Genomic DNA, 106,005 nt, shown 5'->3' with positions numbered 1-106,005 from the left:
TCCATTCACGGAGTCACTCCTGCCTCAGGCCCTCATCGCCTGTAGCCGGGATGATGAGAATAGTTTCCTAATGGCAGTATCTCTCCTCTATAATCTATTTGCCACTTAGCTGCCAAAATAATCTTCACCAGGTACAAATCAGACCATGTCATTTCCAGGGCGAAAATCTTGAGTGGTTGCCTCTAAGATAAAAGACGGGCACCTAGGTGGCACAGTGAGTAGCCCACCGGCCCTGGAGTCAGGAGGACCTGAGTTCAAATGTGACCTCAGACGCTCGACACAATTACTAGCTGTGTGACTTTGGGCAAATCATTTAACCCTAATTGCCTTGCCTTCCCCTCTCCCAAAACAAAAGATGAAAGACAAACTCCTGGTCTTATTTATTTAAAATTCTTCACAATCCAACCATAAAGAAGGGAATAAGCATTTACATAGCACCTACTACTACATGCTAGGCGCTGTGCTGAGCACTCTTCACAAATATTATTCCATTTGATACAACAACCCTGTCAGGTAGGTTCTATTATTATCCCCATGTTGCAGTTGAGGAAACAGACAGGTTAAGTAACTTGCCCGGGGTCACACAGCTATTTACATGTCAGGTTGGATTTGAACTCAAGACTTGCTGACTCCAGGCCCAGTACTCTATCCTCTGTGCTAACTGCCAAAGACACCACTTTAATAGTTTTGCATCAGGCAATAAATAGGCACCAATGAAAACTTAAATTGACAAACATTAAATACCCACTATGTACAAATACACTGTCCTAGGTGATATCTCTTGGCTCTGGGCATTTTCTCTGGCTGATTCCTATGCCTGAAGCACTCTCTCTCCTCCTCTCCAGCAACTAAATTGGACAACTTAACCTTTAAGTTCCAACCCTATTAATTCTAGTGCCTTTCCTCTGTTAATTATTTCCCATTTATCCTGTATGTACCCTGTTCATGTGTATTTGTTTGCACATTGTCTCCCCCCATTAGATGGTTAGGCAGGGACTGTCTTTTGCCTCTTGGTCTCCCCAGTGCTTAGCATAGTGCCTTGGCCCTTAATTAAGGTCTGTTGACTGATTGCTTGAACCTAATGCTCCAGCCTGAGAATCATCCAGTCTATTAACTGTCCCTCCTCTTCTCCCTAGGGCAGGGATTTACTTGTTTTTATCTTTACATTCCCAATGCCCAGCATAGTGCCTTGTAAAAAGTAGTTGTTTTCTAAATATTGGCTTAAATAACGAGCTTTGTAAAATCTAGAAGGACACAGATAGATTGATAGAGTGAACAAGCTACATCTATATCTATGTATATTTCCCCTCCTCCTTGCACGTGTCACTGTTGTTATAAATCTATAGATATAGATATAGATATAGATATAGATCACTATTGTTATTTGCCTGGTAAGTATGATAGCCATCAGGACCAAAATAATCATACACCAACTACCCCTGGCCAGATGAGCTCATGCTTTCCAGAGGTACTTAATACTCTTGTAGGAGAAGGCCTGTTGGCTTATGTTGGAATGAAGTGTGACTTCTGAGAGGTATTCCTCATTTAATTTTACTGGTAAATCCATCCTTTCATGTAGAGAGAAACCACAGGGCATAATGGTTAGAGAGCTATCCTCAATGTAAGGAAAACCTGGATTCCAATCCTATCTGTGATATACACTATGTCACCCAAAGCAAATCATTTAAAAGTCCCAGTGGCCAAGGCCACTCTCTAAGACTGTAAGAGGCAGATTTGTATTGGTGGAGAAGGTTTACTCACCAGAAAATCTCTACCAATAAAATCACATATCGGAACAGCAACAGAAGAAGATCAACCCTTATGTCTAAGAGGGGAAAAATATGAGCCAACCACTTGTTTAAAATAAGAGATCATGTTCCTAAACCATCTGTTAAGATATTCTTTGTCTCTCTTAGTTTCACATTATTGTATGAAGGAAAAAATTAGTTATTCTGAAAAGAAAAAGGAGCTGAACACAAAGAATGAGTACCGTTGAAACCTTCCCAATGGAGTGGTGGGTGCACAACTGTTAAATACTGCCTGCTTCTCTCCATCCACTACACATACTGCCTCCCTGTTGTTTTAGAATCTGGCCTACTGCAATGTGACTTTCAGGCTTTTTATGTGAGTGAATCATCCTTTTAAAGAAATCTGGTTCTTGTTTGTTGGTTGTGGATCACTGCAGCTATGTTATTGGAGAGAACATTAGACTAGGAGTTAAGAAGGTAGAATTCTAGTTTTTCCTTTCCCATCACTGAGACCTCCATAAGCCACTTAACCTCTTGGAGACTCAGTTTTTCCCTCCTATAAAATGAGAATACTTGCCCAAACGATCTCATAGGATTGTTTTAAGAGTCGAAAAAAGATAATAGTTGTAAAACCCCTTTGCAAAACATGAAGCAACGCATAAATATGTATTTTAACTCTTGAGACACTGTGTGACTATAAATATCCACTGTTTGCCTCAGTTTCCTCAAATGTAAGATGGGGATTGTAATAGGACTTATCTCACAGGGTTGTTGTGGGGATCAAATAAGAAGATATTTGTAAAGCACTTAGCACAGGGCCTGATACATCTTAGATATTAATGATTATTCCCTTCTCCTTGAGTCCTGCTCTTTTCACTCCGTTGTAGAGGGTCACCTTTAAAATAATCAAGATTACAGTTTGGGGAGATCCCAAAGGTTTAAGGACAGGAGTGATGGCAACAATGGAACTTTATTTGGACTAAGCTGATAATTCAGTCAATATGAATTGTACATTTATCCTAGAGCAGCTACTTGAATAAAAGCTTTGATGGAAGCCATGTTCTGCTTTAAAGGGTTGTATCTGCTTGGCTCTATGTTGATTTACTGTTCCAGAACTCTGCCAGCAGAAATGGAGACTGGTGGGAGCTGGGGTGAATGGTAATGAGCAGAGTTCAGAGTCATACAAAGCCTGGGCTGTGGCATAAAGGGTTACCCTCCTCCCACCCCTACCCTTCTCACTCATAGACACAATGGTCAAAAACAGCTACAGATAGGATATAATCTAGCTATTTTGTAGTCTGTGGTAAGAAAATATTCTTAGTGCTGCAGCTTCTTACTTCCAAAGTCCAAGATAGCACTGAAGCCAGAATTACGAAGCTAGCTTGGTTTAATGTAAAGCGTATCGGGTTGGAAGAAGAATTTGGTTAGAGTCCCATAACTTACTAGCTGAATGATTTTTGCCTGGTGTAGTAGATGAAAGCGTATACTTATCAGCCAACAAGCACTTCATATCTGTCTATCTATATATGTGTGTATACATATGTATATATATACATGTGTATATGTATATATTATTTATAGAACATAAATACACACATATATTCTAGGTGTGTATACATCTATTTCTATGTATGTATATACATAGAAACATGTATGTATGTGTGTATATCTATAGATATATCTAGATACATCTATAGATAGACAGACAGATATACATTATACCAAAATTTTCAGAGCAAAGCCTGTAAATGGTAATAGCTACCACTACATAGCACTTTTAGGTTTGTGAAGCACTTTACACACATTGTGTGTCATTTGATCCTCACAACAATCCTGTGTGGCAGGTGCTATTATTCTTATTTTACAGATGGGGGAAACTGAGGCTGAAACATGTCACGTGGCTTACCCTGCATCACACAGCTGAGGCTGAGGTAGGCTTTGAATTCAAGTCTTCCTAACTCCAATGCTGGCACTCTATCTGTTGTACCACCTAGCTGCCTAAGCGAGTATCCATAGACTGGGAAATGGTTCAACGAATTGTGTTGCGTGAATATGTAAGTGTGGGGTTAAAATCACCCCATCTTAACCAGGTGTAATAGGATACCGGGAATGCGCAAATATGTATGCCTACATGTGTGTTGGATTCAAATTCCCCGTGTGGAAGAAACTGGAGAGCTTGTTTCTGGAAGAGTCATCATGATGTAGAATAGAAATGTCTTGGGTGGATTGATTGTACAGCCTGTGGAGCCATTTTGTAAATGGATTATTTCTATGAACCACTGGTGAATAGAAGGCTCTTTGATGGGCCTTGGAGACATTTCCTCTTCTCGTGCACTCTTGGTAAATCTCTAGAATCTCTTTGTTGACAGTGTCCAGTGAGAGACAATGCTGTAGGGGAAGAAGCTTTGGGAACTCCCTACTTACCCATGCCTTTATGTGGCCTGTTGATATAAAGCGGTGTTCTTTGCCTGACTCAGCATTTTTCTTTTCTTTTGTTTTAGATGAAGGGATTGGAGACACTAACCTTGTGAATTTCAAAGGTCTGGGAAGTGGCATCCCACCTTCCCATAACACTCCATTTTCCATCTCTGGGCCTTTTCATTTGTTATCACTATTCCTAGAAAATTTTCCTTCCTCAACTCTGCCTCTTGGATTCCCTGGCTTCTTTAAGATTCAACTCAAATCTCACTTCTGTAGGTGGTCTTTCCTGCTCTCCTTTCCCATGTACTCTGTATATATCTTATATGTACACAGTTAGTTACATGCTATTTCTTCCATTAGAATATGAGCTCCTTTGGGGCAAGAACCCTGTTTTTTACTTTTGTTGCATACTCAGTACTTAGTACAATGCCTTATACAATAGGTGCTTAATAAATGCTTGTTGACTGCATAACAGTGACCAGAGATCATAGCAAATATGCCAGTTTGGCTGAAATGTAGAATACATGAAGGGAAGTAATGTTCAATCAACCTGGAAATGTAGGCTGGCACCAGAGTGTAAAGGCTTCACAATGCCAACAGAAGCATTGTGCTGTAACCTACAGGTAAATCACCACTGAAGCTTCCTGAGCTGGTAATATGATCATCCCTGTTCTTGGACAAATCAACTCTCTCAACCTCAATTTTCTCATTTTTAAAATGGGGGAGAATGGAATGGATGACCTCTAAGAGCAACACCATTTGTGATTTCTTTTTTAAGAATCCATGATTTCTTCTCTATGTTTTTTCACTGATCTCTGCCTCATGGCTTCCTTTAAGACTCAGGTCAAATCCCATTTTACAAGAGACCTTTGCTAGTCACCCCACTCCTACTGCTAATGCCTTCCCTCTAGGATCACCCTCTCCCGATTATATTGCATATTGCGTTGTATTATATTATATTGTATATATCTTATATGTTCATAGTTGCTTGGGTGTCATCTTCCTCCATTTGAATGGGAGCTCCTTGAGGGCAGGTTTTTGACTTTGTAGTGGAGGGTTTATAGTTCATTTTAAATTTCATAGTCATAAATTTAACTCTAGTCTAACCAGACTTGTAGAAAGAAAAGGCAAATGAAATCTAAAGGGAATGGCAATTAAGTGAAGCACAAAGATTATAGGGTATAAGAGCATTCAGGGGTGCTCTCCCCAGCTACAGAGGAATAATTCAGTGGTTAAGACAAAAAACTAAACCAAAAATCTTATGAGAGTTGTTCAGAGTCAGCTAGGGTGATCTGCCACCGGGTCTTGACATCATGGAATCTGAAGCACTCCATGGTTTCCATGATGTTCATGCCTTCTTTCACCTGGCCAAAGATCACATGTTTACCATCCAAACAATCAGTTTTAGTGGTACAGATGAAAAACAGGGAGCCATTTGTGTTGGGCCGGCATTTGCCATGGACAGTGTGCTACAGGGTGAAATTCTCATCGCAGAAGTTTTTTGCCCTTTGGAATCTTTCCTGCAAAGACCTTGTAAATAACTTGGGCCAGGGGCTCCTTATTAGCAGCATATAAGATGGGATTGGCAGAGGGGTGGGGGACAGGAAGGATGATGTGAAGTCAAGGACCCTTGGTGGCTCTGTCTGCAAAGCCTTTTGATTTACTTGGTATGGCCGGGGCTTAGTACAGTCCTTGGCATGTAGTAAGTACTTAATAGATGTTCGTCGACTGATTGTTTAATTGATCTGTGTGGGTACTTCCTGTACCCACAAAGGTTACAGCTTCTCGTTGCCTCAGAAGCTGGTATCCTTGAGTTACTGTGACTGAAAAAATTTATCACTTGACCATCCTTCTAATATCCATCCCTTCTGACCTTCTCTGACTAGGCCAGTCTTCAGCTGCAAACACCCAATCTAGCATTGGCACCTTATTCAAAACATTTCCAGATTGATAGAACCTGCCAAAGCTTAAACTCTGGCATCCCATTTTGTCACCCATGTCCCTTTCTTACCAGATTTTGGTGGAGGTCTTTGATTCTACGAATGAAAGAGGAAGCCCTCAGCTGTGATACCCTTGGCATGGCCTTATTTTTAAATAGCACTCAGGACTAATGAGTAGGTTCTCCAATCTTAATGGGTAACTTAGAACCCCATAATTAAGGTTAGATTCACAGAAGCACAATTATCAAATGTCATCTGGTTTGTATACAAGGCTTTGGAATTTTTTTCTGGGTTGTTTCATTTGCCACTACCTCAGCTAAGAAAGCTGTAACCAAGGAAACCTAAGGACTATGAAATAGCATATTCTAAACTTGGATTGTATCTCTAGAAAAGTCATTGTAGGATCTTAATGCTATAAGTGATTTCTAAAGGTGACATTGCCCAATGCCCTGCTTTGTATAAAGCATTCGGATAGATAGGTATCAATCCTGTCACTAAAGATTTTCCAAAAGGAGGAAATGTAATATTGATTGGCTTGTTCAGTAACATGCAGTGCATCCCAAGAATCTTCAGTTTAAAGCAATTTAAATGATTAAAACTTTAAACTGCACTAAGACTTTTGGGACACCTTGTATTCCCATCCATCTGGCTGGGAATAATAACACACTTTTTGTAGCACTTTAAGGTTTGACAAAATCCTTTTCTTCTAAGGTGGGCTGTACACAGCATGCTTATCCACACTTTAAGGAAGTAGGTTGTGACTTCCCTATGGTCACATAGCTAGCAAATATCCAAGTTGGGATTTTAACCTAAGATCAGCTGATTCTAGGACCAGTGCTAATTTACCCCATACTGCTTTGCAGGATTTTTACCTTTGGGAAGGCCAAGGGAAACCCATGTAGTACAGTCAAAAGAACACCGATTTGCAATCAGAAGACCTGGGTACAAACCTTGGCTCTCATACTCGCTGATTGGACAACCTTGGACCAGTCACTTAGTTTCTCTGAGCCTCGGTATCCTCATCTCTAAAATGAGAGGGTTGGACTAGATGATCTCTTAGGTCCTTTCTAGCTTGATCTCTTATGATCATTCAATTTTCCTTATATTTGGCCCAAAGCTTCTTTCTTCGATTTTCCTTATATTTGACCCAAACCTTCTTTCTGCAATTTTGCTATGAAGAAACAAATCGTGATACCTTTCAGATTTTTAGATTTATCATGATTCGTTTCTTCACAGCAAAACTGCAGAAAGAAGGTTTGGGTCAAATATAAGGTGATAGATTTCTGGAACACGGAAGCTACTGAGTCCAACCTCTTTATTTTACAGATGAAGAAACTGAGGCAGAGAGAGTTTAAGTGACTTGTTCCAAGATGTGATCAAGTGACTTAATATGTGTGAAAATTGTTGGGAGGAGGGAAAAGTGCACTTTTTAAAAAATCTATGATCTATGATTTATGACACTGTGATATAGGGCAAACATTAATTATATATTACCCATTCAATTAAATTATAGCCCATAATGTCAGTTTTGGAGACAAAACAGGTTTCACAAAAGAAAGGGAGGCCAACAATACATAAAGCCATGTTATTATTAAGGCTGTTATTATAGTATGTTGCAATTTAAACAAGGGAAAACTCGAGGCCTAAGATAAGAAACCAGGTTGCTGAGAGAGCAAGAGGGGACAGGAAGAGAAGTGAAAACTGGAAGGGCAAGAACAAAAAAAGGCTACACTTTGAGAGCTCACCAGAATCTTAAGTGTTCAGGCTCTAGCAGGAAGAAGACCTAGCATACCCAAGATCCACCACTTTCATCACTCTTCCTCCCCAATAATGAAGGATGCCCATGGACTTTACTAAGGGGTAGGAAGACATGAGTTTTCACTCAGGCAGGTTTGCTAAGTTTCTCATCTTTAAAGTCATACACAGAAGGAGATTGGAGATTGGCCAGCAAGACACATAAATGGATTTTTTCCAGAAAGAAAATGTATTGGGTGTGGGTGCAAAGCAGAAGTAGCCTCTCATCAATATTCAGAAAAGTTTCCCAAAAGGTATTTTTTATTATCACAATTTTCACAAAGTATATACATCGTATAGACTTAAACCCAGAAAGTTTAAGTCTAAGGTCACACAATTAATAAATAGTAATATATTATTATATATTTATATAATTAGATAGAATATGTTTAGATAATATGTAATTATAATTATTATATAAATCATATATTATTATTATATAAAATATAATTAATAGATAAGCTGAAAGTTAAACCCAGCTTTTTACACTCCAGCTTCACTACACTGGTCCTTGCTGTCCCCATAGTGTCACCCTTGCAATTCTTTGCAATGTTCAAACTAAAGTATTCTTTCCATTCCTTTACATCTTCTTTATGGAGCTCTGAAAATCCAACCCTTTACATTATACTTCTGTGGCTTTACTTTTGTATGCCAAGTTCCATGTGAGTTAAGATAGTAAGTAATGTCGTTCTCTGAATGTTCAGTCCTTCTCTTTTTTGCAGGGGTGGGGTTGTTGTTGTTTGTCCTTCCTTCTCAAAGAGGACCATAGCAACTGGAAGGTGTTGCGGTGACTGGCAAATGAATTGGATTTAAGTGAGGGAGGGCTTTGCAAAGTCACTTTCTCTTCCAGAGCCGTCTGGATCAGGTGGCCAGATATAGATCAGTATGACTGGAGATGGCTCCATGTGCAGTGAGAGATCTTGGCCTTTTTCAGCTAAGATGGGGTACTATGGTTGTGGAATATTGAATATATTCTCTGAACCAACTGGCGTGTTGGTTAATTTTGCCAAACAGCTTCCCTTTCCCCTTTCTTTCTTATTGTTTACCATAGGGAAGGGCTCTCTGAGTAGGAAGAAAGAAGATATATATCTAGAAATAAAGGTGATGTAAAAACAAAAGTTTTTTTTTATTTGAAAATAAGACCAAAGTATTGGAAGAGTTGAACTATTCTTTAAATGCCATTTTCTTTTTTTAAATTTTAAAATAATTTTTTCTTGATCTTTCGTTTTTGGTTCACCTACCCTTATCAATGCATCCCTGTTCCCTTCACAGAGAGCCATCTTTTACTTAAAAAAAAAATAAAAAGAGAAAAAATAGTTCAGCAAAATTAACACACATTTTGAAAAAAAAACTGACGTTCTATCCAGTATTCCACACCTGTAAGCCCCACTTCTGTAAAGAAGGGTTTGGGGGAAAGCATTTCCTCCTAACTCTTCTCCGGGGCCATGTTTGGCCATTACAGATTCTTAGCATTCAATTTCTAATATATTATTGTTGTAGTTCTTTCTATTTCCATTGTTGTAGTCATTGTGTATATGGTTTCCCCAGTTTTGCTTACTTCACTTTACATCATAGGATCATAGATTTAGGGATATTAGTGGCCATCAAGTCAGGGGGCATTTAATAGATGAGGAAACAAAGAGAAGATAAATGTCTTGCCCAGAGTCACAGAGATAGTACATGTCTGAAGCTGAATTTGAACCCACGACTTCCTGACGCTATAGTTTCTATAAACAGTCTTTCCGTACTTTTCTGTTTTCATCGTATTCATTGCTTCTCACAGCACAGTAATATTTCATTACAATCTTGAGCCACAATTGATTTAGTCATTCCCCAATGGATGGGCATTCACTTTGAAAAATTTCGTTTTCTAACACTCATACATTGATGTAAATTTCAGCTGTGTGGAGGGAGCAGGGCACAGTGGAAAGAACATTGGGACCCGAGGTTAAAAGACCTGGGTTTCAGTCTCACCTGTTATTTAGCAATTGCGCGACTTTGGGCAAGTCGCTTAGTCCCTCTGGGCCTCAGTTTTCCCATTCGTAAACATTAAGTGATCTTTAGGGTCCCTTCCATTTCTAAATCCTATGCTTCTAAGTGAGCCCTTTGGGCAGCATTAATACTGAGATCAAGGATGCCAATTTGAATCTCCTTTTTCCTTGTCTGCCTAGTCTGCAAAACATCTGTGATCTGTGTGTATCTTTTGTCACACTTCTATCTCCTGAGCTGCTGGACTCTATAATCTCTTTTTCAAAGACTTTGTGCCTGCCGCAGGCACCTCTACCCCCAGCTCCATCCTCTCCTCCTCCTCCTCCACATTTCTCACAGTTACCCCTAAAACCCGGTTAGTGGAATCTGCATCCTCTGATTCCCTTGAACGGGTGCCGGGCAGCCCGACTGGGCATGCTCAGTAGCCCGGCAGGTTTGGGAGGCGAGTCTGAAGCTCTGCCTGCTCCAGTGGCTGGTTTAGGGAGGGAGGGAGGCAGGAAGAGCGGCTGCTTGCTGCAGAGGCGGCCGCTGAGCATCCCTGGCGCAGCCCCGCAGGTGTGCCCGCAGCCGCCGCGCTGCCGGATAAGCCTCCTCGGGCGTGTGCGGGACGGACTCGGGGGCCCCTCCATGCAGCCGGCCGGAGGGCTCGAGAACCAGCCGGCCGGCCCCTGCTATGGCTGGGGGAGAAGAGACTGAGGCTGCGAGGAGCCAGCCCGCCGAGGCTGCAGCGGCAGGTGAGTCCCTAAGTGAGACAGACGGGCGGGCTCGGGGCGAGCCGACAGCTCCTGGGAAAAGGGAAGGGGAAGGGGAAGGGATTAGCCCCCTCTATGTACCCCGACCTGGGGGACCCGCTGCTGCTGCTGCTCCTGCTTCTGCTGCAAGCTCTTACTGCCCGCATCGGGGATGGAAGGAGCTTGCCTGTTCACGTAGCTCCTTGGGATAGATACCTGCTGCAGATTAGCGAGCACTTATCTCCTTCAAAAAGGGAGGACGAGCTCTGATTTTGTTATTTGCACAGGCTGCCCCTTTGGGCTCAGGTGCTACCCGTGGCAGGATACATTCCCGAAAGGCACGGTGGAAGTTGTGTAGGAACCGCTTTTGCGGATTTAAGTGTATGTCTGAGGACAGAGCCCTATAAGAATCCGGTCCGTTATTCCAGAGCAAATCGGTAGTCACAGATCTCCTGCCTACTACCCTCTTTCTGTCTGTCATTTTGAATGGTCTGCTTGGATTCTTCTGGCTCCCTGCCATCATCATTCATAAAAAGAATTTTTTTTTTTTGCCATTCCAGAACATTGGAATAACAGACAGCATTCTCTTCTCTTTCTGGCTCCAGAAACTAACCAACTTTGAGACCAAAAAAACAGACAGGAGAGCTGTAGCTCACAGACTTCTTAAAAGAAACGAAAAAAACTATTTCTTTCCCTCTACTCTCCTGCCCCAAGAAACCTACACACAGACACATACACACACACACACACACACACACACACACAGCCTTGTTATAAAGGGAGAGGTCATAGATTTAGATCTGTAGCGGCTACCTAAGTCAACCCCTTCTCCCATTTTATAGCTGAGGAAACTATAGCCCAGAATAGTTGAATGACTGCAAGTGACAAGCAGAATTTAAACCCAGGACTCTAACACCAGTGCCTCTTACACTGTACAATGTTGATACATTGTCTTCCAGTATTTTTATTGTTGTTTTAAAAAAAAAACTTCTGTTACACAAAGTTTTCTTTTATTTAGTATACTTATTTGTAGTAGTCTTTGGTCTGTCTGTTGGGTCTGTTATTGAAAATGATGGAACCATCATTGTGTCTGACACTTAAGATAAGTGGCAGAGAAATAAAAAGAATTATAAGAGAGTTTGCAGGAAAAAAATATTTGGGCAAAGGTGATTAGATTTCTACAAGCTTTACCTAATACAGTAAAAAATATATTCAATTATTTGCCAAAATAGATTGTGAGATGAGAAAACTGTTAACATTCTCAGAGTGGGAATTTGGAGTCTCCTAGTGTTTTCAAATTCCCACCATTATAATGTACCTCACCATGTATTTTGCTGAAGAATGGGATAAAGCATTACTTAACTTATAGCTCCTATTTATTTTTACTTAAGATGGTCTCCTGATAAAATATTTGTCTAGACTTGTGAAAATATGTAACCAGTTTTGTCCAAATCCAGGGGGCATTTGGATTCTTTCAATGTATGCTAATCCAGGTGAGCAGAAATTCTAGATTAAATCATATGGCCTAGACTGAACCTTAGTGACAAGGTACCCTTTAGCTAAGTTATTTTCATTGTAAATAAACATTGTAATCTAGTTGAAAACCAAATGTGAAGTTAGGACATGTTTGAAATGATCCTTCTGACTTAGCTAAGAAAAGTTTCAATACCATATATAAACAGTAGGTTGGTGGATGCAATAGTGAAAGTTCAACCTTCTGAAAGACTGAATGAAGTGAGCCAGATTGCATCTCATTTCCTACCCCCCCCCCCATTCTTTTTCTTTGAATCTCAAAGCGCTGTTTTAAATTGATCTAGCCCCAGGGGTATGTCTTGAGACTGAGACAGCCTTCCAATAGGCATTGTATTTCTGAGAAGACCAAGCAAGTCCAACTCAACCCTTCATCATCCATATTTAGGAGGTGCATGAGATATCAGGCCACTTCTGAGGCCAGCCTGTAGGCTTGAGTCCCCTCTTGGGCAGGCCTGGGCTGGTGCTCAGTGGAATTCTAGTGGTGAACTTCTGTTCCATCCAAAGTAGCCCTGTCATCAGTCTTCCTGGAGTCTTTCACATTAGACATGACTCAGAATTGGTTTATTCTCTGTGAGGGGTTATTGCAGATTCCAACAGATCCCCTGGGCTTGGCAGATTACACTTACAACTTTAAACAAGAATCAGAACTGAACTGGATGTCTGAGGTTTTTTATTTGTTTTTTAGTGAAGATATATGGCACAATGGATAGAGTGCTGGGCCTAGAATCAGGAAGATTCATGTTCCTGAGTTTAAATCTGGCCTTAGACACTTACTAGCTATGTTACTCTGGCCAAGTCATTTAACCCTGCTTACCTCAGTTTCCTCATCTGTAAAATGTGCTGGAGAAGACAATGGCAAACCACTCCAGTATTTTTGCCAAGAAAACCCCAAATGGGGTCACAAAGAGTTGACCATGACTGAAATGACTGAATGACAACAAATGTGGTAGAGAGAAGTTAAGACCTAAGACTAAAAAAGATTTAAGTAAGATATGATCCCTATACATAATTTAATACATTATATTACATGAGAGGCAAAAAACCAGCCTTGAACCTATGAAAACTTGTCTCGGTTTGAGTCCCATCTCTAATATACTAGACAGGTGACCCTAGATGAATCACTTAGCCTCTCAGTGTTATATACTACTCTTTCAAACTATACATTTCTTTTATTCTTCTTTGTTTCTTTCCTTCCTTCCTTTTTTTAAATTTTGGAAGAAATTAGGCTTACGCGACTTGCCCAGGGCCACAGAACTAGTAAGTGTCTGAAGGCACATTTGAACTCACATCTTCCTTACTCCAGGGCCAGTGTAAAACCATACATTTCAAAGAAAACACTGACTTGCATTAGGAGAGAGGTCTTCCTCACCCAGGAGCTCTTATTAATGAAATCACAGTTCTAATCCCATCCTATATTACATGACAAGTACACTCAAGATAAAGTAAAACTTTACCTCTAATGGTCTTCCTCAACCTCATACTTTCAGACCACTTATCTATTTCATCAGTTTGGGTGAAAAAGGATGTTTTAAGGCAGTTCTGATCTATAGCTCCTTATTACCAGGCCTCTGTTCCAAGATTCTATTTCCATTTCTTCTGTTCACCAAACTACTGATTTTATCATTACATCTAAATAGTATGATATTAGGACCTTATTGGTAAAAGTCTAAAAACAAAATGCGGGGGGAGGGCAGGGAACTGTCTTCTGTGCTTGGACTAAAAGCCTTAGGTAAGGAATCTTTCTAGCCTACAAAAATTCCCTGGAGGAAATCCACAGGTAGACAGTTCATTTGAGAACATTATTTGACAGATTTAAGAAAAACAGAAAGACTGTACACTCTGCCAAGTGAGGGTGAGTGTCTTCTTTGTGGTTGATTTCAGAATTCCTGGAATTGGGGACAAGACAACATCCAGGAGAGCAGAGTAGACTGAGATCTCCTGATGGTAGGAGAGGGCCTTGAATCTGGAAGAGACAGAGCTGCCTTGCTCCTAGTCATCCTGTTTTTCTCCTCATCTCCTCTTGGTTTCACCTTGAAGTTGCAGAATGATACCATTTTGCATTGTGGATTTGTAATTGATGTGATTTAAATTCATTTTTTTCATGACTCAGCAATCAGAAGCCATTTTAATTGACTCTATATAAATTTGTGTTTGTGGCTGGGATCCATACCCACTGTTTCTGCCTTGGTGCACATTGCCCAAGTCAAACTAGAACACCTTACCCAGCTGTTTCCCTGTTGAATTTTATGTAGTTCTACACCAAATGATTTTTTGCATGTGGTCTGTCCTACTTTGTCCATTTCAGATAAGAATGAGGTTCATCTGATGCCTACTCTCCCCACCCTGTCCTCCATGGCAAAATCTTAGAACAAGAAGAGACCCTTGAAAAAATTCTTGTCTCAGTCCTTCATTTTACAGGTGAGGAAACTGGATCCCTGGAAGGTGAGGGATATGCCCAAAGATATTCAGAAATGGCAGAACCAGGACCAGTACTCAGGCTCCTGACTCAATCCAATGTCTCCTCTAAGCACACCATGGGACTTCTGATTACCTTTCACAGAAACACAAAGAAAATAAGCCTTGCCATCATTTAAGCTGCAGAACAAAATGAGAAGCTCTAAAATGTCATAGTGAATATACCCAATACTTCTCTGTTCTGTAAAGCTTGATTAAAATGCGCTTCCCTGCAAATATTGTTAAAAGAATTATGGATGGAGTTATAAAAAAAATCATTACTTTTAGCTTAAAAAAAAGTGACCTATTTACTTGATTGCGTTCTACTTTTTATTGTTGATAGTTAAAGGCCAAAGAAGATCTAGGTCATTAGTCATCATCAGCAACAAATTTGATAAACATATATTAAGTATCTATCATGTGCAAAGCACTGTTCTAGGAGTTGTGGATACAAAGACAAAAATGCAACAGTCCCTGCTTGTTTTACAGATATAGAAACTAAGTCACTAAGAAATTAAGAATTGCCCCTGATAACATAACTAGTAAATTGGAAGGACCAAGTTACTTCATCTCTTTGGGGCTCAGTTTCCTCATCTGTAAAACAGAGATAATAATAGCACTTGCCTCCCAGCATTGTTGTGAGTATCAAATGATGTTATAATGGTAAAGTACTTAACAGTGCCTTGCTCATAGTAAGCGTTATATAAACATTATCTGTAAAATGGGATAACCATATTTACCTTCCTCATAGGATCATTATGAAGGTCAAGTGTGACAAAGTATTTTGTAATTATGCATCTTAAATGATTTTTTTATTCTGAACTTACAAAATGCAGGGAATTTTTACATACACAGCAGAATACAAAAAGAGGGTTGTACACAAACCTATGCATGCCCATTTTAAATCATTTGCTTTAAAAATAGTACATAATTTTCACCTATTAGTTTCAAAACTGCCCTGTTTTTCTGTGCTTCTTTTTGAACTTTCTTCTATGTTGGGTGGTACATTAAAAAAAAAAAGTTGCCATCACTCCTCCTTTTTTTTTGGTATCACTGTTGCTAACCCCACCATACGCCTCTCCCATTAAAAACTGAGAGAAAAAACAATCTTGTACGACTCCAGTCTATCTAGGAGGCAGCCAGGTAGTTCAGGGATAGAGTGCTAGGCTTGGAGTCAGGAAAACCTGAGTTTAAATCCAGCCTCAGACATTTACTAGCTGTGTGACCCTGGGCAAGTCCCTTAACCGCTGTTTGCCTTTATGCACTGGAAAAGGAAATGGCAAACTATCTTTGGCAATGGAAATGGCAATGGCAAAACTTATCTTTGCCAAGAAAACCCCATGGACTGTACAGTCCATGGAGTCACAAAGAATCGGACACAACTGAACAACAAGAAGTCTATACGGAGGTTGTGTTAAAAAATGTTTGCCTTTTTTTTGTACCTTGAGTCCATTACCTCTCAGTTAGTGGGTGGTTAGCAATGTTTCATCATAAGTCCTCTGGAGACATGATTAGCCATTGCATTGATAAGAATTTATACTCTCAAAGTTGTTTCTCTTTACTATTGTTGACCTTGTATAAACTGTAGTCCTGATTCTTCTCACTTCACTGTGCATCAGTTCACACTACAAAAGATTCTGTGAAATTGTCCCTTTTGTCATTTCTTACAGCACGATAATATTTCATTACATTTATATACTAAAGTTTGCTCAGCCATTTCCCATTAGATTCTACTTCTTTTCTTTTCTTCTCTCTCATAGAAGGGAAGAAAATCCTACTCCAGGATCGGGAAGTTTGTTTTGCTCCTTGCCCTCACATTATCCTTCACCTTACCCAGCTGTTTCCCTGTTGAATTTGATGTAGTTCTACACCAAATGATTTTTTGCATGTAGTCTACCCTACTTTGTCCATTTCGGATAAGAATGAGGTTCATCTGATGCCTACTCTCCCCATCCTGTCCTCCATGTTTATATACTCTTCTCATGCACTTCATTTATAAGAAATAGCAAACTCTATCCCCTTCTTCCTCTTTTCTACATTTATGTATTCCTTTTTACCCATACTTCTATTTCTCCTTTTAAAGCCCTCAGAAGAAAACCAATCTATGCTCAGGTCCTCTGTTTTTCTTATGTGTCTTTCTTGGTAACATTAGAAGATATTAAGGTTCTGAAAGGATACTGTTATTTTCTCCCTGTTTTAGAATATTGGTACTACCTTGTCATGGAACTCCTTCCCATTGTTCAATTAATTTCACCTTTCTAAATTTCTCTTTATTTTTCTGCTTATTTCTAAGACTTCTACTCAACTCTGGTCTTTTCATTAGAAAAGATTTAAAGTCCTCTATTCATTAAAGATCCATTTTCTTCCCTGTAGGATTATACTTAGATTTGCAGTAAAAGTTATTTTTTATTGTAAACTTATCTTTTTTATCTTTTGGTATATTGTATTCCAAGGTCTCTTCTTATCTTTAGTTGAACTTGTTAGGTCTTGTATGATGTGTTTTCTTGGTACTGGAACTGTTCCCCCCCCCCACCCCAAACCCCTCCCCAGATACGTATGGATTTGTTTGTTTGTAGTATTTTCCCTTTTGGAGTTTCTTTCAGAAAGTGATTAGTAGATTATTTCTGTCTGAATTTTGCTACCTGTGTTCATAACCATACTTTGGTACTTCAAAGATCCATATTTTCATTGGTATGGGTACTCCCTCCACCAACACAGATCACAATCCCTCTCTGACTTGGCAGACTATCTTCCATGATCACTTTAGCTAAAATATTATCATCCTGGAGCCATCTTGGTGGTACATGTCTCTCCCTAAACCTGTCCTTGAAGTGCTTCTAACTTGGTATAACCTACCAAAGCTTGTGATTTAAGACTGGTACAGCCATTAGGAAGCCAAGGTATCCTTCTCCCATGATGAGGCAGGACTTTAATTGAGGTTTATAATCATGAAGGCTGGTATAAATATAATTAATTGTCATGAATAAACAGAGCAGTCCTTAATAGTTATTCTCTATGTCTCTGTCTCTGTCCCTGTCTCTCTCTGTCTCTCTCTCTCTCTGTGTCTCTCTGTCTGTCTCTGTCTCTCTGTCTCTAGCAGCACTCAGTCATATTCATGATAACACTGAAACACACTATTCACTGCCAAGAATCTTCCTTTGGCTTCCTTGTTCTTTGCCCTGAGCTCTTTATGGATTAAGGTAGCAAAAAGGTCCTATGCCTTAGGAATCTCTTGATGTCAAACCCACTTCCTTGAGTCAGAGATAGCATTGCTCTCTTGTCTTCCACACATCAGTCACCAAAATGAGAGAAAATTACTATGAGTCCATTGAGCTTAGTGGTATCCAAAGCTTCGCAACTAGGTCTATAGACAAATAAGATAGCATGAATCTTGTTTTGCATTATAGATACGGAAATATTAGCAGACAAAGATGAAAAATCAACATTTATTAAAACAGATTTTGGGTGGTTTGTTTCTTTAGCCTCCAAATTAAAGACTAGCTCCTTCTAGTGAGAGTGTAGCATAATGGATAGAATTCTGGAGTTGAAGCCAAGAATACATTTGGTGAAATCCCACCTTAGACTACTTACTAGTTGTGTGACCCAGGACATATCACTTAACCTCTCTGAGCCTCAGTTTTCTTGGAGTTAGCAAAAGCACCCACCTCCCAGAGTTGTTGTAAGGTCCAAATAAGATAATATTTGAAATGCCTAGTGTAGCCCAGCCCAGTCTTTAGACAAAACAAGACATCAGAGGGTACACCAGGCCTATTGTGGCAAATATTTTTTATTAACTTAAGATGAAACCTAGAACATTTAAGTTCTGCTTTAGGCTTTCTTTATCTCTTACCTGGGCTATCATAATAGCCTCTTAATTGTTTCCCTAATTCCAGTCTCTTTCTTTTCCAATCTGTCTTTCACAAATCTCCCCTAAAAGTCTGTGTTGTAGCTTTGAAACATTAGCAAAGAAAGTATGGCTTACCTGCAGTGTTAATATAGTTTATTTCCAGAGGGACAATGAAAGTATCTTTTATCTTTTGACCTCTCTGCCTCTGCTCCACTTCCATTGGAGATGTATGCTTGCCAAGAAGTTTTTAGTACCACCATGTGGAAGATACACTTGTCCCTATCCTCTTCTTTTCCAATCTATTCTGCATACAGATAGCAAAGTGAAATAACTAAATCACAGGTATGACCTTGTCACTCCCTTGCTGAAGTTGCTTAACAGCCCCCAAAATAGCAATCTCCTTTGTTTGTCATTGAAGGCTCTGTACAATCTGATTCTATCCTAGCTTCCCTAACCTACCTTCATTTATATTACTCTCCATCATCCAGTCTATTTTCCAGAAAAATTGGCCTGTATACAACAATTTCATCTCTTACCTCCATGACTTTGCACAGGTGATCCACTGTGCCTGGAGTGTATTTCCCCTTCACCTCTGCCTTGTAGAGTCCCTAACTTCCTTCAAAGCATAGGTCAGGTACAGCAACTTGACCAAGGACTTTGGTACTCCCAGCCAAGTTCACTGTCCCCTAGATGAAGGTGCCTCTCATCCCACATTCATATTAGATGGCAATAGAAAAGAGATGTTGCAGGTATTTTTCAAGGATAAATATTATCTTTATGGTCATATTTTCACTTCATTCTTGGGGCTGATTTGTGCTGACCTGACTGCCTTGTAGACACAGTTGTCCATTTGCCTAAAAAAATCAACAAATCTTCTCCCCATCTTTTCTAAGGCAGGAACAATAATGATTTTTTTGTTAACTATTAATGAACTGTAATTTACCTTTAATTTAAAATGCATTGCTCCTAAAATCCCATTCCTTGATTGCAGCAAAATGACATTTCTTCCCTACCTGGTAGTTTTATATACAATCAGTTTCTGTAGAATCACAGGTGGGGTTCAGAGCAAAGACAGGGAAGAAGGGAGCATTAATGGCCTGGGCACTTTCTGAAATGGTGGTCCTGAGAAGGAACTCACCAATCTGAGGAGGAGGATGCTGGGGTGAATGCGTCTTCAGGGTAACAAGGCTGTTAAGCAAAGTAGTGGAAAAGAGAGTCAGGAGTGGAGCTAGGAGAGAAGCAGGCCCTTAAGCATTTGTTGAAATGAATTGACTAAGGAGGTTACAGTAGCAAAGAAGTAATTCATTTGCATTTGTATCTTCTACATCTAGCATAAAATCTGGTACATAGTAGGTGCTTAATAAAGGCTTGTCAATTGATTAACCACACCACGAACTTGGCTTGGACTATTATTTGCTAGTTCTATTTTGTAACATGGTGAATTATGAAAGAAGATAAGATTGATCTGCAGTGTGATTACTGTTTACCTTTTCTGGAAAGATGAATGCATTCGGTTTTTTGTTTCTCTCCAGCATTAAAGCTCTCATATCACCTAGAAGAGACATACATAGCTTATTCCAGATCAGATAGAGCACCACAAAGCAGAGGCTTTGATGTGAATCAGATAGATAATTGCCTGATTCAATCTTCCCATTTCCTATGTTCATTCTTCTTTCTTGACTCTCTCTTGTTCTTTCTTCTTCCGTAAAAAACCTCCTTCTATCACTAAAATCCACCTACTTATGTTGTATTTTTTTCCTCTAAGAAACTTAGGATGTTTCATGAGAATTGTTTCATTTATTTTCACTGCTACAGCCTAGTGAGGGGCTGACATTTGGGCTATCCGAAGCTGTTGAAACATAATGAATTATGTTAAACCATCATAAGGAAAAATCTCTCTCCATCCCTCATGTACCTCGTGGGTGAACATGTGTTCCAGACATGTAGAGAAGCTCAGACGGAACATACAAATCCTCCTGTAAAACCAGGGAGGGACAAAAAGTGAAGGAAAAATACCCACACACTCCATATCCAGCATAAGTGCATAATGAAGGATTATAAATAGGAAGGAATTCGGTGCCCAGAATGTTTAAACATGTTCCTGATCTAATTCATGGAGCACATATGTACATGGTCATCAGAGAATGTTCATCTCTTAGTTTAAGACTTGGAACTTCCTTATAAACAGAAGCAATATCATTAAACCAGATCATGTCATGCCTCCAATATGGGGGAATAAATGGAGATAACCAGCTGTTATTACTAAGGGATACCAAAAACATAGATATATATTGTAGTAATTCAGATACAAAAATAATGACCTTTATAGAGGTAGGCCTGCAAAGAATATGAGGTTCTGGTCTGTAAGTAGAGATAATCCATTGAGGAAGGTTTGAATTGAATTAAGTCAGGCATCCAATCATCTGATCATTTTGATGGAAGTTATAAAAATTTTTGCAACCTGACATTTTCCAACTAGGAATAAGCTATATTCTTCTTGACTTCCCAAAGTTAAATAACAGTCATGCTGCTAACCAGGAAAACAAACAAATAAATAAATAAAGAAGCCCAACAGATGTGCTTGTGGTCTCTTTGAAAGCAAAGAAATATTACATTGAAGAGATACCATCTCTTTTGTGACAGGTATCCCTGGCAACGACACATACCTAGAAAGGTACCAAACCCAATTTTCAGGGAAATATAATAAAACACTAGTGACTTCCTTGGCTGAACTCTTCCCAAATTTGACTCTATGATTTACTACCTATCTGACCATAGGCAAGTCACTTAACTTTTTCAGAGCCAGCTTCTTCATCTGTAAAATGAGATTGGATTAAATGCATGACCTCCAAGATCCTTTCCAATGTTCAAACTATAATCCCAAAAGTTTGAATGAAGTACCTCTTCAGGAAGAACATGAAGGCATTTCTGACTATGATTATTACAGTGGTTAGTAATTTCCTTGCAACATTTTGTTTCAAGATTTATTTTCTTTTTCTTTCTTTAGTTGAACATCTGTCATCCAATGTTAAGTTCTCCTTTTTCCATTCTTCATCCTTACAGAATAATTATCTTTTATTCAGATTAGCAAACATTCTTATGAATCATGATGCATTTTTCCCAAGGGAATTTTGAAGATGCCCCACTTCTGAAATTAGTTTTCTTAGAAACTCATGGATTTAATAGAACACCTTGAACGTAAATTAACTGACTACTAAATACAGAGCATCCCAAAAGTCTTAGTGTAGTCTTTAAGCTTTAGTTACTTTGAAACTGCACTAAGACTTTTGGGACTCCCTGTATTAATTGATTCTGGCAGTGGTGCCCATTATTATTTCATAGAGTCTCACACCTTGTATTTTGACATGCACTTTAATGATGTGGGTATAGATCATCCTGATTTAGATAAATGAGTTCAGTGTTTGTGCTTGCCTATGGAAAAACCCTGCTGATATTGATGATATGAGGCATCATGCGTATTTTTGCATCAGTAGAACTTAGCATAAGTTAAGGAATAGTGAAGAGGGAGCACTACACTTGAGGGTTTAAATCCCCCATAAAACACTTCTCAACTTTAGTCTTCTCATCTGTCAAATGGTATTCATTGTGAGGATCATACAAAAGAATGCCTATGAATATATCTTAGCAAACTTTAAATTGTTATGTGATATCAGCTATTATCATTGCTATACTTATCTTGGAATTAAATTATGCTTAAATGTAGTTAAATTGTTTTTGTCTTTGCTTAGGTTTTGATGATTTTGTAAAATGAGGATAATGTTCTTTATCCTTTTCTAGGGTACCTTATTCCCATAGGGTGTGTTTTAAGGATATGTAAGATCTTCTTGAAATGCTTTGAGCTCCTTAAAAGGGTTAGGAACCCAGACTTTTATTTCATCCATTTGAGCAACTCCTAATGAGGAAATTCTCTCCCCTAATGCATATGGGTACTTGATCTGCAACTTAATAGTCTTAGAGAGATGTCCAGGGGCATCAAGAGGCCATGGTCCAGGGTCATACCCAGTATTTGTCAGAGGCAGGAATCAAACTCAGGTCTTTGTGACTTGAAGGCTGGCTCTCTACCCACTGCACCACAGTGATTAGTACCATATAAATAGTACCATATAAATTCCTGAGAATATTATTCTAATTATTATTTTTTAAAGTAAGTTGAAATTTAACGTGTGCTTCAGATCATCTGTCATATGCCCTGTAGTAATGGTAATTGGCATTTAATGAGGGCATACATGGATATAATAATTTTAAAACTCTTATGTTCCTGTCAGAGCTCATGGGGATATTACTTAATAGGAATGCCACACTAAAATAGGAAATCTATAATTTATAGCACAGATCTCTGAAAATTGCAGGCTTTTCTAATCTCTGTCCAAAAAAAATTATTTTCCTACAAATGTGTTTTGTGGTTGTTCCTTAATTCACAGCAAGAAGTGTAAGTCATTCAATTACCAGTAAAAAAATATTTTATTAAAGGAATGGTTTCTAATCATTTAGAAATGTAAATGGTAGCCACTAAGCACAGCTTCATCAAGAACAGGACATACCAAAATAACATCATTTCATTTTTGTTGTTGTTTTTTTTTAAGGTAGCTGGATAGGTGGATGAAGAGAATTCTATAAACACAATATATCTGGATTTCAACAGAATGTTTCAGAAAGTCATATTATCCCTTATGGACATGATGCAGAGTGGTGGCTGTACTGCTAGGTAACTCTGAAGTTGGTCAAGTGGCCAAACCCAAATGTTCTTTGGTCTGTGATTCTGTGTCAACTTGGAAGGAAGTCTAATGGAATATTCCATGTATCTACACTTTCATCATTTTTTATCTTGGTGATTTAGATGAAGGCATCAGAGGCATGCTTGCAGATTTGCAGATAAGATAAATTGGGAAAGATAACCAATAACTTTGATGACATATTTGGGATTTAAAAAGAGATTAGAATGATGGCTGAGTCTAAGAAGATGAAATTTAGGGATAGCAGATGGACTTGTAATTTCATCCCAATAAGGACACTCCCTTTAGCAGTGAAGGTCAGCACCTCCTCTGAAACTTAGTCTTAAAGAGTTGTTTGGGGACACTGAAAAGTTAAGTGACTTGCCCAGGGTCACATAGCCAGTGTGTGTCAGAGACAGTACTTGAACCCAGATCTTCCTGGGTATCATGTCAGCTTTCTATTCATTATGTCAAGCTGCCTATCAAAATAAAATTTAAGCGCTGTACTTGAGTAAAAAAAAAATCACTTTAACAACTACAGCATGGGATAGGCATGGCATAACAGCATTTCATGTGGAAAAATAATCTGGTAGTTTAATGAAAAATAAATTCAAAATGAGTAATTAGTATGACATGTCAGCCAAAAACTCCAAATGCTATACTAAACTTTGTTAAGATAATTGTAGTGTATAGTACAATGAGTGTGATTGTTACACTGTACTCTGCCACAGTCAGACCACATCTAGAAGAGTGAATTGAATTGAATTATGTGGGCTATGTTTTAAAGACAAGAACAATAATGATGAAATGAATAACTATGCCACATGAAGTTCAATTTAATAAACTGGAAAGAAAACACTAAAAAGAGACATAATGCTCTTCTAGTACTTGAAGGGTCCTTAGACCTTGAAGGGTTCTTAGAATTGTCCAGGAATGGAATAGGCTCCCTCGGGAAGTAATTGGTTTCACATTCCTAGGAGTTTTTGAGGTAGAAGCTAAATTACCGCCTCACTGGTGATGTCATAAAAGCAGTTAGTTAGGCTGGCCTTTGACATTACTTTCAACTTTGAGATTATTTGATTCTATAAGTACTGCCATTTACCAGTATGGTCATCATCTGATTCTTCAATGCTAATATTATTTTGAGTAAATACTATATCACTAATGAACAGATCATCGCTCTTGATCTCCTTATGTTATCATGGTTGTTTCAATAATGCCATTTTGTCTGATTCCAAAGCCATAAAATCGGTCATTCCCCCCTTTGATCTGGTAAACATATTGCCATGGTGGTGTTGCTGATAGACTGTCTCTAGTCCTACCTTTCCCTCCACTTCCCTTTTTTAGTTAGACAGAATTGCAAATAAAAGTTTCCTTTGGGGAAAGTTTAAAAGTAGCCATTTAAAAACTTTATGTCTCTAATTGATTAAATAGCTACATGTAGCCATTTAAAACTTTTATCTTTGTTGCTGGGTTTTTTGATGCATCCAGAGTGATAAGAATTTGCAGATGTAGAAACTCTTAAGCAATATCAACAACTATGGGACTATCAGTTGGACCACAAAATTTAACCTCTCTGGGAATTTTGTTCAAATGTTGTTGTTCATTTCTGCCTTAAACTCTTTAAGAAGATACAAGAAAGCATGGCGAATGAAGAAAGTACTGCTCATGGAGTGTGAAAGGTATTCTTTTCTCTGGACATTGTCCAACTGATCAGTTGCCCTTCCATAACTCCTGCACCAAGAACTGAACACAATACTGAACACCACACTCTCCAGAGCATCAAAACTGCAGGTGATCCAAAGGGCAATGGACAGATGCGTGGTGACTGCATAAATTGCAGCTTATGACTAATGAGGGCTTACACACAGGAGGTGGTGGAATGTAAGATAGCATTCTGGAGATGTATAATTGGGATGGGAGGTGGAACAGTCATATAGGAAGAACAATGGATAATAGATGGATGGCCATGGAGCCACATAGAGCCAACAACTCAAAATTCTAAAAGACCAAGAAGGTCTTTCTTATTCTAAGTAGTTCTTCTTTGGAACGCTGCTAGAAGAAAATGGCTAAGAATTATGCAGATTAAAAAGGCACAGGTGGGTTGCAATACCCACTGGGGAGGAGGTGCTCACAGTGATGAGATCATGGATCTCTTGAAGTATTTATGTATAGCAAAGTTTAACTGACTTTAGAGTATATAGCTTGTGGCCAAGTATTTTTTTTCATAGAGTGGGAAAACGGAAGGGGAAAAGCAATGACTGAGTGCATACCAGGTATCAGGCACTGTGCTAAGTGCTTTACAAATATCTTATTTGAAAAAGAATGTGAAAATGCAAGGTTTGCTTTTCTTTTCAAACCCAGAAGGATACTCTAAAAGAAACAGTTTTCATTTTTTAATCTATCACTAAATCTTTCTGCTTAAAAAATAAACAGAAGTCCATCAGTCCACTGCAGAAATCCTCTCTTCCAGAAGTTAGGATCTTTTAAAAACACTTGTCATTAGGTAACTGTTACCTGAAAGATACATTTTACATATTTATATTTGTTGGTATGGTAGAGCACTGGACCTAGAACAGGGCTGTCCAACCTTAGGTTATCTTAGGGCCAAACTAAAATAAAATAATTATTCGAGGGCCGCTTCTGGAATAAAAAGTACAGTACACTAATAGAAATGATAAGTGAACCAATTGGGGTTGATAAGTCAAAAGAGATTGTATATGAGAGAGGAAAGATAGGTGCCAAGGTGGAACCCTACTAAATTTCATCAAGTAAGCTAGGCAGTTCTTAGGACATAATTGTTCTTCACTATTATAAGTTTAAATATTTTACCATCAAGTTAAGTTTCCCAAAGGGTACTTCACTTTTTCATTAGAGTGAAAAACAGAGCTATTTATGTAGTAATGCTCAATAAATATTTTCACTTAGTATTGTACCTATAATGTGTGAACCATTTTGAGCTCCCCATCACCTGAGAAAAGCCTAAAACCTGGATTGGCCAATCAGGAGAAAGACATTTTTGGCCCACTCTGACCTTAACCTACCATAATGCCTTGTGTGCTCTGGCCTAACAGACATGCTTTACTTTGCTCTCTGAGTGAACTCAAAATTCCCCTTCCTGTGTCAGCAACTACAAGACCAGATGAAGCTGACCAAGAGCATTCTTCTATTTATGACTGCCAAGGACAAGGCGCCTTGAACTGGACACTATCTTGAATAGTGGGACTTTTCTTATGTTATGTTGTGTCATGTTAATGGTAAAAGAAACACAGAAATCCTAGATCTATAATTTCAAATGACACCTTGACATTCTCTGATCCTATTGTATTTACAGCCTCTCCTATTAAGAAATTCCTTTCTCATATTATGGTTAACACATATGGAGCCTATAATTTTCTTTTCCAAAGGCATCCTGAGTTCGGATTGCTCTAAGTGTATAAAGAGTCTCCTTCAGCTTACTTACCTCTGAGTTCAGAATTATTTTCTGACTACCATGCAATGCATGATTCTCTGGCATAATGAGAATAAATAAGAATGTTATAGAACACGTACATCCTGATTCTGTTTGTTCCTTGTTCAAACCTTTGGTAAGGTGAACCCCATTCTGTATATTCTTTAGACAAACCTTTCATTTAGAGGGACCCTCTTCTGTTTGTTCCTAGGACAAACTTTTGGTTAAGGGGAAAACTGATTCTGTTTGTTTCTTTGGACCAAACCTTTGGTAAATGGTTGATAAATGTCATTAACATGGAACCTCCTGCTACCCAGGACAAATCACAATCCAGTTTTTCTCATTGATTTCAACCCTACTTACATAAGAGAGGCCTAGAATATTATATTGAAATGGAAAAAATGCCTTTAAAGGAAACATAAGCTCAGGGTCCCTTCTAACCAATAGTATATTGTAGCCAGCTTAACCCAGCTTGCAAGAGCTAACTGTTAAATTTTTTCTCTGAGTATTTTTACCTTGGGAATCCAGCAAACACTACAAATCAGGGCTTGATTTATTGTATTGTTCATTGTCTAGACTTGAGAAAGTGCTAGAAAAAATGTAAATGATGCAGATTAATCTTGAAAGTGTGTTGAGACCCGATTGATAATGCACTGCTGTTTATAGCTCTTTAATTCTATGCTGAGATCCTAGTACAATCGCTAATAGTGAATTTTTCTTTCACACAGAACTATGGCTTTAATGGGTAATTGTTGGCTGATTGGATTTGTCTCTGTGATGAAATCAAAGCACAGAGCTTAATAATAAAGTATGAAGGTATGTAGCACTGGCTGGGGAAAAATGTGGCTCCTCCTGACTTTGTCAGTTACTACCTGTGTGAACTTAGTTAAATCACAATTTCCTTCAGCTTCAGTTTCCTCACCTATAAAATGAGAGGGTTAGACTTGAAGTCCTCAGAGGTCCCTTCAAACTCAAAATCTATGATCCTAAAGGAGGAATTTTTATGTCAGGTCAGGGAGCAATTTGGGATCATTGAAAGTGCTGCATAATTTCCCAAATGTATTCTTACCTGCATTTTCCTTAATAACTGTGAGACCAACTCATTTTCCACTGCTTCTCTAATTAAATTGCATGTCAGTAAGTACACAACAATTGAAAACTCACTGTTCTGTCAAAGAAATTTATGTCAAAATACAGTTATCCCTTCCACATTATGGGGATTAGGAGCACGGTACCTCTGGGATCTGGAAAAAATGCGTAAAAATTTTTGGTCCTCCCCTCATGCCAGAGAAGAGGTCTGCTGGCTTCTCCAATTTCTTTCTCCTTTTCTCTTGATAATATACAATACTATATATATAAAATGCATTTCTGAGTGTCTAAACTTTTTCTGTATCATCTGCTGGCCTTCACATGTCATCTGTGGCTTCCACAAAACTCCTCCCAAAATTCCCATTTTATTTCTTATGTGGACCCATGATATATCTAAATTGAGATGTGGAATGGATAACTGTAGAAAACAAAATCCTCACACTGGCTAAGAATGTTGCTTATTTAACACAATTCCCTTTCCTAGATTTTGGTTTGATTATGTTTTGATTCAATTCCATTTATTGTCTCAAAATCAGGTTTACTACTAGAGGAAAATGAAGAATTTGTTTTCTAGGAAAGAAAGTTAAAGTTGAATCTTTAAGGGGAAATCCTAGAGCAAACTAGGTATCACTTTTCAATTTACAAAATTTAGGAATTGAGAGTTGGGAAGTATGGAGGAAGCTTGAGAGATCATTTAATCTAGGGGCTCTTAACCTTTTTTGTATGTTATAAACCTCTTTGGTCTATTTAGGTGAGGCCTATGGATTCTTGCTCAGAATAATATTTTTAAATACGTAAAATATACTACATAGGATCACAAAGGAAAGTACAATTATGTTAAAATATAGTTATCAAAATATTGACAAAACAAAATAAGTTTCCAGAGCACCTCTCAAAAAAAAAAAAGAAAAGATTTAAAAAATGGAGTTTAGGGAGTTTGCAATGTGCATGGAACCTAATAATTAGAAGCAAAGTGTCTGCAATACCACAGCCTCCTTTAACACTTAAAAATAATTAAATGTCCTTTTATTCAAAGGATGAGAGAATAACCTTATTTTGTGTGTGAGATAAAAATCAATCAAAGTTAAGCAATTCTCTGTCCTGATTTTATTTAAGAAATACAGAAAAATTCCTCCCTGGCTACTTGCAGAGGAAGTACATTAAAAAACAAATTGGTTTTCTAAATATACAAAGGGAGTTTGTAGGTTAGTAGAATGGTTCTGTCCTGATTTAATGCTGCCAGAAAGGATCTGTTGTATTGGAAGCAATTTGACCATTATATAATGGTCTTTTATTTGTTCAAGTGGTCTCATGCTTTACAGAACAAATATTCCCTTTTAATGTTCTTGCTTCCCTTTGTTTTTAGCATGTTTATATAGAGAGAAGAGAGGAGAAAGGAAAGTAGCTTTTATTTAGGTAATAGAATTCCGAATTGTAGTTTTCCTTATAATTCATTTTCTGGGGAAAATAGGTTAATATTTTGATTTCTCCCTTATTGCCAGATTGTCCTTAGATGGCATATGTGACACACACCAGTACTTTTAAAGAAAAAAAATGGAGTAATTCCAAATTTGTATTTGAACAAAGTAATGTAATTGTCTTTTGCAAGTGTATACATTTTTTTTAAAACTTAAAATAGACTACATTTTGGCTCCCTCCATTCTTAGGGCATCTGTCTGATAATTATTCTACTAATATGTGTGATTACATAGCTTTCTATGTAGAACAGATTCATTTTAAAGTTTTGAAGATCTTAAGTGAAAACCAGATATCTAAAAAAAATTTTGATTGGCAGTATAATCTTTGCCTAACAAAAGCAAGCAAAAATGTATTTGCTAGCAGCTTTTCAACTCTAATCAAGAAAAGTTTAAACTCAAAATGGAGAGGAAGGGGAAAAAACAGTCCTTATATTATCTGCCAAGCCAGATAGCAGAGACAACAGACAAGAAGGAGGAAGAGGAGGAGGTCGTCAGCAGAAAAAGCCCAGTAATTTACAGGGAATAATAGCTAAGAAGAGTACCAACAATTAAAATTCGAGTGGATATTGGTATTGATAGTGATATCAGTATTTATAATAAGCAGGATGAACTAGACCAGGTATGGGGAACCTGCAGGCTTGAACCACATGTGGCCTTCTTGGTCCTTGGGTGCAGCCTTTTGACTAAGTTCCAGTTTTACAGAACAAATCATTTTATTAAGGGGATTTATTCTGTGAAGTTTGGATTCAGTCAAAGGGCCATACTTGAGGACCTAGAGGGCCACATGTGGCCTTGAGGCCATAGGATCACACCTCCCCCCCCCCACCGCCCTCTGACGCTCTGAACTTGACATTTTAATTCAAGGAAGTAAATTCCTTCTCATAGATATTACTGAGAAATTCTAAGATAGTAAACAAATAATTTTAATGGGTCTAAGAAAAAGAAAGCTGCTAAAGAGACTACTGTGAAGCATCATCTAATGTAGATTTTAATAAAACATACATAAAAATATATTATACATACAAAGGTGCTGCCTGAGATGGTCCATGATTGTGAGTCTTGAAACATAATGAGCTTCAAACAATGAAAGTTGTCAGTGACCCAAAGGACAAGGGAGAGATTCATGATGGGCACAAGCTGTCTCTGCCATATTTCTAGTGATAAGTTTTATGCACATGGCATAAGGGATCTCATTGAGGAAATCAATGTGATCATCTAAGAAGGTGGACTATTCATGTGGTGAGAGTCGCTTCCCAACTGATAGTCATGAAACATAAAAGGACCTCATGGTAGGGTCTCCGGTAAATTGTTTGGATCATCTATGGAAAAGCTTTGGAAGAATGTCGATTTTAAAATATGAGTGAAAAAGCATGGATGGATTACAGGCTATACAGATGAAGGGAATATCCATACTACATAGATCTCCTGGAATATATAGAAGACAGGAGAGGTTAAGGACTAGTAACTGAAGATGAATTCGTAAGAATAGTATCAGGAGTGCTAAAGTTCAAAATGAATTGTGACTGGCTATGGATGTTAAGACCAAGGAGAAGGGCTTTTTAGCCCTCATCTATAAACTGAAGGGATTGGGCTAGACTGACCTCCAAGGTCCCAACAAATTTCTAAATATATGACTACCACTTAGGGTACATGGAATACCAATACCTAGACAATAGGAAAGATAACAGATACTTCTATCTCTCTTTCTCTTTTTTTTAAATGGAAAGTCACTGTAGTATGGTGGATAGAGCTGATTATATTGTTGAAGTCATCCTATATATTGTTTTCCTGGCTCTGCTTACTTCACTTTGCATCAGTTCATATAAGTCTTCCCATGCTTTTCTATATTCATATTTGTCATTTCTTATAGCGTAGTAATATTTCATAAAATTTATATAGCACTAAATTTGTTGATCCATTCTCTAGTTGGTAGTCATCTATTTGTTTCCAGTTCTTTTCTACTATAAATGTGTTGCAATGTGTATCTTGGAACATAATTTTCCTGTGGCCTAGCAGTAGGCTCTCTGGGTCAGTGGGTATGGATATTTTAGTGACTTTCTTAGTATAGTTCCAACCTGCTTTCCAGAATGGTTGGACAACTTCATAATTCTATCAGCAGTGCATTAGCATGCCTGACTCTTCACAACCCTTCATTATTGGTTATTCCCATCTTTTGTCATTTTTGCTGGGCATAAGGTGAAACCCAAGAGTTGTCTTGATTTTTATTTCTCTTATTATTCATGACTTGGAATGTTATTTAATATGGTTGTAAATAGTTTGCAGTTCTTTCAAGAATGGTTCATATGCTTTGGCCGATTATCCTTTGGGAAATGGCCCTTAGTCTTATATATTTGTGTAATTTCCTTATGCTCTTTGAATATCAGACCTTTAACAGAGATATTTGAAGCAAAAAATTTTCCCCCCAAAATAACTCTTATTAAAATTGCACTAATTTTGATAGTGATATTTTAAAATTATATAATCTGTAAGATGAAATTTAATAGGAACAAATAAAAAGTCCTAGACCTAGTTCAAGAAATTGACTTCAAAGGAACAAGATCAGAGAGCCATGGTTAGTTAGATAGCAGTTTGTCAGCAGTTTTAGTGGACTGCAAACTCAATAGAAATTAACAACAATAATAATTAGAACTTACATAGAACTTGACAGTTTGCAAAGCATATTTACAGGGTGGGACTTTTCACTGTTTTTTTGTTTTGGAGTGCTTCTCAGCACTAAGGCAATCAAGTGCCTTTGAGTCTTGCCTTTGTTTTAATCAAGAGTCTTTGATTGAATTGGGAGTCTTTGATGACCTGCTTAGGTCACAGGAACGCCTAGGTCACATGGGTTTGAGTCAAATGGTTGTGATGCCCTGTGACCCTGAAGAAGTGTATACATGCTCTGAGGTTAGCATTTTGCTTGGGGCTCACTCATTGGAAGAGCATTCGTGTGATTTGGCCAGACAAGACTCTGGGTAGCTGTTAAGGAGCCCCCTAGCTTTGAAAACCCAGATGTTGGTACCTCTCTCTGGTAACTATGTATGTCTGTATTGCTATGGACAGACAGTTAAAAGCTGTCTGCTGATTTGTGTTATTTGCTCTGTTTATATAATTTTTGCTTGTAATATCTGTTTGTGTTCTCTCTGAAGTTCAGGGTGCTGACTTTTTCCCCTAAACTAAGTGAATGATATATGTATGTTTAATTAAAGTGAGATTGTAAACCCCTTAAAGTTGCTTTCTTTAGAAAAGCAGATCAGAGAACTTGTGCTAGGAGCCCTCCTGTGTGCCGGTGTTATTGGCCACGCACAGCCACAGTAGCTGCAAGTAGCATTGTTGTTACAATGGATGATTTCTGTGTTTGTATACATCAGTGTTTTTAGATAACTTACACTTTCCCCCTCTTCATTGGAATCATTTTCCTTCATGTCTTTAGAGTTTCTTGAGTTGTCCATTCCTCCTCGTCTCATTTCTATAGAATCTTAGTACATGAGATACTTTTTATCCTTTTTCTCAACTCTGAAATGCGTGCTCCCCAAATCCAGGGTTTATGTCAAATTATGCCTGGCTTTCTTCTCCTTGATCAGAAATTCTAGGACAAAGTGCCCACTTCCTCCAAAAGGCCCTATCATTTCTGCCATAGCAGCCAGTTTTTCCTGTTGGTGAAAAAATCAGATGGAGAAATTTTGGTTATAGGAAACCTGATGATCTTTTTCATTTTTTTGTATCTTTGTTTTCCTTCATCCAGTTTCATCTTTAAATGCCCCTGATATGATCTGGCTTGAATTGGTCTCTTGCCAAGCTTGCTAGAAAGTTGGATTTCTATCTAGTGCTTCTTATGTTTTATGAGGTGATATTAGTCATAATCTTCTACTATCCTCATGCTTAAAATTTTATAAATGTGTTTATGTTCTAACCTGGTATTGCCCTGGGCTTTTCTTATCTATCTCCTTGGCAAGAAAACCAAATTTTGCTGGACAAAATAGTTTCTAGGTTCCTCATGTCTCTCCTCTTTGCAAATGATCTACGTCAATTGAATGTCCTCAGGAAGTGATGATAGCCTCTGTTGATGTCCATTATTTGATCACATTTTTCCACATCAGCAGCCTGATGACTCAGTGATCTTACCCATGTGAATACTCCCTCTAAACATACATATTGGCAACCTCTCCTTCTGCCTATCATATGCAACATTTTTTTCTATGGAATTAAGTTGTCCCTCAATAACAACACATGGACTTATATTGTTGGGGGATAAATTTATGATAGAGAGAAGGTATATATTTACTATTTTGAAATAAAAATTGAAATAGGTGATTATTTACTTGATTGTTTCTGATTATCTTCGCTTTAACCCACCCCAATATTCCCTGCTTGCACTACGCTTTTTTAAAATTGTATTTTATTTTTTCCACTCACATGTAAAGACAATTTTTACCATTCATTTTTTATAAAATTTTGAGTTCCAAATTTTCTTAGTAAGATGGTAAACAATTTGATAGAGGTTGTATATGTGCAATTATGTAAAATATATTTCTATATTGGTCATGTTGTAAAAGAAGAAACAGAACAAAAGAAAAAAATTAAAAATAAGGAAAGTGAAAATAGTGTGCTTAGATCTGCATTCAGACTCTACCAGTTCTTTCCCTGGATATAACTAGCATTTTCCATCATAAGTCTTTTGGACTTGTCTTGGATCATTGTATTGCTGAGAAGAGCTAAGTCATCTTCTGACAATGTTGCTATTACTGTGTACAATGTTCTCCTGGTTCTGCTCACTTCACTTTGCATCAGTTCATATAAGTCTTTCCAGGTTTTTCTGAAATCTGGCTGCTTATCACTTCTTATTGCACAAAAGTATTACATTACATTTATACACCACAACTTGTTCAGCCATTCCCCAGTTGATAGGCATTCTCACAATTTCCAATTCTTCACCACCACAAAAAGAGCTGCTATAAATATTTCTGTACATGTATGTCCTTTCCCTTTTCTTATGATCTCTTCAGGATACAGACCTAGTAGTGGTATTGCTGGATCAAAGGGCATGCACAGTTTGATTGCCATTTGAGCATAGTTCATAATTGTTCTCCAGAATGGTTGGGCCAGTTCACAACTCCACCAACAGTGCATTAGTGTCCCAATTTTCCCACATGCTCTCCAATATTCATCATTTTCCTTTTCTGTCATATTAGCAAATCTGATGTGTTTGAGGTGATACCTCAGATTTGTTTTAATTTTGCACTATGCTTTTGAAAATATTACGTCAATACCTCAAGGGTCTGTATTTCATCAGCATAGGTATATCCTCCACCAATACAGATTATACCTCCTCTACAGCTTCATAGATGATCTTCAAGGATTTCTGTGGTCAAAGAATTCACCCCTGCAGCCAAACTGATGCCAACTACTACAAAATTAGGTGTATACGTCCTTGGCCAAAAAAGGGATATAGTCCATCAGCTTACTCAAAGCCTTTCTAGCTTTGTGAGATTTGCCCAAACTTACAATCCACTGGTATAATCCTCAAGAACCCAGTGTCACTTCCATATCCTGGTAAGGTATCAGAATAGTGTGTTAGTGATGTAACCATTAACTATTTGGGAATACTTTTAGTCCTGCCCTATTATTTCATGTGTGTAGGGAACTCTCAAGTAAATAAATGCCCCTTTCCAATGCAGATATGTACTTGATCTGCAATTTGCATTCTTAAGAGAGGTGACTGCAGCATTGAGGGGTGACGTGACTTACCCAGGATCCCACAGTCAGTGTGTGTCAGAGGTGATACTTAAACCTAAGTCTTCTTGACTCTGAGGCTAGCTGTGCATCCACTATATCACATTGCCTCTCTTGAAAATAATGGCAGTTTAAAAGACTTATGTGAACTGATGCTGAGTGATGCAGAACCAGGAGAACATTGTACACAATAACAGCCACAGTGTGCAATGACTGACTTTGATAGACTTAGCTCTTGTCAGCAATGCAAGAACCTACAACAATTCCAAAAGACTCATGATGGAAAATGTCGTCCACAGCCAGAGAAAGAAATATGGAGCCTGAATGCAGATCAAAGAAAACTATTTTCTTTTTTGTTTTGTTTTGTTTTGTTTCTTTCTCATGGTTCCTCCCATTCGTTCTAATTCTTCTGCACAACATGACTAATGTGAAGATATGTTTAATAAGAATGTATATGTAGAGCCTATATCAGATTGCATGCTGTGTTGGGGAAGGGAGAAGAAAGGGAGGGGAGAAAACTGAAAACTTATGAAAATGAATGTTGAAAACTAAAAATAAATAAACTTATTATTAAAAAAAGAAAATAATACCAGTTTAGTATATGAATTTTATTTTCAATCTTTTTTAGAGTGTCTTTTATAAGTTTGTTGAGATTCAAAAGTGATACTGCCCCTCAGTGTGTTATAACTACAGTGATTAATATTTTGGGATTTTTTGTTTATAACTTAGATGGCAATATAAATTCGATCACATGAGCCCTATTATGCCGTTCTATATCTGTTGTTGTGGCTTAATGTGATATAATGCATGCCACCAAACACTATTCACTGGCACTATATTCATAATGTCCATCTAAATTCAAGTTGTCAGATCACTGCCTAATCCCATCAAATGCTGACCCTTCCCCTCTGGTTTATGTGGCTCCTGGGGAGTCAGCCAATTAGCCTGACAGATCTACACTTCCTACAAGACTCAGCTAGAATTTTTCATGAAAGACTTCCTTCAATACATTCGTCAATGATGACCTTCTGTTTGTTGATCAGCCATTTTTTTAGTCATGCCCAACTCATCGTGACCCCATTTGGGGTTTTCTTGGCAGAGGTACTAGAGCGGTTTGCCATTTCATTCTCCAGCTCATTCTTACAGATGAGGAAACAGAGGCAAACAGGGTCTTGCCCAGTGTGACTTGCCCAGGGTCACACAGCTAGAAAGTTTCTGAGGTCAGATTTGAACTCAGGAAGATGAGTCTTCCTGACTCCAGGCTGGGCAATCTATGCACTGCGCCACCTAGGGGCCATGTGGCTTCATGGCTTATTCTTTCCATTGCATCCTGGATGACTGACTGCAAACTAATAGTCCTTGAGTTTTGGTATGGATCAGCATTTCAGTATATAAAAATGTTTGTGTGCAGCACAATGGAGTTTATTTCTGCCCTGATCTTTATGAGCAAATTACCAATCACCAATATCTGTACAAAGCTGTCCTAAAACACAAGAGTGCTGGATATGTAGTAGACCACCAGTGAATGAAGGGTATCTGCAAAAAATAGTACAAGGATCTCTATACTCTTACATCAGTGAAATCATATGCTGATGAAGAAGACATTCTGCTTGTTTTGCAGGATGAGACGATAACAATAGTTAGATAGATCATATCTGAGAAAAGCCCAAGAAATGACAGTATTCCTATATCTTTCCCTCTAAGTCCCCTCCCTACCTTCCCTACTATTGTAGAGGGCAACACTATCCTCCTAGTTCCTAGGGTCCACAACTTAGCAGTCATCCTTAATTCCTCACTATCTCTCCCCACACCTCCATCTATATCCAATCTGTTGCCAAAGCCAGCTGTTTTTACCTATGCAACATCTCTCACATATGCCCCCTTCTATTGCAGTAGCCTGCTGGTGGGTCTTCCTGGCTCCAATCCAGCCTCCATTCAACTACTAAAGTGATTTTCCTAAACAAGTCCAACCATGTCACACACACACACACACGCACACATACCCCACTCAATAAACTCCAGTGACTTCCTATTGCTTCCAGAATCAAACACAGAATACTGTGCTTGGCTTCCAAAGCCCTTCATAACCTAGCCCCTTCCTTCCTTTCCAGTCTTCTTACATCTAACCCCCTAACACATATTCTTCGATCCAATGACCCTGGCCTCCTTACTGTTCCATGGCCAAGACAGGATCTCTCAGTTCTCAGTGTTTTCTCTGACTGTCCCCCATTCCTGGAATGTGCTCCCTCCTGGTCTCCACCTACTGCCTTTCCTGACTTCCTTCAAGTCTCAACAAAAATCAAACTGTCACCAATGGCCTAAAATAGCAGTTTTTAACATTATGGTCTGAAGACCCCTACGTGTCCCTGAGACCCTCTCAGGAAATCCTCAAGGTCAAAATTATTTTCACAATAATACTAAGACATTACTTACCTATTAAAATACTCTTTCCTTTTTCAACTACATAACTGCATGAGTCCAGATTTTCTTCATATACTTCAACCAAAACAACCTATCACAACAGATTGAATGGCGAAGCAGATAGGAGAATCCAGCTGTCTGCTATGAAGCCAGACATTAAAGATATTTGCAAAAATCTGTAAAAATAGTCTTCTTACTATTTTTTGTTTGGGAAGAGAGTTATTTTCATAAAATATGTTATGCTAACATGTAGGTGATTTATTATTATTGTTAAATGAATTAAGAAATAAATATTTTAAAAATGTATCAGTTTTAACTTTAATTACAGTAAATATCAAGAGATGTAACTCACATAAACAAAAGCTCTTCAGGGTCCTCAGTAATTTTATTGAGTCATGAGACCAAAAAGTTTGAGAACTGCTCACCTAAAACAAAGGCATAATTAATAACCGAGAGTGAGTTTAGATTTAAGTACAGTGTGTTTGTGTTTCACACTCTGGGGCCACATTCATCCTGAACTTTGATAGAGAATAACTGTGATGAAAGCCCCTGTTTTGTTTAATTTAAATGAATTAACATCTAGCTTTATACATTGAAGTATAGGTATATATGTATCCATGATCCCAGCTGACCTACTGGAGAGCATCATTAATTTTCACTACTATTAATTTTTTTTTCTGCTTCACTCCTAATTGTGAAATCAGAGTAAAAAAGGGGAGAAAAAGTACATTTTAATTTGTTCATCCTTTTTTTATTTCTGCAGAGAAGCTGTTGAAATTGTTATGGACCATCTACAAAGCAGGTAAATCATCAGCTATTTTCAAACTAACTATTAATTGTTTTAATAGAGGAAAAGGAAAGTTATTCTCATGAATGTGTAAGTTGTTTGTATAGCACTGCCCCTCTTTACTTCTGGAATATGCAATCATTTCTTTAAAAATACCTTTATTAGAAGATACTGTTAAGTCCTTTGCAAGTCAGGATTGTTTCATTTTATATCTCCAGGGCCTAAAAGATAGTAGGCACTTAATAAATGCTTACTGATTGATTAAATCTGACTGAAAAGTCACATAGCTGATAAAATGTTTAAGGGTAAAAAAACTATCAATTCATTTCATATTAACTGGTATTCTAATGTTTGCATTTCTGATGGATAGCAGCATAAGTAACTGAACCAACTCACCATTGATACTATAGAAGTGGAGACTATAGTTTCACTTTTTATTAAAACTCTTATTTGCCTAGTGATTTATTTTAGGCTTAGATAATTCTACGGGTCAATGTATTTATCATTAGATTAAATATTACTTTGTGATCAATGTATGTATGTGAAAGTGATTGGTAACCTATAACATGTATATATGCATATATAGTGTGTATATATGTGTGTACACGCATGCAAATATACATACATACATGTACATATGTATATGTATGTGTGTGGATGTTATGGCAGCTGGGTGATACAGTAGATAGAGCACAGGCCCTGGGGTCAGGAAGACCTGAGTTCAAAATCTGCCTCAGATACTAGCTGCATGACCCTGGGCAAGTCATTTAATCCCATTTGCCTCATTTTCCTCATCTGTAAAATGAACTAGAGAAGGAAATGGCAAACTACTCCAGTATCTTTGCCAAGAAAATTCCAAATAGGGTCACTAAGAGTTGGACAAGATTGAAAAAGTGGCTGAACAACAACAATAAAATGTATGGAATATATTTGTGAAATTAGCATTTAAAAACCTCCTTTTAACTTCTATGAAAACTTTCTGCTTTCCCCGCCTAGTTTTCCTCTTCACTATGACAGCACAAGCTCATGTGGATATTAAACTTTATTTTATTGATCAAATATCATTTTTGCCACTTTATCTCTAGAAATAGTGCCATTCCTAGTGATTCTGTTTCTGTTGTTGAGTTTATGGAGTAGAGAATATGGTCTTATAAGATTTCTGGGGACTTAAGAAGCCAAAAGGAAAACTTGATAAGAGATTGCTGAAGGCAGGCCAAATTTCGCATGTAGATGGTAAACTACTGGAATATTGTCTTTATCCCTGAGAAGGGATTGGAGAGCTCTATGGCAGTGTTCCTCGGAGGACAGCTCCCGCATGTGATGATATGGTGAGAGCTCTGTGTGCCAGGTCATGGCTTCTATAACCAAGGACTTAAGAGGATTCAGGTTGATTAGACATGCTTTCATAATACCGGGTATTGGATTTCTCTTCCAAGACTAACGAGAAAGGCTTTTTCATAGAGTTTCGTGTTTTATCCTATTCTCTTGTAGAATGGAAGATGATGAACAAGTGAAAATGAAGTCCTTCAGGTACATTAATATGTGAGTTGGTCGATGTTTTGGTAATATTTGTTTCTAATGAACAGTCTTTAGTTGATGCTGTCAGAAATGGGTTCGGTTCTTGACCTTTAACTTGCACTTTTTATTCTTGTTAAGAAAAAAAAGACTAGGCAGTAGTAATTTCCTGTCGCTCACTGCCCTTCTTGATTACTTTAGATATCATTTCAGCTTAAGTAATCAATACTCATTTTTTAAAAATTCATTTTGAATAGCACCTTAAACTGTGTTATTATTTGGAAATTGTGGAGAAAAATAGATCTGCATTATGTAGCTAGCCCTTAAATATCATTGGCAAGATGATTGAAATACTCATACAATACCTAAACATTATTTTAGTCAATAGTTTTGACCCTTTCTTCCATCAAACCTTAACCAGTGGTATCATAACTATTAGCTGGCAGGACTGTGAGTCATTTCCATTGTGTTTCCTCTCCATTTTGCCCACTTCCTGATGAAAATGCTAATAAAGGCCCAGAATTGCTAAATGGCCCAGAAATAGGCAGCAGGAAAAGCCACAGCCCTGGTAATTCACAAGCTGGTTGATTAATCTTTTTGGTTGACTGCTTCCCATGATTAATGCACTTCAAACAGAAACAGTTTATTCCAAGCTTTCTTTTCAAAGCAATTATCTTAGTCCTGCTCTATAAACCTTCTGGCATCCAGCTTCTGGGTCCATTTTAGTGTTAAGGCTAGTGCATAGTCAGAAAGCAAAAAGAAAAATCAATAAATGACAGCCATGAGGACAATAATAATATTTTAGTTCAGAAATTATCTGGTAATGAGGGCTTAGAATTTGAGTGAGATATACAAATATTGAGAAGCATCATGGTATGCTGGCAGAGAGGAGGCATAGTGGATAGAGTGCCCAGCCTGGTGTCAGAAGGACCCATATCCCTGAGTTCAAATCTAGATTCAGACATTTACTAACTGTGTGACCTTGAGCAAGTTACTTAACCCTGTTTGCCTCAGTTTCCTCATCTGAAAAAATGAGCTGTAGAAGAAGATAGCAAAATTAGTATCTTTGCCAAGAAAATCCCAAATGAGGTCATGAAGAGTCAGATACAACTGAAAAACTACTGAACAACAAACAACATGGTGTGGTGCAGCAAAAACTCAGAACCAAATAGAACTGGGGGAACATTAAACAGTACATAAGAATCCTTGTTGGCTAAATATTGACTGAGAAAATCATATGTTAACATTATCTGTGTTCTACTGTATTTTTATTTATTTTGTTAAATATTTCCCAAGTACGTTGTAATTTTGCTTGGGTAGCATTTGGGAGTTTTGCCTCAGTGAGTATTTGATACCTCTTATGTTGTGGGTAGAGAATTAGCCTTGGAGTCAGGAAGACTTGTGGTCAGTCCCTGCCTCAGACATTTACTGTATGACCAGGGGAAGCTCTCAGTGCCCCACCCACTCTCTAAGACCGTGAATGTCTAATCTACATTGGTAGAAGGCATCCTCATGCTGTAAGTTACCTACAGTGATGAAATCACAGGTCTGGAACCCACCTTGAACTTCCATTTCCAGCATCATTATCATCACCATCCTCTTCTGAACATTTATATAGCACTTAGCATGTACCAAGCACTCTGCTAAGAGCATTATAATTATTATCTTATTTGGTCCTTGGAATAACCCTGAAAGGTGGGTGCTATTATTATCCCCATTTTATAAATGAGGAAACTGAGTCAGCCTGAGGTTAAGTGACTTGCCCAGGGTCATATAACTAGTAAGTGTCTGAGGCTACATTTGAACTCAGGTCTTCCTGACTCCAAACCCAGCGCTCTATTCACTGCACCATCTAGCTGCCCATGCCAATAACCCAGTGGCCATTATTTTCCATTTTAATATGAACCACTGGCAAATGAAATGGAAAAGCTTGAGCTACTTGGGAAATAATGTGTAGAGAAGTATGGGAATAGAAAGAAAAAAAAGTAAAAAAAGAATTTCATGAGTTTATGGAAATCCCAAGAAGTTTTTATCCATAGCCTGGGGTAGTGACTAGATCTCTGGACTTTGAATCTGGAAAACCTAATTTAGATCTTACCTCAGATACCTAGCAGCTGTGTGACTCTGGACAGGTCACTCAACCTCTCTATGCTTCAGTTTCCTCTTTTGTAAACTGAGGGAGTTAGACCCAATGGCCCTATCCTATTGTCCAAGTATTGCAGGAGAAAAAGAAAGGTTAGATAGATATGCTTTCTGGGCTGATCCTCTAAGATAATTCTTGCATCACTCACTAGATTTTTTTTTTAATTTTACACTGAAATGAAATTCTTCTTTCTTTTCAGAGAAGCTCATAGTCAAACAGAAAAGCGGAGGAGAGATAAAATGAATAACTTAATCGAAGAGCTATCTGCTATGATCCCTCAGTGCAATCCCATGGCCCGTAAGCTGGACAAACTTACCGTATTGAGAATGGCTGTACAGCATTTGAAGTCCTTAAAAGGTGAGTGGGGAAGCATTTTTTTTTCAGTTATGCGATAATTTCTTGATCTAAATCTTCTTTTCAGCTGTGTTGCTGTCTCTAGTTAGTCTTGCATACGAATAGGGGTGGTGACATGTAAATGAATAGTCATTTTCAAGAGTAAAAGGACAGAACCATAAAGGGAATGGCTCCAGTGGTTGAGCAGACTAGGAAGGCCTTCTACAGAAAGTGGCATTTGATCTGAGTCCTTAAATAAGCCGGTGATGTCCAGAAGTAGGGAAGTAAAGAGGAAGAAAGGCAGCTAAGCGGCTCATCGCTGGGCCTGGATTCAGGAAGACATGAGTTCAGATCTGGCCTCAGACACTCACTAGCCATGTGACTCTTGACAAGTCACTTAAACCTGTTCACCTTAATCCACTGGAGAATGAAATGGCAAACCACTCCAGTATCTTCACCAAGAAAACCCCATACAGAGTCATGAATTGTCAGACATGACTGAACAACAACAAAAGAGAAAGGGCTTTCTAAGCATGGGGAGCAAGCTGAAGGGGTGAATGAGAGAGGGAGTATTTGAGGAATAACAAGTATACCAGTATTGCTAGACCCTAGAGTATGGAGAAGAGTAAAATGTGAAGTGTCCAGCTTTCAAAAACTTTAAATGCCAAACAGGGAACTTTATATTTGATCCTAAAGGTGATAGGGAGCTACCAGAATTTATTAAGCAGGGAAGTGACATGGAAAGGGTTGTGGATGTGACCAAATAACTTTGGTAGGTGTGTGAAAGATGGATCAGAGGGGGTAGATAATTAAAGCAGGAAGACCAAATAAAAGACTATTACACAAGTGTAGCAGAGAATTGATAGGGGTCGGAAGCAGGGTTGTGGTTGTGTGAGCACAGAGGACATAAACAATCAGTGTCATACAGGAAGAACCAATAAGATTTGGCAGCTTGTTGAATATGGCTGGTGAACGAGAGTGGAGATTGGAAGACGAAGCTGAATAACTGGAGGTTTGGTGGTGCTCCACTTAAGTATGAAGGGGAGTATTTGGGGAGAAACGTACTGAGATATGTTGAATTTCAGATGCTTATGAGACAACCAATTTGAATTGTTTAATATGGTGGTGGAACCCAAGAGAGAGAATAAGGATGGATATATAGATCTAGGAATCATCTCTATAGAGATGAAAATTTTACCCGTGAGAGATGATAAGATCATAGAGTAAAAAGAGAAGAGGGCCAGGAATAGAACCCTAGCATACAATTAGTGGACATACTCTGGAGGAGACTCAACAAAGGAGATTGAGAAAGAACAATCAGATAGAAGGAGGCCCAGGAGAAAGGAAATCTCAGAAAGGAGAGAGTATCTAGGAGAAGATGATCAGCAATGTCCGATGTTGGAGAGAGATCAGAAGGGATAAGGACAAAGAGAAAGCTATCAAATTTGGCAATGAAGAGATAATTGGTAGCTTTGTAATGGGCAGTTTTAGTTACGTGATGAGACTGGGAGATGGGTGAAAGTGGGTTCAGAAGAGAGTGGGAGGACATGAAGTAGAGGCACCTAGGAGAGAAAGCTTCCTCAAGTTTGGCTAAGAAGAGGAGAGATATATGGTTGGATCAAGCCAGGGCTTTTTGAGGATGGGAGAGACATGAACCTAATTGTAGGCAGCAGGGAAGGAGCCAGTAGATAGGGAAAGATTGAAGATCAGAGAGAGAGAGTGGAGATGAAGGTGGGAGCATCTGCCAGAGAAGATAAGAGGAGAGGGGCTCAGGGATGCATGTAATGGGGTTGGCCCAGGCAAGGAGAAGGATCATTTTTGTATTAGAGGCTGGAGTAAAGATGAAAATGGGGAGAAGTCAGAGGGATGTGCCATAAGGAGGAGAGAAGAAGAGGGCCTCTTAATAGAGGGCCTCAATTTTTTTCAGTGAATTCAGTGAATTTTTTCAGCTTTCAAGGGTAGAAGGAGGGGGTGCCTTGGGATACTTGAAGAAAAATAAGAAGGTTTAGAACAGACACTGGTGGTGAGTGGGATAGAGAATCAATGAGAGAGGAGTAAAAGTATTGCCTTGGGTTTTTTAATTATTTATTTCATTAAATGTTTCCCAAATACATTTTTAAAAAAATTTTAACAATCATTTTTTAAAATTCTGAGTTCAAAAATTCCCTCCTTCCCTTCTGCCCCTGCTCTTTTCCCACCCCTTGAGAAGGCAAGCAATATGATATGGATTGTACATGTGAAGTCCTGCAAAACATATTAAACATATTTCTATATTAGCCATGTTACAAAACACATACATACACACACACACACGAAAAATAAAGTGAAAAAAGCATGCTTCAGTCTGCACCCAGAGTTCACCAGTTCTCTCTCTGGAGGTAGATAGCATTTTTGTGTCATGGTAAAGGCTTGCCTTGTTGACATGAGGGCCCAGTTGAGTTTAGATAACATAAATTTGTAGTAGACCAGCATGGATCTGTGGCTTCCTCCAGCTTGATTCAGCAGCATGAATAGGAGTGAAGGTGGTGGGTAGTGGAGGTAATCCAAGGTTGAGGTCTGGCAAGGCATGATCAGCAGACAAGGGGGCAAAGAGGAAAGGATAGTGTAGATTGAATGGGTTCCCCAATGGGTCTAGATCAGGAAGGGAGGAGATTATAGCCAGTGCAGGGATGATATCCTGGGAAAGTCTTGAGGTGTGGAGGGAGCTGCACGGGTAGTTAATTGCCAAAGACTCTGTTTGAAACCCGGTCTTCTCATTCCAGATTCAGTGCAGTTTCTACAGCACCATGCTGTCCATGAGAGACCTATTAAAGTAGTTCTCATAGGTCTAAATAGCTGACCTTGGTATGTGTGCTGAATACTAAAAGATAGAGTAGGGCAGGGATTCTATAGGTCAAATGGGTGGCGAAAATGTCCTGATGCTCCTGGTGATGGCAGCAGAATGGTTAGTGGTGGGAGTTAGCTGGGGAGCCTTCTTTTGGGGGAATTTTCTGGGATGCAATTTTTAATCACAGTCTGTTGTGTAATAGATTACTTGATCTTTTGGCATCAGTGAAGGTTGCCATGAAGTTTACATAACATTTTCCTTAAGCTTTTATCCCAGTAATAAATCAATCATAGTATCTTAATGTTGGTGACAAAATACCAGTCTAGTCTAACCCCTCTGTGCGAAACCTCCTTACAACATTCCTGACAATCAGCCATTCAGTCTCTGCTTGAAGATCTCCAGTTGCACGGAACTTATGATTGCCAGGAAGTTAATTTTTCTATTGAGCCAAAATATGCCTGTCTCTAGCTTCTGCCTGGTTCAATTCAATTCAGTATAAGAAGTTAACCTTTCTTACATATGGCAATCTCTAAAAAAAAAATTAAGTCTCCAGACTCATTTCTCTTGTCTTCTTTTCTCTAAGTTAAACACCCCTGGTTCCTTTTTATGACCCTGACAAAACTTGGACTCAACTCAAATGTGACCTCCTCCACAAAGTCTACCCTGATTCCCGGGTTATTAATGAGTTTCCCCTTTTGGACCTTACTTAGCATTTTGTTTTATAACTCTCTGATGTATCTAAAATGTAAGGGCTATATGTGTTGATGTCTTATTCCTCATTAGGCTGTACTTTCCATGAAGGCAAACACAATGCTATGCATATAGTAGGTGCTTAGTAAATGCTTTCTGAATTGAATTGAACTCAAGTCTTTCAAAAAATGTCAAATACTATTAGGAAGACTTAAAAAATGTGGTGCAAAAAAAAATCAAAGAAAGGTTAGGCCTTATAGGACCCTGACAAATTGAAGCATATGCAAAGCATGTTCTCAATTGTCTTTTTCTTTAATGAAATTTTCTGTTATTTCTTCATATCTTCTCCAACAGATTGATCCCACCTTCATCTGATCATGGCCTAGGGCACAAAAACCTCAACTTCATAAAAGTAGAAATATCAAACACATCATTTACAAACCACAATGCAATGAAAATTACATTCAATAATGGACCTTTGAAGAAAGGACTAAAATTAATTGGGGAGTAAATAGCAATTATAACAAATCGAAGGATTGGTAGGTCGAAGAACAAATCATAGAAATAACAGAAAGCAAGGGAAGCTAAAAGGCAGAAGATTCCATTCAAATCATCCATTCTGTGGGAAGCCTTTCTCTACCTATCACCTTTCTTTCCCTTGTTCTATAAATACTTGTGGATCGTCATACTCCAAGCTCTGGATTTTAGCTGAGGTTCCTGGGCATTTTCATTTTGGAGTTTCTTTCCAGAGATGACTAGTGGATTCTTTCTATTTTCACTTTGCCTTGAGATTCTTTTAGGTCTGGGCAGTTTTCATTCTTGAGTTATTGAAATATGGTTTCTATGCTTTTTTAAAATGGTCTAGGTGAGCGGTGGGGAACCTGCAGCCTGGAGGCCACATGTGGTCTTCTGGGTCCTTGGGTGCAGCATTTTGACCACGTCCGAGTTTAACAGAACGGATCCTTTTATTAAGGGGATTTGTTCTGTGACATTTGGATTCAGTCAAAAGGCTGTACTTTTTGACCTAGAGGGCCACATGTGGCCTCCAGGCTGCAGGTTCCCTGCCCCTGGTCTATGTTTTCATCTAGTTTGATGACTCTGAAGTTCTCCTTCCTTGACCTGTTTTCAAGGTCATTTGTTTTTGATAGAAGGTACCTTCCATTTTCTGATATTTTTTTTCAGTCTTCCAACTTTTGTTCTATTTCTATTCTATTTCATATTATATTTCCCTTTCTATTCATATTTCCATATTTCATATTCATATTTCTATTCTATTTCATATTCTATTCTATTTCAACTGTTTCTATTCTATTTCAACTTTTGTTCTAGTATTTCTTGTTGTCTCATGGAGTCACAGATCTCTGCCTGATCCAATCTGATTTTCAAGGGATCTGTTACTTGTGTAAGATTGTACTTCTTGATGGGATGATTACGTTTTCTTTAGTATTGATCTGTATTAACTGGGGTATGAGTAATGAGCCTTCTGTTCTTAGCGAACCACAGAAGCAGCTCTAGCCAGTGAGTGTTCTTTATAATAAGCAATCTCCACAAGTTGGTAATGAGATGGTCTGGTCTGCCTTCAAGGGTGGTACTAGGAGTGATCTGCTCTGGGCCAATCCAGTCCAAGGTGCAAGCTCATTATGGCTTCGGATTCTGTCTTGGGGTCACAGTAACATAGTTGTAGTCTCTCCAGGGCTCTCTCTTCCTGGCCCTATTCTGCAGCTTCAGGCTGCAGGTCTCTCTGGCTTCAGGGCACTGCTTAATAGGTATCAAATTAAAAACAACTTTTTTCTTGATTTCTAGAGCAGGAGTGTGAGGTATTATGTGTAAAGTAAGTTTTTCTGACTGAACCTCTTCCCAGGTTCTGGCTATCTATTTGCGTGGACTTGGGTTGGCAAAATGCACTCACTCTAACTTTTCCTTGGGTTTATTGATTATTTCTTGGTCTGATGCCCTTCTTTTTCAATCCTTGCTAGAATAATTAATAGATAACTGGGCTGCCCTGCTGCTGTTCATTCTACCAGCTTGAGGAGATCTTTTATGTGCCATTTTTTAAAGTGAACTCACTGGGAAGCTCCGTGATGTGGTCTCTTTAGACAATTGCAACTCTTTTTTCTCATGGAAATTTTTGTGATTGTGTCTTCAGAATTTATGGTGATTCTGTTTTTGTACAATTAAAATAGTTTCTACCTAAACTACAAAAATTTCCTCAGATCCTTCTTTGTTCCTGAGTTTTGAATTACTCAGTCAATTGAAGACTAGAATGGCCTTGGAAAGATTGGACAGAAAAATAATGTCTTTTAGGGGCAGCTAGGTGGTACAGTGAATAGTGGGTAGTTCACATCTGGCCTCAGACACTTACTAGCTGGGTTACCTTGAGCAAGTCATTTAATCCTGTTTGCCTCAGTTTCCTCATCTGTAAAATGAGCTAGAGAAGGAAATGACAAACCATTCCAGTATCATTGCCAAGAAAACCAAATGGGGTCACGAAGAGCTAGACCCAACTTAGGATGGACACTTCCTATTACCCATGACCTTCAGCAAGTCATTTTATCTTCTGAGTCTTAATTCCTTATCTATAAAATGAGAGGGTTGGGCTAGAAATCCTCTGAGACCCCTCCCAGCTCTAAATCTATGATGCTACGTTGCTTGTGTTATGTTCCGGAGTAGGGAGTAATTTGTTTTTACTTGGAGCACCACAATCCTGAAAATAGTGTCCACTTCCATGGCACTGCTTCCCTTTGTGACATTTTGAACACAGAAAAACTGCGTATCCAGTCTGGGCTACTTTACTTTACTTTACTTTCAGTCAAACAATATTAGAAGTAAAGATGCTGATAGATATAATTTTATTGTATGTATATTGAACAAAGAAATAAATGAACATTTATTAAGCACCTACTATGTGCTAAACACTGACTATTGAACTAAATAAAAATTCTTTACATACAAAGCATTCATTGTGTTTTGCATGAGTTAAGAAGCATGTTATTTATTTTGCACATGAGTTAAGAAATATGTTAATAGAAATAGCTATTAATTTGTCATTCGAAAGCAAATAAATAAGGAATTCTCACAAAATACAAAGAAAAAAGGATGACTACTTCAGTAAGGCAGCTAGGTGGTACAATATATAAAGAGTTGAAGTCAGGAAAGACCTGAGTTCAAATCCTGACCCAGATATTTACTAATTTTGTAATCCTGGACAAATCAGTTAACCTCTTTCACCATCAGTTTCTTCATCTGTAAAATGAGGTACTTAAGGGACTTGAAGGCCTCTAAAATCCTTTCCAGCTCTAAATCTATGATCTTTTAGGGACCACTCTGGTAAAAATGAAACTTTCAGGTCCTATCCTTAGGTAAATCTTTTGACTATATTTTTGTTGTCGTTCAGTTGTTGTCAGGCATGTCCACCTCTTTGTGACCCCATTTGGGGTTTTCTTGGCAAAGATACTGGAGGGGTTTGCCATTTCCTTCTCCAGCTCATTTTACAGATGAGGGTTAAGTGACTTGCCCGGAGTCGCATGCTAGTGGCTGAAGCCAGATTTGAACTCAGGAATATGAGTCTTTCCAACTCCAGGCCCAGCCCTCTGTCTGTTGTGCAAATCTAGCTGCCCCAAATTGACTCTACACTCTCACCCTAAAAGGTAAGTCACATACAGTCTCATATCTCATACAATCACAGTTCCAGAGTGAGTCATTTATATTTCCTTCACTTCAGATTAGGGGGAAAAACAGGTTTCCCTCAAGGAGCAGAACTCCTTTTGCCAGCTTGCACTGTAAGTCCTATATATAGTTGTTTATGAGCTTCATGACAATCCACTGTTTTAAAAAGCATTTCTGGAAAACAATGTATATTTCATCCTACGATGTGTTTTCAGGATCTTTTCATGTTTGCTTCTTATTTTTAGGCTCTACCGGTTCTTATGCAGGAGATAATTACAAGCCTACATTTATACAGGATGATGAGCTGAGACATTTAATCCTCAAGGTAAGTCAAGATATATATTTCCTCCATCTTCGTCCTTATTTGCCTTTCCTTTTTGTTTGACTGTGGAGGGAAGGTCTTTAACTTGCTTCCTCTTTGGAACAATGAGCCCTGCTTTCTTTATTATAGAAAAAGAAAACATGCAGGTTTGCACATAGGATATGAGTTTCAGAGTCAACAAGGTAGAGAGGGAGTGTGAGCAGACAAGACTAAGCGAAAAAGTGAGGTAAGGTAGTTTGTGGTTGTTCTTCCTTTATCATTAGCCCAGCGTTCTACCTAAGGCATATGGTGCTTTCATGCTTCCTCCCAAACCCTGACTCCATTAGCTGCCCTGATGCCCAGAGATCTTTCCTGTATGTAAACATTTTGAAAACATTAAAGAAATATATGTACATACATACATACATATATAAATGGGCAGCTAGTTGGCGCAGCGGATAGAGTGCTGGGCTTGGAATCAGGACTTGTATTCCTGAATTCAAATCTGGCCTCAGACACTTACTAGTTGTGTGACCCTGAACAAGTCATTTAACCCTGTTTGCCTCCGTTTCCTCATCTGTAAAATGAGCTGGAGAAGGAAATGGCAAACCACTCCACGCCAGTGTCTTTGCCAAGAAAACCCCAAAATGTGGTCATAAAGAGTCAGACACAACTGAAATGACTGAATAACAACAGAAATCTATCTATTATTATTTTTTAATTATTATTTTCTCATCCCCATGCCCACTTCCTCAAAATTTACCCATCTATTTTTTTCTTCTTTCAGTACTTGTATCTCTATATATAATCTCTGATTAAGCGATTGTCGGCAAATGACTTGGGACATTTGCTGTCATCTTCATTTCCTATGTTTGGGCTTTAGATTCACCTTTCTCAAAAGTTATCCCCTTGATTTATCCCTCAAAACTTGATCCTTTCTATGATTAGGAAACAGTAGCATCACCAACCAGGTCGTGTGTGTTGGTAGTTGTTTTGGCCCATGTGATCTGAGCTACCAGTTTCAAGCTATGACGATAGCTGAGAGATTAGCTTACTTTTCTAGCTCCTTTTGTAGTAAAAAATTATTACCGAAGCTATTAAACCATATTCCCTACTGAACCTTCGAATATACATATAGAATGTTTAAAGCGAATTATACAATATTATTTAGTACTGTTTTCACTAGTTCTTACTTTTCTTGTCATATATTAACATCATGCTGATCTTGTTTATTAAACTCCAATTTATGCTGATTATCTTTTTAATTAGGAAGTATTGACTGTGCAAGAATTTAATAATAAAATGTTGTTGTTCAGTTGTTCCAGTCTTGTCTGACTTTTTGTGACCTCATTTGGGGTTTTCTTGGCAAAGATACTGGAGTGGTTTGCCATTTCCTTCTCCAGCTTGTTTTATAGATGAGGAAACGGAGGCAAACAGGGTTAAGTGACTTGCCCAGGGTCACATAGCTAGTAAGTGTCTGAGGCCAGATTTGAACTCAAGAAGATGAGTCTTCCTGACTTCAGTCCTGGCACTCTATCCACTGTGCCATCTAGCTGCCTCAGGGTGACTTGCCCAGGGTCACACAGCTGGTAAGTGACTGAGTTCAAATTTGAACTAATTCCAGGCTTGGTGCTTTATCTACTGCACCACCTAGCTGGTTGTAATAAAATTCAAAGATGCTTTATGTGCTGGTAATCACTTCCTATTTGCTTCAGTGAGGGGGAAGAGGAAAGGCAGGGTATTTTAATGGAATTTAGATTTTCAGGTTAACTTTCAAGAGGTTCGGTCCCCCCTCAAAGTGTGAGCCTGCAATTAGAATACATTGTCCATAGACAGTAGTAGGTGTTTTGTTCATGTGGTCTGAACAACTAGGGTCAAGTTACAAGTGTTGTTAATTGAAAGACTGGCAAACTTTTCTAACCCCTTTTAAAATAAAAATGTGATCCCAAAGTGTATATCACTGATACATTAGAAATGATGTAAGGATAATTGTTATGAAAAGAAATAGGATAACCTTTGAGACCAGTGCAATGCATTCCATGTCTGCACTTTCTTTCCACTTCAAAAGCATGAATTTATGCTTAGATTTAATTTAAGGATCATATATACCGTGGTTATCTTTTATGTTTTGTTGAATTTTTCTTATGATGTAAATTAAAATAAATGAAGACCTTGTTTATTGTACAGGCCACAATATTTTCTTCAAAATCAAACCTTTCAAAATGTGAAAAAGAATTACTTGTAACATTATTATTATTATCATCATTATTATAGATTGCAGATGGGTTCCTATTTGTTGTTGGATGTGATCGAGGAAAAATTCTGTTTGTCTCTAAATCAGTCTCCAAAACTCTTAATTATGATCAGGTATGTCACACTGCTTTTCAAAAACTTAGGGTAGTTAGTTTTACAACAATTCATTTTTAACTTTTTTGAACAAATATATTGTACCTAAGTAACTTCTTTCTATTCATTAATGTCAAAATTCCAAAAGCAGCATTCCTATTAAGAAAGTTCCCAATATAATCTTGCATGATACTGTTTCAAAATATGACCTTGAGTAAAATACTATGATAATGGCAGTGGCTTCATTCCTCAAGGACTAATGAATACCTTTGGGTTAGATTGCTTACTAAGAAACTGTTGTATTGGAAAACAGGTAGGTTGGATTAATGGGAATACCAAATCCCCTGAAGTAGTTGCATATATTTGAATTCTCACTATTTGAAGTTATGCTTATATGAAAGATTGTAATTGGTTCTAATTCAATGGAAATATGTAGAGTAAATTCAAATAAAGTGACTTCAAGGGAATTCGTTATTTGCACTAATCAGAATCTGACTGGATTTCAATACTGGTATAGATCTGTGATGTCTTCCACGTGAGTACTTCCTCTTACAGCATAGATTATAATTTATCCACAATCCATCCACGAGTTTTCATCCTGTACAGTCCTTGTCCGTGTTTTCAGACAAATTGTCCACAAGGGATACACTCAAAGTACAAGGAGTCTTCCTCTAGGTCTCCTTTTTTAAAATTAAAACTTTTTTATTCTGAGCTTGCTAAACACCAACAAACATGAGCATTTCCAAATACAGAGAATGGAAAAAAGAGGATTATTCATGAATCACAAGTCTCCATCATATATAGCTAAGTTTCTAAGTATCTATACATTCCACATGTTAGTTCCAAAGTTGTCCTGCTCGTCAGGATTTCCTTCTGCACTTCCTTCTATTCTGTTCTGTACACTTAAAAAATGCCTCACTGATGTTCTTATCATTCTTTTTTTGCATTATTATTTTCCCCTTTGCATCTACTCCTCCCCTCAAATTTTTCCCAATAACCAATAAACATAGTCAAGCAAAACAAATCCATACATTAGCTATGTCCAAGAATGTGTATTTCATTCTTCACGCCCCTTCCATCACCTCTCTGTTGTCACCTGTTGGTCTTCCGGGTCTCTTGACATTTTGTTGATTTCGATGGAGCTCACTGGACAGCCATAAGTTACATTACATGATAAGCCCATGTCCTTTTTGGATTACACATCTCTGTGATGATTATCTTTTATGCTACTTCCTTCTGCTCAATTCCTCTTCAATAATGTATCATAACCTACTCACACCAAATGCATACATTTCCATTGCCTTTTGATTAACCTACAACTTTAATTCTTTGTATAATTTGGTTCTTTCTACTCTGTCACAAAGGCATAGAAAGTTAGGGCTTATGTAATTGGAGAAGAGAGGCGAGAATGTTCCAGGCAGTTAGAATAGTATACAAACAACAAGGAGTCATAAAAGAAATAGTTGTAGGTAGAAGTGGTCGGGAAAGGAAGTGGAGTGAGATGAGTAGGAATTAAAGAAATAGAGATGATGAAGTAAGAGCTTTCCAGGTTTCAGAAATGGTGTGAGCCAAAGGTATGGAAGAAGGAATCATATGGCACACTCAAAGGACAGCTGGGTTGTTATTTTGGTCATAGATTTGGTTTGGCTTGTATCTGGCATTACACATCTCTTTGTTCGTTACTGGAAATACTTTGTTCTTTACTAGAATTATAAATTACTTCATAGAATCACTGCTGTCTTTGTCTGCCACATTTTAATTTATAATACTTTCCTACTTTTCTGGGCTAAATGACTTTAGAGTATATCCTAGTGTGATTAGAATGCAAATGTATGGTACTACATTGAAATTAAATTTATCAGTTCTATTGACTGTTGGCGGAGAGGTGGGCAGGGGAATGGGGAGGACTAGGGAGAGGATGTAGAGGAAGTGAATAATATTTACCCCAAACATAAAATGGATTAGTTTAAGTTTACACTGTATCATGAAAACTTCTTTGTTTATTATGAACTTCAACAAAAGTAACTGCATTTATTTTGTGTACCTGGGAGGGAAAGTGGGAGTAGGATTTATTGTACTGCTTTGAAATGAACTGTCTACCTTCCAATTAGGCAAGTTTGACTGGACAAAGCTTATTTGACTACTTACATCCAAAAGATGTTGCCAAAGTAAAGGAGCAGCTTTCTTCTTCTGATATTTCGCCAAGAGAGAAGCTGATGGATGCCAAAAGTAAGTGTTACTATGATCATTGTTTTAAAAGACTATGATTAGTTGTTTAAAAGTTAAGATCAAGCGTTCATACAACACAGTACTAACTTATTCAAATATGCATACATTGTTAGGCTCTGCTATTTAAATCTATAAACATTCTTTTAAAAGCCGTATCAAAAAGTTCTTTATTTTGCATAACAAAGTGACATTTTTTGCTTTCAAATATTTTCTCTCTAAGATGGAAAAAGTGTTCAAGAATCAGAGTCCTGTTCTGCTGTCATACTCAGCAACCATCATTTATCTGTGGTATTCTTGTATTCATTTACCAAAACATAATGATTTACTCACCCAGAGCCATGCAGCTTTAAGTAGTAAACTTCAATAGACTTTAGATCATATAATATTCATGCCTTTGTAATATATGAAAAGAATTAATAGTAGATAGAGAACTGACCTCAGAGTCATAAAGACCTGAGTTTGAATTCCGCTTCTGACACATACTGGCTGTGTGACCCTGGGCAAGTCACCTAACCCCTCAGTTCCCCAGGAAACTCTCTAACAATCTAAGATGTAGAGAAGCTGCAAGTCTGCATTAGTATGGCAGAGGAAGTTTCTCACTGAAAAATCCTGATACCAATTATATCATAGGAGAGACAGACAGACAGAGACAGAGAGAGAAACATTGAAGGGAAGGAAAGAAAAGAACACCTCTACCAAAGATCTCTTCTGATGCCTCCTCTTCTTGTGGATGGGACCATGGGTTCTCAAAGGTTATGCCAATAGAACATTAGCAGACCTTATCAAACCAGAAAGGCTTTGTATACAGGTCTGGTGATAGACTGTAAGTCGTGTGTGAGGAGTAGCTTGGCTAAATTCCAGGAGGCTCCTCACCTGCAATACGGCTACCATATAATTTATTATTTTGGTCAAAACAAGTCATTAAACAGGCTCATGATCAAGTTCATTGGTGTATCTCATACATTACTTGACTTATACTTTTAATTAATCATGATCTGTATCAGTGGAGAGAGGCTCCACACTGATGAAATCATAGATCCTTCAAGTATGAAAATGATGGTGAAATATAAAGTGGGGAAAAAATAGGGTTTTTTTCAGCTGATCACTATTATCTATTTACTTGGGAGTTTTTTCCCCTCACATTTGAAATATATATGTCAACTAATTATTCCTTCTATCCTTCAAAAATGTTTTTAATTCAAAGAAAAAAATGAAAGCTTTTAAAATTCAAAATGAGATTACATAAAATTAAAATATATTTCTCTTATAGCTGCCATTTTTGGATCTATATTGCAGTCATTTTGTTTACATTTGGCTGTTATTACATTAAAGCACAAAGGCAATTTTTTTCATTTATTGTAAACAGAGAAATGTAAGAAGTGGTTAAAAAGTGTTAGGGAACAAAAATTTCATTATTACTTGAAAACATTTTTTTTTTCTGATCATTCTCTCACCCGTATGTGTTGTGAAAGCTGGCTTTCAAGTCCAAGCAAATTTCCCTGCTGGAACAACTCATCTGTATTCTGGTGCAAGACGGTCCTTTTTTTGTCGGATAAAGTCTTATAGATCATCAATCAAAGAAGAACAGGAATGCTTACCCAACTCAAAGAAGAAAGGTATCTTTTTGAAATATCAAGTGATTTTGTTTTTGAAAATAAAATGTCCCTAAGTAGTAACCACACAATAAAATGTCCCTAGGTAGTAACCACACAAAATGAGATGTAATCTCAACATCAATCAGGCAAAAGCCTCTTTAGAAGAGGAGGAATACAATATATTTAACTTAATTGTCCATGTTGGCTATTCAGACTCATCAAATTCACTCCAGAATCAAATCAACACTTCATCCTATTCCCCACCATCTTAAAGGAGCTGGTGAAAATCTATTCACTTGGATCAAAAGAGGAAAATTGGGGAAGGAGTAGAAGTGACAGTTATAATCATAGTATCTCCAAATTGGAATGGACCTCAGTGGCTATCTATTTCAACTCATAATTCAAAAACTTCCCCATATCTCTACAACATCTGAAACAAGTGGTCTTTGCTTGAAAGCCTTTTGTTAAGTGGAACCTATTGCCTCCCAAGGAACTTGATTCGAATTAATTGTTATGAAGATTTTCTTTACATTAAGCTAAAACTTATCTCTGCACCTTCTACCAACTGATCCTAGTTTTAGCCAAGAAAAATAAGTCTAATCCCTTTTCCATATGATAGCCTTTCACATACTTTGAAGACAGTTATCTTGTACTCCCTTCTCTTCCAATTAAAAACATCAAATTACAAGTCTTTTAGTGAAATTTAGTTCCTTTCAAAAATATATTAAGAATTATACTATTACCAAAAAACACTCATTTTCTTCTAGTGTAAGTTTTGTGTTTTATAATAAGATCAGTTCTTTTGTTAAATTTCTGGTTATATTTCCTTGTGATCCATTTACAGATTTTCTTTGTGGACATTTTCATATTGAATTGCTTTTCTCTTTATCCATGAAACTTAGTTTGGAAATTTAAGGGCTTTCAGAGCCCTTTTGGATTTTGACCATGACTATATGCTAAGTAAATTAAGTGCAAGACTCTTGGTTTCCATAAAATTGGCTTATTAGAAAAGTGTATTTTGCTCTGTGCACATTCTTAGTACCAATGTTGTGTCTGTCTATCTCCTTATCTTGGTACACAAAGAGGGATATATGAAGGAATTCTACACTAGAGTTGCCTTTTTGATACCTTGATAAAGTATAAATTATCATAGTTTGGCAGGAAATACACTAATTCTATGTGCAAATTGAATCCAATAAGAAGAATGGGTCATGATAATTTTTGTGGTAAATGTCAATATAGCAAAATATAGCAAGACAGTTTACAGGGGAAAGCATAAATGATTATGGGTAACCTGTCTATAATAGAGGAAGCTGATGCTGGTAGATGTCTTAAATTCAGGAGTTCTGAACTGTTGTGGGTTGTATCCGCCCCTGTGTCTGCACTAAGTTTGGCTTTAATATTGTGAGGCCTGAGGGTGGGGGGTAGGAGTGGGATAAAGCATCAGGTTCCCTAAAGAGGAACCAAACAGCTCAGGTCAGAAAGCTTGAAATGCATTTGGAAGAAATCATACTTGAGTGCTGACTTAATCCACTACAAATTTATGTCGTTTATTCTAAAACTTCTTTTCCCTTATTAGACCTCCTAACCTGCCCCTGTTGCCCTCTTAGCAGTACTTATAAGGTGACCTCTTTCCTCCAATTTACACCTCAAAACTCTTTTTATGTCATCTCCCAATCTCTTCTTATTTGCTCTAATCTCTGAGGAAGATGTGCCACTTCTCCTTCCCAAGGCTAACTCTTCTACTTATGCCTTTTATCTCATCATTCCATCCTCTCCCTTCTCTGGAAGCTTCCACCCTTTCCCCATGCACAGGGTACATTCTTGATTTAAGCTCTCTTTATCCATTGGCTGCTGCATGCTCAGGTCATTTCCATCTGTAAAACAAACAAACAAACAAAAAAAACCACCTCACTCAACCTTTCTCCTCTCTTAAGGCATCATCCCCTATCTCTCTCTTCCATTTCATTATTAAACTCTTAGAAAAAAAGCTGTCTATTCCTTGCCTCTACTTCCTTACCTCTCATTCCTCACTTTACACTTGGGCTTCTGATTCTACCATGCCATGGAAACCACACTCTGAGATTACGAATGATCTCTTAGTAGTTAAAGCTGGCCTTTTCTTAGTCATCCTCCTCAATTTTTCTACTGCCTTGAACACAGTTGACCATTCCTTCACCCTATAACTTTCTGCTTCTTCAACACTTCACTCCTCCTACCTGTCTGATTGTTCCTTCTCCCTTGCTAGGTAAAACTCCAGATCCCTTCCCCCTAATTGTGGTTGTCTCTCAAAGTTCTGTTCTGGGCACCTTATATACATATATATATATATATATATATATATATACATATATATATATATACACACCCTCTCTTAGTGATCTTATTATCAGCTTCTGTGGGTTCAAGTATTATTTCTATTTGGATGATTCCCAAATCTGTATATCTAGCCCTACTCTGTCTTGGGGGCAGCTAGGTAGTGCAGTGGATAGAGTGCTGGGCTTAGAGTCAGGAAGACTTATCTTCATGTGTTCCAGATCTGGCCGCAGACTCTTACTAGTTGTGTGACCCTGGGCAAGTCACTTAACCCTGTTTGCCTCAGTTTCTTCATCTATGAAATGAGTGGAGAAGGAAAGGGCAAACTTCTTTGCCAAGAAAATCCCAAATGGGATCATGCAGAATTGGACATAACTGAAATGACTGAACAACAAAAACCCTCTGTTGAGCTCCAACCTCCTGATGGGCTTCTGAAAATCAAAATGTCAAAAGATAAATCCTTACCTTCCCCATTAAATTCATCCTTCTTGGAAATGTCTTTATTTATTAAGGGCACTACAACACTTCCAGCCATCCAGATATTTAAATTTATTTTTTTTAATTTTATCAATCTGTTGCTCCCAGTACTTCCTCTCCCAGTTAAGCACATGAAAAAAAATCTAAACATATACAGACATAGTCTGGCAAGAAAAAGTCTTACATTGGCTATGTCCAAAAATGTGTGTTTCTTTGTTTTAGGTTCATCACCTCTCTGACAGGAGGCAAGTTGCATATTTCGTCTTCATTCATAGAGGTCTTCCCTATTTTCTCTGAAATCATCCAGTTAATCATTTCTTATGGCACAATTATAGTCCATTATTTTCATGTGCCAAAATTTGTTTAGTCAATCTCCAATAGAAAGACAGCCCTTTGGTTTCTAATATTTTACTACCATGAAAAAGAGCTGCTATAGATATTTTTGTACATATAGGTCCTTTTCTTCTCTGATTTCTTTGGGGTATAGTCAATGGTGGGATTCAAATAAATTAACAACCAGTTCTCCATGGAAAGGAGCCAAGGCGCTGCCCCTACCACTGACATGGCAGGTGCAGGCCCTGCCCCACCCCCTAACAACCAGTTCGCTGAACCCAACCTAAAATTAGGTACTGGTTCTGCCAAACTGGTACGAACCAACTGAATCCTATCACTGGATAGTCTTAGAAGTCATAGAGCTGGGTCAAGAATATGAGCAGTTTGGTACCTTTGGGGGTATATTTCCAAATTTCTTTCCAGAAGCTAACCAACCAGGTTTGCATCTTAGGAGTCATCCTTAAATATTCAATCCCCCTTCCCCTCACATCTAATCGGATGCTAAATCTACTTCCACAGCATCTTTTTCATCTATTTGTTCTCCATTCATACAGCCCATACCACAAATCAAGTTTCCATCATCTCTCACGTGGACTATTGCAACAATAGCTTCCCAGCTGTATGCCCCTCTTCCGGCCCTTCCTTCCCTAATCCATCTGTCTGTCCAGCTATTAAAAGTCTTCCAAAAACACAGGTTTGACCATATCCCTTCTCTGCTCAAGAATCTTTAGTAATTCTCTATTGCTTTTAGGATAAATATAAAAATCCTCCAATTAGCATTCAGAACCCTTCACAGCTTGGATCCAGCCTTTCTTCCATACTAATTTCATACTACCATCCCTCATGCTTCTGCGGTTGGCCAAAATGGCCTTCTCGTTTTGCCTGATAAGGTACCACATCTCCCACCTATGTGCTCTTAGGTTATTCTCCATTCCTGAAATGCAATCCTCATTCACTTCATGTCTTAGAATTTTTAACTTCCTTCAAGGCTCAACTCAGATGCTTCCTCCAAGATGCCTTTCCTGACCCTACATATAAAGAGAAAATATAAAACTATAAAGAAAAATGTAAACGTATAAAGATAAAAATGATGATAACAATAGTTAGCATTTGTATAGCCCTTTATTAAGGCTTGCAAAGCTTTTACAATTATCTCATTATATCCTCACAACACTAGAAAGCAGGTGCTATTTTTAATCCCCATTTAACAGAGGAGGAAACTGAGTCATACATAGGTTAAGTGATTTGCCTTACCTAGGGTCACACAACTAGTATCTGATATAGGATTTGAACTCAGGTCTTCCTGACTCCAGGTTCAATGCTTTATCCACCCTGCCAACTAGCTACCTGGGAAAATGAAACAGTGCCTGCCCCCAAGGAGTTTATACCACCTCCCTTTGACCTCTCTGACAGTTCATTTATTTCACTTATGGCAAAGCCGTTGGCTACTATGTGAACACATTCTGTCTTCATATTTACTTTCAAGTTAACAGATGTTTTAAAAATGTCTGCCACAGGGCAGCTAAGTGGCGCAGTGAGTAGAGCACCAGCTCTCGAGTCAGGAGGACCTGAGTTTAAATGCAGCCTCAGACACTTGACACATGTACAAGCTGTGTGACCTTGGGCAAGTCACTTAACCCCAACTGCCCTGCCAGAAACAAAACAAAACAAAAAAAACCATGGAAAAGTGCCATGGAAAAAGCCCTTTGCTAGACACTGAAAGGGATAAAAAAGCTGTGAAAACTAGATCAAGGATTTTCAACCTTTTTGGTCTCAGGACCCTTTTACACTCTTAAAAATTATTGAGGACCCCAAAGAGCTTTATGTTTAGGTGGGTTATATTTGTTTATCTTTACTGTTTTCAAAATTAAAACTGATAAATTTAAAAACCTTTATTTAAAAATAACAATAAATCTATTACATGTTAACATAAATCACATTTTAAAAATAAAAAATAACCATTATTTTCCAAAACAAAAATTTGGGGAGAAGAGAATCACTGTTTTCTGTAGGTTTGCAAATCTCTTTCATGCCTGGTCTAATAGAAGGCAGCCAGATTCTCCTATTCGCTTTTGCATTCAGTTTGTTATAGTACATTGTTTTGGTCAAAGTTTATGAAGAAAATCTGGCCTTACATATATATGGAATTAGAAAACAGAGGGTCATTTTAATAGGCAAATAACACATTAGTATTATTACAAAAATAGTTTTAGCTTCATGCATTCCCTGCAAAGGTCTTTGACCTTAGTCCAAGGACCAGGTCTCAGACCTCAGACCACATTTTAAGAACTGCCAGCCCAGATGATCTCTGAAGTTCCAGTTCTAAAATTCTCTGGGTTTTGAATCAATAACTAATAAGACAGGGACAGCTAGGTGGCTCAGTGGATAGAGCACCAGCCCCAAATTTAGGAGGACCTGAATTGAAATCCTGCCTCAGACACTTACTAGCTGTGTGCTCCTGGGCGAGTCACTTAATTCTGATTGCCTCCCAAAACAATAATAAAACAGTCTTGTTCTTTAGGATCTTACAGTCTAATTGAAAAGACAAAAAAGGAATCCATGTGAAGGTAAATTAGAGTGTATTAGATCTATGATTCTAAGATATGGAGACTGTGCTTATCTGTCAAACAAGTGGGTCCAATAAAAAGTGTGATGAATTCAAAGGGTGGTAGAGACCACTGTAGACTGGAGAGTTATTTGAAGGTTTTGTAGAAAAGGAAGGAGTTGAACTGGACTTTAAACTAAGCAAAAAACAAAGACAAAAACCAGACCTTCAAAATGCCTCACATGAGTCTTTCTAGAAAATTATTTTCATAAAATTTTTAAATTAGATACTTTTTCTAGTTTGCATGATTAAAAAATATGTCTTCTCAATGGGTAGGGGGGTGAGGGAGGGAGAGAACTTGAAACTGAAAATAAAATATAATTGAGTTTTTAAAAATAATTCTAAAATTACCGGCAAGCCTCACTGAAAATCCTATTAAAAATGTAAAAATCAATGTAGTTATCCTCCACCCTGATTATTTGAGGAACTAGATCCAGAATGTAATAAGAGACAAGGACAAAGTGTAGAAAACTTGGGGAGCTAATTTATTGTTTCAAATAGCAATGTGAAGTGCTACTCAAATGTGAGCTATGATTGGTAGCAAGTGTATTGATAATAGCTATAGAGAATTACTATGATTATTTATAAATTTTATATATTATTCTAGATAAACGTATATAAGTATAACATTAATATATAATAAAATATACAGCATGTGATATATTATTATAATAAATATACATATGAATTTACATTATAATGGCAACAGGGGCAATAAGAAAGACAATATCTTTAACTGTCCTGTTGCCTTTGGAAACTTCTCTCCGTATAAAATCTCACAGAACTATGGGGAGATTAAAGTCAGACCAACAGAATTTGTTCCCCACCATGCAATGACTGGAGTATTTGCGTGGGCCCACAACAAACATATCTATAGGCACTAACAATTAGAGTTCAGTGTGTTTTTGAAGACTCAAGCATTTTTGGCTTTGACTGCAACTTTGTTCTTGTTAATATGAATCTAGGAGCTCTATAAAATGTTTAACCCAATCCTGAGTCTTTTTGTCGAGGATCTGACAAAGTCCAATGAAAGGATTAAAAGTCTAGCTGTGTTATCAGGCCACTGAAAAGAAATTTCTTTCCTCTTCCATTTTAACTATACCTTTTCACTTTTAATTAGTTCAATGGTGCCTCTGGAATATGCCCATAATATATTCAAAACCTGCCTCCCCCTCCCCCCAAAAAAGCAAATTAAACCTGAGTAATTAATGAAAAACGATTAAACATGCAGTTAATAGGATGGGGTATGTTGTGAAACTCTTTGCAATGCATGTTAATGACCTTCACTTAAAAATTGTGTTAGCTGTGGAAACAGAATTGAGTTAATATAAATTGAAATAATAATATATTATTAATATATTATTGCTAATATAGCCAGGTTTCCCCTCCCACTCTTTTCATGTGGAAAACATAACTAAATTTCCAGCAAGTGAGACAGAATCATTTCAGTTATCAAGACCAAAGCAGAAAAGAATACGGAATTCTTTCAAAACAGGGTCAGTTCATCTGCTATTTTCTGACATTCATAGTTTCGAAGAACAGTTATTACCGCTATGACTGAAAAAAGTTTTAGAATTCATTCCTAATGACTTCATTTTCTTTTCTTATCTCTCTCTTTCCTTCTCATCCTTCCCTTCCCTCCCTCTCTTCCTCTTTCTACCCCTCTTCTTCCTTCCTTCCCTCCTTCTTTCTTCCTTCTTTTCTTTCTTTCCTTCCTTCCTTCCTTTTTTTCTCTTTTTCTTCCCTTCCCTTCCCTTCCCTTCCCTTCCCTTCCCTTCCCTTCCCTTCCCTTCCCTTCCCTTCCCTTCCCTTCCCTTCCCTGTTCCCCCTTCCCCTTCCCCCTTCCCACTTCCCCCTTCCCTTTCCCTTTCTCCTCTCTTCTCCCCTCCTCTCCTCTCCTCTCCTCTCCTCTCTTCTCCTCCCCTCCCCTCCTCTCCCCTCATTTCTCCTCCCCCTCCCCCTTCCCTTCCCTTCCTTTCTTCTCTCTCCCCTCCCCCTCCCCCTTCCCTTTCCCCCTTCCCTTTCCCCCTTCCCTTCCTTCCCTCCTTCCCTCCTTCTCTCCTTCCTTCCTTCCTTCCTTCCTTTAAATTAGATCACAGGAAGTTCTGTACTGTTCACTGCATGGGTTATTTGAGGAGTTGGCCGCTGAGTGTAGTGGGACTGGAAGAAGAGAACGACAGCCAGAAAACCAGCAGTCACTTCAACTGCCTTGTGGCCATTGGAAGATTACATCCATACATTATCCCCCAGAACAGCGGGGAAATTAAAGTCAAACCAACAGAATTTGTTACCCGCTTTGCCACAAATGGAAAGTTTGTCTATGTGGATCAACGGTAACCAATGCAATAGCAGTTAGAATTGCCAGTGCTGATGAAGATTACAAGAATAATAGGTTGTTTAGTAGCCCGTCTGGAGGGATTTAAGTTATAAAGGAAAGGCTTGAGTAAAATGAGGGTATTGATATGTCAGCAAGCTTCTAGCTTAAGCACGATCGCTATGGTGTATCTCAGTCAACGACATGAGATGGAGAGGCAGCCTGTAGTCACAGGTGCATTGACCTGGGAATATCAGTCACTATGTCTTTGATTAGGTTGGGACACGAGAAGATCTGCATCCTACCTCGAAATTTCCAGTTGTGCTACAATATTCCAGCATTGAATCTGAGAGTCTGAAGAGCCCAGAGAGTACATGTAAAGAACATGCTTATTGCCTATGCGACCTTGGGCAAGTCACTTAACTTCCTTAGGCTTCAGTTTCCTCACCTATTAAATTAGGGGGTTGAACTAGATGGCCTATGAGATCTTTTCCAACTCTAGATCGATGATCCTATAACCCTATGAAACTCCCAAGGATCCTTGCCTACTACTCATATGTTGTCCTACTATGGTTCTCTTCTAACCAGTGGCTGGGGAGGGGAGGAGGAACAAGCATTTATTAAACACCGACACTATCCTAACTGCTCTACAAATATTGCCTCATTTTATCATAACAACAACCTGGGAGGAAAGTGTTAATATTATTCCCATTTTACCATTGAGGAAACTGAGGCAGACAAAGTGGTTAAGTGACTTGCTCAGGGCCACACAGCCAGTAAGTATTTGAGGCTATATTTGAATTTAGCTCTTCCTGACTCTAGACTAAACACTCTCTCTATTATGACATCTGGCTGCCTCAATAATAGTAATGTAAAAGTAGAAGAGATCAGTGATGTCAAATGCAAATAAAAAACAGATCTCTAGCCACCATATATTGACTTAGAAAGCCACAAGTTAACATTATCCATGTTGCGTTATATTTTGATTTATTTTGTTAAACATTTCCCGGTTACATTTTAATCTGCTTCATCCGCACTTGGGAATTTTGTGGGCCGTGTGCACATTTGGGGAGAATTTGACACCTCCAATGAAGACTATTATTTAGAATGCATGCGCAGTATATTAGGAAGTTGTGTATTCACCAGCTCTGAATTTTATTTTCCTGTTTAAAAAGGGCAACAGCAATTTTAGGCTATCTTCCACAAGAACTTTTGGGAACTTCTTGTTATGAATACTTCCATCAAGATGATCACAGTAATCTAACCAACAAACACAAAGCAGGTATGCAATGAATGGGATTTTTCTCTGTATAATCTTTCCCTGAATTTTTCTTTTCTCTGTCTCCTCACTCTTTTTTTTCTCTCCCTTTTCTCAAATAATATTGAGTTCTAATTTACACAGAATCCATAAGTTCAGAAACTGGAAAGAATATGAATGAAATTAATTTTATAATAGTAAGTGACCTATTCATTTAAGAATATTACAATATTCTGAATGTATTCTTTTCTATTTAGTCCTGCAGAGTAAGGAGAAAATCTTTACTGATTCCTACAAGTTCAAAGCAAAAGATGGCTCATTTATAACTTTAAAAAGCCAGTGGTTTAGTTTCATAAACCCTTGGACCAAAGAACTGGAATACATTGTATCCATCAACACATTAGTTCTGTAAGTAATTTTAAAAATAATTATCTTAGCACCATAATCTGCTCAAAGCCCTAGCTCTTTTTTAATGGTTCTTCCCATGACAGAATAATAGCTAGGATAATAGTTCTAAGGTTTGTAAAAGACTTTACCTGTCTTGTCTCATTTGAGTCTCACAACAGTCCTGTGATGTGGATACTATTATTATCACCCTTAATAGATGAGGAAACTGAGGTACACTGAAGTTAAGTGACTTGCCCAGCCACGGTCACATAGTTAATAAGTATGCCTGAGACCAGATTCAACCTCATGTCTTCCTAACTCCAAGTCCCATTTTTCTTATCCATTGAGCCACCTCACTGCCATAGTTTCAAAGCCCTCTCTCAATTCTGCTGTCTCTTCTTTGGATGTGCTCTCGTTTGTCAATGTTTCTCTTAAAATATGGTGCCCACAACTGAAAATGGTGCTCTAGAGGTAGTCTGACCAATATATAATACAGTAAGCCTGTTACCTGCCTTTTACTGGGAATTATTGGTAAGCCCAAGTTTTAGCTTTTTTGGGAGCCATAACACACCCTGAATTCATGTTGAGCTGGCAGTCAAGTAACATCACTAAATCTTTTTCATATAAACTGTCACTGTTATGTCTCCCCAACCTCTACTTGTCTAATTTATTTTATTTTTTGGAGGGGAGAAGGCAGGGCAATTAGGGTTAAGTGACTTGCCCAAGGTCACACAGCTGGTAAGTGTGGCAAGTGTCTGAGGTCGTATTTAAACTCAGGTCCTTCTGACTCCAGGGCTGGTGCTCTACTCACTGTGCCACTTAGCTGGCCTTCAATTTATTTTTTTTTTAAATTAAGCATAACACTTGTAAGGACAATTCAGCTAGTGGTAGCTGTTGAGGTGTAAGACCCAACAAGATCAGCAACAAGAGCTGCCAGCATGAGTTCTTTGATCTACTTTACTAAGGAAATGACTTTAAGGGGTTAAAAATCTCACTTTAATTAAACATACAAATATCATTCACTTAGTAAAGGAGGAAAAGCCAGCAACCTGAGCTTCAGAGCAAATACAAACAAATTGCAAACATACATTATAAACAGACCAAATACAAATTCACAGTTACCAGGAAAGCATCAACATCTGGGTTTACAAGCTGGGGAGGGGGGCTCTTAAAACAGCTGCCCAGAGTCCTAAGCCACTCTTCCAGTGACTGAGAGAGCCCCAAGGGAGAATGCCAACCTCTGGGTTTATATATATATATATACATCTTGTTCAGGGTCAAAGGGCATCACAATGTGCGACCTAAAAGTGTCACAAACATGAGACTCAAACCCACATGGCCTAAAAGCCTCTGGCATCACAAACATGTCACTCAAACCCATGCAAACCAGGCCTCTCCTTGAGGTAAGGAGGTCATCAGAGACTCCTAATTTAATCAAAGAAACAAAGGTCGAACTCGTCAAGGGCACTTGATTAAATAAGTGCTCCAAAAGAGAAAACAGTAAAAAAAAATCCCACTTTAATTAATATTACAACACTTTATGTTAATCTCAATTAATTTTCATCTGATTAATTTCAGTTCATCACTTCAATATATATCCAGATCTTTTGGGATCCTGACGCTATCGTCCAACTTATAAACTTTGTCCAATTCTATGTCATTCACAGATTTAATAAGCATCCTTTCTTGATCACCACCCAAATCTTTGATTAAAAATTTTGGACAGAATGGAGTAACGTTGATTGATCCATTAATCAATATTCTTTGGAGAAAGCTCCTTAACCAATTACACATTCACCTAACTGTTACAGCATCCAGCCTATCACATTTCTCCATTTCAGCCAAATAGACACTATGAGAGCTTAGGAAATATCCTGTTGAAAGGTAGACGTACTATGCCTACAGAATTTCCCTGATGCAACAGTCTATAATAACCCCTTCAAAGAAAGAAATTAGGTTTGTCTCCTGTCACTTGACTTAAGTTAAACCATACTGGCTCCTAGTTATTACCCCTTCCCATTCTAAGTGACAAACCATCTATTTGAGAACTTCGTTATGGAGCAGTGCCAAAATTCTGCCAGGTTCTCTAATCCCTGCCCTAGACACACACTGGGGAAGCTATATCAGGAAAGTCCCAGCCATTGAGCCTGATCATCATTGATAATTTTTTTGTTGGCAGGATCCCTGGGAATCTTGCCAATGTGGATATCAATCAATAATTAAAATTTATTAAGTACCTGCTTTGTGACAGGCACTGTGCTAAGTGCTAGAGATACAAAAAGAGGCAAAAGACAGTACTTCCTTCAAAGAGCTTACAATCTAATGGGGGAGACAACATGCAAACAAAATATATACAAAGCATGGTATATACAGTATAAATAGGAAATAATTAACAGAGGGAAGGTGCTAGAATTAAGATGAGTTATATATGTGGACGTGGGAAGCCTAGCTTTCTAGCTGCCTTTCCTAAGCAGCAGTCATACCAGCAGGGCATAAAGATGAGCTTGGAAGGGAGGCATCTGCTGACCCTAGGTCACCCTGACCATGCTGTCTTGCTGCAATAAAGGTCTTACTTTAGGCCTTTATATTCTCATTTCATGTTCTGCCCTGACTGAATAATAAGCCCAGTTTCAGAAAACACCAGCATCTTTTGCTCAGCACATTTAAGTACATTGGCCAGTTGTGGTCCAGAAGGGTCTGGGGCAGAAGCATCGGTCTGTTTCCCAGCACAGCAGCTGCACTTGCTCCTTCTCCAACACAGCTGATCAGCAGCACTGCTTGATCTTCCATTTTAACAATAGGTCAGTTGGCAAAGTATGGCAAGGCAAGGAAGATTTATTAAGCACTTAATATGTGCCAAGCACTTGCTAATCCCTGGGGAGATGTGTGTGTGTGTATATACATATATATATATATATATACACATATATATATATATACACACACACATATATATATATACATATACACACATATATGTGTGTATACACCCATATATACATACACACATCTATACATATATACATATCTATATATACATACATGCATGCATACATACATACAAACATACATTACCCAAAAGAAAGGCAGCCTCTGTCCTCACTCACTACATTCTAGTAGTGAAACTGGAAAGGGGCAGGGTTAGGAAAGGAAAGGCCCCCATACTCGAGCGTGGAGGAGAAATCCAGAGAGCAAAGCGAGGAGGGGAATGAATCATGGGCCATCCTGGGCCCATCTCCAAAAGGGAAGCTTCAAAAGGAACTCACCTATGAGAGGGGGCTAATATGGTAGAGGGATATTCTAAGCTGAAGAGGCCCTAAACACTGAGGGACGTTTCAAGGTGAGAAAGCAGCTGAGTAATGGTGGGAAAAGTCCAGAGAGTCAGAAGCGCATCTAGGAGGGGAATGAAGCCGTGCTGCCCTGGGCCTGTCCCCAAAATGGAGGCCCCTAGAAGGAACCCTTCAGTGAGAGAAGGGAGCAGCGTGGTGAGAATCATGGTAGCAAAGCCCACAAAGTCAAAAGCAAAGCTGGGAATGTTTTAGAATCCACCTTTCTTTCTTCCTTTTTTTTTTTTTTTTTTTTTTTTTTTTAAAGAAGAACATTTGTCTTCATCTACTTTGGGTTTCTCTTAACTATTTTTCCCCCACCTTTCTAGTCTGAAGAGTTTTCTCCTTTACATATATGAAAGCCACGCATGGCTTAAGTAGTTCTGGTTTTTTCTCTGATTGTTACATTTTCTGATCTCAGCACCGGACCCAGCTCTTTATTGTTCTTTTTGCACCAAACATTGTTTTAAAAGGGCTTGGTTTTGTCTGTTCGTTCCTGTTATTTTTCAAAAACGCTCAGATTGCTCTAGGCTTCAGCCTTCATGACACCTCCTGCAGCTTGGTGTCTCCACATGTGGACTTGGTTCTCTGTCCATTTTTCCATTTTGCTCTGGTCATTGTGAAACCTAAGCTCATCAATTTAATTCAGTGAACATTTATTAAGCATCTACTATGAGCCAGGCTCTGTGCTGGGAACACCAGTAAGAAAAAAAAGAGTCCTTTCCCTCAAAAAGCTTACAATCTTCTCCCCCCCCCCAACACACACACACACACACACACACACACACACACACACACACACCAGTATTTTATATTTTCCAATTCCATGTAAAGATAGTTTTCAACATTCACTTTTATAAGATTTTGAATTCCAATTTTTTCTCTCTCCATCCCATCCCCAGTCCCCAAGACAGCATGCAATTTGATATAGGTTATGTCCTGTTAGACATATTTCCATTGTTGGTTACATTGTGAAGGAAGAATCAGAACAAAAGGGAAAAACCATAAGAAAGAAAAATAAGAGAGAAAATAGTATGCTTCAATCTGCATTCAGACTCCATAGTTCTTCTCTGGATATGGATAGCATTTTCTATCATGAGTCTTTTGGAGTTGTCTTAGATCATTGTATTGCTGAGATGAGCTAAGTCTATCAAAGTTGGTCATACAGTGTTGCTGTTTACTGTGTACAGTGTTCTCTTGGTTCTGCTCACTTCACTTTGTATGAGTTCCTTTAAGTCTTTCTAGGTTATTCTGAAATCTGCCTACTTATCATTTCTTATGGAAAATAGTATTCCATTACATTCATATACCACAACTTGTTCAGCCATTCCCCAGTTGATGGGCATTCTCTCAATTTCCAGTTCTTTGCTACCACAAAAAGAGCTGCTATAAATATTTTTGTACATGTGGGTGCTTTTCCCTTTTTGTGATCTTTTTGGGATACAGAGCTAGTAGTGGTATTGCTGGATCAAAGGGTAAGCACCGTTTTATAGTCCTTTGGGCATAGTTCAGATTGCTCTCCAGAATGGTTGAATCAGTTCACATTTCCATCAACAATGCATTCCAATTTTCCCACATCTTCTCCAACATTTATCATTTTCCCTTTTTGTCATGTTAGCCAATCTGATAGGTGTGATGTGGTACTTCAGAGTTGTTTTGATTTGCATTTCTCTAATCAATAGTAGTTTAGAGAATTTTTATATGGCTATAGATAGCTTTAATTTCTTCATCTGAAAATTGCCTATTCATATCCTTTGACCATTTATCAATTGGGGAATGATTTGTATTCTTATAAATTTGACTCAGTCCTCTATGTATTTTAGGAATGAGGCCTTTATCAGAGAGACTGGCTGTAAAAATTGTTTCCCAGCTTTCTGCTTTCCTTCTGATCTTTGTTGCATTGGCTTTGTTTGTGCAAAACAGTTTTGATTTAATATAATCAGAATTATTCATATTGCATTTTATAATGTTCTCTATCTATAGACCTGACAAGCTATTGCTTCTCTGCTAATTTGCTTATGGTATCACCCTTTATGTCTAAATCATGTACCCATTTTGACCTTGTCCTGATATACAGTGTAGTATATTGGTCTATGCCTAATTTCTCCCATACTACTTTCCAGTTTTCCGAGCAGTTTTTGTCAAATAAGGAGTTTTTATCCCAAAAGCTGGATTCTTTGGGTTTATCAAAACAGTAGATTATTATAGTTGTTGACTACTGTGTCTTGTGTATCTAACTTATTCCACTGATCTACCACTCTATTTCTTAGCCAGTACCAAGTAGTTTTGATGGTTGCTAGGATCTTAAAATCTAATGGGAAATCAGAAAAAGCATCACCAGAAAAGCAACTTGTGTAACTATATCTATAGGGCATATGCAGAAATTAAATTTTTGAAATTACAATTTTTAAATTGTATTAGGAGGGCAGAGTTTATAATCTCAAAGAGGATCATAAACATGTCTGAAACGTTCGGAACCGCCGGATATAAGAAACTCTCAAAGTAGAAGGCAGAAGAATCAAAACATTTATTTAGGCTCCACAGTAACCAACCCATGAACCAGCAACCCCATTTTGATATATTGATCAAAAGCTTCCAGGCCCAATAAGTACACCTTGAAAGAGTACACCAGGAGGCTACAGAGAAGCATGATTGCGTAAAGCAAAATCATGTTTCCCCCTCTATGGTAATAAGATTACCCACTGGCCTGAAGTCTTTGTTCAGCTTTCTCCCGTAGGTCAGCTCTGCTACTGGCAGCTCCTGCTTCAGCTGTGGCTGTGGCTGTAACTGTAGCTGTAACTGTCGCTGTAACTGTCGCTGTAACTGTCGCTGGCTCCAACCGGAAAAGGAAAAGAAGATCTTCAAGCTGTCCTCTCCCCTCTTATAGAGTTTTTGACATCATCAAGCACCGCCTGAACGACCAGGGCCGATTGGTTCTTGACTTGGCCCCTCCCCCTAGCGTGGCTGTTAACACCTCCCCTCAGCCAGCCCCATGACTCATCACACAGGAAGTTGTCTGCTTCCTGGAATGCTCTTTGGGCTTCCTGCCCCGGAAGAGCAAGCCACAGTGTCCAGAGGCTCAATGAGGTAAGCTGAGTCATTCAAAGAAAACAAAGGCCATTCTGGCTACACTCCACCCCTTGTTATAGGATACATAATCTAATCAGCCATGTATCCTAGAACATACATTGTGATCCAATTACAAAGGAAACTAAAACATATCATTCATTATAAAGCAAAACATATCATTTGGTGACATTCCTAAATATTGGTTTACGATTCAAATGTGATCCACCCCTAGATCCCAGCAAGATAATCTCTTCAATCAATTATCCCCAAAATAATTATTAATAATTCAAATGTCCACCCCTAAATCCTTGTATCCATTACATAGGATCAATAATATCATAACAATAAAACAACACAGCAAGGATAACACAAAATAAGTAAACAGAACACTATCATCATTTCCACCCCCCTTGAACGATTGGGGCTCAAAATCTTGGGGTGAGGGGTGAAGGTCTCATTTTCCATAGCTTCTTCATGCTGAAATTGGATGTAGAGATGGCCCTGCCCCCAAAAAGTCCCATTCCAGAGGTCATTTCTTTAACAAGCTGGCAGGAATTCCAAGAATGCTACATGCTTAGGCAGTCACCGGAAAGTGCAGGGTGCTTAAGCCTGAAGGAAACAAAACTAGCAACAAGGTTAACCAAAACAAAGGACAGAAAGAATAGACAAGTATGGACTATAATTCTTCAAATAAAATCATCTCAAGTTTGGTTGAGATTTCAGTTATGCAAAGATCCAACATCAAAGCCAAACTCAGGTGGGAAATGAGACAGAGACTAGGATTGTCCTCCCATCCTTTCCCCAAATGTACAAGTTTTCATCCGTTAATCACACAAAGTTACCTTTCCTCTGAGTGGCTTATGGCATTTACCAGCATCAGCCATACCTGTGGAGTCTATGAATCTATTATTATAACCTATTCACGGTAAAATATATGGTTCAGGGGTACGATTTGGTAATTATTTTCCCCTGAATAGACAACTGTTACAGTGTTGTCCTTCCCATGGGCTATAACTTCTGCAGCCTTTGGAATATCATCTGGCTTCCGTTTTACCCATACCTTAGCTCCTGACTTTATTCTATCAATGGAGCAAGACCCTTTTGCCCCTCTAGTAGTTATTTTGGGAGGAGGGTCAGTTTTCACAAAGGGTATTTTTTCACAGGGGATAATAATGACTTGAACCATCCTATCATTTCTACAAAATTGTACAGGTTTTTTACCCATATTCTGGAGTGTCACAACAATTTCTTTTTGATAATTAGAATCTATCACTCCAGCCAATACATGTATTCCTTGAGCCGCTAATCCTGGTTTAGGTAATATCCGTCCAAGATGATTCTTGGGGATTCTCATACATACTGCAGTAGGGGTTTTTCTTATCTCTTTCCTATTTAACCTAAAATTCTCTATACAATGTAAATCATATCCTGCTGAACCAGGTGTTCCTGGACTTGGTAGTGGGACATCTTCCCTCACAGTCCAAAATTCAATGTTTTGGATCTCACATGTTTGCTGTTCTCTGATCTGCAGATTTGGGGTCATCATTCTGGCTAGAGGTGTACTTCCCCCTAAGGGCCTATTATTCAAATTACGTAAGGCAATAGACAAATTATCCTTCCAATGTCGATATGAATTATTTGAGCTTAATTTTCTCAGCTGTTCTTTCAACAATCCATTCATTCTTTCAATTAGCCCAGATGCTTGTGGGTAATATGGAATATGATATATCCATTCTATATTATTCAACACACAATATCTTTTCACTTCTTTGCCCTTGAAATGTGACCCATTGTCACTTTGAATCTGCATTGGGGTTCCATAATATAAACTTACAATATCTAAAGTTTTACAGGTGTTTTTCTGAGTTGCGTCTTTATAAGGACAAGCCACTAGTACACCTGAATAGGTGTCAACACACGTACATACATATTTACATCCTTTATCCTGGGGTAGTGGGCCAATATAATCTATCTGCCAAATTTGGGCTGGAACTTTTCCCCTTGCTATTTCTCCAGTAACTATCCTAGGAAGAGTTCGTTCTTTTTCTAATTGGCATATACAACACTCCTCTGTTATTTGTTTTAACAACGCATGAGAAATACTGATACCTCGATCCTGTGCCCATCGATGGGTGGCCTGGACCCCTAAATGGCCAGCAGTCTGGTGGACCCATCTTGCTAAGGCTGGGTCATCAGTTGGAGTCGGAGTAGGGACAATACATTCAGTAGCAATCTTTGCTAGTCGATCCGCATGTGCATTGTACTCACGTTCTGGTGTGGTCAGGGTTGCATGAGCATCAACATGAAAAACTGACAGATCTGTAACCAAAGACATGTCCCATATATTTTCCCATAACTCTTTACCCCAAACTTGTTTGCCATGAATCTCCCAATTCTGATTCCTCCATATAGGCATCCACGTAGCTAATCCATTAGCTACCGCCCACGAGTCAGTAAATATATGACACTGTCCTCCTTTCTCTGCTCTGATGGCCTGATGCACTGCCATCAGTTCAGCATATTGGCTACTTCCACCTATCCCAGAACTTTCCAGAGTTCTCCTTGTACAGGGGTTATAGGCTACTGCTTTCCAATGTCTCTTCTGTCCTAAATATTTTGCTGTCCCATCAGTAAACCAAGCATGTTCTTCTGTTCTTCATTTAGTCCGTCATATCCATTATTCCATTTCACTAAGGATGGTACCATCTGTTGCTTAGATTCAAGGGGCTTTTCATTGCTCTCAGTATCAATGTTCGCCACAGATTCATGTAGAGCAGAAACTCCATTTTTGCCTGCTCTGGACCTATTCTGAATATACCACTTCCATTTGATTATGCTTGCCTCTTGTGCATGTCCAATTCTGTGAGAAGCTGGGGTACTCATTACCCAAGTCATAATTGGAATTCCAGGCCTTAATACCACTTCATGACCCAGAGTTAGTTGCTCAGTTTCTACTAAAGCCCAATATGCAGCTAACAGCTGCTTCTCAAAAGGTGTATATTGCACTCCAGATGAGGGCAGTTTCCTTGACCAAAAGCCTAAAGGTACACTTCGGCTTTGTTGTTTTTGCCACAGACTCCAATTTGCATAGTCATCTTGTACAGTCACTTGTAACTCCACTGGCCCATTTTGCATAGGCCATAAGTCTAGAGCTAATTGAATAGCAGCCTTTGCTTCCTCAAAAGCTCTACTTTGTTCAAGTCCCCAGTCAAATTCATATTTCTTTCTGGTGACTTTATACAAGGGTTTTAAAATCTGTCCCAAATGTGGGATGTGGTGTCTCCAATAACCAAACAGCCCTATGAACTTTTGGGCCTCTTTCTTATTGGTAGGGGTGGGAAAATCCTGGATTTTTTGTCGAGCTTGTGGGAGAATTTCTCGCAGTCCTCTATTCCACTGTATCCCCAAGAATTTTACAGTTTGAGCTGGCCCTTGAACCTTTTCGGGGTTGATTTCCCATCCTTTGCTTTTCATATGGTCAATTAATAATACTAAACTCTCCTCCACCTCCTTTATATTCTTTCCCTGTATCATGATGTCATCTATGTAATGTGTAAGCTGTACACCAGGTAACTTTAATTCATCCAAATGTTCAGCTACAATCCTGTGGCAAATAGTTGGGCTATGAATATATCCTTGCGGCAGGCGTGTAAATGTATACTGTCGGCCTTGCCAAGTAAAAGCAAACTGATTCCATTGCTTGGGGTCTATTGGGATTGTAAAGAAGGCATTGGCCAAATCAATAACTGCATACCAAGTCCCTTCACGTTTTTGTATTCTCTCTATTAAAGTAACCGTGTCTGGGACAGCAGCATACAAGGGAGGAGTCACTTTGTTCAGCTGTCTATAATCTACTGTCATCCTCCATGTTCCATCTGACTTTCGGACTGGCCAGACAGGGTTGTTCCATTGAGTAGTTGTAGGGACTAACACTCCTGCCTCAACACATTCTCTTATAGTGTTGGCAATTTCATCTTGCCCACCTGGCACACGATATTGCCTCAAAGTAATTATTTTAGAAGGTTCGGGCAAAGTGATTGGATCCATCTTGATTTTCCCCACTAAGACTGCATTAATGCCCATTTTCCTCACAGCAAATTGGTATTTCCCTTCGGGTAAATTTAAGGTCATACCCTTCAATATGTCTATTCCAATGATGTATTCGGGAATAGGCACAATAACCACACTATATTCTTTCTTGGGCAACTGTCCAATTTTCATCATTAATTTAACTTGCCTGGCTGATATTTCAGTCCCTCCTAGTCCTGTAATGGTAATAGGAGTTCCATGGCTGAACTTGTCTGGATTTCCATAAATAAGGGTGGCCTCGGCCCCAGTATCTATTAATGCCTCAGTTACCGTACTTGACCCATTTTTCCAATATATGGTCAAGTTAATGTGAGGTCTACAATCCAGCCTGTGTATTTCCTTAATTTGGACTGGGGCTCGGCCTGTTCCCTAGTATTCCCTTTCATATGATTCACTTGGGTTTGAAGGTTCAACATCTGTAGTATTTGCAGGAGCAGTTCTTATTTCCCTATCTCTCCTGTTATCAAGGCCTTTATCTCTGTACATTCTATATAATTCATTGGTTGGAATTCCATCTATCATTTCAAAACCTATCCCTGCTCTCAATAAAGCAGTAAACATTTCTTTCCTTGTTACTCTCCTTTGGCGCCAAGTTTGCTGGTTATTCACCCTTCTCTCTCGAGGAGATCTATCCCTTCCCCAGTCACCTAAGTCATGTAACTGTAAAATCTTATTTATCACTGTTGTAAGACGGCTCCCTACTTCTCCAAGTAATAAATTCAAAATTAGTTGTTTATAAGCAGGGGGAGCTGTCCTAATTATTAAATTCCTATGAGGCAGTTCCATTGGATCATTGTAATATTTGTCTGCAGTTCCTATCATAATGGCAGTCTTCATTACCTCCTCCTTTAGTCTCATGATACAATCTCTAAGTGAATACCAGGGTCTGTGCTCAGTGGGCCACATAGAATCAGTAGCATATCTCTTATTGCATCCCACAGCGGCTAATGCCAACAGAGTAGTCCTGCTATCACCATCTCCTTGCTGATGATGTTCCCTAAAAGCTTGTTGAACTAGAGGATCATGGCTGATACCTATGAATCTCATGCAGTCTGTCCTATCTACTGATATTCCACTGGCCCCTTGATCACTGAGTCTTACCATCCAAGATATCAATGGTTCTCCTATTCTTTGGCTGAATCTACTCAAAATATCTGTGACCTCTTGCGGTGAGAAATCTTCCTGAATTTCCCTTGTAACTGAATCTTCACCTCGGGTTTCTGTCTTCCTCCTTTGTATGGGTCGAGCCCTTGTCTGATCATTTAACCATCTCCTATGCTCTGTGTGAGGCACATCCTGAACCCCAGTAGTGTTTTGTGCCTCAGCCCCTAACATTGTCTCATTCTCTCCCCACTCACTTCCTCTGCCACCATGGCTAGGACGAAGCAGGCAGTCAGGCTCTTTCTGGGCTGGGTTGAAATGCACTCTGGGCTTTTTTGGTCTCCTGTTGCTCTTAGCCACATTAATAGAAAAGTTCTCATTTGAGTCAGTTTGGTCTCCTGCTATCTGAGATTCCCCTTCTTCCTGTGGGGTAGGAGTGCCCCCATGTCTTTCACTTAATCTCAATCTTTCGTATACTAGCCAGTAGGCTGATAACACCATCCAGCTTTGCCTAGATAGTGATGCCCCTGACTGAATCCCAACTTCTCGTAAACACTTTTCCAAATCCCTAGGATCTCCTCTCCGTAGCCTTGGTTCCCAGTTTTCACAGGGTCCAGCTTTTTTAGCCAATTCTTTTGCTAGGGAGGAATAAAATGGATCCTCCCATCCTGGGATATTCATCTCTTCCTCTGGAATTGTTCTGCTTCTAAATAGAGATCTTATACCTAGCGATCCCATCCTCGTCGCCAAATGTATTAGGAGGGCAGAGTTTATAATCTCAAAGAGGATCATAAACATGTCTGAAATGTTCGGAACCGCCGGATATAAGAAACTCTCAAAGTAGAAGGCAGAAGAATCAAAACATTTATTTAGGCTCCACAGTAACCAACCCATGAACCAGCAACCCCATTTTGATATATTGATCAAAAGCTTCCAGGCCCAATAAGTACGCCTTGAAAGAGTAACCAGGAGGCTACAGAGAAGCATGATTGCGTAAAGCAAAATCATGTTTCCCCCTCTATGGTAATAAGATTACCCACTGGCCTGAAGTCTTTGTTCAGCTTTCTCCCATAGGTCAGCTCTGCTACTGGCAGCTCCTGCTTCAGCTGTGGCTGTGGCTGTAACTGTAGCTGTAACTGTCGCTGTAACTGTCGCTGGCTCCAACCGGAAAAGGAAAAGAAGATCTTCAAGCTGTCCTCTCCCCTCTTATAGAGTTTTTGACATCATCAAGCACCGCCTGAACGACCAGGGCCGATTGGTTCTTGACTTGGCCCCTCCCCCTAGCGTGGCCGTTAACACCTCCCCTCAGCCAGCCCCATGACTCATCACACAGGAAGTTGTCTGCTTCCTGGAATGCTCTTTGGGCTTCCTGCCCCGGAAGAGCAAGCCACAGTGTCCAGAGGCTCAATGAGGTAAGCTGAGTCATTCAAAGAAAACAAAGGCCATTCTGGCTACAGTGTGTCCTCCATCTTCAGCTTCTTTCACAATAGTCTCAGCTCATAGATCAAATGTATCTTGCCTCTGGACTTTTTGAATTTTGACTTAATAAAGACGAGGACACATGATTTTAGTTGTCACCTTCTTTGGCTACCATAAATTATGAGATCACATGACCACTCTCACCCAAGAGGTTTTTATCATTTCCTTTTTACCAAACAACTTTTTCTTATTGGTCAGAATTTGTCTAGAAGAGCAGCTTACCTCTTCATTCCATTTGCCTCCTTAGGGATGACATTATTGATAGGACAAATCAAGAATTTATCAGATTATCTCATGGTAGAATGGAATTTCTAGAAAATTGAAATACTTTACCATATCTTATCTTCATGTCAGTTTTTATATTTATCAGGGAAACATTATTCATGCCGTGCGTATTACTGGGCAGTCTATGATATATTCCAGTTATAATATCATTTAGTGTATTTCTTCTTTTGACCCAGAAGTTCTGTACTGTATTCCCCATACCAATGTGTCTTTAATTTCCTTCTCTTCCCTTATCCCAGCTTACTAATATTGTCATTTTAAAAATCTTATGCATAGATACATATCTTATATGTAGATTTTATCTTATACATAGATACAGATCTTACACATAGATTTTTAAATCTTATACATGGGTAATTGTATTTTGACTAACTTTTTTTCTTTTCCAGGGTACATGAAAATTTCATATTACATACAGGATTTTGGGGTTTTTGCTGAATATTTCATATTCTTAACAGTTAGAATGACATAGTAGATAGAGCATTGGACTTGGCATGAGGAAGACCTGAGTTCACATTCATCCTCAGACATTTACTAGCTGTGTGACCCTGGGCAAGTTAATTAACCTCTGTGTGCCTCAGTTTCCTCTTCTCTAAAATAGGAACAATAATAGCCCCCATCTCTCAGGATTGTTATGAGGACCAAATGAGATAATATATGTGAAGTGCTTTCTAAATCTTAAAGCACTCCATAAATGCTATTATTATGGTTGTTGTTGTTTGTACTTTGTTTGTAAGATACTTATGGCACTTCTATCTCACTCTCCCTGCCTCTGTTTTCAGCAATCCCCAATCATTAACAGAGAATGTGAATGCTTTATTGCAGATTTACTTTAAACCATGTACAGTAATTTATTATCTAAAAGCTTATATCCTCACCTCATTTCTTGTACTTTTTTAATCCTATAGACTTTTCTAAAATAGTGATCCTTTTCTTTATCTAGAATAAGTGGTAAAAAAAAGTAAAAAAATTTAATACCTTCTGTTAACCTTCTGTCACCTACATATCTCTTGTCTTCTTAAAGACATCATAGTTTAGGGCAAATATAATGATGCAAATATAAAATTAAGTACCAGGGCATGTGCTGTATATGAAATAATCTGTGTTGATCCAGGGTTATATTGTGTAATAGGATGACAAATTCTCTCAAAAATGTTATATACCACTTAGCTCAAAACTTACGTGGTTAAATATGGCAATTTGTTTTGCCTGACTAAATGTGAGTGCAAAGATATAGGTGTAGATATATAAAAATAGGGGGCAGCTAGGTGGCCCAGGGAATAAGGGTGCCAGGCTTAGAGTTAGGAAGGCTCATCTTTATAAGTTCAAATCTGGCCTCAGACACTTACTAGCTTTATGACCCTGGGCAAGTCACTTAACCCTGTTTGCTTTGGTTTCTTCATCTGTAAAATGGGCTGGAGAAGGAATTGGCAAACCATACCAGTATCTTTGCCAGGAAACCCCAAAGAGTCAGACGTGACTGAAATGACTAAACAACATATTGACACAGACACATATATAAATAGTCAACATATATGTGTGTGTATACACACACACACACTTTATACATATATATATATATAGATAGATAGATAGATAGATAGATAGATATAGATATAGATATAGATATATTTGCTACAAGGGATTTTTTCCAGTGGGGAAAGGGAGAAAACAAATGCTTATTAATTTTAAAAAATAATTTAACCATGGTTCCAAGGTCAAGGAGAAAATATTGCAAGCAGCCAGAAAGAAACAATTCAAGTATTGTGTAAACACAATCAAGATAACACAAAATTTAGCAGCTTCTACATTAAGGAATTGGAGAGCTTGGAATATGGTATTCTGGAGGTCAAAGGAGCTAGGGTTAAAACCAAGAATCACCTGCCCAGAAAAATCGAGTATAATCCTTCAGGGGAAAAAATGGACATTAATGAAATAGAGGACTTTCAAGCATTCTTGATGAAAACACCAGAGCTGAATAGAAAATTTGACTTTCAAGTACAAGAAGCATGAAAAGGTAAACAAGAAAGAGAAATCTTAAGGGACTCATCAAAGTTCAAATATTTACATTCCTACATGGAAAGATGATATTTGTAACTCATGAGACCTTTCTCAGTATTAGGGTAGTTGGAAGGAATATATATATATACACAGAGAGGGCACAGAGTGAGTTTAATATGAAGGGATGATATCTAAAAAATATAATTAAGGGGTGAGAGAGGAGTATATTGAGAGAGGGAGAAAGGGAGAGATAGAACAGGGTAAATTGTCTCACATAAGAGGCAAGAAAAAGCTTTTATAATGTAGGGGAAGAGGGGGGAGGTAAGGGGAAGTGAGTGAATCTTACTCTCTCAGATTTGGCTAAAAGAGGGAATAACATATATACTCAATTGGGTATGAAAATATATCTTACCCTACAGGAGAGTGGGGGTGGGGAGGGGATGAGAGGAGGGGGATGGGCAAATGGGAGGAGGGGTAATCAGAAGCAAACGCTTTTGAGGAAGGACAGGGTCAAAGCAGAGAATAGAATAAATGGGGGGTGGGATAGAATGGAGGTAAATACAGTTAGTCTTTTACAACATGACTGTTATGGAAGTGTTTTGCATGACTACACATGTGTAACCTATATCTAATTGCTTGCCTTCTAAATAAGGGTGGGTGGGGAGGGAGGAAGGGAGAGAATATGGAACTCAAAGTTTTAAAAACAAATGTTAAGCTTTTTTTTACATGCAACTAGGAAATAAGATACACAGGCGATGGGGTGTAGAAATCTATCTTGCCTTACAGGAAAATAGAAAGGAAGGGGCTAAGAGAAGGGGGGGTAGAGGAGGTGATAGAAGGGAGGGCAGATTGGGGGAAGGGGTAATTAGAATGTATGTTGTCTTAGAGTGGGGGGATGGGAGAGATGGGGAGAAAATTTGGAACTCAAAATCGTGTGGAAGTTAATGTTGAAAACTAAAAATAAATAAATTTAAAAATGTAAAAAAAAAAAATTTTAAATGTGGTTTTTTTTTTTTACTCTAACCAAATACTTACAAAGATGGCTATGCAAAATAATTGCATGTAAATTTAATTCCCTAGGACCTAGAACAAAGCCTTGTATGTAGTAGGTACTTAATAAATTATTTTTATATTATTTGTCAAATCAAATTTTTCCCCTAAATTTTTAGCATTTTTTACTTTTAGGGGATGTAGAGAGTCCAGAGGAACATCATTGCTCACTTGTAGCTCACAGTCATCAGAAGGTAAGATTAGGGGGTTTTGGTTTGTTTTTTTGTTTGAGCCTGTGATTTCATTGGTATAGTGAGGAAACCCCTCCTATGAATGCAGATCAGTAACTATGGATAGTTTTACATTGTCGCCCAGGGCACTGAGTTGGTAGGAGCCTTGTCCAGGATCGCACAGCCAGTGTGTCTCAAAGGCAGGACTTGAACCTGGATCTTCTTGTCTCTGAATCCACTGGGCCTGATCTACTGTGACAGCCTGCTTTGAGCTTAGTTTTAGATTTTTTTTTCTGTGCTGAAGAAAAGATGCAGAATTAGAGTTTGGGATATTGTATATTGAACACTGGGGACCTAAACTCCATATTAAAGGAAAAGAAAGAAGCCAATATTCTGCTTGGAGTAAAGATTTCTAGATACTAGCAATGTTACACAAGGAATAACAGGAAAAGAAGAATGATGATTCCACAATATAAAGTATTTCTATGTCAATCAATTCATCAACAAACATTTATTAAGCACTTAATATAAGTCAGGCACCATGCTAGGGGATGGGACTACAAAGACAAGGACAAAACAGTCCATAGCCCCAAAGAATTTACCTTCTATCAATTAGCAGGCATATAGTAAGAGCTTCCTATATGCCAGGTGGAGAGGCAGTATTGTATAATGGTTGGAAAGCCAGCTTCAGCATCAGGAAGACCCTGGTTTACATCCTGTCCCTGACATAATACTAGCTGTGTGACCTGGGCAAGTTACTTAAACCTCTCAGTGACCCAGGCGACTCTCTAAGACTGTAAGTGACATAAAAGGTGCCCATCTGCATTAACGGAGGGTGTTCTTTACCAGGGTTTCCTCTTGACAGTCTGGTTTGAAGAAAAAAATTGAGGGCACTATGTTAGTAGGGGATGGGGATACAAAGAAAAATGTAGAAGCCCTTGCCCTCAATAAGTTTATAGTCTATCAAGAGAGACATTATGTTCTTGTATGAATATGTAAATATGATATAATTTGGTAAGAGGAAGGCAGTGGTAGCATTTTCCTGAAATATTCACATTGAGATATTTCACTAATCTTACCCACTCTTTGTATATGTTGAGGATCCTTTTGGGACCAGCTGTGACCACAAGGTTGGTTTGTTTTAGGAGATACAGAGGACATGTTGTCATGTCCCTAAGATTTTGGTCCTTGGACTTGGAGGATCACTAAAAGGTAGCCCAAGGAAAGGCAATCATGCATTTATGATGAGATAGGGATCCAGAAAAGGAAAACTCGAAGAGACGGTAAGATTCTTGGGGTTTTGGCTCCCAATCAATCAAGGTTATGGCATGCTAGAATGAAATGGCCATGTGGTCGATTGGAATATCCAGTGGGAATATGGACAACCTACGTACCTTCTGGTACTGAAGTAAATGCCTTGCCAAAGCAATCGTACATCAACTAGAAGTTATATTAGGAGACAATGTTGCTTGTGAAATCTCTCAAGCTCTCTGTGAAGGTCCTGGCTTAGATTTGCAGGTCTGACAGCTATGACCTTGAAATGACCTTAGGCAAGCTAGCTGATTTCTATGGTCCTCCATTCCCTCACTCATAAAATGAAGGGGTTGGGCTGGATGATCTCCGAGGTGCTTTCCGGCTCTAAATCTATCATCTTATGATAGTCCTGTGTCCAAGCACATTACCCCCTTTAAGAAAGAGAAATTGGTATGACCATTCCTCACACACGCAGGTGTGAAGCTTTTCTGGAGAACAGTGAGCACAGCAAACAGTCAAGCACTGATGTGCTCACTTTTGCTGGCCTGGTTTCCTTTTCTGATTGGTGCTTTACTCTTGTCTCAACTTCTGCTCCTTTCTGTTGACTCCAGCATCCCGGAACCTCAGTTTCCCCACTTTGACCAAATTTGCTATCTCTATTCCTTGTTTTTAATGCCCAGCTCCCTTACTCAGGGGTGTGCTGATAAATGTTTAACCAGGTCTCCGGGGGGGAAAAAGTACACATGACACACTTTTAAGTTTAACCTGCATCACTGTCATTTTTGCCATCACATGCTTAAGTCTCAACAATCATCGGAACAATGAATCAAATTCTAATGTGTAGTGTTTGCCCACGCGATTGCTCACACCGAATAAACTGAGCCCATTCAAGCTGACTCCAGCATACCCCTACCTTACTCCTTGATGATTAAATGCAGTCTGGCTATTAACCCTTATACTGGCCTTCTGGATATGACACTTTGCCTTAGGTGGTGTAGTAGGTAGAGTGCTGAGCCTGGAGTCAGAAAAGCCTGAGTTCAAATCCAGCTCTCACACTTACTAGCTGTGTGATCCCAAGGCAAATCACCTGAAAAAAAAATCTCTGTGTGCCTTAGTTTCCCCAAATGGGGAATAATAGTTACAGTTAGTATTTAATAGTTATAGTTAATAGTTAATTTTATAATTAACTCGTGCATGAAGTAAGTCAAACTAGTACTTTATTCTCCTTAGTTTTTTAAAGTATTGAGATAACTGCATCAAACTCTACATTTACTGGTGCCAGTAGTCAGGCAGGAAAGGATAACAAGTGATGTTGCTATTATTTAACACTTAGATAATCAATTCCTATTTATGCTTTTGAAATATTGAAGTGTGGTATCATAACTGGGGTTAAAACCCAATGGCAAAGCACATTTTAGGGCAGATGGATTACAGTTTTAAAGAATGCTAGAGGAATTCCATCTGAATAAAAAAAAACCTAAACTAAAGCTAACAAAGATGACATACTTGTAACTGGAATCTTTACACCATTTCACCATGTTTTTATTTGTGTTTTCTGTGGCTTTAGATGCTTCCAGACAGTCTTTTATTAGTGTGCCTGGGATGTCTACAGGAACAGTCCTTGGTGCTGGTAGTATAGGAACAGAGATTGAAAATGAAGTTCTCAACTTACAGAGGTAATTCTATGTGGATACAAAATTCAAGTATGTGTGTGTGTGGTAGATTAGAGACTGTGAGTCTGGTGGCCACCTGACATGTGGCTTTGATCCGGAGGAAGCTTGGCATGGGACGTAGAATGCGAGGTACAGAGTCAGGAAAACCTGGATTCCCGTCCCGATTAGGTCACTTATTAATTGTGTGGGTCCTGGGCAAGTCAGTTTGCCTGTCTCATCTTCAGTCTCTGCATCTGTAAAAAGGGAATGATAGTTACTGTATCACTTAGATCACAGAGTTGTTCTAAGGATTGAATGGGAAAATTCTATAAAAAGCTTTGCAAATCTTCAAGTACTCTATGTGTTAATGTTATTTTATCTTCTATATTCAATTTACTTTAATAAATATTTATTAATTGCCAATTGGGGGTTTAGAATTATGTTGGCTACTTAGCAAAATGCAGAACTAATATAAGGCTACTTGTGTGACCCCTCAGCAGGTTGCCTCTCTAGGCCTTATCCGTAGAGCGAGGGAGGTAAACTAGGTATCTTCTGATGTTTCTTGCAACTCTACATCTGTGTCCCATGTTCTTAAGATAAAGCAATCCCTTCTTGCAGTCTCATTGGGGATATAGGACTTTTGTAACATTACTTAGACTTTGGGGCATTTAATCATGTATAGTATATTTCAGCACTCTGCTCATTTTAAATTTTATTAGTTATTTATTATTTTCTTGTGTAATTTTCTAGGGGGTCCTTTTCCCTCTCATCAGCCTTTCTATTTGTTGACTTTTGAGGGGAGGGTCAGGGGCCTGACTCCCTTGCATCTTCTCACTCTACTTGGTTCAGTCCTCATCCAGCATCTTGCTATGAGGGCTATACCTCATGGTGTAAGAGAAATGCTGGCATCTAGTCCTGGCCATGACATTAACAATCTGTGTGACTTTGGCCAAGACATTCACTTTTCTAAATCTTTTTTTTTCTCACCTGTAAATGGCAGAGTTTGGATTTGGTCATCTCTAGAGTTTCCCCAACTCAGAAATTTTCTCCAGGAGGTCAGAGGAGGGGCAGAAATCAATATAGCCAAGGAAGGTTTCAGGAAGGAAGATGAAGCTAAACTGGATCTTACAGGATAGACAGGCTTTGGATATTTTAGAAAGCAGGTGGGGCAGGGTTTTTAGGAAAGGGAATGCCAGGGCATGAGATGAGGGCTCTGTGAGATAGTTCAACTAACTGCAGTAAAATGAACAAATTGGAGGAGATGGGTCTGGATAAATAATGTAAAATCAAAATATGGGGGACCTTGAATTCCAAGCAACAGATTTGGACTCTATCTTGTAGACTGCAGGAAACTAATAGACTCATAAACTGTTAAAGGTAGAAGGAATCTTAGAGATCAGTTAATCCATACCTCTTATTTCACAGGTGAGGAAACTGAGGTCCCCAAAAGTGATGTGATTCAAAACCAGGTCTTCTGATTCCAAAACCAAGGCTTTCTACTGTGCTTTGTGGCTTTGCACCCCTGCAGGGTTCTCTTTGGGGGAATGACATGGTAAAAGCCATGTTTTAGGAAAAATAATCTAATAGCCGTGTGTAGGATGGTTTGAAGCAGTGGCAGTATTGATCTTAAAACTGAAGCTAATGTGTATTGGTAAGGAATTCAAGATATAAATCAGTATGGGAGAACATCCAAACATTCTGCTGCTCAGTGTGAACTATGTGGAAAGCAGGCTCTGAATTGAACACTTTCCCTGACTATTTATGTTATTCTTAGATTCCTTCCTTCTTTCATTTCTCCTGCTAGAGTAATTCCTCAGCTGTTTCTTGTATATGTGATGAGAATTTGCTATTGTTTCTAAAGTGCTTCAAGGCATAGAGCAATGTTCACATTTCCAGGTTCTCTTTGTCATTTTGAAGAACTGGAGCCTGAACCAGGGAATCAAATATTACACTCAAATTTGGCATATTGGTAACTTCCTTTGCGGGGGGGGGGGGGGGGGAGCGGAGTGCATATAAATCCTTTGCTGAAAATTCTATTGCGCTAAGGCAGTAGCCTTACAAGTTATTGATACTAGAAGTATTTAGCCATTAGTAGACTAAAATAGATAGCTTCTTATGTTATGGCTGCTTATTTTTTTTTTTGCCTATTCTTGTGATCCTTGTGACAATAAATATCCTACTACTATGTACTCTAGTTAGATGGATAAAATGAATTAAGTTTCTAGAGCGTGCAACATTTGTATTTCTGCTACAACCAAGTGACTGTGGTCCGTGTCCAAAGTGCAAGCTGGTCTCCTTCTAGAAGAAAAGAAAAATGAAAGGAGACTAAAGAATGCCCTTCCATTGTCTAGGTTATCGAAGAGAATGTTTTCCTTATAAATAAATAAGACCAACATAAAGTCTTTAGTATAAAAAGAAAAAAAAGGATGTAAAGAGGCAGGGTAGGGAATCCTGACTGTGTGAGGAGGTTGGAAGATGGATAAATGGATGAAGTAGTCACCTTCCCACAAGTTTTCATGATCCTCAACCTAGCAACCAGAACATCCTTGTTGGTGAGAATCAGATCAAGAACAAATCTTCCTTCTTGGCTCCTCCATTCATGGAAGGATGAAATTGCTATTATACACAGTTAAGAAATTATCAGCTATTTGGTTTTTGGCAGAATTTGTGATAAAAATTGAGAGGAAATACCAGACATATCTTGACATTCATCCTAGATTTGGGAAGACAGATTTCAAAGGCTTTAGAGAAAGAATTGGTAAAATGCCATAGCCTAAAGTTCTACAGGGGAAGTCGGTTAAGGAGGGATGGGACTCTCCCTAAAACTAAATTCTGAAGACACAAAGAGAAACAGTTCCAATGAAGGAGAAAGTAAATTGTCAAAAGATACCAATATGGATGCACAAGGATGTCATAATTAACTTGGATTTCTAAAGGGCCTGTTCAGAAGATAGAAGCAAGAACCTACAATGAGGGAAGATTACAAATGGCACAGTCCTGTGAGAAGAACGGCAGGAGTGGTAAGACTCAAAAAGAACTGAGACTGTTGAAGAAAGCAAAAGATAATGGAAAGGGCAACAGGACTTGTTTGGTTTTGACACATTTATGACAAGAAGATGATTAAAGACACCTACTCAAGGTGGATGAAACAGTGCTAAGAGATGACAGATAAAGCAGAACTTCAGTTTCCTCTGCCATAGAGAACGATCTTTGGATTCAAAGGAATAGAACAAAAAGGACTAAAATGTAATTTGTATGTTTTACTATCTCCTGGCTCTTTCCCTGTGACCCTACAAACATGTCCAGGATTCCCCCACCCTCAAAACAACCTTTCATTTGACCTTGCCATACCTTTCTTAGTCAAACTCCTAGAGAAAACTCTTCGTACCCTGATTATTTTTATTTCCTTTTGTCTCCCTTATTTCCCAGCGCCTTGCAATCTGGCTTCCAAACTAATCACTCAACAGAAACTGTTCTCTCCAAAGTTACCAAATGATATCTTAATCACCACCTCCAATGGCCTTTTCTCAGTCTATGTCCTTCTTTCTTAATCCCTCTGCTACATTGGCCATGATTAACCATTCTGTCCTCCAAGGTATTCTTTCCTCTTTGGATTTTCATGACTTTTCTTTCTTTATCTGTCTGTTCACTCCTTGGTCTCTTATGCTGGATCATCATTTACATCCTCCCCTCTAACTGAAGGCATACCTCAAGGTTCTGCCTTAGGCCTTCTTCTCTTTTGTCTCTATATCCTCTTTACTAGAGATATCATCAGGTCCCACAGACTCAATTAACACAAATATGTATAAGACTTACAGGTCTGTATAAACAGCCCTATTTTCTCTTCTAAAATCCAGTTCTCTATTAGTAATTGACTACTGAACATTACAAATTGGATATTCCATAAGCATCTCAAATTTGATATATACAAAACTCAACTTATTTTTTTCCCCAAAAACTCTTATTTCCTTCTTTCAGTGCATTGGTAAGTCAGCCAATAAGTATTTATTAAGGAGCTACCATATACCAGGCACTGTATTAAGACCTAGGTATGGGGATACAAAAGAAAGTTAAAAAAGACAGTCATTGCTTTCAAGGAGCTCATGGTCTAATGAGGGAGATAACATGAAAAAAAAAACAAACCAAAACTATGCATATGCAAGATATATAACAGATAAATTGGAGGTAATGAACAGAGGGAAGGCATCAAAGGGGATGAGAAAAAACCTCTCATAGAAAATGGGATTTTTAGCTGGGACTTGGAGGAAGCCAAGAGATGGAGATGAGGAGGGACATTCCATGCCTGAAGGACCATCAGTCAAAATGCCCAGAGTCTAGAGATGGAACATCTTGTTTGAGGAACAGTAAAACCACCAGTATCTCTGGACTGAAGAATAAGGAGGAGAAAAGGGGAACAAGGTATAAGAAGACAACAAAGGTAGGAGGGGACTGCATTGTGAAGAGTTTTGAATGCCAAGAAGAGATTTTGATATTAGGTCCTAGAAGTAATAGGGAGCCACTGGAGTTTATTCAGTAAGGTTTTAGGTAGGTGACATGGTCAGATCTGTGCTTTAGGAAAATGAATTTGATAGCTGAGTGGAAGATGGAATAGACCAAGGGGAGATTTGAAGCACAAGTACCACCATTCCAGTTCAGAGGTTCACAGCCTTGGGGTCATCCCAGCTCATTACTAGCTCTCATTTCCCATATCTGTTCCTTTGCCTAGCCTTATCAATCCTATTTCCACAACGTCTCAAATATGTCTCTAGCTGGTCACTCACGCAGCCATGACCTTAGTAGGCCCTCATTTCCTTTCTTAGACTATTCTACTAGGTGGTGGAAGAAGTAGAGTGCTGGGGGAGGCCTGGATTAAGGAAGACCTAAGTTTAAATCCAGCCTCAGACACTTATTACCTGTGTGACCCTGGACAAGTCACTGAATGCTGTTTGCCTCAGTTTCCTCATTTGTAAATTACAAACCACTCCACTATCTTTGCCAAGAACTCCCCCCCCCCCAAAAAAAAGGGAGGTTGCAAACAGTATGGCAGGACTGAAAATGATTAAACAACAACACACTATTTCAGTAGTCTCCTGACTGCTCTCCTGACTTAATGGCTCTTTTCCGTCCCATTATTTCTCCATCACGACTGCCAAAGTAATATGTTTAAAGCATGGGTCTGATCATATCACTTCTCTTCTCAAAAAGCTCCAATGTTTCCCTATTGTCTCTAGGATAAACTCGAACCTTTCTACAGACATTTAAGCCCCTTCATAATTTGCCCCAGACTACCTTTTTAGGTGAATTGAACATTACTCCTCTTCAGTTACTCTTTTCCAGTCAAACTGACCTATTTGGTGTGGCCTATAAACGAAAAGCCACCTCCGTTCTCTGCCTTTTCACAGGCTGCCCCCCATGCCTAAAGAGCACTCTCTCTCTTCACCTGTGCCTCATAAAATCCCTAGCCACCCACATAGTATATCTCAAGTGCTATCTTCTACACAAGGATTTTCTTGATTCCCTCCAGTTTCTAGCACCCCCTCTTCAAAATTACTTTGTATTGACGTTGCATGCCTTTTGCATATACTTATATGTATACATGTTGTTTTTCTTGATAGAATGTAAGCTCTTTGAAAGCAGAGACCTTTTTTTAAATTTTCTTGCTTTTGTATCCCCAGGGCCCGGTATAATGCTTCACACAGAGTAGGTGCTTAATAAAACCTTTTGGAGTTATATATTGACAGATGAGAAGGGAGTAAAAAAGAAAAGAAAAAAAAAGTCCCCTCAATGAAGCAGGAGCCGGAAAGATATGAATGCTGAGCCACTGCCATTGGTCTTTGAAAGACTGTAGAAAATAAGAGTGGTGCTTCAGCATTAGGTAGGAGGGCAAAATTTCCAAATTTTCTATAAAGTGCAGAGAATGGGGATTGAAAACCATAGTCCAGTGAGCTTTACCTCAATTCCTGGCAAAATGAGAGAATGTCTACAAATACCACTATCCAAAAGGTAGAAGAGCCTACTTTGGGAAGCCTTGAGTTCCTCTTCATTGAATGTTTTCAACCGAAGGCTGAACTTGCCAGGTACATTGGAAAGCGGACTTTTGTTCTGCTATTGGTTGGAAGTATACGGTTCCTGAGGTCCCTTCCAATTCTGAAATTCTGTAATATTGTGACTCTAAAATCCCTAACTTTCCAGTTAAAAAGAATTTGTTTTTTTTTTTTCAAGAGATTCCCCCCTCCCCAATCTCTATAATTCAAAATGTCTGACTAATGGTTTCTCCTCAAAGGTGATCTTCTATCTACTTGGTATCTTTATTTATGTATATGTTGTTGACTCTATTAAAATGTAAACTCCTGGGGAGCAAGGATTGTTTTTGCTTTTACTTTGTATCTCTAGTGCTTAGTATGATAAACACTGAGTAAATATTTGTTGACTTATTTTTTTTCTGCTATCTGATCTTGAAAAGTATAATCACAAAGGCCCTTTCTTTACTATAGACTACTGGTTTATGAATAAATTGCCTAGGGTATGTATTCCGTGAATTCTTCCATAAATGTGTGTAGCCTATGGCCTAGGCCTCTCCAAGACTTGGACTGACATGGCTAACAATGTTCTATCCTGGGAGCTGACTTCCGAAAGAATCATCTCTTTTTGGCTTCTTGCCCCTACCTAGAGTTACTACAGGAAAATCTCTATAATAAATTCATTGTTGTTGTTCAGTTGTGACCCCATTTAGGATTTTCTTGGCAAAGATACTGGAGTGTTTTGCCATTTCCTTCTCCAGCTCATTTTACAGATAAGGAAACTGAGGCAAGCAGGGTTTAGTGACTTGCCCAGGGTCTCTCAGCTAAGTAAGTGTCTGAGGCTGGATTTGCACTTGGGTCCTCTTGACTCCAGACCCAGTGCTCTATCTACCTCGCTTCCTAGCTGCCCACATAAGTTCATGGTGTTGCACATATCTAGATTTCTCCAAATGATAACTATCATGGTCCCTAGCTCCTACACATGTACTCAAAAGAACAATGTACATGGGGAGAACAGTATTTATTTTATCCTATAGAAAATGTAGACAACAAAGAGGTCTCACTACAACCCACCAAAAGATGCCAAAGCACATCAATTACTCAGGTAGCTCATAAGCTCATAAGAAGGCAACTCTTTGACATTCCAGTGAACTTCTCTCTCTCGCTCATATATAGTTTGTACACAGTTCTTCACAGACTCAGAGTGAAAATCTGTGCTCTAGAATTCCACCAAAAAGCAAAGGCGTTTTAGGCTACTGAACAAACAATCTTCCATCAGCTCTCATTGTTGATGGTGTGGAAGGCAAGGTCCAGATCTCTGACCCTCTTTGGCCCCTTTCCGTGACATGTCTTTAGTCCTTCGACCCTGGGAACCACCTGGGAGACTGTCTTCTTTCTTTCTTTCTTTCTTTCTTTCTTTCTTTCTTTCTTTCTTTCTTTCTTTCTTTCTTTCTTTCTTTCTTTCTTTCTTTCTTTTCTTTCTTTCTTTCTTCCTTTCTTTCCTTCTTTCTTTCTTTCTTTCTTTCTTTCTTTCTTTCTTTCTTTCTTTCTTTCTTTCTTTCTTTCTTTCTTTCTGTGAAAGGGCCATTACTCAAACTCTTGAATTTAAGAACTCTTAAACTTGGGGTCACCTATGAAGTAGTCAAAAAGCTATTTGTTCAGTCATTTTTTTTCAGTCATGTCTGATTCTTTGTGACTCCATTTGGGGTTTTCTTGGCAAGGATACTGGAGTGGTTTGCTGTTTCCTTCTCCAGCTCATTTTACAGCTGAGGAAACTGAGGTAAACTGGGTGAAGTGACTTGCCTAGGGTCACACAGCTAGTAAGTGTCTGAGGCTGGATTTGAACTTACAAAGATGAGTCTTTCATAACTCCAGGCTGGGCACTCATCTACTGCACCATCTAGCTGCCCCTAGTACTGCCCTCTCTGCCTAAGAGGCTAATTGTAGAGATCTCACTGCTTTATGATTTCAAAATCACCCCTCCTTTCCCAGGATGGACATGAATATTTCCTAAGAACTACCTGTTTGGATCACATGGGTAAGCACATGTATGTTTCTGCCTGGATTTGAACTCCAGTCTTCCTTACTACAGATCCAGTGCCCTATCCACCAGCTGCCCTTCTAAATAAAGAATATGCAAAGGAAGACCCAAAGAGAGAAAGCTGGGGCTTATACAAGAAATTTCTCAATGTCCTTGCTGTTTCCATCTCTGAGCTAGGAAATTCTGTTCTTAGTCTCTTCTCTCTCAGGCCTTCTGCAAATATTTGTAATTCCCATATGCTTCTGCTCCCAGATCCTTGAAGGAAAGACATGAACACAGGCTTCTCTTGCCCCAAGATCAGGCCCTCATTTAAGTAAGCTGGCCTATTTTCCAGATACAGCTAACATTTATATTGTGCTTAACGTTTGCCAGGCACTGTGCTAAGCACTTTATAATATCTCATTTGTTCCTCACAGCAACCCTGGGAGGTAGGGGCCCTTATTATCGCAATTTCACAGATGAGTAAATTGATGCAAACAGACATTAAGGGACTTACCCAGGGTCACACAGCTAGTAAGTATCTGAGGCTGGATTTGAACTCCAGTCTTCCTGACTCCAGATCCAGTGCTCTATCCACCAGCTGCCCTTCTAAATAAAGAATATAAAAAGGAAGACCAAAAGAGAGAGAGCTGGTCTGTCATATTCCTCTTATAAACCACACAGAGGGGTGGCTTTCCTGAGTCCCAATCAGCCAGTCAACCTGGAGGCAAAGAGACCCTGAGATCCAACAGACCTTGTCCATGTCCTCTCAGTAAGGTGCTAGTGAGGAGTTCCCTCCTATGCCTTGCCCAGAGTCACACAGGTAGTAAGTGTCTGAAGCCGGATTTGAACTCAGGAAGATGGGTCTCTTCCTGCTTCCAAGTTCAGTGGTCTATCCACTCTGCCACTTAGCTGCCCAAGAACTCTGTTAGACCCTGGCAATAAAAAAGCTAAAAACTGAAACAGCCCCTGCCTTTAAGGAGTTTACCTTCTGGGAATGGGAGGGAGGAGGACAACCCGTGGACACTTAAAAGTAAATACAAGATAATTTTGGGAGGGCGGCACTGATATCTAGTGGGCTCATTAGGCATAGTTCTAAGACACTCCCTTCAATTAATCTCTCCATGTGAGATGGGCCCAATGTTGACACATACCCCTATACACATATCATACAACTTCAACAACCAAACAAAGCTTTTCAAAGTTCCCATAAGTCCATACCTACCTTGGTTCTCATGTGGGCCTGTCCCAACCCAAACCAGTTGAAAAGGAAAAAAAATCAATAAAAGTAAAACTGTAAAAACAAATAGAAGGAAGCAAGCTTCTCAGAGGGGGGGAAACACAGATGACCCCTAAAAACATGCCAGGGAATTACAATCTGGAAGGGTCTCTCCTGACCTCTCCTGACTCCTGACCCCTAGGATGAGAAGCCTAGGTCTACTTCCCCTTCCTCTCCCTGAAAAAATCAGATAGTCGTAGTGGAGCATTGGAGATAAGTAAGGGCCTCTCACGTACTTGGGACTTCAGGTCACTTATATCATCTGAGAACAAATGTCTTTATATATTCCTTTTTAAAGATTACATTCTTCTCCAAGTCTTGCTGATTCAAATCCAACAAACATCAGAGATTCTCCAGCAGTGAACTGCAGTAATGTAAGTATGTATGCGTACTTTGAGTTTTCATTGGATATGTGAGCTCTCAGATGGTTGTGCTCCCTTCCTCCAGTGTAGGTCGCAAGCCACCAATGCCTTCGCATCCCATGTGATTCTTGCCCTTATCTTTTTTTAGTAATATTTTATTTTTTTCCCAATTACATGTTAAAACAATTTTTAAACATTTTTTTTAAAGTTTTGACTTCCAAATTCTCTCTTTCCCTCCCTCCCTTCTCCCTGAGGTGGTAAAGCAATCCAATATAGGTTATATATGTACAATCATGTAAAATATTTCCATATTTATCATTTTGTACAAGAAGACTCAAACAAAAAAAGAATAAAATTAAATTAAAGAAATGAATGAAATAAAAGAAAAAAAGAAAGTGAAAAACAATCATGCTTCAGTCTATAGTCAGACAATAGTAGTTCTTTCTCTGGAGGCAGATAGCATGCTGCATCATGAGTCCTTTGGGATTGTCTTGCATCATTGTATTGCTTAGAATAGCTAAGTCATTCATAGTTCTTCATTATACAATATTGCTGTTACTGTGTCCAATGTTCTCCTGGTTCTGCTCACTTTGCTTTGTATCAGTCCATGTAAGTCTTTCCAGGTTTCTCTGAAATCATCCTGCCTGTAATTTCTTATAGCACAATAATATTCCATTACAATCATATACTTGTTTCTTTGTTCAGCCATTTGATGTGCATCCCCTTGATTTCTAATTCCTAGCCACCATATAAAGAGTTGCTATAAGTATTTTTGTACAAATAAGTCCTTCCCCTCCCCTTTTTTTAATCTTTTGGGGATACAGACCTAGCCGTGATATTGCTAGATCAAAGGCCATGTACAGCTTTAGAGTCAGTCCCTTGGGGATAGTTCCAAATTACTCTCCAGAATGGTTGGATCAGTTCACAACTCCACCAACAGTGCATTAGTGTCCCAGTTTTCTCACATGAAATGAATGAAAAGCCTGAGACACAGAGTTTCTGAGTAATTAATAATCAATTTATTAATTAGGCTAGCAATAAATTGATGGTCAGTGGTCTCTTTCAGTAACCAAAAACAGAACCATTGAGATCCTATGACTCAAGAAGGAAAAAAAAAAAGCATTCATAGAAAGGTATGGAGTCTGAAGAACAAGACTGGGGAAGAGGGAAGGTATCAGAAATGTAGTGTTGGTTATAATTATTTAATAAAGAAGAGGACAAGACAAACAGATAGCAAGATTAGGAGAAAGGTAGTCTGCAAAAGAGTTGAGAGAGAAGCCAACAGAAAGATTGAAAGGAACAGAGAGGACTAAGGGTAAAGGCTTCCCTGAGTACCTAATTCATCAGTGTTCTGAAAATCACAAAGCCTTTGTGACCAGCTCCCAAGGACTAACCGAGGGACTGAAGGTTAGCTGTAGAGAGGAGGATACATCCCCTAAAGATGGGACTGATAAAGGTAGAGAATAAGTCCTACTCCAGTAGCTTCTCAGAGTCTCACTGAAGGAATAGTTCACTCTCACCCTTTAAGGGATGCAGACTTTGTCCAACCCTAGTGGTCTGAGAGGACAGAAGAGAGGCAGCAAAGGCCAAGAGAGGGAAGTAACAATGCTTAGCTTTCAGAAGGGAGAAAGAGTGGGCAGTAAGAAGCATGTTTGCAGCAAGGATACCATAGAAAAACCTGCAGAATGATTGACAGAGGCAGAAAAAAAATCTGTCCAAGGAATAGAAATGAACGAACTTTTGAAGGAGAGCGTCGTCTTAATACATAAAGCACTTCATAAAAAAAGAAAAATTATATCAGAATCTCCTGAGAAAGGTGAAAGGTATTACAGGAATTTCTGCAAGTCCCCTGAAATGGCATTGGAGAATATTTAAGACTCTCTAGAATAGTTCAGAAGAGCATCCAAAGGTTTACTTGAGTATATCAAAGAAATAAGAAAAGTTGGGATTCTTGAGATAGAAAAAAACTATGTCTAATCAAAAGCTAGTTGATTAGAACAAAATACAGAGTCCATTTTTCATGCAGATTCTTTTAAAAAAGAGAACAAAAGATTTGGAGTGCAAAAATGCAGAGGAAAAATAATAGAACAAAAATTTTTAAGTGCCAAGTTTGAAAGAATACATGAGAACTAAAAAAAAAAAAATTCCCAAAGATATTAAATTTGATGATAGGATACAAACAATTACTCTAAGAATTATAGATATTCTAGCAAAAAATTGGGAAATGGAAAATCAGAAAACCATATTTCAAGGGGTCATACAGAAAAATTGCCCAGAAATATTGGAGGCAGATGGCAAAGAACAGATTGAGAAAATCCACAGAACACAGCAACTCCAAGTTTAATTCACCAAGAACCATTCTAACCAAATTCCAGAACTGCAACATCAAAAGACAAATGTTTTAGGCAGCAAGAAAAAAATAACATTCCAAGATATTCAGTTTCCAAGCCTCCAAATAATCAGAATAGCACTCTGAGTTTATATGAAACCAAAAGAAATATCAGAGTATGATATTCTTAGAAGCAGAAGTTGGCACAGGAAAAAAAAAGGTGTAAAGATGAACCTAAGCAGGAAAAAAATTGGACTTCAGTAAAAGGGAAGAATTAAAATTTCTTTAAAAAAAATCCAGAGGTAAGCAAACTGTAACTGACCAAACAGCAGAAAGTTAAATACTTTCAAATAGTAATGATTGATTTTTTTACTTGCTTGTGACAAGTAAGGTCATAAATGTGGGATAAAAGATTTTGTTGATTTTTCTTTCAAAAAAAAACCTTTGTACATCATCTGAGAGAAAATGAGAAATTAAAGAAAGCATCAATGACCTAAAGAATTTAAGAAGTAAAAGTATAGTTTTGTGTTTTTTTTAAGGCAGGAGGAAAGTAGGTGAAAGAAGTAAATTAATATTTCAGGGAGCAAATCACATTTTGTCATTAGGAAATCAGTATCAATTCATCAACCAATAAACCTATGTGCCTAAGTGCTGGACACTTAGTGCTAAGATATCCCAGATAATACAGAAAAATGCCTTTTGGAAAAGTATAAAGGAGAGGGTGGGATGGGGGGGTGGGGCCTCAGATAATGAGTTGAGAAATTTCCAGTTCCCTGTCCCCTCATTTTGAGGTGATGAGAGAGTAAAGATAGATGAAAACATATAAGTGCTCTGTGCCCAAGCATTGTGGAAAGTTTCTGATCATTCTGTTTCTTTCTCTAAAACAGTATTTCACCTTAGTAGGCTCATAATACATTTGATTTTCTTATTACTTCCTGTCTTAATCCTGAAGTAATTGTCATTTGATGTATTTAATATTCATGTTCCTTTCTATATTAATCTCAAATCACCCCCCAGTCTTCCCTTCTGCTTCCCTATCCACCCACCCACAATTATACTTCCATCAAGGTTTTGATTTCATTTAATTGCAAAGCTTACTTACCATTCATTTTTCCTCTTGTCTTTCTAGGTGCCAAACAAAGAGGTGATTCAGTTATGTTCTTCTGAAATAGGAAACCATGAGCCTTCGGGGCAAAGCCTTGGCATTATTTCTTTCTCCAGCAATGAACCACTGCTCAGTAAGTTGTCTTTGGCTCCTGCTGATCATTTTAATTCCACAAAGACCCCTTATCCATGGCTAAAGCTTTAGGCCCAGTAGACCTTTGTGAAGGAGAACTTTTTCTTGAAAACGAAGATTAACCTTGTAAATTAGTCAACTGAATGAATAAATCGTTGAGTGTAATATCGATGATACACAGTGGAGGGAGGCATGCCAGAAAGAACTCAATCAGTGAGTCTGTGAATGTGTGCCGTTAAACTAGCAAGCAAACTAATGGGCAAGTATGTTTCCAGTTAACAGTAAGCATGCAGAGAAAGACAATTTGACTTTGCATAGCCATTTTCAAGACTAGTACAGTACAGATACAGGAAAAAGATTCTACATGTAATATAATTTTTATTTTTGAAACTTCTGTATAGAATAAAATTACGTTAATTATAAAAGACATCTTCATAATGATAATAATTCATATTTGCTTATAGAAATGAAGGACCTTATGATAATGACTTAGCATCTGGTCTTTGCCATCAGAAATTACATTGATCCATAAAAATTTAAGAACATTTTACTTAATACTTACAATCTCCAAACCACATGGAAAGAAAAGCTTTCAAAACATAGGAACCCAATAGAAGAAATTATGTGAGAAGAAGATAAGTACATGTCATTGCTATCATCCTTTTTGGTACAGGAGTGGTCCCAGAAGATGCTTTTAGTGAGTCTACAGGGGCTGAGCTTATATACTGATACTGTCATTCATTTACAAAAAGCAATCCTTTTTCTACCTATTCGGTAGTCAGATAACATTAAATAGAAAAGAATGATAACAAGAACAAAAGAGATGAGAACAAGACAGTGATAGAATGATAACACTGTAGTGATGATGATAATAGTGACATTTTTACAGTGCTTTAAGGTTTGCAAAGCACTCTATATACATTATCTCATTAGATGTTGAAGAGCTATAATTCCATTCTGATTATTACATCTGAGACCTTATATAAAGAGAAGCCTCCATTGAATCAGGGACCATGAGAAATCATCCAAGCTATTCCTTGGCTTCAGATATGGCTGTATCTAAATCGTCCCAAACAAACTTTTAAAAACCCTATTTTGTTTTTCAAAGCATTTCAAAGGATTTTAAAGAGGTCTACAACCTCTAAGTTTAAATATGTACATGTGTATGTATATATTTAAGACAACTTAAATATATATGGGCTGGACTTGTAATTACATCCATGTTGAGAGCTCCTGGTGAGGAACTCCTCTCCTAATAGAGACTGGCACCTTCTTTGAAGCTTATATGTAGTCTTAGAATGCCTGGGGCACTGAAAGTGAAATGATTAAGTGACTTAAGGATCTGTATTATATACTGTACTTGTATATAGCAAGAGACCTGACTTGAATATTGGTCTTCCTGTCTCTGAGACCAGTTCTCTCTCCAATGTGCCATGCTATCTCTGGTCTTCACTTATTCAATGACTGGCTGAAATTTCAATGTTCTGTGTCAATAGCAAATTTCCTGATCTATCAATCTAGTAAACCCATTAAAAAGAAAGAAAGAAATTAGGTTAGTCTGGCATGACTTGATAAACCCATTCATGATACCTGGTTCCCTTTTCTGATGCTTAGGAGTTATCCTTTTAATAATACATTCTAGAATTTTGCCAAAAAAATTGGAGGGAAATGATTCCCCCTCTCTTCCAACTCAGTTGATGTAGCCACAAAAAGGCTAGAATGTAATAACAAGCCTTCAGTGAAGTATTTAACTAAAAGTAGTGGTTCTAGGTCTCAATACCTCTGTCTGATGAAATGCTGTTCTGGTTGAGTCAGTAAGGGAACAGAACAATTTGCTGAAAAAGACAAAGTAGCCACGCCTAAGCCCTGAGGAGATGGAGGCAACCAAGGCACCTGTAGAGTGAGGCTTCAGTACAGTGGGAGCAGGTATTGGTTCATCATTTGAAGAATCTACTATCATCTCCCCCACTCTTTTTTAAATATTGGGATAATATTTTCTGGTCTGTTGTCCTATGATTCTTCTCCTGCTCTCCATAATTTTTCAAGGGTCACTGAGAGTGGCTCAAATATGCCTGAAAGCTCCCTCGGTATTCTGGGATTCAGTTCATCTTGGACTGTTGACTTGAACTCATGGAGGCCAGTTGGGTAATATTAATAATGATCATAAAGAAACATTTACATAGCACTTACTATGTGTCAGGCATTGAGCTAAGAGCTTTACAACTATTATCTTATTTGATCCTCATAACAACCCTGGGAGGTAGGTGCTATTATTATCCCCATTTTACAGATGAGGAAACTGAGGCAAACCAAGATTAAGTGACTTGGAGTCACAGTTAGTAAATGTCTGAGGCTAGATTTGAACTCAGATTTTTCTGACCCCAAGCCTGACACTCTATCCACTGTACCACCTAGCTGCACTAGGTACTCTCTTACTACCTCCCCACTTATCTGCACTCTAAATTCCTTATCAACCAATACTTTCTAGTCAAGAGGACACTCTTCTTGGTGAAAAAAAAAGTAACAGAAGCAAAACAAAGAGTTGAGTAGTTCTTTCTTTTTATTATCTATTATCCCTGTCCCATCTACATCAAATAGGTCTTTCTCTTTCTCTCTTTTTTAAATTATTCTCTAGCCCTTAATAAAGGACAAAAGCTCTCCTTTTCCCATCCTACGCTTTCTTTGCTAACTTCAGCTTATTCCAGACTTAAACTTTCTTGCCATTCTTGAGTCATTATGATATATTTTTGTTATTCATTGTTTCCTGTTCTTCTATCTCATGAATATCTTTTAAAAATCTGTTATTCTATATAGCTACCTCTTTTTATAAAACCCTCCCTTCTGAAAAATTAGTGGCCGAACAAGGCATAGAGAGCATCATAGGAGATGAAATAGATAATTCTGAGTACATGGAACCAAAAATTTTTTTAACAGACAAAATCAATGCAACTAAAATTGTAAGGGAAACAGTTAACTAGGAAAAATCTTGCAGCAAATTTCTCTGAAAAAGGTTCAAAGGATGTTTTCCAAAAGGAATTGATACAAATATATAAAAATAAGAACCATTCCACAATAGATAAATGGACAAAGGATAGGAACAATCATTTATCAAAGAATGAAAGCTAGCTATCCACAGCCATATGAAAAAAATGTTCTAAATCACTAGTAATAAGACAAATGCAAATTAAAACATCTTTGAGGTTCCACCTCATACTCATCAGATTGGCAAAGATGAAATAAAGGGGATGGGCTATAGAAGCATAAACATTTTAATATGCTGTTTAGAGAGATGTGAATTGATCCATTATTCTGGAAAGCAATTTAGATCTATACCTCAAAAGTCACTAAACTGTGTATCCCCTTAGATCCAGAGATACCAGACTAAGGCATATATTCTAAAGAGATCAAACAAAGAGGGAAAGGATTCATAGGTACAAAAATATTTCTAGCAACACTTCATGTTATAGCAAAGACAAACTGGAAACCAAGTAGGTACCCATTAATTGGGCAATGGCTGAATAAATTTTGGCATATGAATATAATGGAATATTATTGTACCATAAGAAATTATGTAATGGAGAAATTTAAAGAAACTTGGTAAGTCTTGTGTGAACTGATGACAAGGGAGGTGAGAAGAAACAGGAGAACGAGTTACATAATGATTACAGTATTATATAGGAAAATGTCTGTAAAAGACTATTTTCAAAGAAATGACCAACCAGAAAAGTAATGATGATGATAATGACAATGATGTATGCTTCCCAACTCTCCACATGGAGATTATCGACTAGAGATGCAAGAGGAGACATCCATTTTCAGACACAGTCAATTTTTGGATTTGTATTATTTGAGTATATTTATTTGTTACAAGAGAAGCCTTTTATCTTTAGGGAGAAGGAGAATGTTATGGAGAGTGAATAGTGGAATAGTGATAATCATGATTGGATTTGTCCTACTTGACTATATTTGTTACAAGGGAAGGCTTTTATTTGGGGAGAGAGGTTATGGGGAATGAGTGGAGGGATAGTGATAACCAAAACAAAAAAGAAAAGCATCAGTGAAATATTAAAACACACACAGAAGAGAGGTGGTAGTTCAGAAGGGGGCACAAATAAGTAGGGCAGTAAATTTAATATACGCTTCCAAAAACTTAAGTAGGTTTATAAAACTAATGTTATACAGTCACAGTGTGATATGCAGCCCTCTTTTTCTTTTCTTCTTTGTATAAGGAAATGATCGCGTTTGTTGATGCTTGTCAAGTGCATAATAAAAAAGAAATATTTTTAAATAAATAAATAAAACTTTCCCTCTTCCTAATTGGAATAATTTGTGTTTGTGTCATTAGAATTTCATTCTTATGAGTATACCTTACCTCTCGAGCCAATTTCCCTTGTAGAGTGTTTGCTAATGGAATCATCAGTATTCTTTCAATGAACTTTTTTGATGTATACTCTCCCCTAAATTTGGAATGCCCATCAGTCTACACCTCGCTTTCTTTGCCCATCATGAACAATGGGAGTAGACACATCCCTTCAAGGTTCTTTTCATTTCTACTTCAGAATCAGATCCAGAACAATAGTTGCCATTATAGTTTTCTACACTTTCAAAAAGAAAACTCAAGAGTCTATCAGCTTTTCCACTTTTAACAGAGAGGGACCTCCAGGTACTGTCCAGATAGCCAATGTCTCCCATCACTACTATATCATTCCTTCATACCAGCCTTAAAATGTACTTCTGGGGGCAGCTAGGTGGCGCAGTAAGTAGAGCACCAGCCCTGGAGTCAGGAGGACCTGAGTTCAAATCCAGCCTCAGACACTTGACACACTTACTAGCTGTGTGACCTTGGGCAAGTCACTTAAAACCCAATTGCCCTGCCTTTTCCCCCTCCAAAAAAATGTACTTCTGAAACTCCTCATTCATTTCCTCCTTGTGGGTTGGTAGTCTGTACTTTACTCCTACCATGACATCACTTCTGTTTCTCACCACCATCAATCCTCATCCAAATATCCAGATGCTCTCTACTATGCCTCTCTCTTCCCATTTGTAGAATACATAGTAAATCTTCTTGGTATTCAATCTACCTGTGTGGGTAAGCAAAATGGGCTCCTTAGCACTTAGTTTAACAAGTGCCCTTGAAGAGTTTGGCTTTTGTTTGCTTTGAGTAATTCAGTGTGTTTCATTGAGTCTTACTAAGTGCTAAGCCCCAGGCCCAAACCCCTATTAGGTGTAAAACCTATGTGGGTGTGGATTGGCAACTAAGGTGGGGCCCAAGGTGGAGCTAACTCCAGGGAGGGCCTAGTTTACATGTCTGGGACAGCAGAGGCTTTTAGACCATGTGGGTTTAAGTCACCTCTTTGTGACGATTCTATGTCACGTGGGTGAGTCGCATGTGTGACCCTGACCCTGAAAAAGATATAAAACCAGGGGTTGGCTGTCTCTTCTTGGGAGCTCTTACCCACAGCAGTGGTGGCACGCGTGACTCTGGGCCAGCCCTTGTTCTGAGCTCCCAGGCTGAACCTAGATGTTGGTAACTATGAATCTGTATTCGGTCTGTCTGTTGATGTTTGTACTTTGTTTGTAATTTGCTCTGAAGTTCAGTGTGCTGGTCTGTTCCCCTGAACTAAGTGAATGATATTTGTATGCTGAATTAAAGTAAGCTTGTCAATGCCTTGACCTTGCTTTCCTTAGTTAAGCAGATCAAAAGAACCTGTGCTTTGGCAGCTTTCTGGGTGCTGGCTCTTGGTGGATCTTACACCCCCACGACAGCTGCTAGCCAGATTGTGGAAACACTACCCCACCATTTTATCTAATCCCTTCCCCTTGTTGACTCCAGTATAACTTTCTCTTGCCATGTTTTTTCCATTTAACCCTCCTTATTTACTCTGTGTCTCTTTTAAAATTTGTTAGGTGACAACACGCAGCTGGATTTTGATGCAATGTGTGAAAATGATGACACTGCCATGGCTGCCTTCATGAATTATTTAGAAGCAGAAGGAGGTCTGGGGGATCCAGCTGACTTTAGTGACATCCAGTGGACACTCTAGCTCTCGTCTTTCTCTACAAACGAGTAGTGTATAAAAGTGTTTCACATACAGCTGTATATTCCTCAGTACTGTGTTCATCCTATTTTTACCTTTCATTCAAGTTACTGATCCACTGATTTGTACTGATTTGCCACTTGCTTGTGAAGGAATAGGTGAAAAGCTTCAGTTTTTCCACTGTTGGAGAACCTCAGAGTTTGTTACTAATCCTATACAGAATGAGATTGCTTATACCCATGGTTTGGCTATTTTATGCTAAAATGTTCTTATCCCACATCCCCCAAAATGTGCATTGTATTAAGTATCTGTGTTCTTTGTATGATATTACTTATTTCTTTCTGCAATATTTGAGTTCATGGGATGAATTACATAATGCATTTTTCTTTTCTCTTTTGAATCATTGATAAGAGCAAGCTTGTGTTATTTAATATATTTTCAGTACTTGAGTATGTAGCTTTTAATTGACAATAGGGCTTATAGGCTATAAGGACAAGGTCAGTACCACAAAATTTAAAGGACAATGCTATGTGTAGCACAATCACACAGGATACTGTATGTACTCTTATAGGCTAGCATAGGAACCAAATCAAGAGATAGAGGCTGAATCTGGTACTGTGAGTTAGATTCAGAGGAAGAGAGTGCAAAGAACACAGGATTTAGAATCAGAGAATCTGAATTTTAAATGCAGTTCTTTAATTACTGTCTACGTGACTTTAGGCAAATCACTCCATCTCTCCCGGTCTCATTTTCCTCATCTTTAAAATGACAGGCTTAAAGCTAGATTGTCTCTAAGGTGCCTTCTAGCTTGGAATCCTATGCTTCTGAGTAAAATTACTTCTTAATCAAAGCTTGCAAAAAGTATTGAGAAATTTGATGTTTTATTCACAGGTGAGTTTTTTTTTTTAAGAGCCTTTTTAAGGTGCCTTAAAGCCAGGCTATTGATTTCTTTCTATATGTAAATCAGTAGACTCTTCTTTACTCATTATTCCTACTGTCAACTTTGGGTGTGGAATTATTATACATGAATTTTAGAGCTGGAAGGCATCTTAGTGATCCCTTCTCTTTATATAGATAAAGAAAGCGAGGTCCAGAAAGATTAAGATTAAGTAACTTGCCCCAGGATATATGCTAAACAAGTTATCTTTTGAAAAATATTTCTACAGAAAGTAGTTACTTATGGCTTTCCACGTTGGTAAGGGAACAGGCCTCGCTAACCAACCCAGGGACTAGTCACTGTATTAGCAAGGCAATAATCACAATATAGACAATAATTGTCAAATGCCTGTATAGTTCTGCATCACAAAATATAAGAGACTCTCCATATAGAAGTAGAAGAAGTAAATGATTTATTCAGACACCAGAGAACCGGATCCCAAAACCAATAAGCCCAATCCATCATAGCAGCAAAGATTATCCCATTATCACAGCCGAGAACAACTCCCTCTCAAAGCCATTCCCACCCCCTGCTGGGGCCTTGCCGCCAACAAACACATCTGTTCTCTCCCTGAGCTCTACCACCCTGAGAATTTCCTGCTCTGCCCTTTCCAGTTGCTCTCATTCAGCAAGCTCCTCCCACCACATGTGATGTAGGCTTCCTGTGACGTAAGCAGGTCACATGGGCCTATTAATGAGTGGGAAAGATCTTCAAATTTACGTTACCATTATAGTCACTGTCTTCCTTATATTCATGGGGATAAGCTGTCACTATTCCTCTTCAGAGTAATACAGAAAAATAGTATCATTTTTAGACATTGAAGGTT

The 106,005-nt window shown here is 38.4% G+C and overlaps 1 protein-coding gene across 2 annotated transcripts; it reads left to right on the top strand.

The window, feature by feature from the left end:
• The first annotated feature begins 38,141 nt into the window (after positions 1–38,141).
• Positions 38,142–104,324, top strand: ARNTL2 (aryl hydrocarbon receptor nuclear translocator like 2). 2 transcript variants are annotated; one of them, XM_036760375.1, is made up of 15 exons: positions 38,142–38,161; positions 39,638–39,688; positions 42,004–42,161; positions 49,566–49,645; positions 51,896–51,988; positions 54,079–54,196; positions 55,669–55,812; positions 63,615–63,855; positions 65,012–65,118; positions 65,352–65,502; positions 82,017–82,075; positions 84,873–84,981; positions 94,575–94,650; positions 98,097–98,205; positions 104,112–104,324. In XM_036760375.1, the coding sequence occupies exons 1-15, from the start codon at positions 38,142–38,144 to the stop codon at positions 104,246–104,248; spliced, it is 1,653 nt and encodes a 550-aa protein (XP_036616270.1). In that variant the 3' UTR covers positions 104,249–104,324. The 2 variants fall into 2 exon arrangements, with proteins under 2 accessions (XP_036616270.1, XP_036616269.1); XM_036760374.1 differs by lacking the exon at positions 38,142–38,161 and having other exon boundaries at positions 39,639–39,676.
• Positions 104,325–106,005: the final 1,681 nt, after the last annotated feature.

The sequence above is a fragment of the Trichosurus vulpecula genome, chromosome 5, assembly GCF_011100635.1.
Source record: "Trichosurus vulpecula isolate mTriVul1 chromosome 5, mTriVul1.pri, whole genome shotgun sequence".
Classification (NCBI taxonomy): domain Eukaryota; kingdom Metazoa; phylum Chordata; class Mammalia; order Diprotodontia; family Phalangeridae; genus Trichosurus; species Trichosurus vulpecula.
Note: the sequence above shows the minus strand (reverse complement) of the source record. Positions and strands in the feature narration are given on the sequence as shown.

Bases quoted from the DNA above. Each gene is read 5' to 3' on its own strand.
- ARNTL2 (XM_036760375.1), top strand. From the start codon at position 38,142: ATGGACCATCTACAAAGCAG. The intron at 38,162-39,637 runs GTAAATCATCAG...ATTCTCTTGTAG, and splicing joins ATGGACCATCTACAAAGCAG to AATGGAAGATGATGAACAAG. The intron at 51,989-54,078 runs GTATGTCACACT...CCTTCCAATTAG, and splicing joins AAACTCTTAATTATGATCAG to GCAAGTTTGACTGGACAAAG.